Source organism: Camelina sativa, chromosome 14 (assembly GCF_030686135.1).
Source record: "Camelina sativa cultivar CO46 ecotype springtype chromosome 14, ASM3068613v1".
NCBI classification, from domain to species: domain Eukaryota; kingdom Viridiplantae; phylum Streptophyta; class Magnoliopsida; order Brassicales; family Brassicaceae; genus Camelina; species Camelina sativa.
In genome coordinates, this window is record NC_141893.1 from 30217210 (window position 1) to 30358516 (window position 141307).

The 141307-nt window shown below is 37.2% G+C and overlaps 10 protein-coding genes, 2 long non-coding RNA genes, 3 other non-coding genes and 7 pseudogenes across 71 annotated transcripts; 15 read left to right on the forward strand and 7 right to left on the reverse strand.

Annotated features, from left to right (window-relative positions):
• Positions 1–7964: 7964 nt before the first annotated feature.
• LOC147928816 (small nucleolar RNA R71) lies at positions 7965–8071 on the forward strand. Its single transcript, XR_015581036.1, has one exon. It is a non-coding gene; the product is annotated as a small nucleolar RNA R71 (small nucleolar RNA).
• Positions 8072–16109: 8038 nt separating this feature from the next.
• LOC147928817 (small nucleolar RNA R71) lies at positions 16110–16216 on the forward strand. Its single transcript, XR_015581100.1, has one exon. It is a non-coding gene; the product is annotated as a small nucleolar RNA R71 (small nucleolar RNA).
• Positions 16203–17410, reverse strand: LOC104742606 (serine/threonine-protein phosphatase 7 long form homolog; annotated as a pseudogene).
• Positions 17411–18203: 793 nt separating this feature from the next.
• LOC104742607 (uncharacterized) lies at positions 18204–21091 on the reverse strand. The gene has a single exon (XM_010463628.2). It carries the CDS (start codon positions 20926–20928, stop codon positions 18376–18378), a length of 2553 nt encoding a protein of 850 aa, XP_010461930.2. The 5' UTR covers positions 20929–21091; the 3' UTR covers positions 18204–18375.
• Positions 21092–21570: 479 nt separating this feature from the next.
• Positions 21571–23574, forward strand: LOC104742608 (uncharacterized). 2 transcript variants are annotated; one of them, XR_760556.3, is made up of 5 exons: positions 21583–21939; positions 22448–22713; positions 22806–22983; positions 23174–23235; positions 23319–23574. It is a non-coding gene; the product is annotated as an uncharacterized LOC104742608 (long non-coding RNA). The 2 variants fall into 2 exon arrangements; XR_015580983.1 differs by lacking the exon at positions 23174–23235 and having other exon boundaries at positions 21571–21939; positions 22806–23107; positions 23236–23574.
• Positions 23575–25884: 2310 nt separating this feature from the next.
• On the forward strand, positions 25885–31484 carry LOC147928818 (DNA polymerase I A, chloroplastic/mitochondrial-like). The gene is made up of 12 exons (XM_087483996.1): positions 25885–26309; positions 26643–27561; positions 27677–27868; positions 28061–28740; positions 28919–29399; positions 29497–29592; positions 29803–29895; positions 29989–30183; positions 30378–30470; positions 30565–30771; positions 30864–30953; positions 31069–31484. Exons 1-12 carry the CDS (start codon positions 26161–26163, stop codon positions 31228–31230), a joined length of 3357 nt encoding a protein of 1118 aa, XP_087340122.1. The 5' UTR covers positions 25885–26160; the 3' UTR covers positions 31231–31484.
• Positions 31485–33640: 2156 nt separating this feature from the next.
• On the forward strand, positions 33641–34263 carry LOC147928819 (uncharacterized). The gene is made up of 2 exons (XR_015579302.1): positions 33641–33913; positions 34005–34263. It is a non-coding gene; the product is annotated as an uncharacterized LOC147928819 (long non-coding RNA).
• A 1137-nt stretch (positions 34264–35400) lies between these two features.
• LOC147928820 (putative F-box protein At1g47730 pseudogene) lies at positions 35401–45397 on the forward strand (annotated as a pseudogene).
• A 6445-nt stretch (positions 45398–51842) lies between these two features.
• Positions 51843–52984, forward strand: LOC104744032 (putative F-box protein At1g50880 pseudogene; annotated as a pseudogene).
• A 174-nt stretch (positions 52985–53158) lies between these two features.
• On the reverse strand, positions 53159–57864 carry LOC104744034 (TORTIFOLIA1-like protein 1). Its single transcript, XM_087482936.1, has 6 exons — positions 56598–57864; positions 56024–56215; positions 54472–55125; positions 54283–54388; positions 53580–54181; positions 53159–53487 (listed from the first exon to the last, which is right to left on the reverse strand). Exons 1-6 carry the CDS (start codon positions 57309–57311, stop codon positions 53290–53292), a joined length of 2466 nt encoding a protein of 821 aa, XP_087339062.1. The 5' UTR covers positions 57312–57864; the 3' UTR covers positions 53159–53289.
• Positions 57865–58066: 202 nt separating this feature from the next.
• Positions 58067–59277, forward strand: LOC104742612 (protein LHCP TRANSLOCATION DEFECT). The gene is made up of 2 exons (XM_010463631.3): positions 58067–58620; positions 58886–59277. Exons 1-2 carry the CDS (start codon positions 58345–58347, stop codon positions 59141–59143), a joined length of 534 nt encoding a protein of 177 aa, XP_010461933.1. The 5' UTR covers positions 58067–58344; the 3' UTR covers positions 59144–59277.
• LOC104742611 (uncharacterized) lies at positions 58794–61858 on the reverse strand. Its single transcript, XM_010463630.3, has 9 exons — positions 61532–61858; positions 61320–61432; positions 61159–61237; positions 61004–61032; positions 60829–60922; positions 60572–60661; positions 60278–60476; positions 59851–60039; positions 58794–59588 (listed from the first exon to the last, which is right to left on the reverse strand). The coding sequence occupies exons 1-9, from the start codon at positions 61679–61681 to the stop codon at positions 59215–59217; spliced, it is 1317 nt and encodes a 438-aa protein (XP_010461932.1). The 5' UTR covers positions 61682–61858; the 3' UTR covers positions 58794–59214.
• Positions 61859–67048: 5190 nt separating this feature from the next.
• On the forward strand, positions 67049–68023 carry LOC104742613 (uncharacterized). The gene is made up of 3 exons (XM_010463632.2): positions 67049–67514; positions 67604–67666; positions 67764–68023. The coding sequence occupies exons 1-3, from the start codon at positions 67122–67124 to the stop codon at positions 67890–67892; spliced, it is 585 nt and encodes a 194-aa protein (XP_010461934.1). The 5' UTR covers positions 67049–67121; the 3' UTR covers positions 67893–68023.
• Positions 67986–70474, reverse strand: LOC104742615 (electron transfer flavoprotein subunit alpha, mitochondrial). The gene is made up of 8 exons (XM_010463634.3): positions 70035–70474; positions 69542–69724; positions 69243–69454; positions 68997–69160; positions 68757–68915; positions 68595–68647; positions 68362–68502; positions 67986–68274 (listed from the first exon to the last, which is right to left on the reverse strand). Exons 1-8 carry the CDS (start codon positions 70122–70124, stop codon positions 68197–68199), a joined length of 1080 nt encoding a protein of 359 aa, XP_010461936.1. The 5' UTR covers positions 70125–70474; the 3' UTR covers positions 67986–68196.
• Positions 70475–70620: 146 nt separating this feature from the next.
• LOC104742614 (protein disulfide-isomerase 5-3-like) lies at positions 70621–74071 on the forward strand (annotated as a pseudogene). Its single transcript, XR_015580040.1, has 15 exons — positions 70621–70661; positions 71007–71098; positions 71182–71276; positions 71412–71469; positions 71616–71800; positions 71904–71961; positions 72177–72202; positions 72317–72391; positions 72499–72555; positions 72717–72783; positions 72859–73002; positions 73107–73328; positions 73404–73565; positions 73662–73739; positions 73832–74071. The product of XR_015580040.1 is annotated as a protein disulfide-isomerase 5-3-like (transcript).
• Positions 74072–90828: 16757 nt separating this feature from the next.
• On the forward strand, positions 90829–93689 carry LOC104742616 (uncharacterized). Of its 50 annotated transcripts, XM_087483620.1 has the most exons (10): positions 90857–91364; positions 91697–91728; positions 91868–91935; positions 92038–92127; positions 92225–92284; positions 92459–92567; positions 92708–92748; positions 92870–93026; positions 93109–93185; positions 93265–93689. In XM_087483620.1, exons 8-10 carry the CDS (start codon positions 92972–92974, stop codon positions 93493–93495), a joined length of 363 nt encoding a protein of 120 aa, XP_087339746.1. In that variant the 5' UTR covers positions 90857–91364; positions 91697–91728; positions 91868–91935; positions 92038–92127; positions 92225–92284; positions 92459–92567; positions 92708–92748; positions 92870–92971; the 3' UTR covers positions 93496–93689. The 50 variants fall into 50 exon arrangements, with proteins under 50 accessions (XP_087339740.1, XP_087339735.1, XP_087339758.1 ...); XM_087483623.1 differs by lacking the exon at positions 92225–92284 and having other exon boundaries at positions 90850–91364; positions 92069–92127; positions 92880–93026; XM_087483613.1 differs by having other exon boundaries at positions 92459–92748.
• Positions 93690–94088: 399 nt separating this feature from the next.
• LOC104744037 (gibberellin 2-beta-dioxygenase 7-like) lies at positions 94089–96183 on the forward strand. Its single transcript, XM_019235603.2, has 3 exons — positions 94089–94365; positions 94749–95070; positions 95740–96183. Exons 1-3 carry the CDS (start codon positions 94094–94096, stop codon positions 95968–95970), a joined length of 825 nt encoding a protein of 274 aa, XP_019091148.2. The 5' UTR covers positions 94089–94093; the 3' UTR covers positions 95971–96183.
• A 547-nt stretch (positions 96184–96730) lies between these two features.
• Positions 96731–103255, forward strand: LOC104742617 (vacuolar protein sorting-associated protein 53 A-like; annotated as a pseudogene). The gene is made up of 21 exons (XR_015579658.1): positions 96731–97005; positions 97184–97278; positions 97594–97650; positions 97743–97892; positions 98155–98224; positions 98433–98557; positions 98941–99101; positions 99181–99322; positions 99424–99487; positions 99671–99841; positions 99961–100032; positions 100141–100200; positions 100688–100766; positions 101069–101176; positions 101253–101318; positions 101663–101740; positions 101821–101954; positions 102037–102133; positions 102356–102433; positions 102841–102903; positions 103099–103255. The product of XR_015579658.1 is annotated as a vacuolar protein sorting-associated protein 53 A-like (transcript).
• Positions 103256–124644: 21389 nt separating this feature from the next.
• Positions 124645–127206, forward strand: LOC147928821 (vacuolar protein sorting-associated protein 53 A-like; annotated as a pseudogene).
• A 717-nt stretch (positions 127207–127923) lies between these two features.
• LOC104742618 (putative FBD-associated F-box protein At1g50980) lies at positions 127924–129271 on the reverse strand (annotated as a pseudogene). The gene is made up of 2 exons (XR_015579328.1): positions 128331–129271; positions 127924–128230 (listed from the first exon to the last, which is right to left on the reverse strand). The product of XR_015579328.1 is annotated as a putative FBD-associated F-box protein At1g50980 (transcript).
• Positions 129272–135502: 6231 nt separating this feature from the next.
• On the forward strand, positions 135503–138402 carry LOC104744040 (serine/threonine-protein kinase BSK11-like). Of its 4 annotated transcripts, none has more exons than XM_087483098.1 (7): positions 135503–136061; positions 136136–136271; positions 136353–136486; positions 136718–136823; positions 137252–137337; positions 137427–137888; positions 137973–138402. In XM_087483098.1, the coding sequence occupies exons 1-7, from the start codon at positions 135699–135701 to the stop codon at positions 138210–138212; spliced, it is 1527 nt and encodes a 508-aa protein (XP_087339224.1). In that variant the 5' UTR covers positions 135503–135698; the 3' UTR covers positions 138213–138402. The 4 variants fall into 4 exon arrangements, 2 of the variants coding, with proteins under 2 accessions (XP_087339224.1, XP_087339225.1); XR_015579326.1 differs by having other exon boundaries at positions 135514–136061; positions 137431–137888; XM_087483099.1 differs by having other exon boundaries at positions 135516–136061; positions 137267–137337.
• TRNAL-CAA (transfer RNA leucine (anticodon CAA)) lies at positions 136586–136669 on the reverse strand. Its single transcript has one exon. It is a non-coding gene; the product is annotated as a tRNA-Leu (tRNA).
• Positions 138403–141307: the final 2905 nt, after the last annotated feature.

The window sequence follows — 141307 nt, forward strand, 5'->3', positions numbered from 1 at the left end:
GTTTAAGTCCCATGTTATGTTTGATTATGGAGCTTCTCATAGCTTCATTACTTCGGAGTGTGCAGAGAGCGTGGGAATCAGAGGGGATCCCAGGGAGCGTACATGAGTTGTCAGAGTTGCGGGAGGCAAGTTCCTGAGGGTTATTGGACGAGTGAAAGGAATTGATATTCAGATCACAGGGGAGTCGCGGCCAGCGGATTTGCTTATCAGTCCAATGGAGTTGTATGATGTGATTCTCGGGATGGATTGGTTGCATCGGCACATGGTGCATTTGGATTGCTATCGGGGTAGAGTGGAGTTTGAGCGTCCAAGAGGGAAGTTGGTTTTTCAGGGTATTAGACCGACTTCGGGGAGTCTCGTGATCTTGTCCCTTCAGGCTGGGAATATGATCGAGAAGGGTCGTGAGGCTTATTTGGTTACAATATATATGCCAGAGTCGGTGGGGAAGTCTTTGGTTAGCGGTATTCCGGTTGTAGAGGAGTTTGAGGATGTGTTCCAGTCGTTGTAGGGGTTACCACCATCTTCATCTGATCCTTTTACGATTGAACTGGAACCAGGGACGATGCCGTTATCCAAGGCTCCTTACAGAATGGCTCCAACAGAGATGGCAGAGCTGAAGAAGCAGCTAGAGGATTTGCTGAGCAAGGGATTCATCCGTCCTAGTGTATCACCGTGGGGAACGCTGGTGTTATTTGTGAAGAAGAAGGATGGGAGTTTCCGGTTGTGTATTGATTACTTGGGGTTGAACCGGGTCACTGTGAAGAACAAGTACCCTCTTCCCAGGATTGATGAGTTGTTGGATCAGTTGAGGGGTGCTACTTGGTTCTCCAAGGTAGATCTGGCGTCGGGTTATCATCAGATACCGATAGATGAGGCGGATGTGAGGAAGACTGCATTCAGCACGAGGTATGGGCATTATGAGTTTGTGGTGATGCCTTTCGGGTTGACTAACGCACCAGCAGCGTTTATGATATTGATGAATAGTGTGTTTCAGGAGTTTCTGGATGTATCTGTCATCATTTTCATCGACGATATCCTGGTTTATTCTAAGAGTCCTGAAGAGCATGCAGTGCATTTGAGGGCAGTTCTGGAGAAGCTACAGGAGCAGAAGTTGTTTGCTAAGTTGAGCAAGTGAAGTTTTTGGCAGCGTGAGATGGGGTTTTTGGGACATGTTGTGTCTGCAGATGGAGTTTCTGTAGATCCGGAGAAGATTCGGGCTATCAGAGATTGGCCTAGACCGCAGAGATCAAGAGTTTTCTGGGATTGGCAGGTTACTACAAGAGATTTGTGCAGAGATTCGCGAGTAGAGCATGTCCTATGACCAAGTTGACAGGGAAGGATATTCCTTTTGTTTGGTCACAGGAGTGTGAGGAAGGCTTTGCAAGCCTGAAGGAGATGTTGACTATTGCGCCAGTGTTAGCTTTTCCTGAGCAGGGAGAACCCTATGTGGTTTATACAAATGCATCTAGAGTTGGTTTTGGGTGTGTTCTGATGCAGCACGGGAAGGTGATTGCCTACGCTTCGCGCCACTTGCGGAAGCATGAAGGCAACTATCCTACTAATGAATTGGATATGGGTGCTGTAGTTTTTGCCCTGAAGATTTGGAGATCTTATCTTTATGGTGCAAAGGTACATGTGTTTATAGATCATAAGAGTCTGAAGTATATATTCACTCAGCCTGAGCTGAATTTGAGACAGAGGCGGTGGATGGAGCTTGTGGTAGACTATGATTTAGAGATAGCCTATCATCCTGGTAAGGCTAACTTGGTTGCAGATGCTCTGAGTCGGAAGAGGGTAGCTTCGGCACAGGAGCAAGAGATGAAGTATCTGGTAGGAGAGATTGGTGCGTTGAGTTTGTGTGCTGTTTCTCATGAGCCGTTCGGTTTGGAGGCGGTTGATAGAGCAGATATTCTGAATAGAGTGCTGTTGGCTCAGAAGAAGGATTTGGGGCTGTTGAATGCCTCAAAGGATGTGGATTCAGAGTATCAGGTCTCAGATAATGGTACTATCTTGGTGCACGGTCGGGTTTGTGTGCCCAAAGATGAGGAGTTGAGGCAGGAGATCCTGAGAGAGGCTCATGGGAGCAAGTTTTCTATTCATCCAGGAGCGACTAAGATGTATCATGACCTCAAGAGGTAATATCATTGGGTCGGAATGAAGAAGGATGTAGGTAGTTGGGTCGCGAGGTGCGATGTGTGCCAGCTAGTGAAGGATGAGCATCATGTTCCAGGAGGGTTACTAAAGAGTTTTCTTATTCCAGAGTGGAAGTGGGATATGATTACTATGGACTTCGTGGTGGGTTTGCCCGTGTCCAGGACTTTTGATGCTATTTGGGTCATTGTGGACCGGTTTACTAAATCAGCACATTTTCTGGCCATTCAGAAGTATGTGAAGGAGATAGTTAGGTTGCCTGGGGTGCCAGCAAACATTTTGTCTGATAGGGATTCTAAGTTCACTTCGGTGTTCCGGAGAGCGTTTCAGGCGGAGATGGGCACTAAGGTGCATATGAGTACAACCTATCATCCCCAGACAGATGGATAGTCAGAGAGGACGATCCAAACGCTGGAGGATTTGATGAGGATGTGTGTATTAGATTGGGGAGGCCATTGGGTAGATCATTTGAGCTTCGTAGAGTTTGCTTACAACAACAGTTATCAGGCGAGTATTAAGATGGCTCCTTACGAGGCTTTGTATTGGAGGTCGTGTCGTACACCATTATGCTGGACTCTTGTGGGGGAGAGGAGCGTTTACGGGGCAGATTTTGTTCAGGAGACCTCAGAGAAGGTTCAGGTTCTCAAGCTGAAAATGAAGGAAGCTCAGGATCGGCAGAGGAGTTATGCCGATAAGAGTTTCAGGTAGAAGACATAGTGTACCTCAAGATGGCCATGTTGCGGGATCCGAACAGGTCATTGACTGAGACTAAGTTGAGTCTGAGGTATATGGGTCCATTAAGAGTGATTGAGCGTGTTGGACCAATGGCTTATAGAATGGAGTTACGTGAGGTTATGCGTGCGTTCCATAAGATTTTCCATGTTTCTATGTTGAGGATGTGTCTCCGTGAGGATTATCAGCTGTTAGCTAAGATTCCTGAGGATCTTCAACCTAACATGACTTTGGAGGCGAGACCAGTGAGGGTTCTCGAGAGGAGGATTAAAGAACTTTAGAAGAAGAAGATTCCTTTGATGAGAGTCTTTTGGGACTGTGATTGTGTTAAGGAGAAGACTTGGGAGCCTGAGGCGAGGATGAAGGCAAGGTTTGAGAGGTGGTATGAGAAGCAAGCCGCGACATGAGCTTGTCTAGCCTGGTCCCATCTGTAATCCGTGGCTGGAGGGGGAATGGAGTATTCCAGCCCATCTCTTTTGTTTACTTGGTCGCTTGGGGTGGTTGGTTGTGCGACTAAGTAACAAGATGAGGTGGTGCTCGGGGTACAAAGTTTCCGTGAGGCAAGGGTTTTTGGAGGAAAGTTTCCTGAATTAGAAATTTCCAAAAGTGGAAAGTTTCCAAAAGTGGAAGGTGAAAAAAGTGGAAAGTTTTACGTGAGTTAAAATTTGTCCATTTAGTGGAGAAAGCCGTGGATGGGCTTGTGCGGCCTTAGTGGCGGACTTTTTAGTCATTGTGTGGCCTTAGTGGCGGTCTTTTGAGACATTGTGTGGCCTTTGTGGCGGACTGTTTAGCCAGATGTGTGGCCTTTGTGGCGGGCTGTTTAGCCAGATTGCCGGTTTAGGCGGTCCTCCGGGACAGATGGTCTTTGTGACGGTCCTGTTTAGGACATTTGTTTGGTCTTTGTGACGGTCCTGTTGAGGACATTTGTTTGGCCTTGGTGGCGGTCTTGTTTAGGACATTTGTTTGGCCTCGCTGGCAGTCCTGTTTAGGACATTTGTTTGGCGGCCCTTGTGGCAGTGAGATGATCCATGTGTGGTCATAAGGTATTCCAGTGAGGGGATATGTGGTTGGTAGGACATTGAGATGTCTTACGCATGCCACGGGAAGGAAACCTGGATAGGGATAAGACTCAGTCGTGTTCAGAATTGTTTGCTCGCGATTCTTGGGGCACTTAGGTTCTCCTAGTACTGCCATATTCTGAGACTTTGTGGCTTGGGGGTATGGTTGGTATATCGACTTCGGATGACGATCCGGGGGCGCGTTGTAGGGTGGCAACCCGAGAGACGAATATTGTACTTCCTTATATATTATGGCATGCAAGCTTAGGCCCGATGAGGAGCCAATATTATGGCATGCAGGTTTTGGCCTGATGAGGAGCCAATAAAAACTCAAGGTTTAGGCCTCTGAGTAAAGGAAAGTCCAAAAGTCAAGAGCAAATAATGCTTGGAGCGTGAGTCTATTGTCTAGAGGTGCCCTTTCGTAGATCGGTCGGAGGAGTGCAGGCCGTGGAGACGGTGGCACGGGAATCCTTGACTGATGTTTGGTTGAGATTCGAGGACGAATCTATGTTGGTGGGGGAGAATTATAACACCCGTGAACCAAAACTGTGCGTTTTGGGGGAGGGTGTCGGTCGACACCAAGGGAGTGTCGGTCGACACCAATGTTTTCTGGTTCGACCAGTTCAATTTAATTATCGATTTGTACCGGTTTGGTTTAGGAAAAACCACTAAACCGAGATATTTAAGTGTTTTGTCGACCAGAAGGGTTTTGGGAAGTTTCTCTTGTCGCTGTTTAACGCTTTTGAAAGAAAAAGAGGAAAAAGAGAGTTCTTGAGATTTTTGGTGAGATTTGTGAATTTCTTAGATGTTCTTGTGAGATTTGGAGCTAGGAAGGATCTGGAGGCTTGCTAGGAGGGTTGGATTTTGCTATTGGTCTGAATCTTCCTGCAAAGAGGTGAGTGCATGACCATGGCTAATAAGCCTTTGATTTCCTTTTTCTTGCTTGTTTGTTGTTCTTTTGTGTGTTTTTCTTGATGGGATTGGTTGCTACAGGTTCCTATGGACGTATTTGGCTTGGGTTTTGAGTATTGGACGATTTGGAAGAGGTTGGGGAGCGAAATTCGACTATCGGCTTCGAGCGGATCGTGGTTGCAGAGGGAGTGTCGATGGATACCAGAAAATTAGGCAGCGATTGACACTGTGGGGTAGTGTCGGTCGACACCAAGGCCAGTGTCGGTCGACACTTGGCTGGTGTCGGTCGACACCTCCCTTCCAGCGAGATGATGTTTGATTTTCTGGTTTGTAAGTCTTGTTTGTTGATTTTTTTGAACATTGGTATCACTGTTTCTTGTGTGTATATCCCAGTAAATGGGAGGATTGGCTCACTAAGTGTTTATCAAATACTCATGCATTTCAATGTATGTTTGTGGTGCAGGTAAAGGCAAAGTGTGATCGTGGAATCAAGGCGATGAAGAGGAGGATGTTCTAGGGACTTGATTGTATGTTTTCTGGCGTTGGTAGGTTGCTAGAGTTGGGTCTTTAGAAACATTGTTAGGTTGCCAGTTTCATGTTTCCTGATGTTTGATTATTGGATTATTGTTATGGATTATTATTGGTTATTTTATTATTGGATATTTATTAGTATTGTTATTTCCGCTGTTGATAGTGGTTGTGGAGAGGAGGCTAGTGAATATGAGACCACTAGTTGTAGTTTATATTATATTTATATTATTATTTATTAATTTTAAAAAAAAACGGGTCGGGTCGTTTCAGAGTTTAGGGTTTAGAGAAAACTTAGGGAATTATGGAGTTGTGAGGTTGAAGCTTCTTAAATAGAGAGGGTTGGCTTTTTGGGCTTCACCAAAAGTGGACTTGGGGCTGTGGAATTCGGACTCCACTCGCCACTCGAAAGGGAACTTGACCAGGCGTGTCGGGTACGGATTCGGGTGGAGCCTCGGGTTCCCCAAAATTTCTCTTTCTTCTCTCTTTTTTCTTTTTTTTTTCTTTTTTTATAAATGTAAATATGCAAAAATAGAAAATAAGATAAAATAAATAAGTAAGAATTAAAACAAAATAAATGATACCTTTGGGACTTCCTCCCAAGTGAGCTTTGTTTTAAGTCACTAAGCTTGACTCTTCATGCTCCTTAAACATGGGATTTAGGATGGAAAGATTCTGGAATCCTTTCCATCGTAGCAGGCTGATTCAATGGATTCTCCAAGTCTTGTCCAGGTTCCACAACAAATGTAGTGTTGACTTCTTCAAGATGCTTGACTTTTCTCTTCCTTGTCTTAATGGAAAAGACTTGACCATCAGTGGTTGGCCTTTTAATTCTTTTCTTGACATCAAAATCTATTTTGAAATGCTCCCCATGCTCAATTCTGATCTTGCCTTGTTTCACCTCAATCATTGCTCCTATTGTTGCCAAGAATGGTCTCCCTAGGATCATTGGATCAGCTGGTTCCTTATCCATATCAAGGATCAAAAAGATCAGTAGGGACTTCTACTCTTCCAATCCTGAGAGGCAAATTTTCCAGGATCCCAATCGGATGTCTGATTGTTCTATCAACTATAACCAAATACAGACTACTCGGTTTAAAACTGTTGAAACCCATCTTGTTAGCAACAGACAGTGGCATGATGCTGATTAAAGCTCCCAGATCGCACAAGCAATTTTTGAAAATCCAAAGTCCTATCGAGCATGGCAAATAAAAGAGCCAAGATCCTCCAATTTCTCCTCGATTCGCAGCTCAGGATCTAAGTACACTCCACTCCTGAGAATTTCATACCCAATCTCCTTGACAGCTTCCTTAACCTCAATCTCCAGCCGAGCTGCCTCTTTGGTGATTTCCTCTTGAAGTTCGTGTGGTGGCAAGAGCTTAGAAGGTGGAGCTTTTCGCTTTGCCATACGCTCTGCAAGCGCCTCCAGTTGGATGTCAAGGGCAGCATTGAATCTTTCCTCTAGTTCCCGTTCTGCTGCTACAGGCAGTTGAGGTTGATCTGTCATCTGAACATCTACTCCATGTATCATCTGATCACCATCATCGGGGGAGTCATCGGGTTCTGCCTCGGGTGGTTCTTCGATTTGTGATTTTCGAACAAGTGCTCGATCATCAACTCGATCAGTCTCCTCGGGTAAAGGCGTGGGTTCGTACTCGGATATGTAGTACTGATACTCAGTCATCCCATAATGATCTGTAGCCTCCCCATCTTGAACATCACTTTCCTCAATGAGGTAGTCTTCAAAGTCATCATCAAGAAAGATGGCTTAGGCGGTTGCATAGTCCTTTGGGTTCTGAACAGCTTTACCTGGAAGCTGGTTGATCTTTGGAGGTGGTTGGTTGTTGTGGTGGCCCTCGAGGTATCTCAGCTTGGTGTTGAGAGAGTCATACTTAGCAATCAAGTCGTTGTATGTATTGAACAAAAGCAGCGGATGCTTGGTTTTGTATCATCAGTTGAATTAGGACGCATAGTTCAGCTTCTAGGGATTGGTTCTACGGGTCTTGTTGTTGTTGGAATCCAGGTGGTGCAATGGGTTGGTGGTAGTTACCAGAATACTGCTGCTTAGGAGCATAGCCTTGAATGTATTGAACAAAAGGCTTTTGCTGGCCATGATTCCCTTGAACTGCTGATGGGTAGAGTTGGTCTTGAGGATTGGCAACATTCGGGTTACGGTATGACAAATTCGGATTCGTCTTGTAGTTGTTGTACCCGTTGTTGTAACCTCCTTGGTTGTTGATGTAGTTCATATCCTCTAGCTGAACATTCTCCCCATCTTGTTGTAAAAACTGCTCTTCCTCTGAGATTGCATGAACATGTTGCTGCTGGTTGAGGAGCTTATCGAGCTTTTCATTGAGGGCTTTCTTGTCCCACTTGTACTTGGCATCTTCCTCTCCAGTAGATTGCACAGTGCGATCATACTCCTCATTGTAATTCCCATCAGACTGAGCCAAGTTCTCCACTAGATCCCAACCTTCATAGACATCCTTGTTGAGGAAGTTACCATTGCTTGCGGTGTCCAGCAACATCCGTATTTTAGGGACCACACCTCGGTATAGTGTACTTAGCAATGAAGCACTGCTGAAACCATGATGAGGTCATCTGGTAGTGTATCCCTTGAAACGTTCCCAAGCTTCACTGAACGTCTCATTGCTCTTCTGAACAAAACTAGAAATGTCATTTCGCAGCCTTGCAGTTCTGGAGTTGGAGAAGAATTCGGCTGGAAACGCCTTCTTGCATGCTTCCCAGGTGGTGATGGACTCCTTGGGGAGTGATTTCTCCTAGATATGTGCTTTGTCTCCCAAAGAGTATGGGAAAAGCCGGAGTTTGAATCCATCTTCACTCACTCCATTGATCTTGGTTAGGCTACAGAGCCTATCAAACTCATACATATGGTCCAATGGGTCCTCCATTGGCAATCCATGAAACTTATTGCTTTGTATCATCTGGATAAGACTACTCTTGATCTCAAAGTTGTTGTTCTGGATAGTAGGTGGCACAATGTCATGTCTTTGAGTGTGAGTAGATGGAGCACCTCCTGCTCCTATGTTGGTCCTTGCTTGAGGAGCTGGTGGACCGTTCTGATTGTTCATTGTCTCCTTAATTGTTGCTAGTTACGGTTGTTGAACTTGTTGTTGTCGGAGTAATCGTGGTCTGTCGATGTTATCGATGAAAGGACTCAAGTTCTGGTTACCCTTGGATCGTATTTGCATGCACAATCAGCTAACCGAGTGAGTACACGAGGATCAACTCGATCTAGGTGATCGAGCGACGGGTCGGGTGGGTAATCGGGTTGTACCTGAAATGCAAACCAAACGAAAACGAAAGTAAACAAGTCAGTACCTTACCAAAATGTATAAAAGAACTTGATCTAGCAAGTGCTGAAATCCTAAACGTAGTAGATTAAATTCAACCAAATGGCAACGACGCCAAATTAATAACAGGATTTTCACCCAGGGTATCAATTCCCTATGGAGTTGTAGTACAAAGGGTTATCAATCCAAATGGTTGTTATGCTAGCAGATAGGATGCAACCAGAAACAAGCAAGTCAAGCCAAGAAATAAATGGTTTTGTCTAACAATCCTAAAATAATAAAAGAAAAGAATATAAACAAGGAACCACACGACTTAAGCACTCGATGCAAGCATTCGAGTACAGGATCGGGTGGGGTGATCGAGTAAACAAGGAACGTATGAACAACCCGAGGGGTTACTCGAAGCAGGTGATCGTGTACCTGTTCGGGTAAGGGATCGAGTGATGAAGAAAAATGCAAACAATTAAAATATGAAAGCTTCTAAGGATGGGGTAATCGAATCCTAAGTGTTCCTGACCAATACAGATGTATTACATGCCTCAAGCAAATATTTCCTAGACTTGAATCTCTAAAATCTCGTTAAAACAATCTCGTGATAGAAACAATCAACCTTGATCACTCCCCTACCCAACTCTCGTTGGAGAAACATGACGAAGCAGGAAATAAGAACCGTTTCATTATTGTCAATAAACCCCTTACTCATCTAATCTCTTAGGCTAAGTGAGTAAATCTCTAGCACTGGTTGATTCAAGCATTTCATCTACACCTCTCGGTGGTAAAACACCTTAGATCTAATCTCACCCTCTCGGTTTGTTGACAACATTAAGAACACCAATCTAGAAGGGAATTTATAAAACATAAACAATCAAACTAAGACATCCTAACCGATCAAGAACACAAAATCATCTATCCCATCCCTAGAAACTTTACTACACTATCGGAAATCATTGCAAAAGACATAGAAAAAAAGATAAACAAAAATTGCATTGTATTGAAAGATATAGTAGAGAAAATAGAGTACAAAGTAGAAATCTAAAGAAATAACAAAAAGATATAAAATAAATCCTAACAAAAGTGGAAAAGGGTTTGAGTCGCTCTAGATCTCTCTCAGAAGCTCTCGCTCTCTGGTTTGAGGGTATGCGGCGTGCTAGGGCGAGAAGAAGAAGAGGGGGGTTTATATATGGAAACCCATTAACCCTAGCTTCCCAGTCCTGCCCGAGGGTCTGCTCGATGGGGTGCACGAGGATGTGCTCGGGTTGCCCTTCGGGTAGGTCCTCGGATTGTTCTTTATGTTCTTAGATCCTCTTCGATCGGGTTGGTGTTCGGACTGTTCTTCCTACTCCATAGCTCCTTCGGGTAAATGCTCGGATTTGACCTTGTTTTTCTCCGTTTTCGGCTCTTAAGCACCTGTTTTCATCCAAATTATGCAAATGCAAGAATGCAACACCCTAAATGGCCTAAATGTGGATTCCTACAGTAAATGACCTAAAAATGCTAAGTTTAGGATAGAAACAATGCAAATTATGGACAAAAAGTGATGCTTAAAACATGTAAATTAGAGAGTTATCAGACCCCCAAACTTAAATCTGGCTAGTCCTCTAGTAAGGAAGTAGGAGGGTGCGGTTGAAAAACGGGGACTCATAACCTTTGTATGCTAAGCGAAGAGTTCAAGCTATAGTCCTTAAAGATAATTTAATGGTGCTAAGATCAATCAACATACTTACAAATATTTTTCTATGCTTATTACTGTGCATCGATCTAGTTCAACATCCAACTAAAAGTAAAGACTTGCAATTCCAAAGAACATCTCTTTCATATTCATTTAAGTGTTTGGCGAATTCTTGCAGATGGAAGGTGAATCAAGCTCAATCTGTTTCAGGGATAAGGCTTTTTTGGTAAGGTGGTTTCAAACAAATTCTTTGGGTGATTTTCTCTCAAAAGAAGGAATGTTAGACAGTTGTGAAAACTATCTAAGATTGAGAATAATTTAGGCAGACAAAGCTTAACTCTTGATAATCTCCCCTTTTCTCATTCATCTTTTTTTTTGTAATCAAAACCCCCTAGAACAAAACTACCCACAACCTTGATTTTAACTTTTTTTTTTTTTGTAATCCCTAAAGTCTAAATGTTAAACATCTAGCTCTCTCTTTTTTCTTTCTTTTTTTCTTTCTTTGCTAAACTCCTAATATGTATATATATATTTTTTTCTTTCTTTCTAGGAGACTATAGCAAGATCTTTTTCTCTTTTTTTTTTTTTTACGTAGAGCTAATTGAACTGAAACTTAGGGACTTCTTTTCTTTTTTTTCTCTCTCAACCCCACCCCAAATAAACATGCTAACCACCTATCTTTCAAAACCGATTCTATTAGCTAGTCCAAATGATTCTAACTTAGCTAAATCAAGAGCCAGTTCTTTGTCGTTCTCAATACTCTCAAGGTTTCACAACCTATGACACAATGAAAAGGCCTCACTCAACAATTCACAACAAGGTTTGAAAGAAAGGTTTGGGTTCAAGGGTAGGAAAAACAAATCGGGTTAAACGAAAAGATTGGTAAAAATGGAGTGTTAACCCGAGTTTTAGAGTTAGCATGAGCAAGTATTCAAATTCCATAAGCAAGACAATTTAAGTTCAAATTAAATCCAATAATATAGAGATGATTCAATGTTCAAGCAAGTGGACGAAGCATTCATAAGACATAAGGTTCTAAGAAAAGATTTTTCATTTTTTCCAAAGATTGATCTAGCAACAATGAAATGTGATTAATGGCTATAGCTTCAATCCTAAGGTTTGATTTAAAACAAGGTGGTTTTAATCATTGTACCCTAAGATGCATATGCAACAATCCTATATGAAGCAAACTAGACTCAATCCTAATATGTAAATGTAACTACATGAACATTTTTTTTTTTTGGGGTTTTCAATGCACATAGATGCAGACTCAAATGAATAAAACTAGCATGCAAAAATTTGAAATAATAAAATAAGAAAATAAAACACAATGTTATATACATTCTAGGACCCTCCCCCAAACTTAAATTACACAGTCCCTGTGTAAATAAAAGTCTGAAAAAGAATCCAAGAATCACACAAAATGAAATAAAACTAAATGCAATGTTATTTACAAAGGTTGGATGAATGTGGTACCTCATGGGTTGGTGAAGAAAGAGGTTGTAGCAGCCTCCATGCTCGCCAACGTGTAGCCAGGGTCGTCACCGGCTTCAGCAGATGCCGGAATTCGCTCATCAGAGAGCTCGGTTATGTGCACGGACCACTTGCTCGGACCAGCATCCGAGGGTTGATCGGGTAAGGCATCTCGTAGCTCATCGGGTATGGCATCAGGTAGTATGACATGTATGGTGGGAGAGGTCCAGAATGATCACCCATGTAACCGCTTGCTGGGTGCATTCAGTAGGGCATCTGATACGGCATCTGGTAAGGCATAGGGAAGGTATCCGAGTGGTCCCCAGATTGGGTGTTCGGCTAGGACATCGGATAGGGCATCGTGTACCCTACCGGGTTAGGCATCAGATAGGTATTTGAGTGGCTTCTCCGCGATCTGTCGGGTCTGGTGACATCTTCATTTACTTGGGGCTCGTAGGAGGATGTCCTGTGAGGCTTTGGAGGTGTCAATCCTCGAATTCCTCCTAGCTGTCCGCTTCTCCCCATCCATGTGGGTGGATATGCCGAAGTGGGAGCTGAGGCACAGCTTGCCTTGTCTTGCAACTCCTTGATCTGTCCTCCCATTACCTTCACTGAGCCAGTGAGGTCTTTTACTTTCTTGGCTAGGAACTTGTTCATCCTTTTAAGCCAGTCGATCCTCTTGTGAGCTTCCCTCACCCCAACAGGTTGCTTTTGAGAGCACACATACTACTCAAAATCATACTCATCCGAGTTGTCTCCCTGTTCTTGCCCAGTTGTCTCTCTCTCTCCTACCTCGGACTCCTCTTCCGGGTTGTATAGCTCCTCCAAAGGTGGTGTGAAGTCTATGTTATCCCCTAGCCGGATTTTGGTGCACACGACATTGGGCAGGATCATTTGGGTGGCTACGGCAGTTGGATGGACAAACTTGAAGAGCAGCATGTCGTTTGGCATCTCATAAGCCAAGAACCTCGCCAATGTGAGGTAGTCGATGTCTAGTCATCTCGGCTCATGAACCACTCCCATTAGGGGCACATCGCAAGCTACCAAAATTGGTGTGACCAAACCTCCTATGGAGATCTCTCTAGCTCCATCTCTCCTCTCAGTTTTCATTGCCCAAGACTTCAGGTAGAGGAACTGGTCGAGCAGCACAAAGACCATCCTAGTATCCGCAACATCCCCTACTAGCGGTGTACCATCCCTAGCATTGTCTAAGACTCCACACAAGGCAATGTCTAGCAGCTGGAGCTCATGATCGTTCACATTCCCAGTCTCCTTCCTAGCGAATAAGTTACAAGCTAGAGACTTGTGAAAATACCTCAAAACGGGGCTCCTTATTTGAGCTGATTTGGAGCTTGTAGACTTGTAAGGAAGCTTGTCGCCTATTGTCAGCCATAGGGACTTCATCTCCTCCTTGCTCACCTCCATGTTTTCTCCACTCCCAGCCTTGAAACCATACAGCTTCTCCATCTCCTTGAATGTAAGCTGATACTCCTTGTTTCGTACAGAGAAAGTGATGAACCCGATCCCCCCATCGGGTAGTAGGGTCGGGTGGTCTTCAAAAAAGTGTAACCGCAACGTGGAGAGGAAGTGCACCGTCTCCTCCTCATAAGCCTCGAGGTTGGCCCGCATCATCTTGCCCAGATGGCACATGTCGAACAGGAACTCGACCTCTCTAGCGATGCCCAACTGCTTCATCGTTTCTCGGTGAGGGTAACGGGTACCAAAAAAATTCATCTTGCAGAAGACTTTGAAGAGCTTGGCCGGAGTCTCCACCTCTTTTTGCTTCAGCCTCCGCAAAGCCTGGCGTGTGTGGTCTCTCTGCTCCTCTTCTCGGTCACGGCTTTCCCTCTTGCAACCGCAATTCTGCTCCTTAACCGCGTGGTTTGGATTTCTTCTGGTTCTCCTCCACCAGCATCAGAATCGACCTCCATAGGATCAGTAACGGTTCTATCGGACGTAGACAGGTCCCTACGTCGAGGAGATCGGCGGATTGCAACAGCTACTGGGTCGGGAGAGAGAACACGAGCATCTACCCGATCGGTTGCTCGAGCACCTTCTCGGGTGGAGGATCGGGTTGAGCATTGGGTTGGGGATGCAAAACGTCCACTCAACGGTTGGGAACGCGAAACGTCTCTTCCTCCTTGGGAATCACGAGCATCGACGGCTTCACCTCCGGTTCTAGCAGCGGCGGAGGTTGATTTGCTCCCCTTCTTTTGGTAGGTCTTCATCTTTGGTGCCATTAGTGGATCCTTGAAGGTAAAAACAGAAACTAGGCCGAGATTAATAGGGTTAGTCCACAAAGACAAAGAAAACTCGATTTCTAGAGAGAGAGAAGAAATTTGGGAGACAAAGAGTTTAGGGTTTAGAGAAAACTTAGGGAATTATGGAGTTGTGAGGTTGAGGCTTCATAAATAGAGAGGGTTGGCTTTTTGGGCTTCACCGAGAGTGGGCTTGGGGCTGTAGAATTCGGACTCCACTCACCACTCAAAAGGGAACACGACCAGGCGCGTCGGGTATGGATTCGGGTAGAGCCTCGGGTTCCCTAAAATTTCTCTTTCTTCTCTCTTTTTTTTTTTTTTTTTTTTATAAATGTAAATATGCAAAAATAGAAAATAAGATAAAATAAATAAGTAAGAATTAAAACAAAATAAAAGATACCTTTGGGACTTCCTCCCAAGTGAGCTTGTTTTAAGTCACTAAGCTTGACTCTTCATGCTCCTTAAACATGGGATTTAGGATGGAAAGGTTCTGGAATCCTTTCCATTGTAGCAGGCTGATTCAATGGATTCTCCAAGTCTTGTCCAAGTTCCACAGCAAATGTAGTGTTGACTTCTTCAAGATGCTTGCCTATTGAGCATGGCAAAGTAAAAGAGCCAGGATCCTCCAATTTCTCCTCGATTCGCAGCTCAGGATCTAAGCACACTCCACTCCTGAGAATTTCATACCCAATCTCCTTGACAGCTTCCTTAACCTCAATCTCCAGCCGAGCTGCCTCTTTGGTGATTTCCTCTTGAAGTTCGTGTGGTGGCAAGAGCTTAGGAGGTGGAGCTTTTCGCTTTGCCATACGCTCTACAAGCGCCTCCAGTTGGATGTCAAGGGCAGCATTGAATTTTTCCTCTAGTTCCCCTTCTGCTGCTACAGGCAGTTGAGGTTGATCTGTCATCTGAACATCTACTCAATGTATCATCCGATCACCATCATCGGATGAGTCATCGGGTTCTGCCTCGGGTGGTTCTTCGATTTGTGATTTTCGAACAAGTGCTCGATCATCAACTCGATCAGTCTCCTCTGGTAAAGGCTCGGGTTCGTACTCGGATATGTAGTACTGATACTCATTCATCCCATAATGATCTGTAGCCTCCCCATCTTGAACATCACTGTCCTCAGTGAGGTAGTCCGCAAAGTCATCATCAAGAAAGATGGCTTGGGCGGTCGCATAGTCCTTTGGGTTCTGAACAGCTTTACCTGGAAGCTGGTTGATCTTTGGAGGTGGTTGGTTGTTGTGGTGGCCCTCGAGGTATCTCAGCTTGGTGTTGAGAGAGTCATACTTAGCAGTCAAGTCGTTGTATATTGATCTTGTTGCTCATCTCGGCAAACCGGTTTGCGTTGTCCATAGTAGCGGATGCTTGGTTTTGTATCATCTGTTGAATTAGGCCGCGGAGTTCAGCTTCTTGGGATTGGTTCTGTGGGCCTTGTTGTTGTTGGAATCCAGGTGGTGCAATGGGTTGGTGGTAGTTACCAGAATACTGCTGCTTAGGAGCATAGCCTTGATTGTATTGAACAAAAGGCTTTTGCTGGCCTTGATTCCCTTGAACTGCTGATGGGTAGAGTTGGTCTTGAGGATTGGCAACATTCGGGTTACGGTATGACAAATTCGGATTCGGCTTGTAGTTGTTGTACCCTTTGTTGTAACCTCCTTGGTTGTTGATGTAGTTCATATCCTCTAGCTGAACATTCTCTCCATCTTGTTGTAAAAACTGCTCTTCCACTGAGATTGCATGAACATGTTGCTGCTGGTTGAGAAGCTTATCGAGCTTGTCATTGAGGGTTTTCATGTCTCTCTTGTACTTGGCATCTTCCTCTCCAGTAGATCGCACAATGCGATCGTACTCCTCATTGTAATGCCCATCAGATTGAGCCAAGTTCTCCACTAGATCGCACCCTTCATTGACATCCTTGTTGAGGAAGTTACCATTGCTTGCGGTGTCCAGCAACATCCGTATTTTAGGGACCACACCTCGATATAGTATACTTAGCAATGAAGCATTGCTGAAACTATAATGAGGGCATCTGGTAGTGTATCCCTTGAAACGTTCCCAAGCTTCACTGAACATCTCATTACTCTTTTGAACAAAACTGAAAATGTCATTTCGCAGCCTTACGCAGATCTTGCCCTAGCCCGAACTGCATTGCAACACGATTAGGATAATAATCCTCTACAAAACCAATACCAACAAGCTTAGAACTCCTCACACATCGAGCAAACGAAACAAACTCATCTTCAATTTTGTCATCAACAGTCACCCACATAGCTTCCTCAAGGTAAAACCGGAGTGGGTTCCAGTTTTAAAGCGGTTTAGTGTAAGGACGCCACTCAAAATCATCAAAACCAAATCTCACATTCTCAGATTTATGTCGAACAAAATCCCATCGAGAAATTCTTGGTTCGCCTTTAGGTATCTCTTTGGCTTCTGGTCTCAAGTTCTTGAATCTCTCCCAAGTCCAAACTCTGACTAATATAAACAAAGACGTGAGATTACGGCTTTTAGTGGACTTACCTCTGGTAAGTTCACCCAAATCTCTGTAGAGGCTTGCAAGCACAGCAGGGGCAAGAGCAATCCTTTCACCTCTAGCTAAACGAACAGCGATTGGGAGAATCTTTCTAGAGATAGAAAAAGATTTATCTGGAAAAACGAAATACGAAATCCAGAATGCAAGGAAAGCTTCATGCTCAAACTGATCACCTCGACCAAAGAAGCTCCGAATCCATGGACCTTGACTCACCCTATTAGTCTTACCCTTAACCTCAACTCTAGCTCTCTCCAGTTTCTTCACTGAATCTACCATCTCTAAGCTTTCTAAAGGTGCATTAACAGAAGAACCTAAAACAGAAAACTCTAAAAGCACCATTACATCTTCTAGCGTTATCGTTGCTTTTCACCCCAAGGGAAGACGAAAGATTTGGTTTCAGGGCACCATTTCTCAGCAATGGGGAGAATCATAGATGAGTTTACATGGATATTGTATTTAGATACCTTGATTGCTTCAAAGATCCCAGCTTTTCTCCAAGTGGGTGCGTGTAAAGCTTCCAACTTTTCAAGCCAGGAAACAAAGAGAGGCTGTGCAAACCTAACCCCAGAGAAGGAAAGCCGCGGAGATGAAACAGAGAGACGTTGTCCTTGTTCACGACGGGGAAGCTCAGCTACAGAGCAGCCATCGATGGAGGTAACGAAGGGTTTTAGAAAATGGGTTTTGCTCAAGGAACAACCTTTCTTAGAAACCATGACCTCCTCTCTCTCTTCAACGAGAAGATTCTCACTCTCAGTGAGTGACGGTGACGATGTGGTCTTCATCTCTCGAGACGATGAAGAAGCAAACAACAAAACTAGGGATTTTGAAGATAAAAGACGGAGACTTGGCGGATCAGTTACTTTGAATGGAAAATAAAAAAAGATGGCATCTTTTGTTGAAGATGGGTAGACTAAAAAATGTTGACTGTATGGAACAGTGGCTTTTTTTATGGCAAACGAGCAAAGTTCCACAATTAATAATTGATTAATTTCCAAAGAAATGTAAAAGTTTTTTCTGAATAATTAATTACATAACTAGTTTCTTTCACAAATTTTAAATCTTTACAACTAGACTAAAGACAATATTTATTGAATGGTCTTGTACTATGTATTCACAAATTCATGTCCACCTTATAGTTTCCATTTACTGAAAATTAGATAACACGGAAAGTAACCAAGCTGAGCATATCATATGAGACGTACAACTCTGTTTTGTCAATATGATGATCATAAAAACTATCTTCTTGTTCTGTAATCTCAATACTCAATATATTCAAATGAAAATTTGTCATTTTTCTGTATTAGCATGCAAATGCAAACGCTCTATCTAGGTATTATACTCGAAAAAACTAAACAATGTTCCTTGTAACTAAATTAATGTGTAGTTTCGTACAATCAAACTATTAAGCCTAGTTTAGAAATCTGTATGGTGTTGACAATGTTGTGGTAATTTATGCCTTTTACCAGTTGATCCTTACGCGACCAATGTTTTTTTTGTGTGTTAAGAATCTCTTTAATACATATAGATTTCTTGTTTATAGATTTTACATGATGAAATAAAAAAGGAGGCTCTCTCTGGTAAACAACACACCAAGAAGCTATATATTAGCTCATAACTTAGTTCAAAAGATACAGTTGAAATACTTACATTACATCAAGTTAGTCTTCAAAACATACTAAAGCCAAAAGACCACACAGGTAAGCTTGGTCTTTGATATTCTACCTGTCTCAAACAATATCGAACACGCTTAATTTAAATAAGCTGCTGCTATTTTCCTTCGTTTTAAGGCTCTCCATTCTATTAACGATGCCATGTTTTTTTGTGCCTTAATAATACGATCTTCTATGGATGATGCCAACTCTTTCAGTTTGTGGAATCTCTTTTCGTAGGAGTCATTACCCTCACCAAAACCATCATTTCTCTTAGTTTCTTCACTTCTGAGGGCATTATCATGAAACAGACAGTCCTGTCCCTGACTTCCGTCCCCTACAGCGATGTGAATGTTCGACTCATCAGGTGGACTAAGAACCATACTCTTATATGCCTTGCTACCATCTTCATTAGCAAGCTTTTGACAAGGGATGGACTCATTGTTGTCTGTCTTTAATGCTAACTTTTTATATATCAAACTGTCATCATCAACAACATCTTCGTTCTCATCCGATCTCTGCTTTTCTCCAGTTATGACACCATCTTCTTGGAGCAAACACTTTGGTTCACTGCTACCATCATTAGTCATACATGCATTGCTTCCATATACAACAAGGTCGTCATCACAGGTTTGTCTTGTTTCTCGTGGTGACTTTACAATGTCATATACTCCTCTATTAGCACCAAGAGCAGGATCTGAAGAAGTGTTATCATCAAATGAGCTCAGAACCACATTCTTCCCAGCTTTGCTTCCAGTTTCATCAGACTTTTTATTCCTTTCTTCTATTTCTGGTGGTGGTATAGTTTCATTATCTCCAAAAGCAAGCTTTTGACAAATCTCTGAACCATTGTTATCATCCTCAAGTTTACTTCTTTTTCCAAGTGATTCAGAAGCATTTCCTCCATTTATTTCTCTAGATTTAATGATACTCTGGGCAGTAGTGATGTTATCATTGGACTTGGCATCATCCTCACGAGCTCGCTTGCGTCTCTTGTATCCTACACACTCAATTTTCTTCTTCACTAACTCCTTCTGAAACAAACGACTAAGTGCCAGTTCTGTTGAAGCTGATACATCACCATTACTAGTCTTGTCTTTCTCCATCTTACACCTTAGATTCTTAGCTCTTCTACGACTCCTACATCTTCTGAGGTTTGCAGGAAACCCCATTCCCAACTTCTGAAACACTTGACTCAATGGAAGTACCTTATGAGATACATTATCATCATCATCATCAACAACTGAATTACTTAAATTGAAAGTTTCAGTTGAGTCTGAGGAAAGCAAAAACCGTGAAACTGATTTCAGCCACCAGTCTTGGTATCTCGCAGTAACAGAAGTTGTAGAGAGACGAGAAGGGATGAACAGCTTGAAACCATCAAGAGACTTGTTGTAATCATCCCATGCTTCCTTTTCTGTGACGTTGCTGTGACGACGAGTAACCAAACCAGGACAATCTTGAGCCATCCCGAATTGCATTGCAACACGATTAGGATAGTAATCCTCTACAAAACCAATCCCAACAAGCTGAGAACTCCTCACACAACGAGCAAACGAAACAAACTCATCTTCAAGTTTGTCATCAACAGTCACCCACATAGATTCTTCAACATAAAAACGAGGAGGGTTCCAATTAGTTAACGGCTTCGTATAAGGACGCCACTCAAAATCATCAAAACTCAGCCTCACATCCTCAGTTTTCCTTTGCAGACGGTCCCACCGAGAAAGTCTTGGTTCGCCTTTAGGTATCTCTTTAGCTTCTGGTCTCAACTTCTTAAACCTCTCCCATGTCCAAACTTGAAGTAACTTAAACAGAGACTGGAAATAAAGATTTTTAGTGGACTTATCTCTCGAAATTTCACCCAAATCTTTGTAAAGTCTTGCGAGAACAGCAGGAGCAAGAGCAACCCTTTCACCTCTAGCCAAACGAACAGCGACTGGGAGAGTCTTTACAGAAACAGAAGGACGATACTTATCTGGAAAAACGAAATGGGAAAGCCACAATGCAAGAAAAGCTTCATGCTCAAGTTGATCACCTTTACCTAAGAAGCTAGAAATCCATGATCCTTTCCTCACACACATATTCTTGTTTAGATTCTCTAGTCTTACTTTCTCCAGTTTCTCTATGGCATATCTCATCTCCGAGCTTTCTAAAGGGGCAAAGATCGGAGAGCCCAAAACAGAAAACCCTAAAAGCACCATTACATCCTCTAACGTTATCGTTGCTTCACCCCAAGGAAAGACAAAAGATTTGGTTTCAGGACACCATTTCTTAGCAATGGAGACAAGCAGAGACGGGTTTTTACTGATCTTGTAAGTGGATGCCTTAATTGCTTCATAAATCCCAGCTTTTCTCCAGGTGGGTGCGTGTAAAGCTTCCATTTTTTTAAGCCAGGATACGAAACGATGATTTGCAGACCAAAATCCAGAGAAGCAAATCCGAGAAGACAAGCTCTTGAGCTCCGAAGAAGAAACAGAGAGACGTGGATCACCACAATGGGGAAGCTCAGCTACAGTACCGTCGTCATCGATGGAAGTAACAAAGGGCTTTAGGAAATGTGTTTTCCTCAAGCAACGGCCTTTCTCAGACACAATGACTTCTTCTCTCTCTTCAGTGAGAAGATTCGACGATGGCGATGCGTTCTTCATCTCTCAAGCTAAATTAGGGATTTTGAAAGTAGAAAAAAAAACAGAGACTTGGAAAAAGAGTGATGCAAATTTGTGTTGAATGATGGATGTGCAGAGGAGAGACTGAAGCAACTCACTCTCACTCCACTAAATTAATAAAAATGCACTCAGCTAGTGTATTTTTCAGTGTATTTTTTGTTGAACACTTACTGCTTTAATTATATTTAATTTTTAATAATTTTTATTAAAAATAATATTGTCTTTTTAGGATTGATTGAGAAATTGTTTTGATGTATTGTCATTTTACGATTGATTGAGAAATTATTTTGATAAAAAGGGTATGAGAAATTGTTTTGTTGTTAATATTTTCTTTCAAAACAAGAATAGACAATAATGTTGACAGGTAGAGACTCGGCAGCATGATTTTTACATTACATTTCAGTCAATACAATTAAATAATTTTATTATTACGTTATTGGCAGAATGATTTTTACATCTTTTACTGCGAAATAATTTTACAATTTCAGTCACTTGGTGGCAGAATGATTTTTTACAAGTAAAGCATTAGAGCATTCCCATCCCACGGGATGTCTTTTATTTTTTTAGTAATATAATTAAAAAAATAAAGTTTTTAATCCTAATATTTCTGAGACACAGGTCTCTGCCCACATCATTTTAGATCCTCAGAGTCAATAAATGTGTCACTTTTTTATTGGTTACGTTTTGTTTTGTTTTTTTGTTTTTTTTGTTTTTATCTTCGACAAAATCAAAACGATCGAAACTTTGATGGAAACTTTGATGATGATGATTTGATCTATATTGGTGATGATTACCCGATCTATATTGTTCAAAGCTGGTGAAAAGGTTTTGTTGAAACTGGTTAACAAGAAAGACTTTCACATGGCGTCAAGGAATCAGGAGAATTCTTCTCTCCCAGAGTGCAAGAGTTTTACGACCTCTGCAAGGGGACTTTCACTGGCAAAGCTCCTTCTCCTGCTTCCATGGCTGTCCAAAAACTATGCTCTGTTTTGGGTACTTCTCTTCTCTTTCTTCTTCTGTCTCTGTTTGTTTTTCTAGGATTCCAGATAGGTTTTTTTGTGCAGTTTCTGCTGGTTTTGATTGAATTAGTGATATACATATATTGGTAGTGATTTAGAAAGATTTGGTTAAACGAGTTTTAGGTTGGTTTCATTGGATATGAATAACTATGGAAGATTTATCTTGAATAGCTCATTTGATTTGTGAATTCCACTAAATCTGGGCAATTGCAAATTCACAATTTGAAGTCGTTAGAGATTCAGAGTTGCAAAGGTTGTAACTTTTATGTAGACATGGTGAAATTTACGGATTAGAAAAGAGATGCATCAGTCTATTGTACATTGGACTATTAGGATCAGTGATTTTAGGGTTCATTGGGGGTGAAACTTGAAGTTTTTATATGTTCTGCTTAGAGAAGAGTCTCTTAGATACAATCTTGTTCTGTTGGATGATAGTTTATAAGCAGAGGTGTGATTGGTTTTTTGGTCTTATTTGTGCGCAGACTCAGTTAGTCCTGCAGATGTTGGGCTTCAAGAGGAAGCTCAAGACGATGATCGAGGCTATGGAGTTTCTGGGGTTAGCCGCTTTAATAGAGTAGGACGATGGGCACAACCGATAACATTCTTAGACATGCATAAATGTGATACTTTACAGTAAGCCTTTTATTGATACAAGCGAACGAAGAGCTTGTTAATATGTATGAGAAGCGACTTGGTGACGCTGTTTATCTCAGTTACAAGCTTGGCCGTACTAATAACCGTGGCGATGGTATTTAACTTTGTGACAATCTTCTTGGCTTTAATGTTTGTTGTTTCCATGTGTATGTGGCGTTTTCATTTGTGATTTGGTGATGATGATAGGTTTGCTTGCGGCTGTTCATAAGGATTATTTTAGAGTTGTGAACTCGAGGGATTGTACATGTTTGATGGTTCTCTTTGGCTATTGATGGTTCTCTTTGGCTATTGCTTCATTAAGGTTGGGAGTGCATTCTGTTTTTGGCCATAAGATTATGTCTAGAAAACATTAAACAATGGCAAGGTAAACAAAATTACATGCTATGCTTAGCCCTTTGACAAGCTTACATGCTCTGCATTTTGAAGTGTGTTTCTCCTCTTCCTGAGCTGTGGGCTGTGTGACATTGCGGAGTTTCTTTTGTTTTTTGGTATGTTGAACATCACCTCCTTACTTCTTGTTGGTTAAATGTGTTTTTGGACTTATTGGCTTGCAGGTGAAAATGTTGTTACCTCCAAATCCTAGTTCCTTACTTCAAATGGACTTATTGGCTTGCAGGTGAAAGTGCTCTGTCTCACACGATAAAGTACTTCCATTCTAGTTACTTTTATTCACACCATAAAGTACTTCTATTATGATAGGATAAAACGGGAAGCAGCAAAGGAGCAATGATAGTAGAGGAATGGGACAAGCATCTAGGAATATTCTGGCAACTAAAATTAAATCTAATGGTGGATGGTAACTGTTGCTCAGTTCAAACAGCCTTAATGTAATTTGCTTCAGTTCTTCATATTCTTCTTATTCTCCTCTTTCTTCTTGTCCACTTTCCTCTGTTTCTCTACTTAAAAACATTTTTAATAAAAATTATATACGACACCCATATTTAGGGATGACTAATGGGAGGAGAAAAAATAAAATCAAGAGGATGAAGATCAAAACTTAGATTAATATTATTTTTAATATTATTAAAAGTTAGAGACACTAATTTGAGTATGTGCAATGAGTTTGCTCTTAACGTTATGCAATGATGAAACTTTTCAGAATGGCAATCAAATATCAGTCATGTCAATATATGAGTAGTAAAGCTGTAGTTTAGGTCAATGCATGATGAAACTTTTCAGAATGGCAATCAAATATCAGTCATGTCAATATATGAGTAATAAAGCGGTAGTTTACGTCATGTGCATTTATAGGTTTTCACTGAATTTCTCAGAATAAAAATAAATCAAAAAGAAAAAATTAATAATATTTTAATAACAAAGAAGGAGAATTGATTCTCAAGGAAACTCATAAGATCCATTCCTCATGTGACACATGTCACTTTCTAAGTTGTTAGAATTTGTTATAATAAATTAACTCCACAAAAAAATTAAAATCTTAATTAAACAGTTTATTTGTTATTATTTGTTATTATTTGTTATTTTTTATTTTTTATAAATCATAAAATAAAACTAGCTATTTAACAAGTTCTATTTTGCATAATATTATTTAGTTCATATTATTTTAAAGTAATATTAGTTGATATTATATAAAATATAACTAATTAATAAAATTAAATATATTTAATAAATAATTTAGTTTGTTTATAAAATATTATTTAAGATAAAATACAAAATAATAAAATAAATATTCAAATAAAATTATCTTAAAATATAAAGTTATATTAAAAATAATAATATTGTAAGAATGAGAAACTCATTGGATTTCTCACACCAATGGACATACAAAATTAATCAAAAATTCTCGAATTTCTCTACACTAAAATAACTAATATTATATTAGTGAGAGATTCATTTGAGTCTCTACCAATGCACATGCTTTTAGGCGCCCAATGGATTTGTGATGCTTTGCTGTCAAACTCCCGATAAAATGGTGTATTTATGTTCATATCTTCGGATTAGGATATGATGAGTCGTTGCGATGGTGGAAGGACAAAACGCTTTTGATATAAAATCACCATTTCTATCTATTATTCGTGAATTATGCTTTGTGATCAATTACATTTTTTTTAAGGATTATAGACCGTTTTTACATTAAAATCAAAATTGGTATATGACGTATTGTTGTTCATTTTGAAAATAAAATGTTTTTAATTCATTAATAGTTTAGTTTGTTTTATCCACAATTTTCACTCAAAATCTTTTAGTTTTAAATCTGAAACCTAAATAGTGAAATTCCAATTTTTAAAAATGATTTTCCATAATAGTCCATATATCCCAATTTCTTCTTAATCGCCAACACAACTGCTCTTGAAGGCCTCAGCTTCAACTTCTATTCTATGGGTAAGACTTAAGTGTACGTGTAATTGCTTTAGATCCACTTATGAGCTGCTTGCCTTCTTCCTCATGATGTGTCATGTGTCCATGAGTCCATCCGGACAGAGTAACCTTTTCAACTTAAAGGTTAATAATTTTACTTAAATCATTATAGTTCAAGGTTTAAATTAAGTGAAGTGAGGGTATTGTTTCTGTTTAATAGAAGAAGATAATGGCCAAACAGAAAGGGATACACACCTAATAATTCGAGAGTAATACTTGGGTGAACATCTTCATTCACCCCTTTATAGAATAAAGAAATAAATTATGTACATATTTATTATAAAATTAGAAACTTAAACCGCTTTTTTATAAACCCAAACCGATATATAATTTTGTTGTAATTGTAAAATCTAAACCTTAACCATCTTATTTGTAAACTCAAACCATCTCATTTGTAAACCCAAACTGATATATACTTTCGCTCTAATTGTTAAATCTAAACCCTAACAATCTCATTTGTAAACCCAAACTGACATATAATTTCGTTTTAATTGTAAAATCTAAAGCCTAATATCTCATTTGTAAACCCAAACCGACATATAATTTTGTTCTAATTGTAAAATCTAAACCCTAACCACCTCATTTGTAAACCCAAACCGACATATAATTTCGTTTTAATTATAAAATCTAAACTCTAATTCTCATTATAAACCCAAACCGATATATAACTTCATTTAATTGTAAAATCTAAACCAAAACAATATTTAACTTTCTTCAAATAGAAGTATACAAAATTTGTTTCTTTAATTAGTTTTGCTTTTCAATTTAATTTTGATTTATTTTTTAAATAAAATATTAGATAAAACATTCTGATTGGTTGAGTGGGAAAGCGATGAATACAAAGGTTTAGCTAGTATTTTTCATAATTCGAAACTTCTTTCATAGAAAAATGATAACTTTATCTTATGTTATAGACTATGCTTAGTAGTATATAATTAACAGAGAAAATGATTACAGTAATTAAAAAAAAAATATATAGAAACAAGGGTTTAAGGGACACAGTGCGTCTTCTCTGAAGCGATGGCCACAATAATCTTGTGCTCCTCTTAGCTTTCCTTCTCAGGCAGACCCACTTGCTTGAATCACGACAAAACTCGCCTCCATAAACCCTTATATATCCCTTATCTCCGACGAGTTCAAGCTGGGTAGATTAAGTTGTCTTATAATGGCCATGGGGGTTTCTCTTACCTCCCACAATAACCCTCTTCTTCGCCGCCACTTTTCTCCTTCCTCTTCCTTGCTTTCTCGTTCCTCTCGCTTCTCTTCTCCTTCGGTTCCTTCCTTCCTCGTCCCCCGCCGTATAACCCTTCAAAGGTTTGCACTTTATCTTTCTCAAGGTTTTTTAGTAAATGGGTTCTTCGAGACTACACTTGATAATCGATTAACCTACTCTGTTCTAGGCTCAATTCTACTTGATTATCAATTAACCTGCTCTCTTTTATGCTCAATTTTTAACTTGATTATTGTCTAATTTGCTCTGTTCTAGCCTCTAGGCTTACTTGCTTATGGATTAATTTGCTCTGTTTTTAAGCTCATTTTGTTTATGAGTATGAGGTTTCAACCTGCTTTGTTCTGGGCTCAGTTTTTGTTCTTGTGTTTGTTTGGTTTGCAAGCTCTGATTGTGACTGCTTTATGAATTTTCTTCAGGAGAGTAGCTTCCACTGAGGGAAATGTTGGTTATTCGACTACTACAGTTTGTCAGGGATTTCAACATTCGGGTCAGCAACGCTCATCTTCTGTTGTGTTCAATGGGGAATGGGAACTTCGATCAGAATCTAACAGGGTAAGAATGGTTCCAAAGATTATCAAGGTGGGAAACCAGTCTGAAGTAGCTGAGACTCATCTAGTTCCTGAGAGTGTTAGTGCTTGGAGGGAAAATGAGCTGAGCCTGGAACAAACAAACCCCCACAAGAACAAACTGAGCCTAGACCAAAGCAGGTTAGAACCCGTTACTCAAAAACAAAATGAGCTTAGAATGGTTCCAGAGATTATCAAGGTGGGAAACCAGTCGGAAGTAGCTGAAACTCATCGAGTTCCTGGTGATGTTAGTGCTTGGAGAGAAGAAGCGAAGAAGGTTAGGGAAAGAAATGGTCAAATTGCTAGAAACGTTGACGACAGTTGTTATCTCAATGGCTCTTTCCCAGTTGTATCTAATGCTCCGACTTATGAAACCTCTCAGAAGATTGATTCTGGTTTCAAGCGCAGAGGTAATGGTACTGCTGCTACACTCGATACAGAATCGATTGGCGTTACGCCATCTAGACCTGTTGTGACATTGCCAAGCAAGAGTTTAGAGGTTGTGGCAAGTATTAATGTAAATCCTAAAGGAGAGGAAAAACTGAGACCTCGTAGAAGCAGCGGGAAGTCTTCTGGTACCAAAATCAGCAGTGAGAATACTGATACCATTTCCAAAGTGGAGAAAAGCAGTGACACTTCGAAAGTCCGTGAAAACCTTGGGAAAATATATGATAAGGTTCTCGTTGTTGATAATGTAACCGCTGCAAAAAGTACCGTAGCTAAGCTTGTGAATCAGTATAGGAATCTTGTTCATTCTTGCGATACAGAGGTGTGCTGCATTTTTCTGTTTACGTTGCCATCATTACAGTTCAGACATATTTATGCAATTGGCAAACTGTTTTTCTTACGAAACTTCGTTCTTTCTGATTATTCAATGCTTATAGGTGTCCGGGATTGAGGTGAAGGAAGAAACTCCTGTCAACCATGGTGAATTAATATGTTTCAGTATCTACTGTGGCCCAGAAGCAGATTTTGGTAATGGAAAGTCGTGTATCTGGGTTGATGTTCTTGGTGAAAATGGCAGGGAGGTGTTGGCCGAGTTTAAATCGTATTTTGAAGACTCTGATATCAAAAAAGTAAGTTTTTAAACCTTTCCCTTTCTTGATGTAAACTACATCTTGATTGTTTCTTCATATTCTGTGACATTTGCATTTTCTGGATCATTCTAAATCTTATTCCACTTTCTTGTTGTGTGCTTTTACTGTGAACACTTTTTAGCTATCCTTTCCTTTCATGAAACCCTTATAGGTTGGCTTTCTTCGTTTCAGGTCTGGCACAACTACAGTTTCGATAGCCACATCATTAGGAACCATGGAATTGAAATTTCTGGTTTTCATGCCGACACTATGCACATGGCACGATTATGGGATTCTGCACGACGGACAGAGGGTGGTTATTCACTTGAAGCGCTTACAAGTGACCCAAAAGTTCTTGGGGCCACACAGACGAAAGAGGAAGCAGAGTTCCTTGGTAAAATTTCGATGAAGACTATTTTTGGCAAGAGAAAACTGAAAAAAGATGGATCAGAAGGGAAGATGGTTGTCATTCCCCCTGTTGAAGAGCTTCAGCGAGAAGATCGAGAGGCTTGGATTTCATACTCTGCCTTGGATGCGATAAGCACACTAAAGCTTTACGCAAGCATGTCAAAGAAACTACAACTGAAAGAATGGCGCCTTGATGGAAAGCTAATATCGGGAAGAACAATGTTAGACTTTTACCATGAGTTTTGGCGACCCTTTGGTGAACTTCTTGTTAAAATGGAAGCAGAAGGGATACTTGTAGATAGGGCGTATCTTGCTGAAATAGAGAAAGTAGCCAAAGTCGAGCAGCAAGTTGCTGTTAGTAGGTTTCGAAATTGGGCCTCTAAGTATTGCCCCGATGCAAAGCATATGAATGTTGGTAGCGACACACAATTGCGTCAGCTCTTTTTTGGTGGCGTTTCTAACAGGTATCTTTTTCCTACATTTTTGTGGCATTTCTAACAGGTGTATTGTCTAAGTTAAACAAAAGTTATTACTAATTAGGGAAAATAATAATATCTCTTGGTATATTGTAACAAGAATTACATGATTAGTTTCCTAGTGCTTAGCTTTATGAATTTTAAGTTCTGTTTATTTCTTTCACAGTGAGAATCGTGAGGTTCTTCCAGTTGAAAAACTTTTCAAAGTTCCCAATGTTGATAAGGTTATTGCAGAAGGCAAAAAAACACCGACAAAGTTCCGAAATATCAAACTGCATAGAATCAGCGATAACCCACTTGCAACTGAAACGTTCACTGCTACTGGTTGGCCTTCTATTAGTGGGGATGCTTTGAAAGCCTTAGCTGGGAAAGTTTCTGCTGAATATGACTTTATGGAGGACATCTCAGATATTTCTCTAGAAGACATTTCTGAGGATGATGAGACTGCTGCTACTCAGCTACTAGATCAAACTTCAAAAATACAGAAGCCGAAGACCGATGTTGAAACCAACACATCTGCTTATGGAACAGCTTATGTTGGATTTGGAGGCGGTGAAAGGGGAAAGGAAGCATGTCATGCTATTGCCTCATTATGTGAAGTTTGCTCTATAGATTCTTTGATCTCAAATTTTATTCTTCCATTACAGGTAATTGTTTTTTCGGAACAGCTTCTATCTGAATTTTTAGCTGCTAATCCCTTACCCTTCAGATTGATGTTTATGGAATTGTTTTCTTGTTTGACAGGGAAGTAATGTATCAGGCAAAGATGGTCGTGTCCATTGCTCCCTAAATATCAACACAGAAACTGGGCGTTTATCAGCTAGAAGGCCAAATTTGCAGGTAAGTTTCTATTGTTATCTACTGGTACATTTTTGAAAATTATGTCGGCAGTGATATAGTTATGTTTGAAATTATGTGTTGTGTTAGCAAGAGCTATTACAGTATCTTATTTGAAATGGTCAAGTTATTTTTGTCAATCGTAAGTATGCTACTTATGGTCTTGTAATTGCATTTTAGAATGTGTTACTAAAGTTCTCCTTATCTGCCTAGAACCAACCTGCACTAGAGAAGGATCGGTACAAGATTCGTAAGGCCTTTGTAGCATCACCTGGAAATACACTCATTGTGGCTGATTATGGGCAGGTGAAAATACGATACTCTGGTAGTTGTAGAAACATACGTAAGGGTATTATGCTGGTTCGCTCGTTGACTGTTATTCTCTTTTATCTTCTTCAGCTGGAACTTCGAATTCTGGCACATCTTGCTGGTTGTAAAAGTATGATGGAAGCTTTCAAAGCAGGCGGAGATTTCCACTCAAGGACAGCCATGAATATGTATCCGCATATTCGTGAAGCTGTAGAGAATGGCCAAGTTATCCTTGAATGGCATCCACAACCTGGGGAAGACAAGCCGCCCGTGCCATTGTTAAAGGTGCGTTCTTGTTTAAACTGGTACTGGGATTTTAAAGGATATACTACTTGTTAACTGATAATGAGCAAGTGGTTTGAGTAGCTAAGAAAACATTGACGCCTCTGCTTAATGTATAGAGCCCATCGTTGACACAAAGAACTTAAAAATCTGTGCCCATATTATTTTAACAGTTTGCAAATATGTTTAATACTCAGGACGCCTTTGGGTCAGAGAGAAGAAAAGCGAAGATGCTTAACTTTTCAATTGCATATGGGAAAACAGCGATTGGGCTTTCTAGAGATTGGAAGGTAATACAAAATTACTTTTTGAATCTGTGTGGTCAACTTGAGCTTGCCTGTGTGATGCATCTACAACAATGCCATTTTTTTTAACCATCGAAAGGTCTCAAAAGAAGAAGCTCAAGACACAGTCAATCTGTGGTACAATGACAGACAAGAAGTAAGGAAATGGCAAGACATGCGTAAGAAAGAAGCTTTGACAGACGGGTATGTACGTACTTTATTAGGACGAGATCGTAGATTCCCGACTTATCGTTCACGTCCTCAGAAGAATCATATCCAAAGAGCAGCGATCAACACCCCAGTGCAGGTTTCCATTTTGTTCTTTTATTTTAACATAATATACTAACATCCTTTCTATTCGCCAATCTCAAGTATAAGCATCGTTGATCTGCATCACAGGGAAGTGCGGCTGATGTTGCCATGTGTGCAATGTTGGAAATATCAACAAATCAACAGTTGAAGAAGCTTGGTTGGAGATTGCTTTTACAGGTAAACAACACTCATCAATCTTACCATAACACTAAACATTTGTCAAAAACAAAAAAAAAACTTTTGGGCTCTACTTGTTTGAAACTTGAGTGATAAGACTTCTGTTGGGAAACAGATTCATGATGAAGTAATCTTGGAAGGACCAATGGAATCAGCGGAGATCGCCAAGGACATAGTTGTGGACTGTATGGCTAAACCGTTTAACGGAAAGAATATCCTCTCGGTGGATTTATCTGTAGATGCAAAATGTGCTCCGAACTGGTATTATGCCAAATAAGAAGGGCAAAGAGACCGGTCCAAGGAGAGAATAGTTCAAGGAAGACCATTTTTGGGTACATATATTAAGGTTTGGTATGTTGGCTTTTCGCTTTGTTAATGTTAGGAAGCCTTTGAATGTTGGGCTGTGTAAATTGCTCTCTTTACTTACTAATTCTCTAACTTAACAATGTCTGCAAAAGTGATCTAAGTGACTTTAGAAATACCATGAAACCGTTTAACGTTGGATCGGTTTGTGTAAAATTCTTCTACAAAGATCTCTCTTGTAGGTCCGATTAAGTTGACCTGAACCAAATAATTCAGTTTTGTTCTTTCTATCCAAGTAAATCATAACAAAAGTCAAACCAAAAAAGGAAATCAAATGAATCGATTGAAGCTACATATTGTGAACTATGCTTGGTTAAGTCTCCTTTGCTTGGTTAAGTGTCCTTTGAAGTACATGTCTGATGAGGCAAGGAGTCTCAAAGCGGACGGTCAGCTTCCAAAGAATATCCGTCTTAATTAAGGTGTTGTTGTTGATCTCGATGAAGCTGACGATAATGCGGGTTATGATGACGGGGAAATTGATAGTATCTAAGTTTGTTCCCAGCTTCGTAACAAGAAACCGAAGACTTGGTGATAATATTATTCATGTTAAAAATAGAGATTGTTATGTGTTTGTTTCCCCAAATAATTTTACATAAAGTTGTTCTCAGATTCGTAAGAAGAAACTATTGTTTGGTCAAAAGAGAAACACGAGTTTATCTAAACGCAATTATTGTATATCAGTTGACTAACATAGCTATTTGATGTTAATAAAAACCAGGTAATAGATAGATGAAGTAAAGGCTTATGAAAACGAAAGTATTAAACCCTCTCCAAGTCATACTAATTACCTAAGAATGGGCATATAAACTAGACTGATGAACCTCCTAAACCAAAATGATACGTTCCTTGCGGTATGCATTCCCAATTGCTTAATTAGGAATTTAGGATTGTAGGGAAAGATATATATTAATCATAATTAAACTTCAATATCGAAGAATCACAAACAAAAATGAATTTCTTCTTAGAACTCAAAAATGGATGATCCCAAATTCCCAATAATCAGTGATTTCCCATCTTAGCAATTTCTGTAAATTTTAAAATCCTGATTAATTAAAACATCATTAGGTATCAAATTTGTATTAATTATCCTATGTTTAATATAATCAAAGATAATCCAACTATAATAATATAATGTCACATGGGTGTGCATTTTAATACCAAGTTAATATCTTAAAAGTCATGTATCTTATTATATAAACCTTAGTTTTCAAAGTTAGTAATTCATATAATAGCGACATGTGTCAATTATATCGATAATATTTTGACATATGTGAAAATAAAATTTATTTAATAATTATAGGAAAATTAAAAAAATTTAAAATAAAAGGATTACAATTTTTTTTTGAAAGTATATCAAACCAAAAATAATCTCTTATATCACTAATTCTAATAGGAAAGTTATCTATTAAATTACTAATTTCAATAGGAAAATATGTGCAATTAATAAGGAAAATATGTGCAATTAATAAGGAAAATATTTGCAATTTAATTGCAATTATTATTTATTGTAATTAATCATATAGTTAAAATAAATTTATACATAAAAGTGATTAACATAAGTAAGACATTAATAAGTTTGTATATAAAAATAATACTAATTCTAATTTTAAATTACTAATTCTTGAAGAAAATAAATTAAGAAAATTATACAATTACTTACTATAATACCATAATTAAATAAATTATATTGTCAATTATTAATCATAAAAGAAAAAAAGTTGTAGATACTCACTTTTACATAAAAAAAAATCTCATAATAACGTCTTTGAATTTTTGATTAATTTATGATAATGCTGGACAAATAGTAAAACTATTACTTATGAGATTACAAAATATGAAACAAATATATATAAGATATTGTTACTTTTTAAAAATATGAGATAAAATTAATTTTCAGTTTTTTTTTGAGAATTATGTTTTTTTTTAGTTTTTATAAAATATTAAGTAAGGTATAAATTTGATACAATGCACATTTTTTTTATATGAAAATTATAAATGTTACTCATTGGGATTGAGTGCATAGAATTAAAATCTAATTTTATTATCATGTAATAATATATTAAAAAAATTATATTGCATGATGGAATGTGTGAACTCTAAATCCGGTTTTTTTTTTAAAATCAAATGAAAAAATTAATATTTTAAAAAATCCGTTTTTTTCTTATATCCGCTTTAATACTTGGGTCTGATCTAGTTATTATATATCTTTATAATTTACCACTATTATTAAAAAAAAGGAGATAAATATATTTATTTATTTACCATAAAATTATTAATACAAAATTTATTAATTATCTGCTTTAGGAATATGATCTAAATGAAAAAGAAAAAAAATCAAAACTATATTCAAGTATTTTTTTCTCTATACTAACATTTTCTGTCACAAATGATTATTTCCTTGTTTCCTATGTATATGCATGTATCTGCACGGGATACATATATGTATATTGACATGAAAGAAAATTTACATATCACAAAAGAAGAAGAAGAAGAGAATATTTACAATACATTGTCAAACATTAAGAGAAAAAAAATGGTTTCTTTTCACAAATGCATCTTCCTAACTTTCCTATGTATTGCCCTTGTTTTGAGTCGAGGTATATCACTGTTCCACATTCTTATGCAACATGTTACTAATCAATTGTAGTTTAGGGGTGTAATTGTTACTATCTTTTTTTACATTTCAAGGTCTTGCGGAAAAGAAGATATATTCTACTACAGAAGAAAATTCTCGTATGACGACACATATTTATACGATAATGCCTATCGGTTCATGTGGAGAAATCAAAGATTGCAATAAAAAATGCATCGAACAAAAGTATAAAAAAGGAGGATCATGTGTAAATTCGGCGTCAGATTCTATTTGCGTTTGTATAGTTTGAATCTTAACATACTATATATGATTACTACCATCTAATCACAAGAATAATATTTTCTTCTTTTGCAACTTTTTCCAATTTTAGACACAGGCTTTATAAACAATAATATTGATACCTTAATAGCACTTATGTAAGTTCTTTTTCTTTTTTTAACATAACCATACACACATAAATTCACTTATTTTCTTTTTTAATTATATTCAAATGAGGTATTTTCTTAATAGTAAAATTTTAAGTAAAAAGTTATAAAGTTTATATATCCAAATTATTAATTTAGTTCATATCAAGTTGTCTTAACTCACATATCTTTCTAAAACTTTAGCAATTAAAACAGATCTCTATAAATTAGTATTATTACAAATCTCTAGAAATATTAAATATATAATAATTTATGTATAAATTAATATCACTATAAATGCCTATTTTAGGGGCCCATTTAAAAAAATATTCATTTTAGCTGTCCATTTTCAAAAATATCCCTTGTTAAAAATATGAAAAGTTTCTGACATTTTATAAGCTAGGTTTAGAAAGTATTTCTTGATGATGGTATATGCTTGGATACTCGATTAAAGTGCTTGAAATGTTTTATAAGAGTTTTACAAGGTATTTTAAAAGGTTCTACAATGTATTTATATGGTTTTATAAAGTATTTATAAGATTATACACATTTATAAAAATAATTTGTATATATTTTATTATTTTTATAAGGTTATAAACTTATTTGAGTATATCTCAAATTTTAGTTTCTAGAAGCATTTTTTATAAATTTTTTATAAATTTTTAGAAATATGATATTGGAAAGTGTTTAAGAAAAAAAATCTTATGGTCTCTACAATACTATTTTGCAAAAAGTTTGATTGTATTGAGTGAAGAAAACCCTACTTGTCGAGCGATCTAAACTTAATTCAATCGGACGAGTCGTGTTGACAAATCTAATTCAATCGAGTCTAGTTAACAAACGAAAAGTTTCAATCAATAACAAAAATCACTAAACATTTTTTTTTCTCTGACTTTTGTAATTCTACTCATTTAATATAGTAATTTTCTGGATAAAAAAATAATAAAAAAATGACTATGAGTTTATTTTGTGAGGCGAAATTTAGGCTTTAGAATCCTTCAAAATTTGATTGGGTAAAATATGACTAGAAAAACATTTGTATTTGTTTTATTAAAGCCTTGAGAACCTTTAATGCCAATTTGTCGATCGATAGCCACCAAAGATATAAATAGAGGAACGATAGTGAATTGGGGCTTTCGACGAAAAACTAAAATGGAGCAACCAAAAGACAAGATCGAAGGAAAAAGAAACAGAAGAAGAAAATCTTCATCATCGTCGTCATCAATATCATTACCTTCCTTACCCCTCGATCTAACGTTGGACATATTCTTAAGGCTGACAGTGAAATCTGTTGTGAGGCTTCGTTGTGTTTCGAAGCTTTGGTCATCACTCACCACCGATCCATATCTCACCAACTCGTTGGAAACTCGACCAAATATTCTACTCTTCTTCAAATCTGGAGCCAGGTTCTTTGTTTTCTCGCTTTATCAACATAATAGGAACCCAAACTCTTTATATTACTCCTCTTCTCAACCTATCAGTGATAGTTACCATATCACCTCTCCAAATTATTGTTCATTCACCATCAAAAACGAGTCAGTCCATGGCTTGATCTGCTTACAATATGCAGCCACTCCAATAGTTTGGAACCCTACTAAGAGAGAGAGTTTACAACTTTAACCAAACCTAACAAGAGCTGGACGAATATAACAGTCTTTTTAGGGTATAATCCTATCGAAGGTAAACGCAAAGTAGTGTGCATGCCGTATGATTGGAAAGAATCCGATGAGTGTAGGGTTTTAACATTGGGATCAGCTCAAGAACAATGGCGGACGGTCAAGACCAACTACAAGTACAAACCTTTCACTCGCAATCGCACAGAAGGTTACGGAAATTGCACATGCGTCAACGGTTTTCTATATTATCGAGCCCTTATTGGTCCTGATCGTGTCATAATGAGGTTCGATGTAAGTGAAAGTGCGTTAGAGTTTTGATGGTAACATGAGGCTGTGAAGTGTCTCAGAGGTCTGATATGCTGACGTGGCGTGACGTGCTGATGTGGAGAAAGATTGTGGAGCGTGATGACAAGATGCATGAGAAGGAAGGAAGAAGAGATGCATGATATACACGAAGATATTGAGAGTATATTTGATCGAGAGAGATAAGGAAGGATATTTTCTTAGGGATATTTCCTTTTAGTTAAGATACACATAGATCTAGGTTAGAGATCATTTGTGTGGGTATAAGTATACGAGGGTTAGCCACAAAAAGAGCTAGCACTCGTGGGGATAAAGTTGTGAGATTTGTAAACCTTCAAGCATTCTCAAAAAAGGCTTAGAAGGTGAGTTTGTTTTACTCTTTTAGATCTACACAGGGTGTTGTGCTAGATAGATAGGAGAGTGAGCTTAGGTTCATATCTTGTAACAAACGAGATTTTTTATAAGATTAAATAAAAGCGTTTACTTGACGCGTTTCCAAGTGGGTTGTTTGAATTGTGTGTTCTCTATACCTTTACAATTGGTATCAGAGCAGACACCTGATAAAAAGTTCTGGTATCCTTTTTCAACAGGTGAGATCTTGCGACAAGGGTATGGAGAAATCACTGGATTTTGTTGCGGTTTAAACACCATTGAAACTCGATCCTGAGTGCTTTGGTTTTTGGAAAGTGTCAATCAAACAGGCCATCTCGAGAATTGACATGGAAGCTTGGTTTGCGGTGGAAGATGGTTGGTCACATCCTGCGGAGAAGAATGAGGAAGGAGAACTGGTTCCTAAGCACAGGAAAAAATGGACAGCAGAAGAAAAAGCGGAGTCCAAACACAACTCACAGGCACTGTCAGTTATCTTCAAGTCTCTGCCTAGGGATATCTTCAACCAAGTTCAAGGATGTGTAGCCGCCAAGGAAGCATGGGATAGTGGTCATCACTTTTGAGGGCACAAGCAGGGTCAAACGCACATGGCTGGACAATCTTGCATCAGATTTCGAAAACTTGCACATGTCTGAAACCGATTCAGTGGCTGATTACAGCAGCCGGTTGAGTGGTATTGTACAAGAAGCTGTAGTCTTGGGTAAACGGTATAAGGACAAGAAGCTTGTGAAGAAATTCCTCAGAAGTCTGCCTGACAAGTTTCAACCACACAGGTCTGCTATAGATGTGTCACTGAACTCTGATGAGCTCAAGTACAATCAGGTGGTTGGGATGATGCAGGCGTTTGAGATACAGCTAAAGAAGAAAGAAAAGATGAATGAGAAGTCTTTTGCCCTTAAAGCTATAGAAGAACAAAAGCTTGCAGAGTCTCAGGAGGTTGCTGATGAGGAAAAGGTGGGCTTGTTGGTTAAGAAGTACTTTCGTAAGATGGAAAGAGGTCAGCGGAAGGGAACCACATCGCTCATGAAATCCAACACTGATAAGGAGATCAGGAAGAGTGACAAGCAGGAGCGACAGTGTGCTGAGTGTGAGGGATTTGGACATTACAAGTCTGAGTGTCCAAACAACAAACGTAAAAATTCTCTGCAGTGTTATGGGTGTAAGGGTTATGGTCACACTAAGTTTGATTGTCCTTCACGTGAGAACAAGCAGAAGTCTTACATTACTTGGAGCGAAAGTGACTCAGATGAAGAAGACAGCAAAAGGGAGATTCTGAACAGCTTTGTGGCACTGCTGGGTGTCATTGAGGAAGACGAAGAAGATGAGGTGTTGGTAAAAAACAAAGGTATAGATGAGAAGGTTGAATCTGATTCAGATGGAGAGGAGGCTGATTTGTCGGTAGAAGATCATATAGAACTTCTCATCAAGACAGTGTTACAAAAGACCCAAGACAACACCCAGTTGACTTCCGAAAGGGATACTTTGCAGCTAAAGAACTAAGTGAAGAGAAAGCCAAGACTTTGCGTCATGAGAAGGTGTTAGAGGAACAGCTCAAGAATATCAGAATGCTCAGTAAGGGAACTAAAGATCTGGATACACTGCTTAGTACTGGAAGATCAAGCAATCTGAAGTGGGGCGTGAGTTATCAAGGAACAAACACTAACACGACCACCCAGTTTGTCAAAGGGATGGGGTATGAGCCCAAGCTGAAAGAGAAGGAATTCCCTACAACGACCAGTCTGTATGGTCAGCATTCTGTGAAAACAAATCCAAGAATCCCAAGGATGAGGAGGCAGCCTGGTTTGTCTACAAGACAGCCATATGCCTCAAATGGGTTTCAGCAGACGGCTCAAAGACCTGTTCAGCTTAGTAGAAGAAGAGGATGCTGGTACTGTGGACATCTAACTCACTATAAAGCCCAGTGCTACCAATTTCAGAATCGTGTGTCAAGCCTGATGCAACGTGGTGTGTTTTATCCAGCTGTAAGAAGAAACACTCAGGGATGTGTCAGGAAAGATGATCTCTACTGTCAAGTGGCATTCATGGCCGAAAGAGCAGAAGTTGATCAGGCCAAGTGGTATTTTGATAGTGGATGCTCCAGGCATATGACTGGTGCCCTTGACAATCTATCTCATATAGAAGATGTTGATGGAGGGAGAGTTACCTTTGGTGATGGAGGAAAGGGAACAATCCGAGGAAAAGGTACAACTAGTGGTGAATCTCAACCACATCTTAAGGATGTTTTCTTGGTCGAAGGTTTGAAGGCAAATCTGATAAGTATTAGTCAGTTGTGTGATGAAGGCCTGGATGTCACATTTACCAAGAAGGGGTGCAAGGATGTTGATCAACAAGGATCTGTGCGACTCAGAGGAAGGAGATCTGGTATAACTGTTACATGTGGAAATCATCAATGCAGTGTTTCAACACGACCACTGAGTTGGACACAGAGCTATGGCATCAGAAACTTGGTCACTTGAATATTCGCACAATGATGAGATTGGCTAATCAAGAAGTTGTGCGTGGAATTCCAAAGCTGAAGGGCGACACACATTTCATATGTGGTCCTTGCAACAAGGGCAAGCAAGTCAAGGCATCTCATGGGCCAGTGGCAGACATTCGAACTAGTCATGCACTTCAACTGGTACATATGGATCTGATGGGTCCAATACAAGTTCAAAGCATATCTGGGTGACGGTTCATCTTTGTCATGGTGGACGATTTCACTCGCTACACCTAGGTGCGATTTCTGCGTGAAAAATCAGATGCTCTTGAATGTTTTCGTATACTTGCCTTGCATATTAAGAGTGAAAAATGTTCTATCCAAACTATTTGGAGTGATCATGGAGGAGAATTTTGGAATGACAAGTTCGATCAATTCTGCGGACATCAAGGCATTGTTCATCAGTATTCTGCTCCAAGAACACCAGAGCAGAATGGTGTTGTAGAGTGGAGGAACAGAACACTGCAAGAAATGGCACGAGCTATGCTGCATGGTAATCAGGTTCCTCATCGTTTTTGGGATGAAGCTGTTAACACCGCCTGTTACATCATCAACCGGGTGTATGTCCGACCAGGGACCAACAAGACTCCCTATGAATTGTGGAAAGGAAAGTCTCCAACAGTAAGCTACTTTCATGTGTTTGGCTGTCTCTGCTACATTTTGAATGACAAGGATCAGTTGGGTAAGTTTGACTCCAAGAGTGATAAAGGGATCTTCCTTGGTTATTCAGGACATAGCACTGCATTCCGTGTCTACAACAAATGCATAAGATCGGTTCAGGAAACGGTCAATGTTGTCTTTGATGATACCTCGTTTCAACGAGTTGCTATGGTACCTGTTATCTCCGACAAGGATCTGGTAACTGATGATGAGAAGCACGAGCAAGGGCCTGAAAGCCATGGTGACTCTGTCAGCCCTGTGTTATCATCGGATGCTCTTACTCCATCTTCTCAGGTTCATCGGAATCACTCCTTAGGTTCATCAGAATCACTCCTCAGGTGATGTTATCGGTGCGATTCAGGGGTGTAGAGTTACCAGAAGCAAACATATTGATTTTGCTCAACTGGCTGGAAATAAACAGAAGGTTGTGGTTCCTGACACTGTTTCTCAGGACTCTGAGACTGTTCAATTAGCCTGCTTTGTTTCAACTATGGAGCCAAAGAATCACAAAGAGGCACTTCGAGATGAGTTTTGGGTTGCTGCGATGCAAGATGAGCTAGAACAGTTTGAGCGAAGCAATGTGTGGGAACTCACTAAACGGCCTGCTAATGTCAATGTAGTGAGAACAAAGTGGATCTTCAGGAATAAGAGTGATGCCAGTAGGTGCATTGTGAGAAACAAAGCAAGACTGGTGGCTCAAGGTTATTCTCAAGTTGGAGGAGTTGATTTTGATGAGACCTTTGCTCCAGTAGCAAGGTTAGAATCAATCAGATTCATGTTCGGTATGTCGTGTGCTCTCAAGTTCACATTGCATCAGATGGATGTCAAAAGTGCCTTTCTGAATGGAATATTACAAGAAGAGGTGTTTGTTGAGCAACCAAAAGTCTTTGAGAACCCACAACATCCTGAGCATGTGTACCGGCTGAAGAAAGCGCTGTATGGTCTTAAGCAGGCCCCTAGAGCATGGTATGAGAGGTTGACAACTTTCCTTCTGGATCAAGGTTACAGTCGCGGGAGTGTAGACAAAACACTGTTTGTTCTTAACAGTGACAACGCTCTGATGTTTGTTTAGATCTATGTTGATGACATCATCTTTGGTTCTACTTGTCAACCTCTGGTAAAAAGGTTTGTGGAAAGCATGTCACAGGAATTTGAGATGAGTATGGTAGGAGAGCTGTAATACTTTCTGGGATTGCAAGTGGAACAATCTGCTGATGGGATTTCTGTGTCTCAAAGCACTTATGCCAAAGAGTTGGTACAGCGGTTTGGTTTAGGGAAGAGCAAAGAAGCAAAGGTCCATATGGGTGTCAATGACAAGCTTTCAAAAGATGAAGGAGGCGAGGATGTGGATTAATGACTATACAGAGGTATGATTGGAAGCCTGCTATATCTGACAGCAAGTCGTCCAGACATATGTTTGTCAGTGGGGATATGCGCACGGTACCAAGCCAAGCCTAAGATGTCACACTTACTAGCCGTTAAGAAGATCATCAAGTACATCAAAGGGACAATGAACTTTGGTATTTTCTTCACCAAGGACACCAACAATAGTTTAAGCGGATACTGCAATGCTGATTGGGCAGGATCTGTGGATGATCGTCGAAGTACAAGTGGGGGATGCTTTTTCATGGGCAACAACCTGATATCGTGGCATAGCAAGAAGCAGAACAGTGTCTCCCTATCAACCGCTGAGGCTGAATACATTGCCTTGGGCAGCTGTCGTACACAACTCCTGTGGATGCGTCAAATGTCCTCCGACTATGGTATGGATTCTAATACTCTGTTAAATCATTGTGATAATTTGAGTGCAATAAAAATCTCAAAGAATCCTGTTCAGCATTCTAGAACTAAACACATAGATATTAGACACCACTTTGTTCGTGAACTCGTTGAGGCGAAACTGATCGAGATTGACCATGTGAGCACCGATTTTCAGCTGGCTGATTTGTTTACTAAGCCTCTGGACTTTAACAGATTCATTAATCTGAGAAAGTCTATTGGTGTCTGTGAATTCTAATCTCTTTCACTGAGTTGTGTTGATCTAAGACAGGAACATGAGTTATGAAAGATCATGGAAATCCTGGAATATATATAAGATCAACACTCTAAAAAGGCTGTGGGAAATAGCTGCCTGTCATGTCGGTCTGTCCATCCTGTTAAACGTTGTCATGATTTAAGGAGGTCAAAGAGCTGTGAAGAGACATGCACATTTATTCTCAGGATCAATAACCTGTTGAATGACAAGCCTAGAATCAGTGACTGAAAAAATCAAGTGATGTCACTAAAGCTCAAGGTGATGAAGCAGCCATCAAGAGGCTGAGTGGAATTAAAAATAAAAAAAAAAAAATGTTGTGCCCTTCAAAGAGATGATCTCCAGCTGCCTTAACATGTTAGGATGGACTGAAGACTAAAGGCATGCTAGTGTGAAAGACTACCCACATGCAACAGTTCTCTGATCTTCGACAATTCAAGAGGTTGTTATAGTTCCTAATGAAGGTTCTGAACAAGTGGTTGACACGACAAATGTATGACTAGTGTTATCATTTTTATGTTTATAAAAAATAAAAAATAAAAATAAAAAAGGGGGTTTGCTCATGTGTGTTTAATTCTCGATCTGGGTCCCTTAGGGTTCATCATTAGTGGTTGTGCGTATCTGTGTTTTTGATTCATGAATGTGATAAAATTTGGTCTTAAAAAGGGATGAATGCAGTTTATTCAAGCATTGTCATTAATTGTAACTGAATGAATTAACAGATGAATGTAATCGAAAAAGGAAATAGATATGGTGTACACTGATGTTTAATTGAGTGGTTTCAAGATTGTTCTTTAATTTTTGGGCCGAGTTCGTGCAGCCCATTGAGACTCACGTGTGTGTATAAAAAGGAGCAGCTAGGGTTTTGGCTCCTTCCTCATCACCTATGCGATTTCAATCCTGTGTCGATTAAACTTCTAATTCATCTTTTTCCTCTCTTGTCGATCGATCCTCTGATCATCATGAAGTCCATCTTTAGTGGTTTCCACTAGGATTCCAGTTCCGATGAAGAGCTCCACACTCCACCGTCTTCGTTGCCTCCGCCAACTCATCATGCTCCGATCGATCCTTCGACAACAATGGTGATCTATCATCCCCGTGACGAGTCCACCTCAGCAATTCCGGCTCCGGTGGATCCAGTTCCCTCGCCTTCCTACTTCGAGGGGAACCACGAGACGTGTGACTCTTCGTCTTCTCCGCCTAGAGAAGTGTCGCCTCGGTATCCGGTGGAAGATCTTACCGGTGATGTACCCATGCCTGCTCTGTCTTCTCATGGAATCTCCTCGCGTCTGCGCAAAAGACAACCGCCTGCTGATCTCAACTGTCGTGACTCGAAGCGTCCGTCTCTTCCCATGGATAAGGGCACCTCCACAACCTCTCGTGGTGCTGCTTCAAAGGAGTTTGACTCCAAACGGTTCACGTCCTCCGAAGCTGCTCGAAGGTATGGTTTCTTTGCCTCTCGAACACTTGCCCCAGAAGTATGTTACTCTCAAGGAGTCACTGATCAGGCTAGGGAGTTCATAGATAGAGCTGGACTACTGAAAACAGTCACGCAAGTTGGGGCCTTTGATTCGGATGTGATCTATGAGTTTTGGGCAAATCTACCAACGATCAAGGTTGAGGGGGAGTCTGTTGAGGTGCTTGTTCGCGATTGGGTGTACGAATTTTCTCCAAGCCGCATCAATGCTCTGTTTGGTCTGCAGTCTGTGGATGTGCGTCAACAGCGGTTGCAAACAGATGCAATTTTGGAGGAGGATCTGGCACTGTTCCTCTCTGATGGTAAGGTTAAATCCTGCAAGCAGCTTGTGTCCACTGCGATCACGAACCCTGTCATCAAGGATCTGCATCGAATATGCTGTAGCAACTGGTCTCCAACGGTTAACACAGGGTACATCTCAACAAACATGGCTCTGGTGATCTACATGATCATGCATGGGATTTCGTTCGATTTTGGACGAATGATCTATGATCAGATCATACAGTTGGGACTGCAAGCCCAGTCAGGCTTTCGGTTGCCGTTTCCCAGCCTTATTCATCAGTTGTTGACTGCTCAGCGACATGTCCCAAGTCTTTGGTCTTAAGACGAAAAGAAGACTAAGGGGAAGAAGACTGCATCCGCTCCAGTTGGGCATGTTCCTCGGAGTGGTACGTCTGTAGAGCGTGATGCCATTCGTTTGGCTATCAAGATCCTGCAAGAAGCCTTGGATGCTGGTAAGTAGTCTCTCCCTGTTTATATTTTGACTTGTGACTTGTCCTATTGATATTTTTGACTAACCTGTGCCAAACAAGCAGGGGGAGATGAGTCTGATTCAGAGGCTTGAGGGGGAGTTTGAGCTATTGGGGAGCTGTTTGTTAAATTTTTCGTTTGTTATTTTAATTCCTTTTCACACTTTGTCTTGTCGAAATTTAAGACTTGATGGTTTGTATTGGTGGGATGATTTTTGTCGCGCCTTAACAAGCGGTTGTTTCCTCAGATCATTGTTCGTTGCACTTGTTTGCTGGCATGGTTGTTGTGTTTTTGTGTTGGCTGTGTTTGTGTTTTTTTTTCCAGGGTTGATGCTTTGGATGCTTGTGTGGCAAGATTCAGTAAAAAAGGGGGAGATTGAAAGTGCGTCAGAGTTTTGATGGTAACAGGAGGCTGTGAAGTGTCTTAGAGGTCTGATATGCTGATGTGGCTTGACGTGCTGATGTGGAGAAAGATTGTGGAGCGAGATGACAAGATGCGTGAGAAGGAAGGAAGAAGAGATCAAGATATACACGAAGATATTGAGAGTATATTTGATCGAGAGAGATAAGGAAGAATATTTTCTTAGGGATAAGGAATATTTCCTTTTAGTTAAGATACTCATAGATCTAGGTTAGAGATCGTTTGTGTGGGTATAAGTATAAGAGGGTTAGCCACAAAAAGAGCTAGCACTCGTGGGGATAAAGTTGTGAGATTTGTAAACCTTCAAACATTCTCAAAAAGGCTTAGAAGGTGAGTGTGTTTTACTGTTTTAGATATACACAGGGTGTTGTGCTAGATAGATAGGAAAGTGAGCTTAGGTTCATATCTTGTAACAAACGAGAGTTTTTATAAGATTAAATAAAAGCGTTTGCTTGGCGCGTTTCCAAGTGGTTGTTTGAATTGTGTGTTCTCTAACAGTAAGATCTGAAACGTTTTATGCAATGACATTACCATGGGAGGATAAGTATTGGCCTGTGATGATGGTATCTAATCAAGGAAGGTTAGTATGTCTTGGCTCCACTCATGATAGTGTTTCATTTTGGGTTTTGAAGGATGGACAACAACTCGAATGGTCGAATCATATCTTGTTACCTCTTTCTCACTATGGTCGGGGTTTGAAAAATAAGTTCAAACTAATAGGTATCACTGGTGATGGTGAAATGATTTATGTACCAACGACGGCGCTCAAATCTGATCTTCATATCATATATATCAATCCAATGACAAAGACGTTTCGACGAGTCTGAGTACAATGGGATTGCAGATAATGATTTTCGACAACGCTATGGACTTGGAGAGAGACCTCTGCGTGGGATCCAATATTTCCCCAATCACACTGAACCCTTCATGTCTTAATAATTCTTTTTTCTTTGTTTTCTTGTTATTTTTGTAGTGACACCTTTATTCATTTTTAATCTTTAGTATTGTCTTTACATTTTATAGTTGGAACTTTGAGGCTGTTTTCATATTGTTATGATATTCTATCCAGTTCTAATTATTTATTACCAACAAAAAGAAATTGTGATCTTTAGGTAAACTAACTACAAAACATGGATGCACATGGAAACAATAAGCATATACCTTTTCTGAATATGACGAAACTATATGTATAGTAGTTACTAGCTTTTGCTAAGTCAAAGAACCAAAAAACTACGAACAATGTAATGTTTATAGCATTTAGGGGTTGAAAACTTAATTGAAATGCTTTTTGCCATAAAAAGTTTAGTTCTTTTTAATTAATATAATTTATTAGAAAATTTAATCACATCTATTAGTATATGTAAACCATACAATAATATTACGAACCTAAAACTTTTGATTCCTAAAAGTCAGCCTATCATATCATAAGGGAATTAGGCTTTTAACCCTACTAAATATGTATGCCAAAATTTATTGGTATTTCTGAAGTAGTGTCTGTGTGATTCAAGACGTGATACATGATTGCTGTTGTTTTATGTGTGAGAAGTTTCTAGAAGGCTTGAGAAGACAATATTGAAGGACGGTTTGAGGATGAATTGAAGAGGAAAACTACTATTTCTTTGGTTGATTAAATTGGAGTTTTACAAGGAAAAGGAAAATATCAAAAAGAAAAAAAGTCTATTTCTTATGAAATTTGGAAATCTTCTCCTATGGTGATTAGGAAGTTTTGATGGATATATAAGGAGGTGTTGGGCACACGTCCTAGAGAGGCAAGAGAGCTGAGGCATAAAGATAAATCCTAGAAAGCTTTCTGTGTTTGTGTGCAACTTAGTTTTGTGGTTTGGTGCTTGTGTTGTTCAAGCTTATTTGTTCGTCTGTGTGGCGTTTGTATGAAGGTTGCTCCAGAGTGTTGGAGATCTGAAGTTTAGCCTCAGGGGGAGTTTAGCCCAAGGTTAGGTTATCTTGGTTTGAATCTAGGCTTGATGTGAGTTTAGTTAAGGATAGAGATTTATCCTTAAGATTTCATGTTATAGAACAAAGCGGTGAATTAAGAGGGTTGTGCTTGATTTACGCGTTTGCGAATAGGTTGTATTTGCTTTCTTGTTCTAGTGAAATCGAAATCTGGACGTAGTCCCAGGGAGTAGGAAAAACCGAACCTCGTTAACAAAGTTATTTTGTTATTTACTTTCTGCACTTTATTATTGCCTCATCTGCATTTATAAGTGGTATCAGAACGGGTTCTCGATAGAGATTCAGTCTAGTTTCGGGTAGATCAAGGGTGAGGGTAGTTCAGGGAGTAAGGCAGAGCTTTGAATCAGTTGTGATGTCTTCATACAGAGAAGGCACGTCTAAGACAAGACCACTGTTGTTTGATTCATCGAATTATAGATATTGGAAGGTTCGTATGCAAGCGTTTATTAGTAACCTTGATGAAGATTGCTGGAATTCGATTGAGCTTGGTTGGGAGCCCCCTAAATTCGTGGATGATAAAAGAGTTGAGTGTCTTAAGCCAAGAGATAAGTGGACTACTGCAGAGAAAAAGCTATCAAGTTGTAATTCAACGGCCAAGACAACAATTTACAATGCTATTGATTCAAGCCACTTCAAGTTAATTTATCAATGTGTATCAGCTCAAAAAGCATGGAAGTCATTGGAGAATATGTTTGAGGGTACTTCAAGTGTTAAGAGAACAAAGTTGGATATGTTGGCATCACAATTTGAGAATCTAAGGATGAAAGAAAAGGAAACTGTGGCTGAGTTTAGTGCTAAGTTATGTAATATATCTAATGAGGCTTTTGCTCTTGGAAAGTAGTACAAAGACATAAAGCTTGTGAAGAAGCTGAAGCGTTCGTTGCCTGCAAAATTTGAGTCAAAAATTTCTGCAGTTGAAGAAGCTCATAATTTAGATGAGATGGCTTTTGATGAGTTTGTTGGGATTCTTAAAGCTTTCGAATTAAGCAAAGCATATGTATCTGAAGGAGTTAAGAAGAAAGATGATGAAGTTAAGGAAGCAATAAAAAAGGAAGTTGACATTGGAGTAGCTCTTAAGGTATCATCTTGTGAAGATTCAATGACTATGTTATCAAGACAATTTGCTAAATTTCTGAAGCGTAAGGGCGAAGAGAAGAAAAGTAGAATGGGTGAAGAGATGAAGACTTCATTAAAGAATGTTCAATGTTTTTAATGCAAAGGATATAGTCATGTACGGTCTGATTGTGCCAATATACAAAAGCACAAGAAGAAGGCTATGAATTTTGTTACTAGTGATTCTAAAACTGATTCAGATGAAGAAGAAGATCTGAAGAATTTTGTGGCGTTTACAACTTTTTAAGATAGTTCTGAATCAGCGTCTGCAACAGTGTCTGCAACTGCTTCTGAATCTACAGCAAAACCTGCAACTGCAACAGAGCATGAGTCTGAGAGTGATAGTGATTCAGAGGATATGATCTATGAAGAACTTGGTAAGAATTATGATAACTTGTATGCACATTGGCTTAAGGTAATTGATGAAAATTCAGTTTTGATTAAGGAGAAGCTCGAGTTAGAGGCTAAAGTCGTTGAAGCAGAGAAACATGCAATAGAGAAGGGAGAAGAAGTATTACAAGTTAAAGTGCAACTTAAAGAAACTCAAAAGAATTTGAGGATGCTTAATAATGGTACAAAGAAGTTGGATCATATTCTGAGTATTGGCAAGACAGATAAGTGCGGCCTTGGATATGAAGGAAAAGTTTCAAAATCGGATCTGGTGTTTGTTTCAAGTGGAAAAATCATGTCTGCTTCAAAGCGTACTTCAGAGACTGCTACTGAGGCTGCTTCAGAGACGGTGTTTGTGAAAGAACGTGGTACAAAAATTTCTGAATTGCAAAATGCACCTAGACAAGTTTTTCGACATGTTTGTCATCATTGTAGTGTTGTTGGGCATATTCGGCCAAAATGTTTCAGATTGTTGAGAGAGAGGAACCGCATGGAGAATGCTTTTGATGTAAGGTTTCATGGTCCTACATGTTATCATTGTGGAGTTCAAGGACATATTAAGAAAAACTGTTTCAAGTTCATTCAAGAGGTTAACTATCGAGGTCTAAGGCGCAACAAGATTTGGGTTAGAAAAAATGATTTCTATGGAGGTGGTGTACTAGGTTATCAACCGCGTATTGTAAAGCGGGAGAATTTTCCAATTAGTTTTTGACCATGTTGTGACTCATTCAGGGGGAGAATGAAGATGTGTCTAGTGATGTTGTTTAGGTGTTTGGACTGATGAGTTCACAAGCATAGTCAAAAAGGGGGAGGATGAAGATGTATTGGTATTTCTAAAGTAGTGTCTGTGTGATTCAAGATGTGATACAGGATTGCTGTTGTTTTATGTGCGTGAGAAGTTTCTAGAAGGCTTGAGAAGACAATATTGAAGGACGGTTTGACGATGAATTGAAGAGGAAAACTACTATTTCTTTGGTTGATTAAATTGGAGTTTTACAAGGAAAAGGAAAATATCAAAAAGAAAAAAGTCTATTTCTTATGAAATTTGGAAATCTTCTCCTATGGTGATTAGGAAGTTTTGATGGATATATAAGGAGGTGTTGGGCACATGTTCTAGAGAGGCAAGAGAGCTGAGGCATAAAGATAAATCCTAGAGAGTTTTATGTGTTTGTGTGCAACTTAGTTTTGCGGTTTGGTGCTTGTATTGTTCAAGCTTATTTGTTCGTCGGTGTGGCGTTTGTGTGAAGGTTGCTTCAGAGTGTTGGAGATCTGAAGTCTAGGCTCAGGGGGAGTTTAGCCCAATGTTAGGTTATCTTGGTTTGAATCTAGGCTCGGTGTGAGTTTAGTTAAGGATAGAGATTTATCCTTAAGATTTCATGTTATAGAACGGAGCGGTGAATTAAGAGGGTTGTGCTTGATTTACGCGTTTGCGAATAGGTTGTATTTGCTTTCTTGTTCTAGTGAAATCGAAATCTGGACGTGGTCCCGAGGAGTAGGAAAAACCGAACCTCATTAACAAAGTTCTTTTGTTATTTATTTTTTGCACTTTATTATTGCCTCATCCGCATTTACATATGCATGCCTCGTGCTCGTGGTAAAGCTTTTGATGAGTGTGTCGAGTTGTAGATAATTGGGATCAGCTAAAAAAACATGGAGAACCATCAAAATCAACAATAAGCATCTTCCTGTTCGATCGTTACAATAACGGGCGATGCATCAACGGTGTTCTTTATTATAAAGCCAGCCTTGATCAATGTTGACATTATAAGAGCATTACCATCGGTAAAATGAGCTTTCAAATTATATTTTAATGTAATAATATTATTTAATTTATATTTTGTTTGTTTTTAAAAAATCAATCAATCAAATGAAGACATATAATATAAAGAGGTCCCAGGGTATCTACAAAAATCTCGGGAGAGACCTTGGATCTCTTTCTTTCTCCATCTTTTTATTACTTTTTTGTTGTTTATTGTCTTGACATTCACTAATATATGACCGATGGCCATGTTCTAATGAGTTTTGATGTCGTCTGGAAAATTCCATGTTACAGAAATGCCATGGGTTAATCCGTGTTGGGGTAAGCTAATACCTTATGAAGGTAAGTTAGCTTGTGTCAATTATACCACGAACAACAACGCGGATATCACATTGTGGTTTTTGGAGGACGCTACCAAACATAAATGGTTGTGCAAACACTTTACTGATCCATATTATCAGCTTTTGAATGAAACTTGCAGATACATGGTATCACTGATGATGGTGAGTTTATTTATTTACCTTACGTTCTGAACCCGTTTTGTATTTTATATCATGATCCGGAGAAAAAGAGCTCTAGAAAGGACTCGTGGATGCTGAATTTAGGCGCAGTAATGGACTTGGAAACACACTTATACATCCGGTCCATTCTTGCCTCAACATTGAGAGTCTCTTGTCTTTGTAACATTTGATTGTTTTTTTTTTTCCCTTTTGAAACTAATTGTTCTTTTGTGATTTAATAATAGTAAGCAATATTGCAAAACATAATGCACTAAGGAGCACCATTCTTATACTTTTTTTGAAGTTTAAGATAATTATATAAGTATATGATCAGATGTATAGTAGCTTTCATTGACTCAAAAGTACCAAATGTATTCAATGTGTTTTTTTGGTGATTCACAAGTGAAAGAATCATATATCTGTACAATGAAATGTTTTCCAAACATTCTACGGGTCACAAAGTAGTGTGCATGCCGTATGATTATAGAGAATCCGATGATCAGTGTAGGGTTTTATCTTTGGGACCAGCTCAAGAACAATAGAGAGCTGTCAAAACCAACTACAAGCACAGCCCTTTCACTGGCAATCGCACAGAAGGTTATGGACACTGCACATGCGTCAATGGTGTCCTATATTTTCTAGCCAATATTTAATAATGATCGGGTTATAATGAGGTTCCATGTAAGATCTGAAAAGTTTGACGATGCAATGAAATTACCATGGGAGGATAAGTATTGGCCTGTGATGATGGTATCTAATCAAGGAAGGTTAGTATGTATTGGCTCCACCCATGACAGTGTTTCATTGTGGGTTTTGAATGATGCAAAATAACTCGAATGGTCGAATCATATCTTGTTACCTCTTTCTCACTATGTTCGGGGTTTGAAAAACAAGTTCAAACTATAGGTATCACTGGTGATAGTGAATTGATTTATGTACCAAGGACGGAGCTCAAATCTGATCTTCATATCATATATATTAATCCAAATGACAAAGACGTTTCGAGTACAATGGGATTGCAAATTATGATTTTCGACAACGCTATGGACTTGGAGAGAGACCCCTGCGTGGGATCCAATATTTCCCCAATCACATGGAAACCTTCACATCTTGATAATTTTGTTTTCTCTTCACACACTTTATTCATGCAGCTTTTATCATTTTTGTTAATTAATCTTTAGATCTCTTTACAATTTAGTTGTAATCTTCTGGCTATTTTCATATGTTTATGACTCTATATCCAGTTGTTATAATTACCAAAAAAAAATTGTGATCTTTGAGTAAAATAATTTACAAAGTGAGCTGTCAAAAAAAAATTACAAAATATGAATGCACATGGGAACATTAAGCATATATAGATTCAAAAAACCAAATTAATGTTTAAGTTTCTAACATTTAAAGGTTCCAAGTTGTATTTTCAATCTAGCTCCAATATCGTAGTTCGGTTTTTAATTTGTTGTTGTTATTCATGCTAATCTTGTCATTATCGTTCCGTTCCAATTTAATCATAAATCTCCGAAAGGATAATAATAATGTCTTTGGTTTTTTTTTTTTGTTACTTTATTTTGAAAAAAAAAAGAGAGTATATCACAGTTTGTTAGGGTTCCCATATATATAAGAGAACGAATTATAGGGGTTTAAGCAAAAGATGGAGCAATCACGAGAAGAGAAAATGAGAAAAATCGAGAAAAGCAGGTCATCGCCATCAATTCCTCTGGATGTAACGTCGAAGATACTTTCAAAGCTGCCAGCAAAATCAGTTTTGAGATCTCGTTGCGTTTCGAAGCAATGGTCCTCGATCAGCACCGATCCATATTTCATTAGCAACATGTTTCCAAAGCAGTCTTCATCGAGTCTTCTACTCTTGTTCAAAACAAAAGGAAAGCTGTTTGTTTTCTCCATTCAGAACCCGAACGAGCCTGATCAGCAAGTGGATAGTTATCAAATGAAATACCCTAAGTACTGTCGCTTCTCCTTCACGGAATCTGTCCAGGGCTTGATCTGCTTCCGGAGAGCAGCAACACCCGTCATTTGGAACCCTACCTTTAGAAAGTTCTCAACCTTGCCCAAACCCAAAACCACCTGGAAGGGTATAGCAGTGTTTTTAGGATACGATCCCGTGGCGTATGAACACAAAGTAGTGTCCATGCCTCGTGATAAAGCTTCTGATGAGTGTCGGGTTCTTACGTTAACAGGATCAGCTACAAAAAAATGGAGAAGCATTAAGATCAACCATAAGCATCAACCTTTTATTGGATTTTTAAATGGCAATGATGGGCGATGCATCAACGGTGTTGTATATTATAAAGCCAGCCTTGACAAATCCAATGTTGGCGTTATAATGAGTTTTGATGTCAGGTCTGAAAAGTTCCATGATGTGATAGAAATGCCATGGGGTAATAAATGGTGGGGTAAGCTTATACCTTATGAAGGTAAGTTAGCTTGTGTTGGTCTTAACACGAACCATACGAAAATCACACTTTGGGTTTTGGAGGATGCTAAATGGTTGTGCAAACACTATACTATTCCATTTTTTGAATCATCCTGCGGAATAATTGGTATCACTGATGATGGTGAGTTTGTTTTTGTACCAATATACAGTCTCCAATCGTTTTATATTATATATTATGATCCGGAGAAAAAGAGCTCCAGAAAAGTCGAATTCAAAGGAGTCGCGGGTGCTGACTTTATGCTCAGTAATGGACTTGGAAACGGACATCTATATCGGTTACATACTTGCTTTAACATTGAGAGTCTCTTGCCTTTGTAACAACATTTGATCTTTTTCTTTTTCTTTTTTTTTCCTATGGAACTTTAAGGTTAATTATATTTTTGTTTTGTTTTGTTTTTGTCGAATAATTTTATCGTTCCTTACGTAGGATTTCTATCTCATTACTAATGTCCTTTTGTGATTTAATAGTAAGCAATATTGCAAACCATAAAATGCACTAAGGAGCACCATTATTTTATATGATCAGATGTATAGTTGCTTTCATTGACTCAAAAGTATCATATTCAATGTTTATTTTTTTAGTGCTTCACAAGTGTAAGAATAATCATATATCTGTACAATGAAAAATGTCTTCCAAACATTCCTACGGGTCAAAATGTTGGAGCTCGATGGTCCAGTTAGATGCTAACTGGACCAAAAGATGGTCGGTAGCTAGACCTTCCCAGTCCTCTGGAGGATCTGTTGTCGACGAAGCTTCATGTAGATTCGACAATAGCTCCTTCTTTAACTCTAACGGTATTTCTATAAAGTCTGCTCCATTTTCTACACTTACTTCCAGCAGCTGATAGATTAATTAATTACGATCAGGTTAATTCAAAAAGTTCTGAGGTAAAAACATGAATCTTGGTAAGAAAAAATGAAGAATTTTGTTACCTGTTGAATCCAAGATAGACAGATATCAAACAGAGTATGATCCATGAGAAACTGTGTAATAGAATGGATAGCCTCGTTTCCAATATCACTCGAGAGTTGATCAAGAACAGGACCGGTCTTGTCCATTAACTTGACAAGCAAATGATCGTCTCCGGTAGATAATACCTCAGCAAATGCAGAGTCGGTGTCACCAACTCGGAGTGCGTGCATCGCATTGCTCCAACTAGTCCAGATAAGGTCTCCCTTTTGTCCTCCACGTTCATCATCATCTTCGTCCATTATTGCTTCTGCTTGGGGAATAGATACTCGCCTATTCCTTGACGTTCCACAGTCTTCTCCAGCCACACGTATTGCTTCAAGCGTAGCTTCATCTTTTGATGCTTGCCATACACTTCTAGCAGAAGGTCCTTCACCTAGTCTTATGGGTACAGAGCTTTTGTCCCAAGCTCTTCTGCTGTTACCTGAATGCTCAGAGTCCGAAGGACCAGTGCCATGTGTCCTTCTTGTACTGGCCTGAGTGTTTCTAGAAAAATCTCCATTCTTAGAACTATCCCATCCATTTGCATCAGACCTCCATGATGCTGCCGCCTTTCCCCTCGCACCTGAAGATAATTTAAGTTTTGGTGACTAATAAATATCTTTCTTCAAATGGACTCAACAAGTTGCAGTTGTTTAACTGGGGAGATCAAGCAGTTTTACTTACCTGATTGTATGGAAATTTCTCTTGACATCTCTTCTACAATCCTCTCAAGACCTCTAACACGGTTCTCCAAACTTATCATGCCGTCGTGTGAACCACCCATGAAATCCTGCAATGGTAAAGGAGTTCACCTTTTAAGAGTGAAACTTCTTCAAACCAAATAACTATATTGATTTGAAATCAAAACAGTACCTGCAACATATTCATTATGTGGGTTTGTTGTCTCTCCAAGTGCAATAACTGTCTCTGTAAAGGTGGCCAATTCCCTCTGTTTTCAGATGCCTCTGCCTGGATTACTTCGGTTTGATCCCCATCTCTCAACCGTGATTCGCCTCCGTTCATTCTTTCATCAACCCATTTTTCTCTTGCAAAGTCTCCAAAATGTCTTTGTTTGGGATGGACACCAGCTGTTCTGCACAAACCTTTTGACCTACTCCTCGAGACTGAAGTATTGCCATCTGATTCATCCTCTGTGTTTGAGTTCGACGAATTCATTTGTCTACAGGGAAGAATAACTTCAACTGGCATATCATCAGAACCTCTTTTCTCCAGTTTCTGGAAAAACTCTGGGTTAAGATCTTTGCCAGTCAATCGAGGTGCTTTTTTCCTCAAAATGAGAACTGCTTTTGAAATGGAATCTGAATTACTGCTCAAACCATCAGAAGAGCCTCGAATCACCATCCCTGCTCCGTCGCTTGCTAATGAATCAGTTTCTCCATTCCTTTCTAATATACACTGCTCAGATGACACATCCTTCTGTTCGTCAGATGTTCGAGCTTCACCTTTTCCAGCAATATTCTTCCAGACGTTTAGTGCTTCGGACAAGCTTTCTCTAACAGGTTTTATCTGCACGCCATAGGAAATATAGTCACTTTTCAGAATGATGCAAGAAATGTCGGAAAAAGTATGTAATCCATAGAGAAGACCCAGTAGATTTGTAGATTATAAAGAACATCCGCAATTACTATTACTATCCAAGTCTAGCTTGTATACCTTTGGCACTGTTTAGTTGATCAGAAAAATTAAACACGGCTAACACGATTAGCTTACTTATAAGGTTCTAAAGACAAGGAGAGAGCTATTTTATCATAACCATTAGAGCAGTGTTCGAAAAAGCGTTCTAGGCGTCCGCCTCCGCCCCGTCTAGTGCTAGGCACTATAACGCCGCTTAGACGACCGCTTTAATTTAGTATCATCATTTTAATGTATTTTTAAAATTTTAATTGCACAAATTTAAAATTTATAAGGTTTATTTCTATAAACATAATTATAAATGTTTAATATATTGTTTAAAATGAATTGAAATAATGTTTTTTTCTATTATTTTGTTTTTGATTTTATATTTTTATTATTCTTATACATATTTTGTATAATTATGCATATAATATCAGATATATATTAATTTATAATGTAAACGCCTAAACCGCCTAAAATCGCCTAGATTCCAATTAGGCGTTCTAGGCGCTAGGCGTTGGATCACGGCCTAGTTAACGCCTAGTGCTTTCTTGAACATTGCATTAGAGTAATCTGCATTTCTTTTCCTGGTGTCAATCTCCTTTCTAACCTTAGATATTGGCAAATGATTCCTCTTCCAGGAAGATCTCAAGAAAAAAACCCATAGCTATGCTAAGAGTTATAAGCTAAGATGGTAAATCCACAAAAAAGTATAAAGTCGTTTCTTTACAGAGATTCACGTGACTGTAAGAACATAATTTTACTGAAAAGAAACGAAATTGGAGTGTACCTTATCAAAGCGACAGGCTTCAAGAGCTGTAAGAGTGGAATCTGTTTTGTCTGCAACCAAACTGCTAGAATGGATGGCCAAGGAGATTAAGACATCAGAAGCTGCTTTACGAGTAACCCAATTAGTACATCCAAGGCACTCGTGAATGCTGTGTAGCAGTGATGCCACACTCTGTGGTGCAATGGCTCCAACCTGCAACAATTTCATAGCTCAAAATATTTAATCAATAGAGAAGACCCAGTAGATTTGACCACCAAGCAGATCAGAGATGAACAATGAACTTTAGACACATAAAGGTTTGCTTTCATCTCATTTCTCTAGTAAAGGAGACCAAAACATAGCTTATCTCTTAGTCCAGTGCCACAAAAACATTTCTAGATTACATAAATCAAGATTCCAAAAGTCTGAGCACACCCCTTCGGGCCCTTCCCAATCTTCTTAGCATAGAAACAGAAGTAGCCAAAACTAGAGACGAAGCACAAACTAAAAGCAGCTGAACATTTCAAGCAAGGGAATCTTAATCGAAGTTAAAAAAAGGCATTGTACTTTTTGATAAAAACCACAATGCACAAACCTGGGACAAGCTTCCAACAACAGGCAAGAGTGAAGCCTTAGTAATGTAATTGGGGCTATTCAAAAGCTTGGAGATTCTAGGGCATAGTTTTTGAAAAGCAGCAACGGGAGGCTGATCGGTAACTGAATCCACCATCTTCCCCATACAAATCGCAGCACCAGATTGTAAGCTTTTGTTCTGCTCCGCCATTGCTTCAAACAAGGGTTTAGCAAATAGCCCAACCAACGAAGAAGAAGACCCATTTCCATCATCCTTCTCCTTGAGAAACTGCGCAGAGAGAGAGCCAATCGCGTCGCGACAAGCGTCGCGTACACCGTTATCAGCGTCCTTGAGACGCTTAACGATGTGAGAGATGATTTTGGCGAGCTGAGAAGAGGAGAGATCGGAGTAAGTGAGGCAGAGAAAGGAGAGGAGCCGTATCGATTCTCTCTTGACCGGAGCTTTAGGATCGGAGAAGGAATCGAAGAGACAATGGAGAAGCACGGGGAGGAGGATATCGGGAGAATCGGAGACGGAGAGGACTGTTTTCTCGAGATCATCAACGGCAATCTGATAAGTGTCGCGATCACCGAGACGAGAGAGAGAGGTTAAGATCCTCTGTTTTAATTCCACCGTTGCTGAGTGTGACGAGACAGCGACGGAGGATCTGACGGAGAAGGAAGATGGATTTGAAGAAGGTTTCATTGAAGGTTTCGTAAAGGATGGTGATCGCATTGGATGATGTGAAGAAGAAATAGATCAGAAGGAAGAAGAACTGAAGACGTTTGGTTTATTCCGGCGACGTTGCTAATATTTTTTCTGTTGGGGAGGAGTCTTGACTCTTGAGAGAGTGGAGACCACGTCTTTGCCATGTCATTGCTTCGTTGGTTTTATTTTTTTATCCAGAAAATATTCCATTTTTATATTTAGTTTTAAGCCAATCACAAAAGCTTAAAGACTTTGAATTAGATTGCGAATAAATGGAGGTTTTCTTTTTCTTTTTTTTTTTTTTTGGGTCAAAACCTTAAATCTTGGAATGATCAAATATATTTTCAAAAATGTATCTATCAGTCTAATAAGTTATTAGCAAGATGATAATAAACTTTTGTTTTGACAATTTACATTCATCATCTCAATCGATATATATGAAGTGTTTATCATGTCTACTGTTAGAAATGTACAACAAAAGATTAAGAAAAAAACTTCATTTTTGCATTCAAAGTTACATGTTTAAATTGATGGTCTAATTTGCATAGATCAATGATGTTGATTTTGATGATATGGGTGGATATTGCCTCATACCCTATAGAGCAAATTTAATGGGAACAAATTACCAAATATTTAACTTTAGTTTTGAACTAATAAATTTAAGTTTTATTAGAAATCCAAAAATAAAATATCTACTTAAAGAGAAAAAAAATCAAAGTAAGAAAAAATATATATTTGTTTTTTAAATAATCAAAAGTTTGACTATGAGATTTTTTAGTTTTAAACACAAAAGTGTTGTTGACAAAAAACAAAAAAAAAAACACAAAAAGGGTTGTCATTCAGCACCCAATAATGATTGTTAAGAAGAAAAAAAATAGATTGCTTTGAAACTATTTTTTTCTTGGTTGTCACAAAAAAAAGGAAAAAAAAAACAGTATCTCAAATCTAACGGTGTAAATTAATCAAAATATTATTTATTGTCTTTTTTAGATAAAAGGGAGAAATGAGTGGATAATAAAACCACTGACTCTGTTTTGCTGTTGAAAGCATCAAGAGAGCCATGGCTTCTTCTTCTATCTCTTTCTCCTGCGCACCTTCTTTGCCCACCTCACTCTTCTCCACCACTTCTTCTTCTTCTTCCCCAAGGCTGCTCTCCTCTCGGTTTCTCGGTACCCGATACTTGAAGCTTCAGATCCGACCAGCCAGACTCGGTCCCTCCAACGGGTCAAGAACAACCTGTTGGTTCAAGTTTGGCAAGAACGGTGTCGATGCTGAAAATGCCGGAATCTATGGCAGTCAGTCTCGTGACGACTTTGACAGAGACGACGTTGAACAGGTTTTTCTTATTTTGGACTCGAATCAAATTGGTTTATAATTTTTACGAGGAAGAGCCTTAGGCTGGATTCTGATGAATCATTGATGCATCTGTGGAAACTTATTAATCAAATTCTCCACTTTGGTTCTTGAATCATGATCTCGAACACAAACGCAAATGCCAACTTCTTTGAATTGTAAAGAAAACAGTGAACGAATATATTATTTAACAAACATTTGATCTTATGTGTAATAATAAATGTTATGTTCTTGATGTGTTTTTGCAGTATTTCAACTACATGGGAATGCTTGCGGTAGAAGGTACCTATTCAAAGATGGAAGCTCTTCTTAACCTAAACATTCATCCAGTCGATATCTTGTTGCTGTTAGCCGCTACAGAAGGTGACAGACCTAAGATCGAGGAGCTTCTCAGAGCCGGTGCTGATTGCTCAGTCAAGGATGGTGATGGAAGAACTGCTATAGACAGAGCCAGCAGCGAAGAGATCCGTGACTTGATCCTTAATTACACTGCTCAAAAGGCTTGACTCCGCAGCTTGGTATTAACCCAAAGGAACCACATAAGTTGTGTTCTTGGGGTTTGAAATGTTTGCGTTTGCTAGAACAAACTGTCTTTCTGGGTTCCGCGGACGAATAGATTATAAAATCCATCTTCTTCCTTTTTGTCTTTCTCGCCTGTTTCTTGTTTCTTCTTTGGGGGTTCCTCTATGGTGCTTTGAGTTATTGCAGAGGAAGGTCTTTTCACGGGTAGAAACGCCACCTTGGTTGCTCTGCAACTCGCTTTTTTTGTGTCTGTGTTAACTTTGACCGGGCTCACGGGATTTGTAGATTTATCATTGGGTTGTTCTGAATCTTCTGTTTGGGATTCATTGTTAGTCTTGGAAGAAACTACTTCAGCAATGGGGGCCGAACACTCTGTAGCAGTAACTTCACCGTTTTTGTCTGCTCCCATCAGAGGAGGAGGGATATCTTCTGCAATTGGACAATGAAGTCAAAAGCAAACTCTGTCAGTGAAGTACAAAACAAAGTTCTGTATTTTGTCACTAGGCCCTTAACAATAAAAACCAATCTAAAAGCAAAACTATCTAACCTGTAAGCCCTTGAAACACTAAAACCATAAAGACTAAAACAAGTATAAGCCTACGTAATCGATTGGTGCTATGTACATAACCAGCATACGGTGTAGGGAAACCAAAGATAAACAGCCAAGCAGTGACCCTTTAGAGATTCTTACCTCCAAGAGTAGAAGCAAACGTATGATACTGAACTGAACACGGGATAGTTACAGGATCTTCTGGGTTTTCTGAATCTTCTGGTTGCATCGCATTATCAGTCTTGGACGAAGCTGCTTCAGCAATGGGAGAAGAACTTTCCCTCACAGTAACACCATCGTTGTCTGCATCAAGCAAAGGAGAGAGATCTTCTGCAAGTGGGAGAATTCAATCGGAAACACAAATTATTTAGTTAGTTACAAATAACATAGAAATTTTGGATCTTGCAACACTTTAGCCATCTAAACCAAAACTCTATAGGCAGAATTCTACACAAGTATGAGACAAGTGAGTGGTTCTCTCTAGATCTAGGTAGTAAGAACATAACCAGCATTGGAACTTGGAAACGAAAAAGGAACAACCATATAGTAATTCTGTGAAATTTCTTACCCCCAAGAGAAGACACGGATGTTTGATACTGTACCAAAGAATCCCTCGTAGTAGCATCCTCTGACACGTTTTCCTTTATAGGTTTACTACTCTGGTTCTGTAATGTCTCGAGTAAGACATATTTATCAGTCTTCCATACACAATTCAACATGGTGATGCTCATGCACTCTTCTTCCTTTGGATAGAACTCGCGGAACACCTGTATTCATTCCAATAGAGAACACAGAGTTAACTGACGTGATCATTGAACTATGTAAGAAATAAACTAAAGGCACCAAAGAAGCTTTGACCAACCTCAACCCCATCCTGTGCTATCTTCACAGACTGTTTCTTCAGGGATGTAGAGGTTACCGAATTGAAAACTGAAACAGCATCAAGTAATATCTGCAGGAAACCATATAGATAAAGAAATTAAGCACATTATGCACATTATAACTACAATAACATCAATCACAGTGTGTGCCTATCAGATCATAGACTGGAGAAACTGCCAACAATGTTCTTTTTAGTTCTGTTTGGATTAGGCAGAACGAAAATAAAAGTGAACTTACTTGTTGAACTAACACTCTGAGACGTGCAAGCAGCGCCAAAAATGTCACAGAAAATCCTACGAAAAATGAACGAGCTAGCAGAGTAGATATCCCACTGTAGAACAAATATCATAAACCAAATGCGATTAGGTCCAAGAAAGTACACAAAGAGTTGAACTCATGAGTCAATTAATACCTAGCAGCCTTTAAGATGGGTTCAGTCATCTGCAACAAACACAATGATGAGTCAGAACACTCAGAAATCAATTTCACATGTTTGAGCTGGTATATGAACAAAGCTCGTTTATCTCTACCCGAGCAACAAAAGAAAGCTCCATAAGAAGAGCATACCTGTGAGAGTAAATGAAGAGTTCCACGAAGTCGTTCCAAGACATTTGGTTTCCCAGTATCACATTTTTTCAACTTCAAGCTACACATAACCCCAAAAATGAAGCTCTTTATTACAACATTCTCATAAAGCAGTAAGATTCTAGAAAGAGAGAAGCGCATACCTCTCCAAAACATGAATCTTCTGTTTACTAATTTTCCCAGAAATAACATGAAAGCAAGGTCTCAGTATACCCTCCATGTTTGCTGTTCGTAAAATTCTCAAATCCCTTCTCACCTGAGAAGCAATCAAAACAAAAACAAAAAAATCGATTTTGATAAAATTGAACTCCACCCAAAAACAAGAGAATCGAAGAGGAGAACGAGAAAGACATACCTTGAGAAGGTATTGGAAATAGGAGCATCTCCGATGCTGGTTCTTATTCTTGTAAACCATTCTGTCGAACACAGCGTGCTCAAGTTCGAGCTGACTAAGCTGACTCTTCAGCTTCTCCTCTAGAGCTTTGACTTGTGTATCATCATCCATGGAGTTTTACACTTCTTCCAGTAAAGTTAATGGATCTTTCAATGCAAATTTTGATGAAATTTCTCTAATTCGAACAAGACGAATTTAGGGTTTTGTGTTCTTTAAAACCCTTTTGTTTAATTAAGCTCTGCGCTGCCGCTATATAATAAAGTTTCAATTTTGTTTAGGAACGACGATGCTCAAGAAGAACCAGCCCTAAACCAACAATTAAATCGAATCGATTCAAAGCCGGTTTATTTCTAAACCAAAAGAGACATTAGATTTGGACTCATGAGAGATCCTCTCTCAGTCTCTCTGTCATCAAGACATGGACACATATATTCTTTTGTAACTGGATCATAGTTATTTTTTTAGTAAATCATATTTTACATAGTTTAGAATATCAATTAAATATTTTCTATTTTATTACTTTTTAAATATATTTTTAAAAGTCAGTGAATAAAATTATCTATAAATCAACTCTATTATGCATAATTTAAATTATATTTTTAATATTATTTTAATTAATACTTCTTCCTTTCAAAATATAGGATATTTTAGCTAAAAAAACACATATTAAAAAATGACTACTTTTAAATTTTTTAACCAATCATAAACAAGAATGCATAATATAAAATATGAAATTAATCTAAAAGTTGCATAGAAACTTGAAATCATCTTATATTATGAAACAAAAATATTTCTCTAAAACATCCTCTATTATGAAACGGAGAGAGTATTACTTAAGATTAATTTAAAATATTTTTCCAATACATTATTTTAGTTACTACAATAATAAATTATTTAAAAAACAGAGATTTAAAAAATTAATTTTATTTTTATAAGTTTATATCATGTAGTTTTATGCTTAATAGTATTTAACGGAATCAGGAAGGCAAACACCAATCATCAGAGAAGGTTCAAAGTCCAAAAACTAGTCTTTGAGAAATGTCAAGCTCCAAAACCTTCATGATGTCTACAAGCTGTTTTTGGATGACAATCGTGATTATGGGTTCAAGGAATCTACACTAGCTTCGAGTTTCCGTGATGATGTGGGCTTGTCACAGGATTGTCCTAAGGCAACCAGGCTCTTGAACCGGCATCATGTAGGGAAGGTTGTGGGTAGTCTTCAACTTCCACTTCCTTCTCACGATCAGTGCTTCTAGATCCAGGTAAATTTGTTTTCTTTTTAAAAAGATTTTTAAAAAACTATATTGGAGTTTGGTTAAGTTGGTTAGTAGTGGTTGTTTACATATTCAGATTAGACGGGTCATCAGGATGACCTCTCTACTTTTAGATCCACGTAAATTTGTTTTTTTCTTAAAAAAAGTTTAAAAAGTTTATATTGGAGTTTGGTTAGGTTGGTCAGCTAGTAGTGCATGTTTACATATTCGGATTGCCATGACCTCTATGCTTCTAGATCCAGGTTCTCTAGTTGTTACATCATATTCTAGGAACGAGGTACATATTCGAATTGTTTGGAGGTTGTTTTCAGTTCCGCAAACAGAAGCAAAAGATTGAGAATTTTTAATCAATAGTTAACAGTTCTAAATATGTTTGTAACTGTTTGTTTCTTATTAGTGCTAGGAAAATTGATATTCTCTCGACTCTAATCAAGGAGACAAATCCTATAGAACTTATTTGGATATGCCGCATCATTCTCAAAGGCAAATTTGCTTCTTTTTTCTTTTTTCTTTTTTCTCTCTCTCTCTCTTTCTTTTTTGTACATTCAGGGATTCTAATTTGTTGACAATTTATATATATACAGATTTGAATTTGGGAATTAGCAAGAAGATCATTTTGGAGGAGTTTGCTAAGGTTGGTTTCAAACGTCCACTTTGATTTAAGTCCCTCTTGTATTTTGATTTAAGATCCAATGATGAATCCAGTATTTGATGAATCATCTTTCAGCGTTGTATTTTGATTTAAGACCCTCGTGTATTTTATCGCTAATTTTATGCTAAATGAGTAAATGTGTTTCGGTTACAATTTGTAAACCAAAACTGGTGTTTCTGTTCCGGTTTTATTTTCCAATGCAATTTTTATCCAAACATTGCTACATTTAACTATTGGATTGTCTAAAGATAAGCCTTTCTTTGCCTTATAGAAAGGTAGGCTCTGATCATCATAGTGGATATATTGTGATTTGCAATGTTTTTAAAACCGGACCGGAAGGTGAACCGGTCAGACCGGTTGAACCACATGTCAATTAGTTTATTGGGTTGTTTACATTTTATAAATATAACATCTACTTTTTTTATAAATATATGAACAAAACATACATAATAAAGTACTAAACAACTATAATTAAACTTTTAAATGATTAGATAAAATAACTAAGTGATTTATCTATAAATAACAACATTTAATTTTAATTTGGTTTGAGTTTGAAGTGTGATAAAAATAAAATATTTTAATTTGATACTGACCCGTTGGTCCGACCCAACGATCCGACCACTTGTTCACGGGTTTTTAGCGGATTCTTTTGGTTTTTTGCGGGGTTTTAGTTGCCCGGTTTTTAGAAGTAACCCGGACCGGAATGTTTACCGGATTGCGGGTGAAAGAAAGGCTTTGTAAACTGTTTATATGTTTTTAGTTTCTTGCGACATCTATAACTTGATAAACTCGAAACCATCAATCGATAATCGATATCAACTGCAAGGTAGAATGAATAGTAACATACTAACATTTACATTATTACCATATGGGATGGATCGGATGATAGAAATATAAATTAGTTTTAATTAATGGAAAACCAATCGGGTTGACAAGAAACTAAACCGTATTCAGATTTTTTTTTTATCTCTCGACAAAAATTGTAAAGACAAAAGCAAAACATAACACAATGGTGAATTAGTGATTCTGAAAATTACCCACGGTAGGATTAAAATTTTTAATTTAAAACTGAGGACAAATTCAGCAATTACGCTATTAAGGATGTGTTAAGTGAAGTTCATACTCTTTTTGGTAACAAGTATTGTTGTTGGTACTAGTCGTAATGGTCTTTTTAATCATCATAGATTCATAAACTAACTTAGCCTGTTCGGTTGAATCTTATACATTCATGATTGATACTTGTCATTTTGTATTTTATTCTTTACGAAATATTTAACTTTTTTCTTCGTAAAAGACCTCTTGCGGAAAGATATTGCGTAAGCACACTAATGTGATGGACGATATTGCGCAAGCACACTGTTTTAAAAGATCTGAACTTAAAATACATCAGTCGACAAATGGAGAATTGTTATTTTAAATAATCTGTTTGATAAACCAAAATTGGAGAATCTTATAATAAATGTTGTTTTCTTTCTAGTTTCCACATAGTTTTGATCATGTAATTCATATACTTGCTACATTCTAATTTTAGAGTGTTATAAAGAAGTTGATTTTATGAACATACTTCTTTTAAATGAAACCCCATTTTAGCTTACGTAAATGATATATATCATCGTAAGATAAAAATTTGTTTTCTATTCTGTTTTAGGTTTTTTAATTCTTTGTTAAAAGGAGAAATATATTATATATGTCGTTCGTTTCCGATAAATTATAACTATTTAGTAGCATCATCTATGAACTAGAGAGTAGATGACATGTGTGTAAAGAAATTAGAAATCAAATGATTTTTAAGAGACGGCCAAATACAAAAATTAATGTTTCGAGAGAGTACTTGGTTCTTACTTCTTGAAATAAATAATTTTTGGTCAATGATCAAGACATGTAATTCGTGGGGAAGTGGTAATAAAGATTCAACGAGAATGTGGATTATAACGTGGCAAGCAGGCGAAAATAGTCGTCACTTAATTTTAAAAACACTTAATAACTAATTGAATAAATGAAACGTGATGAAGGTAATAGTGAGGTTAAGGCCAAATAACAAAAAAAAAGCGACGTATATAACTAATACATGGTTAGTTTATCTAAATCAATGGTTTGTATATAATATAGTTGGTCCACGATTCTTGAACCTTTTGAGTCCGGCAAGACAATTTCATAAAAAAAATACTTTGGATTGAACAGAATATATAGTTAGATGTAATACATATTGGATTTAAGTAAAATAGCTTGATGTAACACCTCTTGTATTTTTGGGTTGTTAATACCATCATCCAAGATGTGAAATGTGTGAACTGAATTTAGTTTTTTATCTAATGAATATAAAGTACCCATTCTTCGTAATTTTAATTAGATGACGCAAAAATGTATGACGTTAGACGATGCGTATGAATGTTAAGGTGTCGAAATTTTGACCTAGATTAGATTTAGTCATTGTGAAAAAGAAGATTTGATGATAATGATGTTAATATGTGGTTGCCACTAGCGAATATTCATAGCTACTTATCGTGTGATTTATCAAAAGAGTTGTATATATCTATGTAAGAGATATATACAAGTAATTTAGGAGAGATGCTATAGTCACATAGAGTATGATGGTTGGTATGTAGTTTACGATTTTATCCAGAAAACTAAATGATAATAGTTCAATGATTACCAACTTAATTTGTTGCGTGAACATGGTATGGATTCTAAAAAAATAACAGAAATGCTCGTGTAAATAATCTAGTTATATATAAAGTATACCAATGATCTAAAGATATACAAACTAGTAATATATAACCCAGAGTATTTTTCAGGTATTGATCATGGACTTTTAACCATTAAGATGTCAGCTATTTTAAAATTCTCAGATAATTTCGATGTCAATGAGTGAATCTTGTTGATGAATTAGGTCACGGCTTAAAATATGCATCTCTTTTATAAACGAAATCGAACATTATTGACAGTGCACTTTTTTTTTGGTTGAGTTTTATAATGATAATATAATATAATCTGAGAAGGATTAGAGTTAGCAAACTCACTTAGAGAACAAGGAGAAATGTGAAACGTGCACAATCACACATTATCCACTAACCCACAAGAAGGCCGACCACTTTCCCTCCTTTTCTTGTTCTTGCACATCAAGCAAACCAAACTACCTTGTACAATCAATTTGAGTCCTAAGATTATTTGATTGTTTATGCAAATAAAAATTACTACAATTACAAATTTTTTGGTATAATATTTTTTACAGAATTATAAAAATTTCAGATGTACGTAAAGACAAATGTTTCCCCAAACGCAAGCAAATATATCTCTTGTTGTAATGAATCTTGTGATCCTTTAGTTTTCCTAATTAAAGAAGTGTACATATGCCATTTTTTTTGTCAAACAAAGTACATAAGATCCGTAACTAGTTGATGTATAAAACTAAACAAATATTAAAAAGAAATAAAAATATATTAAAAAACAAAAAGGACAAACGGACCAAAATGTGCCACACCTCCAACTTCCATGATCTAAACACCTTGGCCTTTACTATATAAATGAGAGCCTATTCTATAACACAATCATTTGCCAAAGAAAAGTCTCATCAGCTTCATCACATTACACAACTCTCTTTTACATATACCCCCAAACACTTCAAATGGAGAACTCCTGCGTGAGACAAAGAGTATTCTCCAATCACCAAATCCGAACGATACACGAAGAAGAAGATCAAGAAGAGAGTAGTTGGATAGTCTACTTTGAAGATATTGATCACGACGATGATTCAATGGTGGAGACCGAAGAAGAAGAAATGAGTCATTATTACGATAATGATTCCTCTATGATCTCGGACGCTGCATCTCCTGTCCGCACCACAAAGATTAATAATGTTGTTCGTCGAAAGGCCACCAACATTAATACAAACCCTAAAAAGAGACGAATCATTCATCAACACAAAGAAGAAGAAGGCGAACAACAACAACAACAACAAAAAGGAGAGGAAGAAGAAGATGAAGAAGACACAGCTTCTTCTCCTTCTAATAAAACCAAGGTTAGATACATATATATGACTGTTTCTTAATTTGTTGTTTTTGTTAGATATAGTTTTCTAACATTTGTTTTCTTTTTGGGTTTATTTAGGGTTTCTTTGTATTGGATGGAGCGGAAGATAATGGAAAATTCACGGACAATGTTACATCCGAGGTAATAAGAAACATTTGTTGCATGAAACTGATATTTTTCATCAAAAGTAGATTTTAATTTGGACTAACATACATTGTATCTTTGGTGAATTTTATAGGAGAAAGGATGCATAACAGAGACAGGATCGAAGATAAACGAAGTTATGAATGAAGAATTCTCTGCGGAACTGAAGAAGAGAGGACTTTGTGTAGTTCCTTTGTCCATGTTATCTAACCTTATTGCTTGATGATTCTTTTTTATTTTATTTTTAACTGTTGTCATTATTTTTTATTCTTCTGATTCTTTTATGTAAAATTGTTACTATTATTAACAAATTGTATAGAGAAATCGAATTTCATATTGGAAAGTTAAAACACTCTTGCTTTTGTTTGTCAGATTCGTGAGACACAGATTATGACAAAGTTTCTTCAGACCGTTTTATTATTACAGTTTTGATATGTACACATTACTTCTTACTATGGTCTGCACCTGAAAAACTACAGAGAGTCTTAGGAGATGATTACAGAGACATGTTTCGGTTTCTCGGGTTCTCATTTCTTTTCGGGAAGCTTCTCCAGCAACTCTGGTATCACTTCGAAAAGATCTCCAACAAGACCATAGTCAGCAACCTACAATTTCATAGCCAATCCTTTTAGCATACAGTTTGGTTCTAACTTAAATTTACCGAGAAGAAGGCTCTCTATTATGTTTGTTACCTGGAAAATAGGTGCATCCGCGTCTTTATTAACCGCGACAATCACCTTCGAATCCTTAATTCCAGCTAAGTGTTGAATGGCTCCTGAAACACCAAACGCCATGTATAGCTCTGGAGCTACTATTTTACCAGTTTGTCCCACCTGACAAATACACACCAACAACCAAACTCTTGTTGGATTTCAAAAGCCGTTAAACAGAAGGAAAAACCAAAGCAAAGATCCAAAAATGTTACCTGAAGATCATTAGGAACATATCCAGCATCAACAGCAGCACGAGTTGCACCAACTGTACAAACAAACCGTTATATATGTATGCACATTTTGAAAGCAAACTCATTGAAGAGAAACAGATTACCACATACTCATTGGTGATTAGGATAAGCATATATACTAACCTGCTCCACCAAGTTTTTCTGCAAGCTTCTCAATCATTTTAAAATTCTCAACACTCTTCAACGCTCTTCCACCAGTTATCACAACACGCGCACTTCCAAGATCAGGCCGTTCTGTATCCTGAGTTGAACGTCCCACGTATCTAGATTTGCTGGCAGAGTCTGCAATGGGGAATTGAAAACTCAGTTTCTTAAAAACGAAACCAAAGTTTTAGAACAGGAATGCACAAGCACTAAACGAACCTTCTTTGAAGTTTGAGAGATCAATCTGAGAGATAATAGCTTTCTTTGACTCGGACTCTGCTATAATTGGAGTGACAGGAAAAGATGTCGATCTAATAGTCAACATACATGGACCAGCACCAGTATAACGGACTGTACACAAAGCGTTTCCCGCATATATAGGCCTGACACAGATTAAAAAGCTAAGTTTCAGTTCAGCAACACACATCATGGATCCAATGAGAACAAGAGAGAGTGGGAATGTACCTGATAAACTGATCGGATCCTAAGATTTTGACAACATCAGTAATAGGAGAAACATCTAAAAGAGCAGCGACACGGGGTAATAGGTTCTTGCCAAATGAACTCGAGGAAGCAAGGATGTGGGAGTAATCTCCTTGTTGCCGAACAAAGTCAACCAATTTAGCCCAAGGTTCAGCTAGTGGATACTCAAACTTATCAGAATCAGCAACTAGTACCTACAAAAGTACCAACATTGAGAGACCACACTTAAAAACAGAAAAGCACATGAAGAAAATGAGAATGTAGTAGTAGTTTCAGTTCACCTTGGAAACAGAAGGATGACAAGATGCAGCTTGAGCAGCAGCTTCTTGTAGAGAAGAACCAGAACCAGCCAATAACAAAGAGATTGGAGAATCCTCACCCAAAGAATTAGCTGCAACTACTGTACTGATTGTCTGAGGTTTGATAGAACCACCCTCATGTTCAGCTAGAATCAGAGTGCTTATCTACATGCCAACATACACAACACACAATGAACAAGAAGAATATATAAAGAAGCTTCACAAATTGGCTATTTCAAAACAACACTTGAGCAATAATTAAAAAAAAGTTGTCCTTTTTATTCTCCAAGACTTTGAAATCAACACAAAGACTGATACTTTACAATTTCGAATTCATTTATCCAATATGAAAAAATAGGAAACTACTAAATCGAGCTTCGGGGGCAACGAAAACAAGACAAGGGAGTGGAAGAATCGATTTCAGGGGAAAAAGTTCGAACAGAGGGTAAAATGGGTAGGAGAGTAAAGATCATACGCATCGAGAGAGGTTAGTGATGGATCGAGGAGCATAAGAGGCGACGAACTTGTTCTTCCACAGAGCTCTCAGTAGAACAGCTCTCGTCATCGTTTCCGTCTTCTGATTGGTTTCTCCATCAGATTGACAAATCAAAAGACAAAAGAAAGAGAACGAAACTTATATAAAACGACGACGTTTACTAATCAAAGCCAATATGTTTTTTTTTTTTGTTTTTTTTGGAAGGATTTATTTTTAATTTTTTTTGACCTGAGAGGATTAGTCAAAAGATCAAAAGCTGATTACATACTTCATTTCCATTTGTAGTGAGATGATATGATTCCATATTTCACAAAATTGAAAATTCCATATTTTTATAGTGTGATGATTCTTTCCTATATATATAGATATGATCTAAATCTAATAGAGAACAGAAAGAACAAAAAAAAAATCGAAACTTTAAATGATGAAAAATCCGTTTTGTTGAAGTCTTGAAGATTTGGCTTAGTGGGATCACGAGACGGCCTTAGGAACAGAACCGGAGATACTGTAGTACAGAGAGAGAGAGAGAGAGAGCTCATTGTCGAGATCTGTCTCTGCCACAGCCATGGTTTCAACCACTAAGATCAAGGCCGTTGATTTCTACAGGTACATCATACAAACAAACAAACCCTCTTATTATCTCTTTCGTGTAACAATTTTCGTGACAATTCTCGTTATTGGCATTGATGCATATGCGAAAAGTTCGTACCTTTTTTTTAATACAATTGTGGACAGTATCTGTTGGACTATGGATTGTGAGAATTTGGTCCTGTCTTTCTCTTTTTTTTTTTTTTTTTTTTTTTTTTTTTTTTTTTTTTTATCTTGATTATGAATAGGGAAACAGTGTTTTTGGTCCTTGTCTTTAAAATTGTATACTTGTGTTGTTGTTGTCTGGAGTTAGAACTGAGTGTAATTGTGTTGTTCTGGTTATGATATTTTTGTTTTCTTCAGGAAAATCCCAAGAGATTTGACTGAGGCGTCTCTCTCTGGTGCTGGATTGTCCATTGTAGCTGCCCTTGCTATGTTTTTTTTTGTTTGGAATGGTAAATTGTCATTCTCTGCCTTGAAAGAATTGTATATGATTCTGCCATTGTCCAATGATTTTGGCTCATGGTTTAAATTGCAGGAGCTGAGTAGTTATTTGGCTGTTAACACTAGCACATCTGTAATAGTTGATAAAAGCTCTGATGGGGACTTCTTAAACATTGATTTCAACATCAGGTAGATGCTTAACAATCATTATTGGTTAGCATTTTCACTATTGCTCCTTCTTATGTGTTTATGGTTCAATCTTATTTACAATACTGGTAGTTTATTGATAAATTGATGTCTGGTTTTTTTCACTTTTTTTTGTAGCTTTCCTGCCCTCTCATGTGAATTTGCATCGGTTGACGTGAGCGACGTGTTGGGAACTGTAAGTTTCTGTTTCCAGCTCTCAGTCTAGCTGTTTCTATCATCCCATTCCGCATTGCTAGCATGTATGTTGTATGCTCACGTCATAGTGTGCAGTGACAATAGTTATATCATATCCTATGTTTAAACTGTAGTAAAATTCTTCAGCACAGGTTGAATATGACCAAAACGATTAGAAAAGTTCCAATTGATCCAAATTTAAGAGCCACTGGTGCGGAGTTTCACTCCACCTCCGGATTACATCTCATCAACCATGGAGACGAAGATCATGAAGAAAATAGTTATGCTGATATACTATTAACCGCTGCTTCTTTTGACAAGTATACACATCAGTAAGTTGGCAACTTCTTCTATATTTTGTATGTATACTAACTATATATGAGTACATGTCCAAGGGTGTTTAATATGAATTAATGTTTGACTCTCTCTATGCAGTTTTCAAATTTTGGTTGTAAATTTTTATGCACCGTGGTGCTACTGGAGTAATCGCCTGGTAATAGTTTTTGCATTCTGTAGTAGACTATTCAATTTTCATAATACTTTTGTTTGCAATTATCAGATTTTTGAAACTAGATTCTAGATGTTCTAATTAACCAAACTATGTAGTCTAGCATACAATATCTTCTTGGTGGATGAATCACACTGTTGTGAGAGTTTTTATGGCTCAATGAAATGTTCATGCTTGGTTTTTTTACCGTTTGCTTTCAGAAACCATCTGAAATAACAAGACAGAGGTGTGTGTTTTACTTGTTCTTTTGTATTTGTCATTAAACATTTTCTGTGATATAACAAGAATCATCCAGTTACGCTTTTCTGATGATTTCAGTGTGGAACATCTGATGTTTCAGATATGATCCTGGAACTGATGACCGTGTTCTTTTAGGAAGTGTTGATTGCACACTAGAAGCTACTCTATGTAACAGGTATCTATCAATCTTGACTTTTTTCCTCCTCTATTTCTTGTTGTTTTAGGGTATTTCGTATTCAGATTAGCTTTTTTCAGTTCTAATTTATCAAATGAAATTTTCAGCAATCATATACAAGGCTACCCATCTATTCGGATTTTCCGAAAAGGCAATGATCTTAGGTGAGAAATGACCTTCATTAGCTCCTTAAAACTTTACCATTTGTTCAGTTATAATTCTTCATGTCGTCTACTTAACCATTTACTCACCTCTTTTATAAAACTCCTAATCATTTTTGAAGATCAATTGTCTATATAATGCTCACTATCTAATCTTATTCAAGGGAGGACCATGGGCACCACGAACATGAGTCGTACTATGGAGATCGAGACACAGATAGCCTAGTCAAGGTAGACTACTCTAAATTCAGATTCTACCTATATAGGATTCAATAGCACATAATTACAACTATTATTTTCTTTCAGATGGTGGAAGAATTGCTCAAACCTATTAAAAAGGAGGATCATAAGTTGGCTTTGGATGGTAAATCTGATAATGCGGCCTCAACTATTAAAAAGGCACCAGTTAGTGGAGGTTGTAGAGTTGAAGGCTATGTGCGTGCGAAGAAGGTAAAAATGTGAAAACATCCAAATTTTATGAGATGTTCATGTGTTTTTTTCCTTCACATGCACATGGTGCCAATTTTGTCTTTTATATTGTTTTCTTTTTTCAGGTTCCGGGCGAACTTGTGATCTCAGCTCATTCAGGAGCTCATTCATTCGATGTTTCTCAAATAAACATGTCTCATATCGTAACCCATCTAACATTTGGTACAATGGTTTCAGAAAGGTTGTGGACTGATATGAAACGATTACTGCCTTATCTTGGCCAAAGCCATGACAGGCTTAATGGAAAAGCGTTCATCAATCAACGACAACTGGATGCTAATGTTACCGTAAGTTCCACAAAATTCCAAGTGAAAGTACTTCCCTACTCGAGGTTTCTCTTATTACGTGTGTAACATGTACAGATCGAACACTACTTGCAAATAGTCAAAACAGAGGTCGTTTCAAGAAGATCCGGCCAAGAACACTCATTGATTGAGGAATATGAATATACGGCTCATAGCAGTGTAGCTCGTAGTTACCATTATCCCGAAGCAAAGTTTCACTTTGAGCTCTCTCCAATGCAGGTACTTACACAGATGAGAAATAAATATATCATACTACTAATTTGAATGCCTGTTCTCCTTTTTACATACTATACATTGCTCTGTTTTTTTTTGCAGGTCTTAATAAGCGAGAACCCGAAGTCATTCTCGCACTTCATCACGAATGTTTGCGCCATAATAGGAGGTGTTTTTACGGTATAGTATTTGTCTCACAGCCTAGCTTTTTCACAGTCTCTGCTAGATTCCTTGGGAGAAAAGTTAAGACTTTTTTGCTTGTTGGATTTCAGGTCGCGGGGATACTAGATTCGATATTTCAAAACACAGTCAGACTGGTGAAAAAGATTGAACTCGGGAAAAACATTTGATCAGGAATGAGTGAGTGAGGTTAGATGTTAGTTTTTCACTTTTCTAAAAATCAGCAAAACCATAGAAGAAAACAAACCCTCAGTTTTTTACATACCTTGAAGACATTGTTTATTTTCGAATAGCAGTTTTAAAGAGAGAATAAAGAAACATTTATAGGTCTTCTTGATTTTTTTGTCTATACTTAACCTTAACCTCTCAGTGTTTCGTTATCCTTCATATATCCCCTATTTGGTGAAAAAGCTGATGTGTCAGCATTACAGAGCTCAGTGCACCATTTAGTAAAATTCTCTCAAATTTTCTAATTAATTACATTTTCTGCCATTATATTTATTGGCAAAAAAAAAAAAAACCCATAAACAAAACCCTACACATGCCTATCCTCACCTATATATACATTTTTCGAGCTTAATAGTTAGAGCAAACAGCCAGAGCAAACAAAAAAAATCTATCTTCAATAATCACATGCTTCTTTCTCCAAGCTTTACGTAAATCATGTCTCATCATGGTTCGAGCGTAATAGCCAGTACCAGTCATCCACCAATATAATTTATGATGAACATCCTCCTAAGTTCGTTTATAATGTCGTGGAAAAACAGTGGCAGAAAAAGAAAAACATGATTTTTTACCAATTGCGAACCTTTACTCGGTAAGTATTCAAGATCTATCTTACATTTGAACATGTTTCAAAAGCGGTACGTCATGAAGCAAATGACCAGACACCTAATATCAAGATTCTGTTTCAGTATTTAACCAAAGGAAACAGTTTACAAAATCCCAGAAAAAGAATCAAAATAACCCATGAAAACTACATAACTACTTCAAAGAAATAAAGGATTTCATTTGTATTAATATTTTGGGATAAGCAAGATAATGTATGGATTTTATTATTAATTGTATTTCATTCGAATAATTAAATAAATTAAAAATATTATTCTTTCTATTCCTCTTAATAGTTAATCAAGTACAACATTTTAGTTGGATTTAATACTGACAATATTCAAATCTTTCTATTTTTCACATAACTTTTTGCCTCACACCAATAATTATATAATTATACCGCTAAATATTCTGTTATATTAAAAATTCACCCTATCACGTAATGTCGGGAACAAATGCATACTAATTTGTTCTAATAAGAAAATATATATATGGTGATGATTTTGTAAATCAATACTTATGCATGACATACTTACACATAAATTTGTTGATTGACTCGCTATTTTTGGATAAATTTTCCTATGATACTTCGGAGATTACCATTATCAATTAAACAGAAAACAAATATTCGATTACTAAGAAACTGCTAAAATCACTAGAAAAAAGGAATAAAATCTGACAGACCTAACCATTTACTTTTTTTTTTTCAATTAAGATGATAATAACGTTTTTCTCCTATGATATAGGGGATTATCAATTAAACAGAAAACGAATATTCGATTCTAAATTAACTACTAAATTCAGTAGAAAAAAGGATGGGAATAATATCATACAGGTCTATTAATTTACTATTTTTAATTAAGATGATAATTGCGTAATTTCCTAGATTATAGATGTAAATGACGTATGATTGATTATTGCAATATTAAACAAATAAATGCGATTACTCTAATTGAAATTAACGTTTTCCCAAAAAATCAGGACATAATTAATCAAATATACTGCAAACCGAAATAAAATCAAATCGACCTAAGTTAATCCTTTGATTTTCCATTAAAAAAGAAATTTAATTAAAAACACCCTCACCAGAACTAAAGTAATTGCGCCTAAAAATCCGAAATCATTTACCTAATCTAAGATTTTGTTTTTCAATCGAAACAATTTACTTAGAGGGAAGTGAATCTTTTTAAAAATTAAAACATAAACCATCATTGGACTTACTACCCCCCCCCCCCCCTATATATATGATTTTCCTATCATCATCATTTCCACCAGTTCACCATTAATCACATTCAGAAGTTACAAACACTCTACCTTTTATTTATTTGGTTTACATTCGATCCAAATCCGCCATCATGTCAATCTAAAATTTATGGTGAAACGATTAATATTTTAAACTTTCATAAACTTGATACAATATAAGTTTGTATTATAAATCTTATACTAAATAAATATATTTATAAATATAATATTTCAAACAAAAATTTCATCCCGTGCAACAGCACGGATGATTACCTAGTTCATATATTATAGGTCTGCTAGTTATATGAATTGTGTAGATCATTTACATTAGAAATAAACAACACACGCATATACTTACGCTAATATACAACCTTAGCTGTTAATAGAAGGCAAAACAGAGGAAGAAGAACAAGGCGAAGCTGTGATGAAATGATATGGGCCAGACCATTTAGCGTGAAGGAAGTGTGACCATCTTTGAATATAGCGGTGGCTGCATCTGTGTTGAAGCTATCGTAACGTCTCATTGTTAATTGAAGCACCGAGTCTTGTTTGGTTGGTAGACGAACACTGCATTGTCCATGATTTTCGACTCAATATGATTTATGTATCGGAATGAGCAACATGGTTTCTTAACTTATGCAGAGACTCACTGATTTCGAACCTGCTTTGCTCTGCCCTTTGATTGTAGAGTTTGATGAGCTGATTGTGTGATAATGTAAACTCCATGAGTATTGATCGAAGGACAATATATATAGTACAATATGTTAATAAGATCATATCTATACTAAGAGGATATTCTAGATTCACATATATCCAAGATCCATAGATGATATGAACTATCTAACTAACAATCCCCCGCAGTCAGAGCGTCGGTGAAGCGGAGGAGCGGACGTTCAGACTGTCCCGAAAGTCTAAGAACAACGGAGTTGGAAGTCCTTTCGTGAAGATGTCCGCGAATTGGTGAGCTGAGGAAACATGGAACACCTTTATTTCACCAATAGCAACCTTATCGCGAACAAAATGAATGTCAATTTCGATATGCTTTGTCTGTTGGTGCTGAACGGGATTGGAAGACATGTAGACGGCGATGACATTGTCGCAGTACATGAGAGTTGCTTTAGGAATGGCAATGTGCATTTCAGAGAGAAGTGTACGCAGCCATGTAGCTTCGGCAACGACGTTTGCAACACCCCGATATTCTGCCTCGGTGCTGGACCGGGACGTGGTTGGTTGGCACTTGGCGGACCACGAAACGTGACTATCGCCAAGATAAACGCAGTAGCCTGAGGTAGACCGTCTCGTCGTGGGACAGCCGGCCCAGTCAGCGTCCGTGTAAGCAACCAGATCAGCAACGAACGAACGATGAATCTGTAGACCGTGAGAGATAGTACCCTTGATGTAGTGGAGGATGCGTTTTAACGCAGTGAAGTGTGACTCCCGCGGATCGTGCATAAACAAGCACACTTGTTGGACCGCATAGGCAATGTCCGGGCGGGTGAATGTAAGGTATTGAAGTGCGCCTGCTAAACTTCGATAGAGCGTAGGGTCTTTGACCAGAGGGCCGGCGTCGGCTGCAAGTTTGGATTTGGTATCTACGGGTGTAGTACTACTGTTGTAGTTGCTCATACCTGCGCGATGGAGTATGTCAGTAGCATAGTTGTGTTGACTCAAGAAAAGACCAGCATCGTTCCTCTTAATGGAAATTCCAAGAAAGTAGTTGAGTAGGCCTTGATCCGACATCTCAAATTCAGTGCTTAGAGATGAGATAATGTTGCGAAGGAGGTTGTCGGATGAGGCTGTCAGGATTATGTCATCAACGTACAAGAGAAGAAAAGCGATGTCATGGCCGTGGTGATAAATGAAGAGTGAATTGTCCAAAACACTATGTTTGAACCCAATGCTACGAGAGTAAGTGGTGAACCGAGAGTTCCATACGCGGGGTGCCTGCTTGAGACCATAGAGGGAGCAGCGAAGGAGGCACACATGATTGGGCTTAGTTGGATCGACAAACCCGGGAGGTTGGTGCATATACATGGTTTCTTTGAGGTCACCATGGAGGAAAGCGTTTTTCAGATCCAGTTGATGTAGTGGCCAGTTGCGAGCAGTCGCCGTATGAAGCACCGCACGGATGGTCACCGATTTTACTACTGGACTGAACGTCTCGTCACAGTCAATACCCAGTTGTTGTGACTTTCCGTTGGCGACTAACCGAGCTTTGTAACGACTAAGCTTGCCATTTGCATCGAACTTGTGCCTGAAAAGCCACATGGAACGAAATGTTAGTAGCAACTAGCCGGGGTGCAAGATCCCACGTACGCCTTTTAATTTGAGCATTGTGCTCTTTTGTCATTGCGTCATTCCAAAATGGATCCTTAGCCGCTTGTACATGCGACGTTGGTAGGGGAGAGATTATGTCTGTATGAAGACATAATAGAATTTGTGGTTTGGTGATACCACTTTTACTACGGGTGACCATCAGATGTGAGGGGGGAGGGGAATGTCATTTATGACTGGTGGCTCCACTAAAGGAGTGATGGTCAACCGGGGAATGGGAGGCACGAGAATAATCTATTTAGGCACGGGAACCGGTGTGGAAGCGGCGGAGGAAAGTGCCAAAAAATGAAACACAGATTAATCGAAAGTGACATGGCGAGACAATATGATTTTTCGGGTTGCAATATCCATGCAGCGGTATCCCTTGTGGTTGGTCGGGTACCCCAAGAAGATACACGAAGTGGTGCGTGGAGAAAGCTTGCGTTCGGAGGTGGCTAAAGCGTTCGAATAGCATAAGCATCCAAACATGCGAAGATGGTGGTATTACCTGATTGGCGATCACCGATGATGGTAAGAGGTTGATTGTATGAACAGCAGTGTGTAGAGCTTCGACCCAATACGAGGGCGGCATGGACGCTTGATGGATGAGCGTGCAGACAAGATTGTTAATGGTTCGTAGTGTGCGTTTGGCCCGTACGTTCTGTTGTGACGTGTGGGGGCAAGAGAAGCGAATGGTTGTGCTGGTGGAGGAGAGATGATCCAGGAACGCACGGTTGTTATATTCACCACCATTGTCGCATTGGATAGACTTGATATTGCATTGAAATTGTGTGTGGACATACGCGACGAATGACATATACTTGCTAAACATATCACTTTTGCGTTGTAGTGGATAAACCCAAATAGAGTGTGTAAAAGATCTAAGAATAGGAGATAGTATTTCATTCCGCTAACGCTTGGAACAGGGGAGGTTCAGATATCCGAATGAATAAGATCAAAAGGTTTGGAAACTGAACTGTTTGATGAAATAAATGTTGAATGAATGTGTTTGCCAAGTTGACACACTTGACACAGGGTTGTCAAGTCGGTCTTATTAAAGGAAATATTGTTTGAAGAAAGAATGCGATAAAGATTCTCATTTCCTGGATGACCGAGGCGACGATGCCATAGTTGAAAACTTGGAGGAACTGAAACAAAAACTTGGGGGAGACGAGTTGGTGTTCGGAGTCACGGAGTAGAGAGGGCCTGGGCTAATGCAGCGGAAGAGTTTGGTCCTGGTCGGGAGATAATTAACACAAAAACCAAGGGGGTCAAACTCAACAGAACAATTGTTATCCGTGACAAAACGACGAACCGAGATTAAATTTTTGATTATTGACAGACAAACAAGCACATTGCAAAGGGAAAGTGAACGAGAGGGTGTGGGTAGGATGCTATTACCAACGTGAGTGACTTTAGCCGAGGATCCATTTCCCACAACGACACAAGGTAAATGACTCGAACTAAAAGGAGGACGAAGGATACCTGGTTGAGAGGTGATATGGTTGGTTGCGCCGGTGTCCATGACCCAAGGGGTGGCATTGGGGTTCTTTAGTGTCATGGTCTAGAGTGCATTCGTCAGTGCTGGTGGGAGGTAGGTCAACGGTGTGGTAGTCTGTGCTACATGAGCCTCACCGTGTTGGCGAGGTTGATGAGCGACATGGTTCACCGGTGGTGCCAAAGGATAAGCCATGTAGGGCGGAGGTCCGTAGTAGGGAGGGGGAGGTGAAAAATATGGTGGTTGGTACGGCGGATAACCTTATCCCCATGGTTGATTGTTGTACGACTAGTGGTTGTTGTTGCGACCTCTTCCTCTGTTATGACGACTGCCACGACCACGACCTCTATGTGCGCCACAGTTGTTGTAGCCAGATGAAGAACCACGCGACTAGTGTTGATCGGTAGTTGTGTAGAGGATGTTTGGCGATGATGTGTTTGATGGTGGGCTAACGACATGTTTCACATGCTTGGAGAGACGGTCCTCCTCCAATTGTAACATTGAGCGAACGACAGTGAAAGAAGGGTATAAAGTCTTGTGCTTGATCACGTTGATGATGGAGTTGAATTTGTCCGTCAGACCGTTCAGCATGTACATGGCGAGCTGACGGTCGGTAACAGGTGAGTCGACGTTGGCGAGGAGATCAGAAAGTGTCTTGAGGCGTTTGCAATACTCTGCTATGCTGGAATCGCCAATCGTGAGGGTCCGCAGTTCTGTGTCATACTGCATAGCGCGGGCGTCTTTGTTGTCGCAGAAGAGCTCTTCGATGGTGAGCCAAAGCTCACGGGCAGTGGCTTTGGTTTTGAGAACAGTGTTGAGGATTGATTCAGAGATGGTGCCGTAGATCCACATTTTAACTAGTCCATCGTGTTCTGTCCACTGCTGTTTTGTTGCCGGAGTTGCAGTAGACGAGCCGTTGAGGTGACCAAGAACGCCGAATGTAAGATAGTGAGTCTCAAACAATTCTCTCCAGACGTCGTAGTTCATCTTGGTCATGTCAAGGGTGATTGGAATATAAGCCTTGATCTGGGAAATACCGAATGGTTTGTTGGTTTTCTGTGTTACGTCGGCCATAATGAGAGATGGGACGTCGAACAAAAAAGAATAACGAGTTGAAAACGAGAAGGAGAAGAAGAAGAAACAGGAGACGAGGGAGAGAAACAGAGCAGAGAGAGAAGAAAATGGCGGAGATGGATCGAGTAAACAACTAGCCGTAGGCTAGGGCTTATAATGTAAACTCTGTGAGTATTGACATTGATCGAAGGACAATATATATAGTACAATATGTTGATAAGATCATATCTATACTAAGAGGATATTCTAGATTCACATATATCCAAGATCCATAGAGGATCTGAACTATCTAACTAACAGATGACACGGTCCAACCCTTTTGTCTATCTACCACGAGCTCTCTGGCACATACAACTGTTTCAAGGATCACAAGAAAACAATAGAAAACCAAACCCATTAATCTATTTTTTTAATTGTGGGATTTCACACAAATTTTAAAATTATTTTATAAACTTGAACTATTTCGGTTGGGTTCACATTATTTTTATTTTTATTTTTGTTTTCATTTTTATTTTTATTTTTATTTATTCTCTCATGATTATTTTATCTTAGTATTTAGAAAAAGTAATAAGTGTACATTTTTTAAAAAATAATGTAGAATAAGTAAATGAGCTTTATGGATGTAAATGCCCTTTTGTTCACACCACTACACTCTACCTTATGTACTAAAAATCCAATTAAGTTTGTGTTGAAAATGTACTACTTTACAAAAAAAAACCCTAAAAATAAAGTGGCCCAAAAAAAGGGTCCCTAATAAACATAACAAGTTTACATTTCATATAATGTTTTAAAATAATTTTAGTAGTCGACGTTTCTTCCTAACATTGATTTGGACACTACGCATTTGGTTGAATGAATCCATGTTTCATGATTCGAAAAAAATATCATTTATGTTTATTATTGTTATAAATTTTCAATTTTCAGTTTCACATTTATACAGTACTTATAATTAAGCATGTTAAGTTTTCACTTCCATCTTCAATATAGAAATCTTATGTTTCATACTTTTTATATTTTTGTTCTATATTTCCTCTTGTCGTGTTCTACTTGTTGTGAAAAGTATGTGTGTTTATTTTTTTGGAGTTAAGATTAGTCCGGTGTTTTCACTATTGCAATTGAACTAATTTGGATTTGTGAACAAACCACACTGATTGATGAAAGTTTTAAAATGGATATTCTTTGTTAACAAAGCCGGAAACCATTCGGTCTATGCCACAGTTTATATATAAAGCCAAAGAACATCAATTTAAAATAGAAAAATTCCTTTAAATACCACTAAAATGTTTTTTTTTCAAAAATACCACATTTTTGTTTTTTTTCCAAAAATACCACAAAAGTTTTTTTTTCCAAAATTACCACAAACACAAAAAAATTGATTTTTAAGAATGTAGATTTTTTTTTTTTTAGGTTTGGGTTGACACATTTAGTTTTAGGGTATAGTTTTTAGGGATAGGGTTTAGTATTTAGAATTTAGGAATTAGTTTTTAGTATTAGAACTTTAGTTCAATTATATGGTATTTTTGGAAAAAAATATATTTTAATGGTATTTTTAGAAAAAAACTAAATTATAGTATTTTTGGAACAAAAATCTATTTTAGTGGTATTTATGACAATTGCCCTTTAAAATATCTATGGGATACTGGGAGTTTAAGACTTTTGAGTCATACCAGACCCGTATAGCGTGATTGATATGTCAGCTAGATGTCCATGAATCTTCAAAATGGTACGTATCAGAACCAATGCATTCCTAATCCAAAAAAAAAGTGACATTTAACTATTTTTTGAGGTTTTTGATAGATATTACCTTATAAATTCATTAAATAATCGTATATGGATTTTAGCTGAAACTTACCTTCATAACATTTCAAAACTCAAACTCAAACTTTTATCTTTATGTGATAATCCAAAATAATATACTTTCAAATAAATTAAAAGACCTAAAGAGGGAATATGTAAGCATGTCGACAAGAGAAACAAAACTTAGCTCCGAAACAAATAGTAATGATTAATTGATTATAATATCTCACTAAAAAGGAAAACGAAGAGAAACAATAGTATAAATGATTATTTAATGATACTGGTAACGAGAAGTGAGTGATAATAATAGTGAGTGATAGTGATATAAGTGAGAGTGAAGTGAGTCTTCAAAATTGTTCCTTGGATAGGACAGATAAAGAGGCCCAAAAATAGTTAGTGAGAAGGAATGGGTTTTTTATTCCTAATATAATATAATGTCGATGATCCCAACTTTATCACATGTCGACTTATTACTGGTTTAGGTGTTGCCGACACCTACATATTCCATGGCCATACATACTACCATATATCTAAAAACTTTAGTAGGCTAACTTGTTTTAAATGTTGGTTTTAATTAGGTTTGGAAGTTATTTTTGTAATCGGTCAAGTCAATTCAAATTCAATTCAATCCGATTTAAGAAATCTCACTTACTTACGATAATGCATCGTCGACATTGAGGGTTTTATTCGATGAGTTATGAATCTTATTTATGACATTTATGAACTATCATACAAAATCTTTCTACCTGTAGGAGGAATCGAAATTTTACCACCCCATTAGGCATTGGCATTATAAATCTACATATATAAAAGAAATTATATTTACAATATGATTATACTATGTGGATTTCTTGTGGTATTGAGTAAGATTTGTTTTGGTGATTATAATATCATTTTTGGTATGCATGTGAATTTAGTTTTTAGTATAAAAAATGTAATATATTTTAATATCTCAGCAGAGATGATATATTTATTTCCAGAATTTCTGTTTTCTTATATTTTTGTTTATTATGAGTTTAATAAGTATCGTGAAAAAAATATAAATTTATTGATCTTTGGTTATACAAGTTAGACCTGATATGAGCCAAAATTTTAAATTAATTAAATACGTCAATTTCTTATTATAACAAAATTCTTATCAATTCTTAATAAAGTATTAGAAATTGACTCACGCGTGGGGTTTCATACTATATTATATTCATATAATTATTATATCATTATTTCTAATATCACAAATTTTTAAATTAAAAACTTATATATATATATTAACAAATTGATTTCATAGAATCTTAGCTAAGGTGATATATATTTATCTTTTGTTTTGACGTGAATATATATTTATTTTCTGTTTTGACTGAATTTTAAATTAAAAACTAATATGTTTTAACAAATTGATTTCATAGAATATATATAGATAAGTGGTAAGTAAATTTTCTGTTTTGGTAAAAAGTGGTAACTAAACTTACTAAATTTTACATAAACAATTTAATTATAATTGAATAAATCGTACGTAAATTTTTTGCAATTTACAAAAGAATTCAGCGTTTTTTATTTAGGTTAAATCACTTTTTTCTTCCTTACAAATAATTTAAAAATACATATTTAAGTGTCGAGATTAATAAAAAAATGTATAATATATTACAGAAAAAATTGATTCGTAAGTTTTTAACTAACTAAAAAAACATTTGGATATGATGGAAATATGAAATTCCTGAAATATTTTATGTTTTCTATTTAAAATGATCAAGTATGTTGTTAATGTTTAAAGTAACTAAATCTCAGGTTCTTAAGTATATATTATTTTTCTGGGGGTAAACAGTGCTTAAGATTACACCCTTTTTTTCTTGAGATTATATTTTAAAAAGTATATAAAAATGTCACATGTTGGGTGTTTTGACTCCAAAGGTTATATTTTTGTTCTCCAAGAGTTATTTGATTTTGAGTCCTAGTGGCAGCACTGTCCATCATATTTCAAATATCTGATGCATGTGAATAAATATTGTATCATCGATTAAAAATGCATGTATAACCTATGTAATTCAATAAAATATAGACATTATATGAGTAAACTTGTTTACGGTTTTTCATACGACACTTTTACAAATAAATCATCAACATATTACTTTTTTTTTGGGGGGGGGGGGGGGGCAAACTCATCAACATATTAGTTACCTCATACATTTATTACAAATGTTGATAGACAAAACCAAACTATGATTGATTTGTTTCTGTTAAATTAGGGTTTGTTATGGGCTTCTAACTCAAAACCAATTGGCAATAAGTGGAGAGGCTCTAACCTTTTATATTATATATTAGTCAAATCCCTTCTCATCTATCAGATGTGGGATCTTTTCTCCACATGCCCCCTCGAGATAATGGCTCTTCTAGCCATTAATCTCGACAGAATCCATCACGCCCCCTTGAGATAATGCTCTCTTTTTTAAGAAATCTCGATGGAATTGGGTTTTCTTTTGGGCCATCAATTAATGAGGTGATCGGGCCTCTATCCGGACCGGACTAATTAATGGGTCAGCGTGTGTAGGCTCTGATACCATGTTAAATTAGGGTTTGTTATGGGGTTCTAACTCAAAACCAATTGGCAATGAGTGGAGAGGCCCTAACCCTTTATATTATATATTACTCAAGTCCCTTCTCATCTATCAGATGTGGGACATTTTCTCCACAGTTTCAGAGTTTCACAAGTTGGTTCAGTTTATAATTGTCCCTTCGGGGACATCCGATAAAAAAGGTTCAGTTTATAATTTAAACACAAACAGATAAATTTTAGTTTTTGCTTTATAAAATGCAGCGGAAACATAAAAAATTTATTGTAATCCCATTTTTAATATTTTAATACATATATGAGGTTTTGTATTTTTGATAAAATTGTCTGAAAAATAAGAAAATATCATTAAAAAGAACATATAAAGATGAAGTCAATGTGGTGGAAAATAATAAATCCACTGCAAACATACACTATTACACCAAAGATCAAAACCTGCTTTCAATAAATGTAGGAATTTGACTAATTTATTGGTCTGTTGTTATCCAATATTAAAAAATAAACAAACATATAAAGATTGAAAAAAAAAATTAAGACTTGATCCTTGTTCGAACAAATCCACCTTCGAGATTGGATTGTTCAAGTTGAATGCAGATGGAACTTTTCATAGGAATCCCGAGCTTACAACAGCAGGGTTGTACGTATTGGAGAAGGTTATTGGTGTGGTGGTTTTGCTTTAAATATTGAGATATGTTCAATATTGTTAGCAGAGTTATAGGACGTTTACTATGATATATATAGCATGGGAGAGAGAGAGGAATTACACGCTTAGAGCCGGAAGTAAATTCAAAAATGGTGGTTGATTTTCTTAAGACAAGGATAAATGATTTACATATTGTGTCTTCCCTAATACGTTTATGTTATCAATTTATTTCAAACTCGAAGCACTTGATAGTTCATATCTTACATGTGTATAGGAATGCTAATCGTCTATTGAGCGACCTATGCATTTCTTTTAATGACTAAAATTGGTTTAAATTTTTTTAAAAAAATTCATGACTCAAAATAAGTTAATCCCACCGAAATTGAGAAGACTTATTAAATTTTTCAATCCAATCAGTTTGTTCTAACTAAATATAAGCAAGGAGAGAATTTATGGATGGACTTAAGGTTTTTCGGTTTTTTGGTTCTACAAAAACTTTTTTTTTGAATTTAATATTAAATTATATTCAAAGAAAAAATAAACGTTTTACAAAAACTGAAACTATATAAAAGTCTTTTGTAATATAGATTGGTTACAGTTTGGTTTTAACGGTTTTATAATATATATCACAGTTCAGTTCTATTATTTTAAGGTTTTTTTTTTTTTTTTCAACCAAACATTAATTAAATTAAAAGATAACTCCAAGATTGGTTGCCCAAACCGGAGGAAAAGAGTTTACAAAATAAATTTCAGAAAGTAAAGATCTCGAAGAACGGGATAGACAATCTGCCCTTACGTTGAGCTCTCGAGTGATCTTGGTCAGGGAGAAGGAAGGAAAGCGTGATCTGAGCAAAAATAACTCCTCCAACAGAGGCGAAAAAACTGGCCAATCATCAGGCGCCTGCACCATCGCCACCAATTCTGCACAATCTGTCTCGAAGCTCTGGCAGACAACTCCCGCCGCCAATAGTGACTCCATAGCCCAGATCAAGGCTTGTAGCTCTACATGTAAGGATGTAGGACCGCGCCTCTGACTCCGTGCTCCCAGAAGAAGCGTCGAATCTTCATTACTACAATACCACCACCCTAGACCCTGCAGAGGATCTGAACCTTTCCATGAACCATCAATCTGACATCGAGAAAACGCCCCCTATCCTCCAACAGAGGCGTAGTAGGCAAATAACTGTCCGAGTAAGATTTGGCCTCCTCCCACAGTACTTTATCATTATTCGCCTGAATTAAAATCTTCAACGGCTTGGCCTCTAACCCCTGAAAAACTTTTTTATTCCTGTTTTTCCATAGTGACCAAAGAATCCAAGAAAGACGAAGAGCTACATCAGGATCCCCCGACTGAGAAGCTGCCCGCCAGAAAATAAAATCTAAATTTGCATAGATTGAAGTATATGGAAAACCATCTGTCACTAACAAAACCGGTGACAACCCCCAAACATCGAGCGAGCGAGGGCACTCAAAAAGAGCATGATTAATAGTCTTTGGTGCAGACTCACACCGTTTGCATAGAGTATCACACCGGACACCCCTATACGCAAGCCGTTCTAACACTGGGAGAGTGCCCGAAGCAATCTGCCAGAAAAAATGTTGGACCTTCGGGGTAACATCAAGTTTCCACGACTGGGCCCTAAGGGCCATACAAGTCGGCCCGTATTCGACTTCCGTCATTAATTCTCTGGCTAGCCGATAACCTGATTTAACCGTATACTTCCCTGACTTGGTAAAGTGCCATACTAATCGATCCGGTTGCTGGACTTTACTGACCGCCATACTCCGAATAATCGGTATATCCCCCGGATCCAGAAAATCCTCCAGAGTAGGCAAATGCCAATCCTTCGTAACAGGATTAATTAAGTGGTTCACCATCAAACTCGGTAACGAGAGTCTTCCCTGACCATTTGCTGGACGTGGTCGAATATCTGGTATCCATGGGTCTCGCCAAACCGAAATAGAACAACCCGAGCCGACCGCCCACCGCGCTCCATGTTCCACCAATCCCTTAGTTGAAAAAATACTCCTCCAAGCGAAGGAGGGGTTATATGGTTTTTTGGCCATAAGAGGGTGTTTATTCCTAAAATATCGGCCTTTCAACACCCGAGCCATTAAAGACGTCGGATGTTGGATTAACCGCCAATACTGTTTCGCTAACATAGCATCATTAAATTGTTCCAGGGCTCTGAAACCTAGGTCCCCTTCACACTTATCCTTACATAATTTATCCCAGGCCATCCAATGTAGGCCACGAGCCCTATCATTGGATTTCCACCAAAATGTGGAAATAGCCCATACCTCCCTCTTTAGAAATACCAATAACTGACTTCAACTGATCCCTTATCTCAGAAGGAACCTTCTTACCAAACATTATAGAAGATTTCTCTAAATTAACCTTTTGCTCTGAGGCTTTACCATAATTTCTGATAATTTCCATGACCGTCTGACATTCAGTCGCCTCACAGACTGTCATCAGCAAACAACAAATGTGAAATGGTAGGACTATCGCGAGCGATTGAGATACCCGTTAGTTTCTTCTCCCGTTCTGCCTTTTTAATATTCGCTATCAGAACCTCCGTGCAAAGTATAAACAAATACGGTGACAACGGATCCCCCTGACGCAGACCTCTCTGTGGTTTAATAAAACCCCGGGATTGACCATTGAGAAGAACTTGATATGACACCGAGGATACACACCACATGATCCAGGAAATCCATTTCCTATCAAACCCTAGCTTAACCATAACCACTTCTAAAAAATCCCATTCCACACGATCATAAGCCTTACTCATGTCCGTTTTGAAGGCCAGAAACTCCGACTCACACCTTCGATTAGTATTTAATCCATGAAACATTTCCTGCGCAACCAAAATATTATCTGTAATTAAGCAACCCGAAACAAAAGCCGACTGAGTTTCGGAAACCAGGGATGGGGGGAACCGTTTAAACCGAAGCACAGAACCTTAGAAATAATTTTATAGCTCACATTACAAAGGCTTATCGGCCTAAACTCCGCCATCCGCTGTGGCCGATCAACTTTAGGAATAAAACAAATATTCGTCTCATTTAAACGTGGATCAAAACTACCTGATCGGAAAAATTCTCTAACCAGAGCCACTAAATCCCCTTTTAAGAAGGACCAAAATCGTTGAAAAAACAAAAACGTCATGCCGTCGGGTCCTGGAGTTTTCTCCGGATGCATAGGAAACAGGGCTTTCCAAACTTCCGCATCAGAAATATCCCGAATTAGATCTCTGTTCATAGCATCCGAAATTAAAGGGGTAATCTCGTGTAACATCTCTAAAACACCTTGGACATCTGAATTCGTAAAAAGATTTTCTAAGTTGTTTACATTATTTTAAAGTTTTCTAAGTTGTTTACAGAATTTTTTTTATGTTTGATAGATAGATGAAAATATATATCAACTAATAAGTCAAACATAATGTAAATAATATAATCTTCTAGTTTCTTAAACCGAAAACCTTAATTAAATTTAAAGTTAGAAATTATTGAAAAAAATTATTTTTTTAACCAATTAGATTTTTTGGTTTGGTATGGTTTGGCTTTTTTGCTCACCACTAGAAAATTCTTTTTGGCTAGTTCAAGTGTTCAACTATTTTGGCAAGCAAACCGCCGCAAATTGACTAATTGAGTAATCGAAAGCCTTGGATGCTAGTATAGTACATCTGACTTTTTAAATTTATCTTTCTTCAGTTTGGTGAGCTTATTAAAGATACGACAAAAGATAAAAAATGTATATAAATCTCAAAGGAGGTGGCTAATTAAAAGTGCAAGAAGAGTCACCTAAATTTCAAGCAAAAGACTTGTCGACATGAGTGACAACAGGCGAAAAGATACGGCAAGACTTGGATAGATGATAGCCATTTAAAAGATTTTTTTGTGTGTTGTATATCGTGTTGTTTCAAAAGTTTTTCTCGGAATATTTTCTGTTGTTTTTTTTTTTTTTTTTTTTTTTTTTTTTTTTTTTTATCTTAAAAAATATCTTTCTTTACTGGAAGAATGAAAAATAGAGACATAAACACGTGGTTTTTCATAGCCTTGAGAAATTATCATAAATGCACGACCAAGTCTCGTTCATAGAGTCACCATATGGACTTTCTCAAGACATATATCGACATCTAATAATTTACGTATATCCTATATAAAATATAACTAAAACATTTCATTTTTCTTGGTGAAATATTCGTACTTCGTAGGCCCTTTGTATTATTTCGAAAATGAATATGAGGATTTATGCACTTAATTCTGTTTGTTTGGAACGGCATGTAATGTACAAAATGAATGCACCATATTTACTAGTAGCATATAAGTATATATTATTTGTTTTATAAAAATATAGGTACTTAACGTAATAGTAGAATTTGTAATTATCTAATACGTGATCAACAAATTTATTTCTTTGAAATCGTCGTAATACACGCAAACAAACAGAATCTTGTAAGGGAGGAAATATCAAATTTATACACATTAAAAGTTTAAAACAATAATTTCGAACTTCTTCCCTTTAAAGCACTCATATTGTTGTGCGGCATCAACCCTAAATATTATACAATCATTTCTCTAACAGTATATGATCCTTTAATAATTTGCTTCCATCTACAGAAGATTGGACAGCGACGCTTGAAATTTTCTACCTATAAATAGAGGGTTAAGGGATTTCCTCTCTTATATGGACATAAAGCAAAATATAAGAATCGTATAGAGAAGAATCACTTCTCATCAAATTTCATTTTCTTCTTAACCAGAGCTAGCTCTACATGGCCTCTCAACCTCCCTTTCAGACAAATTTTTGCTCGATTTTCGGAAGCTCCTTTCCGAAATCCACTAGTGATAATATATATACAAACACATCAACTATCCAAACCGCGGGCTTAAAGCTTCCTGTGATCGATCTAAGCCATCTTATTAGTGGCGAGGAGGTCAAACGAAAAAGATGTGTGCACTACAAGAAAAAGCTACATTGATAGCAGTAGAAGATAGCTTATTTTCCTGAACTGCTATAGAAGATAAATATTTTATTTTGATTACTTATAATAGCATTAAAACAATGTTATGACAAAAAATCAGTAAGCGGGGAAGACAAAATCACTTGTTCCGCCAAAATATAGGGAAAATTTTCAGATTTTACATCAAAAATAGTTTTGAGTGCCAAGGAAAAAAAAAACTTTGAACGGAGAAAGAAAATAAATAAAAGAAAGAAAACCTTCCACGACTCTTCTCCTCCATAGCCTCTCGTCTCCATCGAGTTTTTCTCCGTCTGTTAATAAAAAAAAAAAATTCCGACGAATACTGATAGTGAAACTTTCTCTCACTATATTCGCAAAGAAGACACCATCATTGAATCGAATTCAGATCACACAATTCGCCATAGATAACTCAACTACAGATCTGTTATCTCGATCGGAAACCGCCGTAACTCGACATCCTCTCTTTCGATCTGATTCCATAACCGTGAAGCCTCTCCCGAATCTCTCGTTCCAGCGTCTTTATCCTCCTACAAAGCTAATGTTCAGTCCTCTTCTCTCCGTCGTCCTTCATCCGGAGATCTACTCACTTCTTCCGGCGATTTCCTCCGTCTCTGGGATATTAACCAAGATTCTTCCACAGTTGAGCCTATCTCGGTTCTCAACAACAGGAAAATGAGTGAGTTCTGTAATTCTTTAGGTTCATTTGGGTTGAAACAACTCAACACATTCTCATTTATGTTGCAAAGTTTATGCGTTTTTTGTGATTCTCTTTAGGTTCATTTGTGTTGAATGTTAATTGATTTATCACTAGTGTTACTGCTTTGGTATTTTGGGGAAAGTGCTGAACTTTGTTGGGTTTCTTCTTTTGTGATCCTTTATATTTGTTGTTGTCGCATAGAGAAGCTTCTTTTTTCTTGTACTCAATAGACAGGTTAGTATTTTGAACGGTTTAGTTAGTATATTATTGTGGCTGTTGTTGTTTTCTCTAAACGTTTAACCCCATTTTAGGTTTTTCCATTGAGCGATGGGCAATAGTGAAGGTACCATAAAGCATCTATTTGTGGGTTGTTAGTTGTTTGTTCTCCTACTGGTTCTTGATGTTCAGTTTCATGTTCAAGGCTTGTCTTAGTCGCAGATGCCATCTATTATTCATACTGATACTTGTTTTTTCCTTATTAGAGATCCTTTTCATGATGTAAAGAGCAAAGAAGAGACAAGTAAACCCCTTTATGATTCACTCCTTTCAGGTAAGTATTATTTCCCTTATACTCTTATTAAACCTTTAGGTCTGCAGCTATTGATGCATATTTGTTTCAAACTTAATTTGGTTCAATCTGTTTGATTCTTAGAACCTCCTGATTTAAGTATTTGGTTTTCAAGCTATGTCTATGAATCACCGATGCTGGATGGTTTTTGTGAAGAAAGGGTCTAAGAAGAAGGTTAGTTTTTAAAAAAAAATTTATAAAACATCTCTTGTCATATCCCTCGTAAATCATAATGCATCATGACTTCTTTCTATTGTGTTTTCTCTTGTAGTGATGTTACGTTATATATATACTCTTGTAGTGATGTTAAGTAACATATATAAATCCCAAGGTTTGCTTTTTTTCTTTTTTCCGTAATACTTTAGTTTAGTAAACCTGAATTGAAGTTCTGCATATGTAATGATATGGTTATCTGTTGATTGTAAATCTTATTGGCTATTACAAGTTATACTAATTTGGTTTATATCCTCAGATTTGGTCTCACTATAAGTGTTTCATGTTCCAGCGTTTTGCTGCTGTAATTCTGCGTATTTGAGAGCTTGGATTTGGGATGATGATGGATTCTGGAGAACATAAGCTTGAAGAAGTAGTTGTCCCGTTTAAAGGGAAGAGCTGTAAGAAGATACGTAAAACTCTTATGTTTATTTTGTTACAACATATCCCAGAGATTTGTGGAGCACGCCTCTGCTAGAGCTTCTCTATAAGCTTGAAGAAGCAGTCTGGTCTTCTTACTTCTTTTGCTTACCCTTTGTAGGGAGGCTTGGGCGAGGTTGTTCTATGTTTCTGCCGCTTTTAGTGAGTATCTTGTAGAACTTAACTATTTTTTCTCTCTTATATCTTTGAATTCTATGTTTCTCTCTTACATCTTTGAATTCTATGTTTCTCTCTTATATCTTTGAATTCTATTTCTTGTAAGTATGTTGTAGAACAAGTGATGTTATCGAGCCTATGATAATGCCCCGGTGGTATGTTAATGGCAACATGATTGGGAAGGAAGCTCTTGGTGTTGCCACCACTGATGAAAAAAAGAAGCCCGAGTTTATACCAAAGCAATACACAGCAGAATGGTGAAGGTTTTTTTCATTTACCCCATCTATTATCATTCTTATTGCACCATTGTACGGATAAGCTGTGATAGCTGTTGCACCATTGCAGCAACATGTCCTATTGAGGATGCAACAGGTCCAGGCTCTCCAACTAAGAAAACTCTACCGCATTCACCGGAATCTCAGGTAAATGTTTTCGATATGTTATGAAGTTGTTTTTGTCAAGTCATGATTGTTGGTTGGCTTATATTATTTGGCATTGCAGCGTATCAATGAAGTCAAGAAGTGCAGACTGATGGATATTACCGGAAAGAAGCTGGTTGTTGCTGAAGGACGATGGGCAACAAACGATCCAAACCAAAAGGTTCACTTTCGTTTGGGTTCTAATGCAGTTAAAGTGTGGGTAGATATTGTCAAGGTAAGCGATGCAGCAGTTTGGAAGCCATCAGAAGAAATCGAGATGATGGAAGATGCCCTTGGCACAGTCATTGCATAGTCAGAGGACAAAGTGATCATCATGTCTTAAATTAACCATGAGGTTTACTGACTCCTACTTTAGACTTACAATCTATCTTATGGATTTGCTTTTTATCTTCAGACTTGTCTTGTTCCTTATGGATTTTAAACTTTGTGTTATGTACTATGTATTATGTTTGATTGTGAAATGGTGAATTAGGGATTTAATATTAATACAGGTTCCGGATCAATTTCAAAATAACATGAAAACAGTGTTCTCAAAACACTTATAATCGCATCTAAAATCCTGCTATAACAGAATATATTATAGCATAAAGATATTGCTTACGAAAACTGAATTAAACCGTTTAACTAACGTGTTATGGTAGAATTACCTAACATAGCGTGTATAATGACTTATAACATTATCTTTAAAAATTTGAAAAGCGGGATAACATAGCATTTCTGTACTGCTATGGTATAATAATATATCATAGCATACGAATTCTGCGCTATCATATGTGAGGTACCTACAATAACAGTGGCCTAACATAGCGTTTGTAAAAGAGCTATGAATTACATATTATAGCGTTTCTCTCGTGCTAACAATGTACATATTTGTTGTAGTGGTGAAACAAATGGTTGCAGCTGCCAAAGAGTGGGGTTTTTTTCAAATTGTGAACCATGGGATCCCCAAAGAAGTCTTTGAGATGATGTTGGTCGAAGAGAAGAAACTCTTTGACCGACCCTTTTCCTCCAAAGTCGGGGAAAGTATTTCGGGCTTATCGAAGAATAGTTACCGGTGGGGAAACCCTAACGCCTCTTCTCCCGCTCAGTACTCATTCTCGGAAGCATTTCACATCACTCTTTCAGAGATTACAAAGTTTTCTGATGATCGCAACAACTTCAGGTTTTGTAATTATAAGATTTTTAATTGAGTTCTGTCTCATGAAACCCTAATTCTTGAACTCTCTTTAGATTTAATGAAGATAATAACTGACTCTTGATTAGTTCCGGGTCAAAGTTCGTAGCTAGTCATAATTATTCGTCTTCCCCTTCAGTTTCAACAACCATTTTCTAGACCTTATTTTGTGAAATTTGAGTATATGAAAATATTTCAAATTTTTTGGGATGAAAATTTTCTTTTGATAAAAGGTGAATCACAATATAAAAATAGTATAATGTAATTAGGGGAAACTTTGATTATTTTATATATATAAATACAAGATCATATATACACAGATGAGTTGAAGAAACGCTACATTACTAATTTTCTCTTTTTCTTTTTTACAGAACAACCGTTGATTTGTATGTGCAAGAGATCGCTCGAGTGACACAATTAATATGTGAAGTACTGGGGAAACAAGTGAACGTGAATTCTAAGTATTTTGAAAACATTTACGAGCTTAAAAACAGTTTTCTAAGGCTCAATAAGTACCATCCTCGTGTTTTTGGTTCTGAAGTGTTTGGTTTGGTTCCTCATACCGATACAAGTTTCCTCACTATACTCTTTCAAGATCAAATCGGAGGACTAGAATTGAAAAAAAATGATCAATGGATCAGCGTAAAACCTTGCTCGGAGGCCCTTACTGTCAACATTGGGGATATGTTTCAGGTAACTTCAACCATTTGATTTTTAACGTTTCGATTCCTTTAAAGTTAATTCTTGGCTATTGCTCTGTCTCACTTTGCAACAGCGTTATTAAGTTCTAAGATTCTAAAGCGTATATATATGACTAAAAAGCAATCCAGCGACTTAGGATTTAGGCACACCCTAAAACTTCAATACAAGTTTTCTGGTGTAGTATATATATATATTTGTCGATTAAACGTTACAAGAGATAATGTTAATACAAAAATTGATAAGAAACATATGCTTAATTAGGCGCCGCTCAATTTTTATATTTGTTATCAAGTTCTCAATAAAATTTTGAATCTAACATTCAGTAATTATATAGATCGAGATCCTTTCTTATCGAATGGTTTCTCTATTAATTATATGAATCATAAACATAGATTTAGGGGAAACCCTAATCAAATATCTTAGAAAATTATCAAGGGAGAAGATTTTGTGGTTGCGGATAAAAAGTTATGCATGGGATTCTACTCCCTCACACATATTAGATAAAGATTTACTGATTTCTATGTTTATATATGTATTACTACTCAATATAAAAAAAATGAATATTATGACTCAAACGCTAATATTGGTCTTTGATAGACGAAAAAATATATAATGAATCTATATATTTATGCTAATTGATGGTGTTTATATATGCTATAGGCACTGAGTAATGGAGTGTACCAGAGCGTGAGACATAGAGTGATTTCTCCGGTAAACATGGAGAGACTGTCGATAGCTTTCTTCGTATGTCCTAATCTTGAAACCGAGATAGAATACTTCGGGTATCCAAAGAAGTATAGAAGGTTCAGTTTCAGAGAGTACAAGGAGCAGAGTGAACGTGATGTTAAAGAAACTGGTGATAAGGTAGGCTTGTCCAGGTTTCTCAATTGATCCATATCTTTGACGTACGTTGGACCTTTATAGTGGAGAGGTTAAAACTAATCTTGTCGTTTTTGTTGTTGACAATTCCTCAAATCTCAATTTAACATATGTTCAATGCAAGGTCTATTATAATAAATAATAGATGCAAGAGAAACTTAATGTTTTGTATCAAAATTTTTATATGTTTCACATTTTATTTAGTAATAACATTTCTTTAACTTTTATTTTAAGTTTCCTATGATCAAAATTGATGGTTTTTTTTTAAATTAGAAAAAAACAACATTTATTATACATAAAATAAAAATATTATCTTCTAGAACTAGCTAGGGAAATGAATGATCACCATTTCGTTCAATCATTTTGTCATTTTGCAAATGAATGACAAAAAAAAATAAAAAAAAATACCAATTACACAAGTTCGGTGCGGTTTCTATTTTTTGTTTTCTTTTGCTTCTAATGATTTAGAACATTTTATCTTACAGTTTTTTGTTAATTATTATTGTGGGTGATTTCTCTAGCAATTATAGATCATTGATTAGTTTAAAAAAAAAAAAAAACAGTATATGACCAATGAACTTGATTGGGCCTGACATCAAAATTGTGACCCATAAAACTGAATTTAATTTATAATGGGTCTGTTTAATTTCAAACACGGCACCGTTCAGTGATACAACAAATACGACTACACGGGTAAAATCAAACCGGTACGGTTCATGTTTCTAAACCGGTTTTGATGATTTCCGGTATTTAATAAACAAACGCGCAAGAAAGAACGAAGTGAAGATACAGTTTTCTCGGCGGAGGAGGGGAAAACGAACGATCGGAGCTTTTTTTTTTTCTCGGCGTCGATTTGAGAGATTCAGTGGAAGATCAAACCTGGTTCTCTTCTCGATTCTTAGCAGACGCGTCGTTGCTCCTTTTTGCCCCTTTTTGTTTATTTCGGAGATCGTCGTCCGTTTCGAGTGATGTTGGTCGATCATACGAAATTAAAAGCAATGGGAAAGTCAAGTAGTTTGAAATTGATCAACCAGATGTTCCCAGTAGGTATGTAATTTTTTTTGTTTTTACTTCGAGGTTAAGTTTGAAACAGTCAGTAGCAGAACATGATTCTCGATTATGGCTGGATTTTTTCATGATAATAAATCAAAATTGAAGTTATCGAAATCATTGAGGTGTAGTGATTTGTCTGATAAGTTTAAACTGTGTTTTCGTTTGCTTACAGAAGCTTCTCTATCTGGCGTTCAGCCTTTTTTGCTAAACATTAATAATGAGATTGGGCGATTTGATGCTACCATTTTAGCTGCTGTTCAGAAACAGGTTAAGTCTCTTTATATTGTTTTATTCTTACTGGTCAAATTATGAAAATTTTATGTGAAGATTACTCTGAGGTTTGTGTTCATTTGTTCGTTTCTTTGTATTGTAAACTTACATAGCGTGGAACATTTTTGTGAGTAGTCAAGAATTTTGTATTGTATGCACTGTGAAAAAAAAAAAGTTGCTTCTATGTTGAAAAGTTGTTTTATGCCTCTGGAACTGATTCTTGGTTTGGCTATGATAAAATTTGTTGCTTCTATGTTAAAAAGTTGTTTCATGCCTCTGGAACTGATTCTTGGTTTGGCTATGATACTCCAGAGCAACTCTGGAACTAAAGCTAAAGACGATCTTGCTGATGCTATAGGTGCTGCAGAGGTTAGGTTCACATTGGCTGATATGTATTGTAAGCTATCTTTTTTTTTATTTCATTCACAAAGGATTTGCTTTTTACACTCTTTTTAATACAGGAACTCTGTCATAAGATACCAGAGATAAAAGTCAATCTGAACAAACCGAAGCAATGGTTCAAGACATATGCGGTGACATTCAGAAGTTAGATTTTGCAAAGAAGAACATAACCTCGGCAGTCACTGCCCTTCATCGCCTCGCATCGTTAGGTAAGTTATCAACATTTACTCTGCTCAAGGTATCCTGAAATCAGAATGATAGCCAAGAGTATTGAACATAATTACAAAACAAGCCCAATATAGATAGGGGTTCCGAGGTAGTTAACATCAAATACGTATCATGATGTTGCTGCTTACGTATTTAACCTTCTATTTTTATGTAGTAACCACATGTATGCCATGAATGTAGTTAAAGTAGACCAACTACACCATTCATATGCTCATTAATGACACTCACTGTAATGTTATGCAGTCTCTGCGATTGAACAGGTTCAGTTGATGACATCAAAATAAAATACAAGGAGGCAGCTGCACAGCTGGAGGTATCTTTTTTTAACTCAACAATCTTTGGTGTTTGTTGTTTGTAGTTTATTTTTTACAGCTTTTATGTTCACCATGAGAGCTTAATGCAGTTCGTTGTCATTTTAAAAATTGATTCTAACGCTAGGTTACCTAGGTGGACTTCTTAGCCGATTAATCTTCCCATTTTTGATGATATTCATAAGCTCTGAATCTATAATAAATTTTCAGGCTGTAAACGAATTATGTAATCATTTCAAAGCATATATGGATATTCCTAAAATCACGGAGCTAAGAGAAAAACTTAAGAAGATAAAGCAAGTTTTAAAGTCCCATGTATTTTCTGATTTTTACAGGTACTGCTTTTTAGTGGTTCAACCATATATATACATAGAGTATAATAAGTCGACAGAGGTGGCCAAAGAGGCCCACTGTATTGTTGATGCTACTTCTTTTTCTCAATTTCCTTATCTTAAACCTCAAGAGGATTTGTGAAGAACTTTGCATCTTTTGATATAAAATTAAGGTTTTAAGCTTGTTGGCTACTCTCTTTTTGTTAGTATAGTACGTTTCATTATTATTTAGGCTATTCTGCTTCTTTCTGGTAGTAAGCACAATTTAAAAAAAGCTGTTTTAATAATCTCTCATTTTCCTGTTTCGCATCCTCAACCTCCCTCCCGTTATTTGCTAGACGCCTAAAAGCTACTTGTTCTTAAAATGTCTGCTGTTGTGATCTCAGTTTAGGTACTGGGACAGAGACAGAGGAAAAGCTTTTGCGAAAGAAGTTATCTGATTCTTGCTTGGTTGTTGATGCCATGGAGCCATCTGTGAGGGATGAGTTAGTAAAAAACTTTTTTAGCAGGGAGCTAACCTCATATGAACAAATTTATGTAGGAGCTGGTATGTTAGACTTTATGCCCAAGGTATAACTGGCACTGAAAGTGTGTTTTTATGTTTCTAAGTGGTTAATTGTTGGCAGAATTGAAAAAGTTGGATGAAGTTAAGAAGATATACAATTGGCTAAATTGTCAAATTCAAACAAATCAAGAAAAGTGGACGATTTTTCCTGCTTCATGGCATGTGCCTTATAGACTATGCATCCAGTTGTGCGAGAGAACAAGGTAGTGCCTCCTCGTTTTTGATGAACTGAACATTACCTTAACTATATCTAACAGTATGCATCTTTCTTAACTTTCCGGTTTTTCCATTAATGTTTTTTCAGGGAGCAAGTAGAGTCAATTCTGGGCAACCTCACAGAGAAGCCAGATGCAGAAAAATTGCTTCTGGTCAGGCATGCTTGCCCTAACATGAAAATTTCATTATATTTAATAGATGAATTGTACACTTTAAGAGCGTTGAATTACCTCTCGAGGAAATTTCTGATGATTAGAAATTCTTTTATCCTGTTTTGTTTTCATCACATTACCCTGTTATGATACGATTAAATTTTGATGTCATTGGATGATCAGGAACTGAAAAGGACGCTAGAGCTCGAAATGTAACTTGAAATGAAATTTGGTAATATTGATGGAGATGACATTAAGGAAATTGGTAAAGGGGGAAATAATAGTCACAATATATCTGAAACTCGCATGAAGTATGAAATCATTTTTTCTGCTAATCAAGAATTGGGGGAAAATGTATGTTCTATGTAGTAGGCTTCATATCATTTCAAACAGAAGATGGGATTTTTTCTTTTCTTTCTTTTTTTGCATTGCTTCCTTATTTTCTGTCAGACTGAGACTATGAAACTTGGCAGTTTAACTTCCGTGGAATTATCTCTTGTTGCTTCAAGCCTCATTTAACCAAATATGTTGAGAAACTTGTTCAGGTAATTTAATATTTCTGTGTATATAAGCGTTTCAGGTGAGTACCTAGGCTAGTTTCCATATATGTTCAGGTTTGCCGAGTTTCCTAATATTGTTTTTCTTTCTGTCAGGAGGAAACATGGGATATTGAGGAGAAAAGTCAAAATAATATTCTGTCTAGCAGCATACAGGTGAGTACATAGGCGAGATTCTTGAAGTAGGGTTATCTGATAGTCTTTACTTTAGCAGATATATAGATCGTCAATGAGTGGATTGACTCACTACGTCCACTATGATAATTTGACATGGGTGGTTGGTTGCATTATTTTTATAGAGACGCAACTGAGCAATTGCCATTTTTCTCTCTACTTGGAACAGAGAACCACAACTTTTCAGTAGCTTCTGAGTTGGATAGAAATGTTAGGTAATGTCCAGGATGATACTTTTTTTTTACTAGCGGCAAAAGTTCTACCAGATTTCGCATGTTGTGTGAAACCGAATATCAGAGTCAAGATTTACTCAGCACACTATCTTCTGTGCCTAATGACTATCAATATTACTAGATTGGCCAATGGGAACTTGATAATACTTATACAAAATATATATATGACATTATCTCTGACCTTCAGTGACCAGTCAAATTTAGTTGTAAGTAGTTTACTGTTTCCTTGTTTGCAGTTGTTTTCCACTATAGAGAAGAGCTTGAAACGGTGTAGTGCAGTCACAAACAGTCAAGACTTTATTCAATTTGTTCAAGGTGCATTTTTAATTCGCTTAATGTTGGGTTTTCTATATAATTTAGACTAGTTCTGTGATTTCGAGCAATGTCTTAATTTGTCTAAGAACCAGCTTTGTTCGTGGAGTATTAGATTTTCTTATTTCTTAAATTGGATAAATACTGTTAGTTGAATCAGCTTTTTATTTCGCCTACATTTCGACAAGGAAAGGGCATACACTTAAATAATATTTGCCGGCCACTTTAAATGCTCTAACACGGTCCCATAGTTACATGAATGGAGCTTTTGAGTTCATTCTTTTGAAAGGGTCTCCTCTTTTCAGGTCTTTCAACAAGTTCTGAAGGCCTATGCTACGAAGCTATTTTTCAAGCTCCGAAAAGGAGGCAACAGTATTGTTGCCGCAGCCACAGGCATGGACGGACAGATAAAGGTGCTGCGACTAGCTGCCTGCTTCATGTTTCCCATGTGTGCTATTCGATTTATCTTTTTCTACTTATACTATACAGGTCTCGGACAAAGATGAAAGGATGATATGTTACATAGTTAATTCTGCTGAGTATTGCCACAAAACAGTAAGCTTGTTTCACTTTTGACACCTCCAGTATTTACGTGATAACTGGCTGTAGGCCTTACTTGAAACGGGGTGTTTTTAAGGATTGAATTATATTGTTCTTATCTGATTTTAAGATAGTTTCTTGATGTTTTTGTCATGTGACCTTACTAAAATGCATTTTAAGCAATGTTGTGAAAGGTTTGCAACTATTATAGAATCCATATTACCCTTGCTGTTCAATGATACGATCTACAGCGTCTATCTGAAAAGTTTAAGATGTGTGCCGATGTCCGTAAGAATTGATAAGAACAACAACTGGCACTTCGCAAGAATTCTTTTGTTTATGATTTTTTTTTCTTGCAGTCTGGTGATCTGGCAGAAGAAGTCTCAACAATTATTGACCCGCATTTCGCTGACGGTGTAGACATGTCAGAGGTCCAGGTATGTTGACGTGAAGGACTTATATTTTTCCCAGATATGTTACATAATTTGGATTCTTCTTAAATTGTTTTGTTGTGCAGGATGAATTTTCGTCCGTCATAATGAAAGCATTAGTGACACTAGTTCATGGACTAGAAACTAAATTTGACACAGAAATGGCAAACATGTTACTTGTCCCCTGGGGCACTCTTAAGAGTGAGGGTGACCAGTCTAAGTAAGATCTAATTGGGGTGTAACCATTTTCTGTGGCTCGTAAAAAAATTAAACACCTAACATGCATTTTCATGTTCTTGTAGGTACGTCTATGGAATAAATAAAATCCTTAGCAGTAGTAGCATTCCTGTGCTTGGAAACCTTTTAAAACCAGTTTACTTCCAGTTTTTCCTAGACAAGGTAATCATAATTTCTGCCTTGCAAAAGTTTAGGACCCTTGACCTACTTCTTAATGTTTTTCTTGTATATAGATGTTTATGCTACTTCGCTCATTGAACACTCATTTCTAAAAAATAATTGAACAGTCAAGGTCTAAAGCTATTGCCAGTGACAGGTTGACCCGATTAACCCTTGGTGACCTTTATAGATACTGACCCATTGTTTGGAAATTCTTTTGGGCAGATGGCATTATCCCTTGGACCAAGGTTCTATGCTAATATTTTCAGATGCAAGCATATATCAGAAACTGGAGCTCAACAGGTTAGCCTTTGTGGATCTAATTTTCTCCCTTTGTAGTCAGCTAGTGACGTACCTAGGATTTATATCTTTATTTGGAAATTCTGCTTACCTAATATAATTTATCTACATCATGTCCTTCTCTGGACTCAAGTAGCATCAATATGGCGGCTCTAGTTAGTTATTGTTGGCCATCAAACCTTTCTCTTTTTCTTTTGATACTGTAGAAGTAACTAGTATGTTAATTTTTGTTATATTATTGATTTATTTACTTAACAACTACTAGTATGGTTTCTTGCTACGAAATCCATTTTATGCTCTGTAAAAAAAAATGTAGCTGCTAGAGATCCTTCTCCCATGTTATGTTTCCGAGTCCTTTTTCAGCTGTTATCTGGGTATGAATGATCCGTCGTCTCTTTGGTCTTTCACAGATGTTGGTAGATACGCACGCCATAAAGATGTTTCTTCTAAAAGTTCCATCTCTTGGCAGACAGGTTAGCTCATCAGTTCCAATTTATGTACATTTGCCGCTGCTGGTGACTTTGTATTTAGGATTCAAGATTGTTTATTATTGTTAAGCATGAAGCATCGGGCATTCTTAGTCAAAGTTATAGAGCATTTATAATACTTTTTAAGTCCAAAGCTGGTCAGAATTTTAGTTTCGGTTCATCTCAATAATATGATTGCAGATTGCAACTACAAGCTATTTTGCTCTTACTGAAGCTGGGCCTTCAAATAAACTCTTGAATCCATGATTTTGTTGCAGAGCATCCCTATATCTTTTTTTTTTTTCAATAGTTATGTGAATACTAAAGATGCTGAATAAATAAAGGAAATATGCGTCTATATGTTGTTTATTCCTACAAGTTTTATCTATTACAAATCACGATGACATTGAAACGGTCTTGACCGATGAAGTGGGTGCTAGCTAAGACTAAAATTTTATTTCATTTGTTTGTACGTCGAACATTTAAGAGAACTAGAGAAGTAGTAAGTTTGTTGTGTTAGTCGCGTAGATGAAGATTTAAGTACGCAACTCAAAACAATTTCACCTTTTTCTCAGCTATTTAAATAGAGATATCTAGAAGAGGTTCTACATTCCAACTCATAGAAAACTCTTCTACAATATATATCGCAGTTGATCTATAAATTAATTCCATTAATTTCTTCATTTTTCATTTGAAATCTTTGTGGCAAAAATGGCTAATGTCGAAACACTAGTGTGTCTACTCGTTCTGAAGAGGTGGGTCGTGAGATGACGGAGATGATAGATGAGATTCGGAAGCTCTGGACGGAGTACTTGCAACTTCACGGTCGACCTGATGTTGGCGCCACTGAAGATATCAAGAAGAAGCTCAACGGTAAGAAAGTGAAGTTGGAAGAGCTCTCCGAGAAGATAAAGAAGTTATGAAGGAGATGATGGAGTAGAGATATATATTGATCCGAGTGACATATATTTTACATTCTTGATTCTCTGCTTTTGTTATCATTCATTTTATGGTTTTTTTTCATGAGTCATATTCTCATTTCCTGATCGTAGTTTCTAGTGTTTGGTAAATTATATTCCCCAATAAAAAGAAGATGTCTTTATCAGAAGTTATACGCAATCATCAAATCTGTATTAAGTTAACTCTTGTGGTCTTTAATATTACTATTTTAATCTTATAATTTATTACAAATTAAAGGAGATTAATATAGCTCGACCGACGATGAAGTGGTCTTGACCGATGACTAAAACAAACGGCTAAGACTATTTTTCTTTCATTTTCTTATATATGAGTTCAGATTATTTATTAAAGTAAAATGAACTTGAGGATCGAGCACTGTAAGAGCAAAAACAAATAACATTACGTACGTACGTACTTTTAATATTGTCCCTGATCAGAGCCGTGCCGAGGGTCATGGAGGCCGGAGGCGGTAAAAAAAAAACACTTTAACTCATATAAAAAAAAAACAAAATAATTAATGGTAACTAATATCACCTCTAAAAGAGTAGAGTCAAAAGCTAAAATATTAGTTATAAAACATAACACAAATAGCAAAATATAATGATATCGAAGATGCTAATTGTGCTAGAGGATTGCAAAAACAATGAAAAAAAAGAAACACGCTTTAGTTTGACATTAGAAATAATAAATAAATAAGATTTTTATCCTAATTTGTTATTTTGATTTTAGCTTATATATATATAAAGTGCAGTTTTCTCATTCCTAGTGCTGCCACATCAGCTACTCCCTTAATTTAATAAGGCCAATTTTTCAACTCAACCCATTAAGCAATTCCCTCAGATTAATAAGTCCAACAATTTATGTGAAAAAATTAAATGGGTCATAAAAAATCAAACCGGGCCCAAAAATTAAACATAAATATTAAACATCAAATCTCCAATATATGATCTTTCATTCATCAAATTCACATATTTTAAATAGCATTGGTTTTACAAATTAAATTACTTTCAAACTTAAAAAAGGGTAAAGGAAAATAACAATCATTAACTAATATTAGAAAGAAGGAAAAATGAGCTGAAAATGTTAAGAATGTTGAACAACCTTTAAAAATTAGAAAACAAATATGACCAATTTATATTTTAAATACAGTAGAGTATTATAACTACAAATATAAAACTCCAAAATTCATTTTCATAAATATTATTTGAATTTTAACACTGAGAAATACTGCTACAAATAAGAACCCCATTACTTTAATCAAAAAACTCTGAAATTAAATTATCCAACACACAAAGCCAAACAGAATTAATAAGAAGGGACAGATTTGAAAAAAAGCTTTTGAAAAATTAGAGCAAATGTGAAGTGAACTTAGTGCAGTCGCCAATGGTAAATGTTTAATGCACAATGCATCATCACACCAAGGATTGATTCCCGCTCCCTACGAATGTAAGAATTTGGTTAATGGACCGACTAGTTGTGGTTCAATGGTTGACAAAAAAAAAAAAAATTAGAGGATACATAATTCAAAAATAAAACGACACATCAACGGACAACCAACATACACTAAATATTCAATAATACTTATATGATGTCTACTAATGTTCATAACAATACCAAAATATAATCAGGCACAAATATATGTTATCATACACATACATTTTAAAAAAATTGATAGAAAACTTTTAAAAAAAATGGATTTGAACAGTACGCCACATGTGTTACCATTATTCTTTTCTAAACAAACTTCTAATTATTCACAACGGTTTCAAAATTAAATGGCCACAAATTTAAGGCCAAACAACACACACCATTATGCAATAATTTAATGATTAAGAAGAAAACCGCAAAACTCATTAAGCCGTGAATATCAAAGGAACAACGATAAGGGAAAAAGGGAGGCGAACAGTAAATAATACAACACACAGAAACGTAACTGCAACACACGTCCAGCCTATAAATAATTCTGAAAAAGTCTAAACTAAAATACACACACAACTTCCAAAAATGCTTCGAAACACAGCCTACTCAATTGAAGAACTATCAAACGACGTGCTCGGAGATGTTATCTCTCGGGTTGCTCAGATTTCACGCACAACCGTTAGGCATGTTATGCAAGCATCACCACATCTTGCCAAAGCAGCCCAAGATCACCGAATTTACAAGATCTCATGGAAAAATGCATTGCAAATGGAAATGTGCAGGCACACTACATCAAAGGGATCCAGGAGTCCTTTCACAAGAACAACACAGAAGAAGGGTTGGCACACTTGAAAAAAGCAGCAGAAATTTCTTACAACAACAATATTTACCTTTACGAAATTGTTAAGTTGTGCAGGGGTGAGACACAACAGAAGGAAAATTTTGGCTCGACAAGCTAGGCTGGAAACAAAACAAAGCAAGGAGTGATCAATGCTGGAAATATATCAAGAGGTCGTTACACATAGTCAATGTCCAAAAACTACAGTCCTACTACAATACATTGGCAGAAGTCCAACCAACTATCATTTGCATACTCAATGATATAGAGAATAGATGCGCACACTGCTACTACTACAAACAAATAATCAAGTTTGTCTTTTTCTTTTAGCTTAAGAAATAACAATAAGGTTCATCAATGTTATCATCCTCTTAAAATTTCCAAAATTCAAAATAAAAGTTTTTGTTTTTCTCCTCTATAAACATTACGTACGCCTCCAAAAGAATTTAAACAGGAGAACGAGAGAAGATAACTGAAAGTATAGCAAGAACACAAACGATTGGGGAAAAAAATAAAGTCCACCACTTACAATGACAACAAAACCAGAACATACAAGATGAACATATATTGAAGAAAGTTCCCACAAAACATCCCAAAAAACAGGTCTAAAAGTATTATGACCAATAGAGGTGAAAATTTAATTTGAAAATACAAAATTCACATCCACTCGAAACCCACACGATGGGGCCAACCGAAACAAAAATTTAGAACTAAGAACTCAAAAAAATGGGTACATTAATTAGGAAATGAAAGGAACAATTTTTTTTTTTAAAAGAACAGATTTGCACACCAGTTGGAACGAAAAACATCAGGGTACAACCAATTACCACCTACGGATTCGAAGCGAAAAGGAAAACACCCAAAGACACCACAATAAAATAAAATTTGTGCATCGATGAAAGAGATGACTGCAGAAGGATTACAAGCGTCAAAAATAGTTTCAAAACTTATACTGTCCTGTAGATCCCAAAAATGACTTTTCTCCTATCCGTTCACGAGACATCATATTTTCAAAGGGAACAAAGTCAATCCCACCTCAATAACATACCACTAAAGGCCCAATGGGCCAACACAATTTTAAGGCTTACAGAAAATAAGGCCTAACGGCTGAAACACCTAAAAAAAACAGAATTGTATGTAATCGAGATTTTTATACACTTTTTATCAAAAACCACTATCTAATCACTACAAACAAAAAAATTGACAAAAAACTACTCGCACGGGTAACTAATAAAATAATAAAATAAAAAATAATAAAAAGATTACCTACAACCACATATAATAAAACCCAAGAACAATAAAACGACGAAAAGACAATTAATTTTAATTAAGCAAAATGAACGACTAAAGCGAGAGAACAACTATTACTATACAAACTTACCTTCTAATTCCTTTTTTTCTAAATAAAAAAAAGATCATAATAATTTCAATATAATAAATATTTTAAAATTGACTTCATTATACTAGCTGAAAAAAGATAAAAGAAAAAATTAAACCAACAAAAGAGCAAAGGAAAAGATACAAACAACATAACCAGACGCAAAGAGGAAAAATACATAACCAAAAACCAAATTAACCAAACAACCGAAAAAACACTTTCATCTAATTCTCGCGCGTAGCACGGATCCAATGCTAGTTAAGTTATAATTTGTTTCTTTTCTTTCTTTCAGGTAAAAACTTTGTGGTTCTATTAATTTAAAAGCATTATGTTTCTCAAGTTAAGCTTATATGATTATAAACAAAAATTGAAGGCCGTACGCCAAAGTTTCTTTTTTGCCTACATAGGCACAGCTCTCTCTGTCCCTGATCAATATACTTATACCTATATGCTACTATGGGGTTCTCTTTAGGCAAATGATGTGTATCATTCAAAAACTTTGAAAGAGAATATCACATGGTATTTAAATAATATATTAATAGGTAGATGTTTTAGGAAACAATTACACCCCCATTATGAAAAAAAGGTAAAGATCAAAATCCAAAAGTATGTATGATCTTTGAGTATTATAAGTTATATATATATATAATCCAATGGATGACTAAAAAAACACTGACGTATATGGTTTATTAGATGTGAGGATCATATCATGTAAAACTCGATACGAAACTTTAAGAGTGCCTTGGGACACAAGAAAGTTTTGTAATCACAAAGAAAAAAAAAAGAATGGCAGAGAGATATAATATTCAAACAAGATCATTTGTTATTTATTTATTTACATAAAGCAAAACTCATCAGAGTTTAGAGATATAACAGTGTCTCAATTATTTACTAACATAAATATCATTTGAAGAGTGGGGTTTCCATGTAACCAATCCACTTATTATTATTTTTAATTACATATAAGTGATCATCCAGTATCAAGAAGAAAGTAACGTACGCTAACTTATCACTTTGGTTTATCTATGTAGGAGACCATTTGAACGATCAAAAACTTCATCTCCAAGTAGAGTCGTTCCCTTTTCCGCTTGGCATAAATCCTTCTCAATATTTTTTTATTGGATGTATTTTAATTTTATTTTTTATATATTGATATTATTGTATGACTATGATAAAATCATTATATATAAAAATTATTTGATTGTTTGATACATTGAAAATAGTTTACATTAAATTCGATATAACTATGAACTATAGGTGTGATTATTTATATATAGCAACAAATTAGTCATTTTTTATTTTATTGAAATGTTGAATATATATTAACAAAAAAATAAGCAAAACATATGCAAATTATTCACAAAATATAAGTAAAATATTTTTACGTATGTGTTTTTATAACAAATAAAATAGACTCTCATATATCATATAATATATTTTTATTGTCACATTAGCATTTTGTTAGTTCATTAAATATTCTTTCTTATATTTTTAATACAAGTTCTCAACTTTCATGTGGTTTTTCATTTTAATTTCAAACATCTAATACATTATATAATACTCCATTAATACAAATAAAAAATTAAAAAATATGAAATAAGAAGAATTAATAACAAACAAAATATCATAAATTTTAAAATAAAAAGCATAAACACATTTTCAAACTAAATACATAACCTAATTAAAAAGATTTACAATTTTTTATTATTTTGTGGCCATGGACAAATGCCCTTTTCAATACAGACCAGGCACGGCAGTGCTTCTATATAAAGTTGTTTCGAGATATCTTCTTCTCTCATTACATTTCTGTACGTTTTCGATTTGTTTCTTTAGTTTTGAGAGAGATTCATAAATTAATACTTACTATGCCAAAAATGTGTTTTGACCCGTACAATCCTCTTGGATATGAAGAGCCGAAGAGGTTGACAAGCAGCCCCGGCTCAAACTTTTGGTTGACCCGGTGCTATTATGAGAAAAGGACCCTAAATATAACCTCAAAAAAATTACATTTCTTAGTTCTATTCAAAAAGCTTACATTTTTTAGTACTATAAAGAAAAACAGAGGACAAAAAAAAAACAGGGGATGTTCATCCATCATAATAGATGGTCATCGCATAACTTTTCAAGTAAACAAGGCCTTCTTTTGTACATGATCTGCAGCAAAATCGTCAATCAACGTTTCAACATCTAGTTCTTCTAAGAAGTTGTTCTCGATCGCCATTAAAGCTAGTCCATTCAATCTGTCTTGTGACATAGATGCTCTTAAATATGATTTCAAAAGCTTCAATTTTGAGAAACTCCGTTCTGCAGAAGCAACTGTAATTGGAACAGTTAACAAAATTCTCAATGCAATTGTAGTATAAGGAAAAGAATCAAACTGAACAAGAAAATTCAATATTTCACATGCTCCCATCTTTAAAACATCATTTAACACTTCAAAAAGACCATAGCCGGTTGTATCATCTACTTTCAAGAATCCAACAAAATACTCTTCTACTTTAAAAGAGTTTGAGGAAAAAGGAACGCACCTTAGAATTAAAGACATTTGTTCTTGATGGCTAGCATCAGGCGTGCAATCCAAAATTACAGAAAAATATTTTGCTTCTTTTACTCTTGCAATGATTCGTGATTTAATTTTTGAACCAATCAAAAGAATTAATTCATTTTGAATATTATGACCAAGATAATGATGATGAATGATGCCACTAGTAATCCGATTAACATGCTCTTTCATCACCAAATCAAATTCTGCTAATGTCTCTACTAATCCTAAAAAATTACCATTACTACTTTGATACAATTTTTCATTTGTTCCACTAAATGCCAAATTATGTTTTGCCAGATATTTCACAATTGCAATAATTCGTGTTAATACATTTTTCCAATTCTCTTTTTCTTTCCTAAACTGTTCTTGAGCAATTTTATCAATAGTTTCATTTTTTTTTAATCTATGTCGTAATTCAATCCAAGCTTTCATATTAAGCATATGTTCCTTACTTTTTTCATGCTCAACTAATCTAACAAGTATATGACTCTAATCCGAAAGACCACTCTGTGCTAATTGACTTTTCCTAATACCTTTCCTAAAATTTTTACAACAAAAACAAAAAACTTTATCTAATTCTTTAGAATAAACTAGCCACTTTATGTCACTTGTTTCACCATTAGATAATACTTTAGTGTAGCAAGATGACATAAATCTTCTAGAACTTTTGTTTTTAGGACCTTTTACGATAGATAAATCTCTTTTTGGTCCATTTATTACTAAAGTTTCTATCATTTTCAAATCAAGGTTATCCCAATTTTTTGGATCATAGATATCAAAAACACTAGAAACACCAACATCATCAACCTTATCAAGAACTACATGAGCATCTAGGACTTCTACATTATTTATATCATTGACATCCTCATTAGCACTAGAACTAGAAACACCATGATTCTCTTTCACAATAAATTTATCCAAAGCCCCTTTTTGTGATTCAATAAATTTTTCTATATGTTCTTTTTTTTTGTCGTTTAGTATGAATGACAAGTACTTTAACCAAGAGTGGGAGTACATGCCCGATGGTGGATATAGTAGCAACCGTAATAATAAGCGTATGAGACAAAAGAAGCTTTGGACGTAATCATCGAAGTGAGTTTTGTTCGGAAATCTTTAGTTTTGACGTGTCTCAATGCTTTGCTTCAAGTAACTTTGTAATGTTGCAAGTGTTGAGGAGGACTTTGTACTTCTTTTTTTTCTTCACAATTAAATAAACATGTCGATTGTCTCTCATGTTTTGCACACCATTAGGAAAGGTGAAAAAGTGGATCCATTTGTGCCATATCTTGCGATGAGCTACTTTGATTGCTACCTTTCAAGGAATGGCTTATTGGTATTTCAAATGATTCTATTTTTTTTCCTCAACTATGATTTTTTTTTTAATGATTAAAATTGTTGCTGTAATAATGTAATGACTCTAATTAGTGATTTTGAAATTTTATGGCAGAAAAAGAAAGAAAAGATGAAGGAAGATAATGCAATGTTGGCCATTTTGTTGCCTCTCTCTGGCTTACAAGACAACCGTTTTGGTTGATCTCAAGCCAATAGACTTAAATTCGCTTAAGAAAAGCAGAAGCTTGAAGGAGAAAGTATACAAATCTCTGGTATAATTAAGCCTTGGTTGTTTTATCTTTTTTGACATATTTTGATACTTTTTATATTTGTCTATTGAATTCGTTTGTCTGCTGTCGAGGCAGTTCGACAACCCTAAGTTCCCCAAGTTATGGAGCTACATGATGCTGAAAAAGTGATGTAAACTGGACTCAAGGGACGGATGAAACCGATCACGCCACTCTGTTTTATCCGGCACTTCCTATATCTGTGCATGCTGCCACAACATGAGGCCTCAGAAGAGAGTATTACACAAATCGTCCTCGAATTACAACCGGGTACGCTTTCTAGTTTGTGTATGTTTGATCTAAAGACAAGATTGTTTAAAGTATAACTCACTTTATTTAGTTTAAGAAAATCTCTCAAAACTTACGTGACAACCTGTCTTGTGGACCCCACTAGCCACCGTTAGCTTGCCCCCATAGGCCCTAAGCTGGCTCTGCAGGGCATCGTTCCTAACCCCTCACTGTGGATATCCAAATCCAACAGTAGGTTATTGGTGCGCCAGGCGTTCCTCGACCCCTGGTCCCCACCTTTTAACAACCTTCCCACAGGACAAGGTGTCACCATTTGATGAGTAGTTACTTTCCACGGTGAGGGGTTAGCATCGATGCCCTGCAGGGCCAGCTTGGGGCTTATGGGGGCAAGCTAGCGGGTAGCTAGCGGGATCCACGGGACGGGTTGTCATAACTTAAGCTCTCAATCTCTCCCAAATCTCTCACACAAAACTCTCTCATGTTTTTCTGCAACACCTGCATCCCTTTATATATAAAACCAAAACCAACTAGTCCTAATCCTATTTGGTAATATATGTTTACATAACTCCTAAACATCCACCAATCCTAATCTCTCTAGGAATCCTAGTCCAAATAGGTTTAGGACAACCTAAGTCTTCAAGTCCTCTTCAAACTTAATTCAACATTCTCCCCTTTAAGCTTGAACTCTTCTTTCTTCAAATCTTGAACACCAATGAGATCTCTCATCTCTTTGAACTTTATTCTTCCAAGTGCCTTTGTTAGTCTGTATGCCTTTTGCTCACTCCCAGGAACATGCTCAACCTCAATTTGGCCCTTTTCAACACATTCTCTAATAAAATGATATCGCCTATGTAGTATGTGTTTGCTCCGGCCATGAAACATAGGATTTTTCGTCAAAACAATTGCAGACCTGTTGTCGATACGTATTGTGACTATTTCGCTTGGAGCTCCAGTGATTTCACAAAGCAGCTCTTACAACCAAATGACTTGTTTCGTACCCTCTGTTCCGACCATAAACTCGGCCTCACACGAAGACAAAGCTACAACATCCTGTTTTTGTAAACACCAAGAAATCAGACTTGCTCCTAGATAAAAGATGTGTCCAGAGGTACTCTTGCCATCATCTTCATCGACATGACTACTATCGCTATATCCTATAAGCTTTGGTATCTTTGTTCTACCAAACTCTAGACCAAGTGTTGTAGTTCCCCTTAAGTACCTTAGACACTGCTTCATCGCTGCACCGTGAGATTCTCTTGGACTTTGCATGTACCTACTCAGAATTCCTACACAATAAGACAAGTTTGGTCTTGTGTGAAGCAGATAACGAAGACATCCTACATGTTTTTTGTACACCGTTGCGCCAATCTCTCTCTCATGCTTTTGAGAGTTTTAAACCAAGCTCCATGGGTGTGTGTACCGGATTACACTTATCCATCTTTGCTTCTTCGAGAATTTTCTGAGCATCGCGTGCTTGATTTAGTGTTATCCCTCCTTGATGCTGAACAACTTCAATTCCTATGTAATAAGTCATTCTTCCAAGGTCACTCATCTCAAACTTTGATCCCATCTCCTTCTTGAAATTGTTAATAACATCCAAGCTTGTCCTGTCACAAAAAGGTCATCGACACAAACACCAACGATCAACAAATTTCTTCCAACCTCCTTTCAATACATAGACGGTTCCTTGGTGCACTTAAAGAAGCTCAAGTCTAAGAGAATTTTATTCAAATTGTTGTTCGAGGCTCGTGGTGATTGTCGTAATCCATAGAGAGCTTTGTTAAGTCTGTAAACTTTTCTTCTCTTCCCGTCTTCTCGAATCCTTCTGGTTGCGAGACATACACTGTTTCTTTTAGTTCTCCATGAAGAAACGCAATTTTGACGTCGAGATGATGGATTTCCCAACCATGTGCATCTACAATATCAATAAGAAGCCTTATTGTCTCAATCCTTGCCACTGGAGCAAAAACTTTTTCAAAGTCCACATCGTACTGTTGCAAATAACCCTTTGCAACAAGTCTTGATTTGTGTTTGTTGATGCTTCCATCCGAATTTCTTTTAAGTTTAAAGACTCATTTGAGCCCAATTGGCTTTGCTCCAACTGGTAAATCAACAAGGTCCCAAGTCTTTAGCTTCTCAATTGATCCAACTTCCTCCTTACAAGAATGTACCCATTCTTTCGACTCCTTTGCTTCACCAAAGTTTCTTGGTTCGTTGTTTAGACTTAACAATAGCATCTCACCTTCTTCTTCAGCAAGTAAAACATAGTCCTCTAAGTATTTTGGCATATGTTTCTCTCTTTGTGATCTCCTTAAAGCTATTGGAGATGTATCCGTTTGTCTCACACCATCAGATTCATTGACCTTTGCATTCTCCACTTCGTTATTTCCTGTAACTTCTAATTCTTCTCCAATATCAAGACTTTGTTTGCTCGCGAAACCTTCTTCGTCTTCTTGAAATCCATTATTACTAAACACAGCAAACATAAACTCAAAACCACCATTACCATCTCTCATGCTATTCTCAACATTCCAATTCTATCCCTTTGATTCATAGAAGATAACATCTCTGCTCACAACGATCTTCTTTATCTGCGGATCAAGCAATCGATAGGCTTTAGAGCCTGGTTCTGTTCCTAGATGAACTAGGATCCGTGTTCTGTCGTCTAGCTTCTTAAGATGATGACTGTCCACCTTTGCATACCCAATACAACCAAAAACCCGGATATGGTCTATACTTGATTTCTTGTCTCAAAACATCTCATATGGAGTCATATCCTTAAGAGCTCGAGTCACCACTCTATTTAACAAGTAAGTTGAGTGTTTAACTGCTTCTCCCCACATAAAATTAGGCATATACATGTGGTTTAAAATGCTTCTCGCCATCTCCATCAACATTCTGTTTCGTCTCTCCACTACTCCATTCTGTTGTGGAGTATAAGGTGCTGTGAGATGTCTTCTTATGCCATGTTCTTCACAAAAACTATTGAACTCAAATGACACAAATTCTCCTCCTCTGTCTGTTCTCAAGGTTTGTATATTTTTATCTGATTCCTTCTCTACCATCGATTTAAAGTTTATGAAATTTTGAAAAGCTTATCCTTCTCTTTCAATAGAATTGTCCACATGTTGCTTGAGAAATCATCTATGAGAACAGAAACATATCGGTTTCCAACGCTTGTAGTTAGTGTAATCGGTCCACATAGATCACCATGTATAAGTTCAAGTTTCTTCGTTGCTCTATATGTGGTTGCCTGCGGAAAAACATGTCTAGTTTGTTTACCAAGTAAACATGAGATGCAGATCATCTTCTCAAGAGTTTCATTCGGAGCTCCATGGACTAGTTTTCTCTGTATCATGGAGTTTAGAGTGTCGAAATTCACATGTCCCATCCTAGCGTGCCACCTGTTTGGCTTGCTTGCATCCGAAAAATAAAGACAGGTGTTGTCTTTCAAACCCATGCGAACCTGGTACAACCTATTAGCTGATATATCGACTTTGGCAAGGAGCTTTCCATCATGGTCCTTCATGGTCAAGTGACCATCTTTTAGTCTGATATCAGATCCTTCCTCTATAGCTTGACCGAGACTAACAATATTGCTTTTAAAACCAGGAATGTAGTATACATATGTCATCTTCCTTGGTTTCCCATAGAGGTCAATGAACGCAATAGTCCCTTTTCCTCTAATATCAATGCGTGAATCATCTCCAAACCTTAGTTTTCCAGTAATTGTTGTGTCACGGGTGTCAAAATATCTTCTGTCTCCAGTCATATGATTGCTAGCTCCATTGTCAAGGTACCAAACGTCCTCTCCATCAATGTTTGTTTCAAATTTGCTTGGTACACAACGTTTTTCATTAAGAAACACCACCTCATGCATCATAAGTTCATCCGCTATCTCTGTCTTTTTTCTCTGTTTCTTGTGCTTCTTGCAACTTTAGAAGACGATCTGGACAACTACTCGCATAATGACCAATTTTATCACACCTAAAAAATGTGATCTGCGAGGCATCTCTTCCTCCGTAACATCCGTGGCCTATGCTTCGAGAGAACCAGCTGCCTCCTCTTCCTCTTACTTTGTAGTTTCCATTGTATTCATCTCAGTTTGAGTAATTGTTTTGTCCATCATTGTTAGCATACATCAGCTTGTTTTGTTCTTCTTGTCTCTCTTGTGGTTCGTCTTCTTCTCCATAAATTCTTTCTTCATAGGTCTTAAGATGTCCAACAATATCTTCAAATCCTGTAGCATTAAGATCCAATACTTGTTCCAAAGAAGCAACTATATGTATGTATTTGTCTCTCTGATAAATTCATTGGATATTGATTAGTTTGATAATCTTGGCGTCTTGGGACATATTGGACAGTTCACAAATACTAAGTACTTGCGTAGCTCAAATGAATTATACGGAGGTGGGTCGTCTTTCATTAGTACTATCTTTAAACATCAGAGAAAGCAGTTATAGCCTTTTGTTTTGTTAACTACTTCTTGAACGAATGTTAGTCACGGTCCTGAGAATAAACAAAGAAGGGTTTGAGGACTGAAGTTTTACTGTATTATTTCTTTAAGTTTACAAATACAGAGTGAGCTCTTAAACATTCTAGGTTCTTTGACCACCTTACTAATCTCATGACAAGTGTCGAACATCTACACCTCCTATAATGATAAGAGAGAATCATAACGGCTTGATAGTACAACTTCAACCACCTTGTCCAGCTGGTGTTTTTGTCACCTTCGTCGTCACCTTCCTCTGCTTTTCCACTTTGTCGACTTGTTGCAAGGAGAGACAAGTTTGTTGTACTGCTGGACCCTGTTTTGGTAATGGGCTTGTCATTTTTAGGCCTGAGCCCAAAACACTTTTGTCCTGGACTTGTTGTTGTAGACTCTCATCCCCCGCAAACTGATGGTGGGAGGCAGCGCAACATTCAGTTTGTAGCGAAGCTGTTGGAAGGCTTGTCAAGGAAGAGACTTTGTTAAGATGTTTGCAAGTTGTAAGGCAGCTGGAACATGTTGAACTTCAAGAAAACCAAGGGCAAATCTCTCACGAACATAATGATAGTCGACTTCAATATGCTTTGATCGATTGTGGAAGACTGGATTGGCAAAGAGATAAACTGCCAAGAGATTGTCACATGCATCGGAGGATTTCTGGCTTAGTTTGAACAATTCCCGAGTCTCAAAGCACAAAAGATATCCATGTTAACTCTGATGCAACAGCTGCAAGTGCTCAGTATTCAGCTTCTGTTGATGATCTTGAGACTGGAGGCTGCCATTTTGCAAACCAGGAGATTAGATTTGAACCAAGCAACAAGCAAAAACCTGTTGTCGACCGTCATGTGTCTAGACAACCTGCATAGTCACTGTCGCTGTATGAAACCAATGGTAGGTCGTCACTGTAGGAAACCAACACAGGTCACTATTCCAATGCATATGTAAACCCATCTTTGTCGTCCCTCTTATACATCGCAGGATTCTCTTCAAGAGATTAAAATCTGATTGTGTTGGAGCATGCATACGCTGGCAGATGAAGTTTACTGCAAACTGTATATCTGGTCGCGTGATTGTCAGGTACTGAAGTTTACCTGCAAGACTTCAGAAGTAGCTTCGCTCAGAGAAGAGACGCTTATCTTTAAACACTTGATCCAGACGGAGAGGTAGAGGTGTATGAACATGATTGCAGTTGGACATACTAGCATGATGAAGAATATCCTCTGTATACTTAGCTTGACTAAGAAACAGTCCACTTGAGAATATCTGAGCTTGGATCCCCAAGAAGTAGTGAATATTTCCCAAGTCCTTCATAGCAAATTTTGTATTCAGCTCTGCAATTAGAGACTTGAAAAGTGCAGAGTTGGAACCGGTTAGTAAGATATCATCCACATATAGCAAAAAGACCATATTATCACCATTATGATGATAAACAAAGAGTGATGGATCTGCTTTGCTGCACACAAAACCATATTCAATGAGAAAATTGTTGAACTTATCAAACCAAGCTCTGGGAGCTTGTTTCAATCTGTAGAGGGCTTTCTTCAAGGAGCACACATTATTTGGCTTCGCAACATCCTCAAAGCCTCAAGGTTGAATAATGAAAACTTCTTCTTGTAAATCACCATGCAAGAAGGCATTTTTTACATCTAACTGAGAAATGCTCTAGTTTTTGGAAGTAGCAACTGCTAGAAATATACGAATGGTAGATGTTCGAACCACAGGACTACACGTTTCTGTAAAATCCACACCCTCTTATTGATCATACCCTTTGGCAACTAGTCTTGCTTTAAGCTTGTTTTTAGAGCCATCAACGTTTAGCTTTACAGTGAACACCATCTGCAGCCAAGGATATTCATCTCAGCGGCAGCAGGAGTCAAGATCCAAGTGTGATTCTTGTAAATGGAATCGAGCTCCTCTATCATAGCTTGTCGCCAACCCGAATGAGCCAAAGCCTCAACTACTGTCTTTGGTAATGACGGTATGGTCTTACTTGCAACAAGAGCATACCAAGAGTTTGGTTTACGAATCCCATGTTTAGACCGAGTAGTCATCGAATGGCCTCTTGAATCATCATTAGGAACCTCTGCTGCAATAACATCTTCTGTCTATGTTGTTGATGCAGCTATAACAGTATATGTTGTATTTGGAGCAGAGAGAGATGCAAAATTGAGTTGAGATTCTTGTTGTTGTGACACATCTGACCCCATTTGACTTGCTTCAGGATACTCAACCACTCGAGATGGAATTGATGGAAGTAAATGAGGAATTACAGATGAATTCTCACCCTGCTGCCAAGCTTGTAACAAACCACTTTTGTGTTGTGTAGATAAATGCTTGTAGTGATGCTCAAAAGGAAAACACTGCTCATCAAAGATCACATGAAGAGAAATATAGACCCAACCAGTCGGTGGATAAAGGCATCAATAACCTTTAAACTGTGGATGGTACCCAAGGAAGACACACTAAAGAGACCGTGACTCAATTTTGTGTTGCGTGTAAGGTCTCAAACAAGGATAGTAGGCCAAACCAAAGATCCTGAGAAAAGAGTAGTCCAGTGACTTGTTGTATAACACCTCTGCTGGAATTTTCTGGTCTAGAGATGATGAAGGAATTATATTACTGATTAATTTTTCAGAACAAAAAGCTTCAACCCAGTAACGAAGTGGAGTTTCACTTTGAAACATCATTGATAGCCCCAATTCAGTATGATGTCTGTGTTTTCTCTCTCAAATACTGTTTTGTTGTGGAATAGACGAACATGACAGGCGATGTTTAATACCATGATCATGCAAATGCTTCCGAAATCTCGTACTCATGAACTCACCTCCTCCATCAATCTGAAACACTTTTATTTTCTTGGCAAACTGAGTTTCAACTTTTTTTTGAAAGACCAGGAACACATCATTGAAATCAGACTTCTTTTTAAGGGAATTAGCCAAGAGTAACGGGAGAAATTATCAACAAAAACTGCATGATATTTGAAGCCTTGAAAAGATACAACTTGAGAGGGTCCCCAAAGATCACAATGCATTCGATCAATGGGTTCCTTTGCATGAAACTCAGAACTAAAAAACGGTAATTGACAACTCTTTCCCATTTGACAAGGTCCACAAACATGAGATGTGCTGCTCTTATTGATTGTTATTGCCTTGTTGTTCCTTAGATTCTGAAGAACTTGGAAGTTTATGTGTGTCCTAGATGTTGATGCCACACCATATCAGTAGCCCAACACTGTCGATTTGAGAAGAGAGCCACAAACTCCTTATCCTCCAACATATAAAGACTCTTATGACGAGGTCCTTTTGTCACCACTTTCTGAGTTCTCAGATCAATCACATACACAACATTAGAATCAAAGAACACACCACATGGATAGTCATCACATGGACTCTCAGTTTATTCAAGGTACATTTCTTGTATGCCCACCAAAAGGGACTTTCTATTTATATCATAGACTCCTATTGCGAATTAGACATGCATTTTTAAGAACTGGCTTTGTTAAAGGAACATTAGAAGTTCATGTTTGGAGAAACCGTGTTTTTTTGTGTAAGTTGAGAATGTTATTGTATATCTTAAGATTGATTACAAGAGTACATATATATACAGTACGAGAGATAACCTCTAGGTCTAACAGATATGGAAGGTGATGTACAAGGGAAGAAGATATCGTAATAGTAATGACATGATATTATATATCCTTAACATCCCCCTCAAGATGGAGGGGCTGAGGTCACTCCTATCTTGGAGCGTAAGTGAAGAAACCGTTGCCGAGATAAGGGCTTTGTTAATGCATCTGCAAGCTGATCTGCGGTATGTACATGAGCCACACGAAGACTGTCATTTTGGACCTGACCCCGTATGAAGTGATAGTCGATAGCAATATGCTTCATTCTGGAGTGGAAGACAGGATTAGCACACAGAAATGTGGCTCCAACATTGTCGCAATATATTACCGGTGGAGCTGTGTTTGTTATGCCGAGTTCAGTGAGGAGACTACAAATCCACCTTAGTTCCGATGCCGTGTTTGCCACGGCCCTGTATTCTGCTTCAGTGGAGAAGCGTGCCACACCATTCTGTTTCTTAGCAGACCATGAAATGGGATTGCAACCAAGATAGACTATGTAGGCATTGGTAGACACATAGTCATGTGAGTTCCCAGCCCAGTCAGCGTCAGAGTAAGCATGTAAAGAGAGAGGTGTTGTAGCTGAGAAGAAAATGCCGTATGTTGGAGTGCCAGCGAGATACCGAAGGATCCATTTTGCGGCCAGCCAATGAACATCGGTAGGCTGATGCATAAATTGTGAGAGCCGATTGACGGCAAATGCAATGTCAAGGCGAGTGAAGGCAAGATATTGGAGACTTCCAACCAGCTTGCGATATATCATTGGATCAGAAAGTGGTGTTCCAGTGGTGAGTGTTAGCTTCGGAGATGAGGCCATTGGTGTAGTGACAGCATTTGCATCGGTCATATTGTATTGATGAAGCAAGTCGACAATGTACTTCCGCTGAGAAAGATGAAGTCCCTTTGATGTGCGGTGTGCTTCTAGACCAAGAAAATAGTTGAGGTCTTCAGGATCCTTGACAGAGAATCGATCAGCCAATAGATTGAGAATCTGAGTGGTGTCAGCTCCACTGCTTCCTGTGACTAAGATATCATCAACGTAAACAAGGAGGTAAAGATAATCCTTTCCATTCTGTAGCACAAAGAGAGATGTATCCGCCAGGGAAATGACAAAGCCAAGACCGACCAAGTAAGTTTTAAGCTCATTGTACCACGCCCTAGGTGCCTGTTTGAGACCATAAATAGCTTTCCGTAGACGGCAGACATGAGTGGGAAAGTCAGTGTTTACGAACCCGGGAGGCTGTTCCATATAAAATTCTTCATCAAGGGTACCTTGGAGGAAGGCGTTGTTCACATCAAGCTGCTTAAGCGGCCACGCCTTGGAGAAAGCAACATCTAAAACAAGGCGAATCGTATTTGATTTGATGAATGGGCTGAACGTCTCTGTATAATCACGTCCAAGTTGTTGTGAGTAGCCTTTAGCAACGAGCCTCGCTTTGAACCTGCCAAGAGAACCATTAGGAAGAAACTTATTTTTATACAACCATTTACAACCAACCACATTAAAGTGGGGTTGTCGAGGGACAAGTTCAAGAGTTTGATTTTTAGCAAAGGCATCAATCTCCGTCGACATTGCTCCTCTCCATTTCTTGTCTTTGAGTGCCTGGTTCACGGTTGTGGGTTCTGGTGGAATGTGTTTGGAAAGTGCAACAGAGAGGTTGAGTTTGGTAGATGGTTTTGTGATATTGTTTTTCCGGCGTGTTTTCATCGGGTGATGATTATCAGGAGCGGGTTGCGGTTGAGGTTGAGGATTAGTTAGGATTTGCGGAGATGAACTCGAGTTTGGTGGAATAAGAGGTTGTGGATTTGGGTTTGTTGATGGTGGATTGGTATTGGGCTGTGAGGAAGGATGATGGGCTTGAGGAGGTTTAGTGGTATTACGGCGAGTGTATTGTTTTAGTTGGGCTGGTTGTTGGGCTTGGGATGTGTGTGAGGGTCCATCTGTTGCAACACTACCACGATCTCTGTTCTCAATCTCCATGGGTACTGTCCGGCGAAACTCCGATCTCAGGGGTCGGGAAGAGGCGGCGTTACGAGTGGCGATGGTGGTGGCATTGGAGGTGATGGCGGTGCGGACTGGGGCTATGTCGGGTGGGGAAGAGCATTTGACGGAATAACGACGGCAGCAGGTTGCGGAAAGAAGTCAGATGGTGATTCAGTGGTGGGTGCGATTGGAGAGCTAGGACTTCGAAAGATGAAGCTCTTTTCATCAAATCGGACGTGACGGGAGACATAGATCCGACCAGAGGTAGGTTGGAGACATAGATATGCGCTTTGAGTGCGAGAGTAACCCAAGAAAACACACGGTGTTGACCGATTCTCTAATTTGTTGTTGGTGTAGGGACGCAGCCAGGGGAAGCATAGACACCCAAATACACGAAGTTTTGTGTAATTTGGGACTGTGCCAAACAGCTTCTGTAACGGATTCTCCATGTTTAGGACTGGTGTTGGGAGGCGATTGATGAGATATACCGCAGCTGCGAAGGCATAAGTCCAATACTTGGTAGGCATTCCAGCGTGTGTCAGAAAAGATAAACCGGTTTCCACTATGTGACGATGTTTTCTTTCAGATATTCCATTGTGTTCAGGAGTGTGAGGTGGAGTGGTGAGATGATTGATCCCGACACTAGACATGTATGACTTGAGAGCAATGAATTCTCCGTCGTTGTTCGTATAGAAGGTACCAATGCGTTTTTTGAATCGGTTTTCAACAAAAGCTTTGAAGGTGATGAAGGTGTCTCGAACCTGAGATTTTGTTTTTAGGGGATAGATCTAGGTATAACGGGTATAGTGATCTACTAGGACAAGATAATATTTGAAGTTGTCGATAGAAAGAATAGGAGAGTCCATACGTCTGAGAAAATAATTTTGAGTGGTTGAGTTGAAACAATGGAGGTTTGAGAGAAAGGGAGCTTGTGGCTTTTATTGATAGCACAATCATTGCACAACATAGACTGTGCATCTGATTGTAAATGAGGAAGAGAAAAAGTGGAAACAACTGTTTTAAGAATATAGTAGGAAAGATGGCCTAAGCGGGAGTGCCAGTCTTGTAAAGAAGGGTGGGACGATGATGGGGACGCAAAGAAGGATTGGATGATGGAGGAAGACACCGGCCATTCGTAAAGCTCCCCTCTAGTTTTCCCTTGGAGTAATGGGACCTCCGAGATCAGATCCTTCACCTGAAAGTAAGCAGGGAAAAATTCAACAGAGACCTCATTAGAGTTACAAAGACGGTAAACATAAATGAGATTTTTATGAATGTTAGGAACACATAGGACATTGGTAAGGGATAATGGTTTAGAGAGAGAGGATAGGGATAGTGAACCAGTGTGAGTAATTGGAATACCCGAACCATCACCAATGAGAACAGAGTCATTGTCGTGATATGGTTGATGGAGAGAAAGATTGCCGAGGTCGCTGGTCATATGATGGGTGGCACCACTGTCGAGCAGCGATGGAGTCGTCGGCTGGGGTTGACCAAGTGCTAGGTTGGCACGAGGTTGCCAAGGACGAAACAGAGATGGTAGCAGGCCACTTTGAGTTCCATATTGGCGCGGTTGTTGGAGCTGCAAACAACGTCTTGCATTGTGGCTGAACACACTACAAATTTGACACTTACCTTGGTAGCCTCGTGTCATGCGGGTGTCCTGTCGTGAGTTTGGTTTGTTGTTGTTCCAGTGCTGGTTGTGGCGAGGAAATTGTTTGCCAGAGTTACCAGGACGAGTAGTGGCAACATGAGCAGAAGTTGGTCCCGTAGTGGTGGAGTGGGCTACGGCCATGAGCTTGGCTTCCTTGTTGATGAGCTTTTCATGAACTTCGAGAATAGACGGTGGTGTTTCGCGACCTTCCACTTGGTCAATAACTGATTTGTAGTCTTCAGGGAGACTACCAAAGATGAACTCAAGTTGTTCTTCATGCGCAAGAGGTTTGCCAAGAAGAGACAATTGATCAAATCGAGTGGTGAGAGACTGCATGTAATCATCAATAGATTTTTCACCTTTGGAAGCTTGCTTGAGTTGTAGGCGGAGCTGCTGAATATGTCCCCAGCTAGGGTTGGCATAGGTCGTGGAGATCGTTTTCCACATGTCTGCAGAGGATTTGGTTTTGGACAGAAGCGGTTGCAAAGTCGGAGAGAGAGTACCCAGAAGGCCACTGTAGATGAGTTTATCTTGTCTTTTCCACGTGTTGTACGCCGGGTTTGGTGTTGGTGGGTCGGTGTTGGTGAGCATCTGATCTGGTGGAACAGAGGATCCGTCAACATAGCCAGCGAGCTCGTATCCGTCAAGGAGGGAATGGACTTGGAGACTCCAGGTCATATAGTTGGTAGAGGTAAGCTTGGTTATGTTCATTATGTTGATTTTGAGAAGGCCTTGAGTGGTGTCAACAGCTTCTGCAGCGGCAGCCATGGCAGAAAAAGAAAAAGACGACGAGATAGAGATAAGGAGCAGAAAAGAGAGGAGATTAGAGATCGGAGAAAGAACAAAGAGGGAGGCGGCTGCAAGAAAAATGAATTAGGGTATCGATGGCTCTGATACCATGTAAGTTGAGAATGTTATTGTATATCTAAAGATTGATTACAAGAGTACATATATATACAGTACGAGAGATAGCCTCTAGGTCTAACAGATATGGAAGGTGATGTACAAGGGAAGAAGATATCGTAATAGTAATGACATGATATTATGTATCCTTAACAGTTTGATCCAGTTTCCTACAAGGGAAAGTCATAAACTCGTGTTCTTTTAGTGATGTATGCAGACCAATTTAATATGCTAGGTCACGGTTTCAAATTAGAACATAATAGCTTAGATAGAGATTATTGAGTTTCTTTTAATAAAAGGCTTTTCTCTTTGGAGGTCTTTGAACGAGTTCTACAAGTCTATGCTACGAAGCTATTTTCTAAACTTTCCAAAGGAGGCACTCCTAAACAGACAAATGTGCTTTGCATAGCTCCCTGGTTTCTGTTTCACATGTGTGCTTTTTGATGTTGTTAAGTTTTTTTTTTCCCTATGCAGGTTTCGGGGACAGATGAAAGGGTGATATGTTAGATAGTTAATTCTGCTGAGTATTGGCGTAAAACAGTAAGCTTATTTGACTTTTTACACATTTGTATGTGTGGCCTTACTTGTTGTTAGTTGGAGTTGTATCATATGGTGTTAATCTTATTTTAAGCCAGTCTGTTGTAGAGCGACCAATTGTGATATTGATGATCGTCACATCAAGTTTCATGGGTCTAGTTACATTCTCTATGCTGTTGTCATGTGATCTTACTCTACTGCATTTTAAACAATGATCTCTGTCCATTGAAGGCCTGCAGTTAGCAACTTTCTTATTGTTTGTAATACTCATGTTGTACATTGTCAGAGATACTATGTACTGGTTTTGTATCAAACAATGTAATGAACCTTGATATTAATTAATGGAACAAAACCTTGGCTCATCACAAGAATATTAAATTGTTTTTTGCAGTCCGGTGACTTGGCAAAAGAAGTCTCAACAATTATTGACCCGCAGTATGCAGACGGTGTAGACATGTCAGAGGTCCAGGTACGATTGACATAAAGGAGTTCCAATTTTTCCAGATATGTTATTTATTTTGGATTTTTCATAAGCTATGGTATTGTGCAGGATAAATTTCCGTCCATCATAACGAAAACATTGGTGACACTAGTCCATGGACTGGAAACTAAACTTGACACAGAAATGCAAGAGATGACACATGTTTATGGGGCACACTTGAGAGTGTGGGTGACCATTCTGAGTAAGATCTAACTGGGTTTTTTAAGCTTGTATTTTTTTGGATGCTGGTAGAACCAATAGACAACCAACAGCTTTGCAATATGCACCTTCTTGTAGGTACGTAAATGGAATATATACAATCCTTAACAACAGCGTTCCTGTCGTTTGGAAACTTCTCACTCCAGTCCACTTCCAATTCTTCCTGGACAAGGTAATTATATAGTATATTTGAATATCTTTATACTCCAATGATTGTTACTTGATGCCGTATACACAATTAGGATCAACCATGAGCCTGGACCAAATCCTTGTTTATTTTTTTTATAGAAAATGTGTGGTAGAGGCTTCCCACTTGATTACTCTACTAAGATTTGAATTGCTATGTCCCAAAGCTATTGCCAATCACAGATGATCACCTTTTTCTTAAAAAAATTGTGCAGTTGGCATCATCCCTTGGACTACGTTTCCGTGCTAATATTTTAAGATGCAAGAAAATATCAGAAACTGGAGCTCAGCAGGTTAGCCTGTGTGCTTGAGATCCCTCTCCCATGTTATGTTTATGAGTCCTTATGTTTCTCTGTCTTATGGTTTCATAGAAGTTGCTTGATACGCAAGCCTTGGAGACTTTTCTTCTAAAAGTTCCACCTCTTGATAGACAGGTTAGATCATCTGTTCCAGTTTATGTATCAGGGCCTCTGTTGAACACTCTGTATTTAAGATTAAACATTGCCTATGTTGTTAGTCATGAAGCATTGGTATTATAAACATTTATGATAACTCTATAAATCAAAAGCCAGTTAATTTGTTTTAGTTTTGGAAATGGCATTTCAGACTGTAAGTGTTGCGAGCTATTCTGAATTCGTGAAGCGTCAAATGAGCAGAGTTGAAGCAGTCCTAAAGGTTTTCGCCTGAGACCATCGAGACAATTTTACTTTTCCTGCCTCTCTCTCTCTCTGCTCACCGAAAACTTATATTATCCTACTGTAGGTCAGTGGCCGAGACATATAGACATAGTACACTGTTTCCAAAAGGAACACCCATGAAGCTTCAGCGCATCTTAGACCTTAAGGTAATTTTGGCATTCTGTATCCATTTTTATACTTGATCACTCTCAAGCTACCGTCCTTCTCCAGTGACATGCTCTTCACTGTTTGGAGAATCGTCTTCAGCCAAAACAGTACAGGGTCCTCAAAGAGATTGTAACGTATTTCATGTTGCTGGGTCTTACGAAAGCCGATCAGCAGAGTATACTTGATTATTTCAATAAGCATGCGCCACAAATCGCATAGTCTTCGGTCGCAGCAGAAATGCCACAACCAGATTCAATTCAACCTTCATAGCCTTTGGAAATCACTAACAGTTACCTGGCTGTAGTCGTTGAGTTCATAGCAGCAACCACTAGTTATAAGAAGTTCATCGCCCGTCCCTTGAAGAAACTCTTCATTGCATGATTTGTTTCTTTTTCTACCTTTTTCTTTATTTGATTCATATATTGATGTGTCCCTATTGAGACTTTTACATAACAATACAAAGCAAACTATGCATGTGTGAACATAGATGAGCAAACAGTTTATAGCTAACGAAAGATGATGTTAAAACGTTTTGTGAACAAATCAAAGTTCGTATATATGATAAACTATCAAACTTTAAACGACAATTTCTAAGTTGAGGTTGGTAATCATAGTGTTGATTCTACGGTTTTGAGTTTGAGAGTGATCAAGTATGAAAATGGATTCAGAATACCAAAATTACCTTAAGGTCTACGATGCGCTGAACTTTCATGGGTGTTGTTGAGTTTCAGTGTTTTGAGTAAATAAATAAACAGAAAAACATAGAATATTTTTATTTTTATAATAAATGAAACACATAAATAGACAAAGAACCCGACTCAATAACAATAAGAAATATATAGATTTAAGGAATAAATTACTAGGAGTACTAGGAAATACGTTGAAAACAACGTTCTCCAAATATCAACAACCCAACCATTGGTTTACTCAAACGCAAGCTGACATGCCTTTGAACTTCTAGTCACACATTCTAACTCTTTCAACATCACATGCTTCTCTACAGATTCTGAGTAGAATGTGGCCTTCTTTAGATGATTCGCGTTTGCTAGAATGTATTTTGCAGCTTCCCTCTCTTGTTGTGTGCCATTGTATTGTCTCCATTCAAAGATCTCCAGATGAGAAGATAAACTTTGAGGAACAAAATTTGGTTTGTTCAACACCGGGTTTATCGTGTCCTTGACACAGTGCTTTTGATACTAGAAGATAGAAATATAAATTTTCAGTCTTAGGCCCATAATAACGTGTATTTGAAGGAGGATCCACATACCAGTTTGAGCTGGAGAAGTCGAAGTCTAGGAGCATTATTGAGTATACGAGTAAGTAGATTCCATTGCTCAGCAGAACATAAACATAGCTCTAGATGGTCAAGATTGTAGAAGGAAGAGCAAGTAGGTTGATATGCAGTCTACAAATTGAAGCAACACATGAGTACGGGTGATGATGACACCCACATTGCAGTAAAACATGTTAAGAATTTTGACAAACAATAAAATAAAAGTTCTTACATATGAAGTGACAGAGCACAAAGAGAGATATTGGGTTGATGAAAGAGATCCTAGAAACTTGTAAGGGTTGTCGAAAACAACGTTGACACTTGCCTTGACCAGCCGAGGCATGTTTTCAAACAGTAAATAGTTGCTGAAGCTGTCCCTAATCCTAAAGTACCTCAAAGAAGGGGTATTTATCACAAATCTATGAACACCTTTAGGCCGTGATTTACCTGACGTATTATCGATAGATAAAATCCTCAGCGTACGCACATCGATCGTAAACATCATAACATTGGTAAGGGAGCTTCGTTTCACAACCAAATCTTCAAGAATTGGGCATTTGCTTAGAAGCCTTTTCACAGATTCGTCTCCTGAGAACTTGACCGATAAAAGGTGGAGACGTTTGAGGCATGGCATATATACATCAGGTTCAGGTGGAACATCCACCAAACTTAGATTCTCGAGTATAACAGTTTCAAGTTGTGAAATGTTGTAAAAGTTTTTGGGCAACTCAAAGGAACTACAAATCATCTCAATTCTCAGCTCTCTCAAAGAGCGAGCAACTGCCATGTTAAACAAAGGTCTTATGTCTTTATTGATACAAACTGGTTTCATCTTAAGATGCATGCTTTCTACGCTTGATCTTCTGTTAATAAATTGTGCAAACTTCCAGTAACTACTTCTTATGGCATCATCATCATACCTGAATGTCTTCACATCCTTCCAAAGAGATCTCCACCGTTTTTACAAGACACTTGTGGCTACGACATCTTTACTAGGAAGCAAAGATAATATCTTTAACAACACTTTATCTGGAAACTCGCTGATTGTCTGAATCTTATTCTCCATGCTTTCCTGGTTAATTTTGCTGCCATTATCAATTAGTGAAAAGCTTTCGTTCGCCATTTTACACTCTATTTGCATAGACAACCCTAAGACATATAGTTGTGTTTCTTTTATAGTGTTCTTGATCATCAATGTAAATCTTGGTCATGATTAAATTATCAATGTTCAGTTATCTCTTTGTTTTTACCATTATTTTTTACTTTCTTAAATGCTAAAAAAGAGGAAAGAAATCATGATATTAATTCTTATATTAATTCTTATAATTTGCTTTTAAATTAGAGAAGGAGTTTTTTCAGTGATTATATTACTTTTAAATTGAAATATTTTTTTAAAAATATAACACATGTCACTTAACTAGCTAGTAAGAAATGTGATTAGTGTCAAATTCCTACAAATCTATATTAAAACTTAGAAAATTTTAAAAAGAGAATCAATAAAACTTTTTTACTTGCTAAATCCCTTATACAAAAAGTACATGTCATTGAACCTACAGAAATGTGAAAAGTGGCAAGTTCAATAGCTGTTGGCAAACAATAAAAAAAAAAAAAAAGAGCAAATCAGTGAAACTTTTAAGACAAATCTTTTATAATTCATAAAATAAAGTACAGTCATCCGAAAAATAGAATTATGACATTGACACCTTAATCTGAAATAATAAAATAAATAAGTTTAATTGTTTTGTGAACTTTATAAATAAATGTTGGGTTGCTGTCAAAAAAAAATAAAAAAAAATAAATGTTGGGTTTTGGTGGAAATTTTTATCAACTATTTGACGTTAGACCATCTGCATCGCTTACCAACTCTCATCGTTTCTCAAAATAATGTATTTTAGCTATTTTCTTTTGATATTATTAAATATTTAAATAATAAATTTGTAAAAAAAGGTTAATTTATCATAAACTGCCATATGTCAAAGAAACGATTCTCATGGTTTTGAAAAGAAAACGTTTCTTAATTTTTACCACTAATAGAAATTACCGTTGGACATGCTCTTATCTCTCTTTGTGACAAAAACATATCTCAACAGATGTGTCAACAAAAATTTGTCGATTAAATCCACACTCCAGGGTATATATACAAACCGATAAATTAAACAAGTTTAATTCTCTTGGCTGTTGGCTCCTATATGGTTAGATGTTTTTTTTTTTTTTCTAATGAAGTATGGTTAGATTTTACAGTTGTCTTTCTTCTCAATGCTCGCTTTTGTATGTAGTAGGCCAAAAAACAAAAAACAAAATAGACACCATATCTTTGGCATTTGAACCATGGTCGATCAGTGTATTTATAACCACTAATACATAGAAAAGAGATTAGGATAACTTACTTATAAAATAAAATTAGTTAATTAACTGAATGTGTGACATGTAGCAAGTTACAAATTCTTTTAACTTTTAAAATGAGCGTATCAATGAAACAGTTGCTTGCTAAATTCCTTTATAAGACAATGCACAAATGTGAAAAGTGGCAAGTTCTCATATTTTTTAAATATCTAAATTTATTATTTATTACAAAGAGAACTATATAGACTTTCTTCATCATGCTTCTAATGGAAAATACTTAGAATCAAGGCGAACAGATCTAATTGTGCATCAATGAAGTGATCTTTCAAATTGTCTATATTAATCTGTATAATTATTATAAATCATATTATCTAGAACTCGAACCATTGGGGAATGGGACTTCCATAATTCACATAAATTTTTATAAATATTTTTAACATATCAATAGTTACATTTCTTTCAAAATATTGTTCAAAATTCCATTTTTGGCTAACCATTTTTTGGATCTGCCATTTTGTTTAATATATTTTAGAATTGCCATTTTTGTTACTTCAAAAACTAAGCATTTGAGTATTTTTTTTTCATATAATACATATAATTAATATAAAGTACTATACCCTGAGAAAAAATTGGAACCAAATCAAGCCAAATATAATATATAAAATTGTTTAGATATAAGAAAATGGCAAATTCAAAAATATTTTAGAAAAATGAAAAAAATCTACGGATGCCACTAAAAATGTCTTTTTCTTATAACTGATTCAAGAGCATTTCAATAAAAGTATTTATTTGCTGCAGTAGTTTTAGTTAATCCTTTATACAATAAAGTGCATAGGATTCAACCTGTAGAAATGTGAGACGGCCACACCCGCATTCTCAATACTCACACATGATTTAAGAGAAACAATCTCACAGGAACCCCATAATTCCAACAAAACAACCAACGTATAAATTGCTTCTTATAAAAAATCTCTCATAAATACATAAAACCCAACCACATCTAGTTACTGAGTCGCAAAACCAACCACCTCTAGCGACCAAGTAACAAGAGAGGTGAGGTGAAATATTTGATTTCGTCCAGCCACGGACAACACTTCCCCACGAATAGTTCGATTCACTATCAACTCCGCCAGTGTCGATCGACACCTCCACCTGGTGTCGATCGTCACCCGACATACCACTTGCGATCCAACACACATGGTCTCGATCAACACCGACACCCACAGCATCACTTTCGTCGATCTCTCCTCATCCAAACCTAATCCCAGCTGTTCTCTTATGACCCAAACACTCAACAACATATTGGTGTCAACCAACACCACCTTAGTGTCGTTCGACACCCCAACATTGCAACCACACATGGTCTCGGTCGACACCAACCCTTACGTACGGACAGAGCGAACTGATCCAAGATGGCTACTTTGGGAAAACGTTTAGAGGATGAAACAGAGTTCAATTTGGCTGAAATTTGGTGGGGAGCTTTGTAATGCTATCAGATTTGCATTCAACATTGGATTTGTGGAATGAATGGTTAGTTTGTGAATTAACCGAAAGTTAACATGGACGTTTTCCATGGACGTGTGGTGGCAATGTTGGGGTGTCGAACGACACCATGGTGGTGTCGGTCGACACCAACCCAAAAACCACGACCAAAGCTTCCCTTCAAGCTCTTTTTCGCCACAAACCCTAATTCTTCACAACTAATGATTCCCTAGTAGATTAAACACTAAACAACACAACTTACCTTCGATAACAGACATGAGAAAGCCTCCTTGACTCTTCCAAAACACATATAGATGATGGATCTCCCTTCTTTTTCTCTTAACCCTCCTCAAAGCTCTCTCTTTGCTCTTAGGATCAAACTCACAACCTTTCTCTCTTTTTTCTCTTTCTCTCCTAGAAGCGACAAACAAAACTCCCACAAAGAAAAGAGGCTTGTCAAGCCTTTAAAAGAATTAGGATTTTTTCTCTCCAAACCCAAACCAAGTTAAACCGAGCAATTTTGAAATAAACCAAACGACCACCAATTTAGTGATGTCGATCGACACACACCCTAAACTGGGTTCGAGATGTTACAAAATGTGAAAAGTGGCAAGTTCAATACTTTGTTATAAAAAAAATGGCAAGTTCAATATAAGTTTATACAAAATATTTAAATTCTTTTAAAGAGCAAATCCATTAAACTTTTTAAACAAATATTCCATAAGATGAAAGCACAATCACCCTACCAATAGAAATGTGAAAATTGGAATTTGTCTTAAATAGAATTGCTTCTTGTTTTCAGTTATAATTAGGGATTATATTAAGAATTTTGCTATTTTCTTACTTAGATATTGTGGATGTGCTATATTCGCTCAACTCTCACAGATTTACCATTTAAACGCTCAAAATTTTACAAATTTTTTTATTTTGTTTTGCTAAAATACATATTTTATAAAGCATGCTTATGTTTAAGAATAAATATAACTGACTAAACTCAAACATAACAAGTAAAACATATGTTATATTGTATAGTTATAACCTGAAAAATGGTAAATCTATAACATTTAAACCAAAACGGTAATTTAGAAGAAAAAAACATGAAAATCACATTTTCATAATTGATTCAGATGTTTAGATGGGGATCTTCCTATGCATAGAACTTTTTGTTCGTCACAAATTTATTGTTTCACACTTTTTTTGTTCCTTTTTTTGAAATCTTGTGCAATGTGCAATGTGCAATGAGGAGTGTACAATGAGGTGTGAGAAGGAAAATGAAATTAAAGACCTCACCAATGAAATAGTGCTACTACATTACCCAGCTGCCTATATATCCACAACAAGGTCCACCAGATGAAGTGGCTATTGCACATGCAAATGGTAGGCGAGACGCGACGCTGCAAAACGAAGAATGGAAAGGCTCTCCTTGGAAATGAAATACTTGATCAGCCAATTGGTCGTATACGCAGAAAAACCATACTAATAAGTCCTGTTTTAGAAATCGCTAGGCGCTAGTCGGGCGGTCAAGGTGCGCCTAGCGCCTAGCAAAACAATCGGAGATTAAACGGGGATTAATCGGGGACTAGTTTTAGAGTTATTTTATTGAATTAATATTAAATTAAAAATATGTAGTACTAAATATATGTATAATTCTGTTTATGTGAAAAGAAAAATATCAAATAAAATATAAAGCTATAGTATTGTTTTTAAAACTACAGTAAACACATAAAAACATAATTTTAAGAAAAAAATTATGATTTTAATTAAAAATTTGTACATTATTTATTGTAAAACATCATAAACTCTTAATTTAAATGTTTAAATAACAAAAATATATATATATATATATATATATTTGATTTATATTTGGCTCCAAAAATAATCGGTATATACAAAATTAAGCGGAAATTAATCGGATTAGACGGTATAATCAGATAATCGATGCTAGGTAGGGATTAGTCATTAATCGAAGGCGGAAAGGGTGGGTCTAGCGATTTTACGGAGCGTAATCGGTGCTAGGCGGAGATTTTTAAAACAAGACTAATAAGTGATAAGTTAACGTTAATTTTTTTCTTGAAACTGATTATGTAAACAAAAATAATAACTGGATTGTTACGTGGAAACCTTTCACTATTGGTATTTGGTATTTTTCCTTCAAATTATCTTATGTAAATAACTGAGACATTGTTATGTTTCTAATTAAATAAATATCGAATGGAATCTGCCTTTTGCTTGAATATTTTATCTCTACTTTTTTCTTTTTGTGATTCTAAATTTTTCTTGTGTCCCAAGGCATTCTTAAAATAATATAAGTTAGTACTTAAGTTTTACATGATATGATCCTCATCATCTAATAAACCATATGCGTCAGTGTAAAGTTTTTTCAATCGTCTCTAGAAGATATATATATACATCATAAACTCTTAATTTATAATATACTCAAAGATCATACATATATAATCTGGAGTTTGATGTTTACCTTTTTCATAATGGGGTGTAATGGTTTCCTAAAACATCTACCTATTAATTAATTATTTAAATACCAAATACCATGTGATATTTTTCTTACAAAGTTTGTAAATATTTTATACCACATAGTTTACCTAATGATAACTAAGAACATATAGTTTTAAAAGTACACTGATCAGTAACAAAACTAAACAATAAACATAATACATTTTTTTCATATCCTTATATGTCCATCGATTAAAAGAAAAATAAAATAAAAAACTACGTCCATTATTATTTATTGTCAGCCAAGCTGAATTATGAGTCAATATTCGTTAGAGCACAACTCCCTCCCTTAGTAATCAAAGTTTTTTCGCTTTAAGTTCTTTCGAAGATAACTTTTCCGGCACTATGAGCAAAAGAAAAACAAAAAAAACTTAAGAAAACAATACTGTCGAGATTTTTCTAGAATGTATGCTGCTTCCACAAATCTAATAAGCATTTTCTTATCCGCAATTGGATACAAAAATAATTGATGCAATTTGGATGCTAGCTTATCGGTGAAGAGAGTTCAAGAAAAGTAGAGCAACTCGAATCATCTCATCAGTGTTTCGGGATTGGTTATTTATGTCAAAATATAAATTTAACAGGCTATGGAGATTTTAGATGGCTCCGATGAGAAATGTAAGACTTACTCCCATGTAAACATAAATTTAGTTTGTATGGTTGAGGCTTAATTAGACGTATCTCTGTGAAAAGCAGCTGTTTTTTTTTTTTTTTTTTTTGTGGATCCTTGGTTGTTAAAATATATTGTAGTGGTCGGTAACAAAAGTAAAATTTTGACAACTGCCATGTTATAACCAAAGTTTTGATGTCTTTATTCCTAAAAGATAGATTAATCTTATATATATATTTGAAATTTTGATGTCTTTATTAGTAGTAGAGATATATGTTCGTAGGAGGAGGCCCAAAAAAAACTAACAGATTATAAAAACGTTGGATAATGATCTAATTGAGTCGTGTTCTTTTCTTTAAACAAACTTAATCCTAAAATATCGCGCGAGAAACTTGTGAAAATTGAAATATTCAGTTAGATGGAATGACAAAACTACCCTTATATTGTTGAAACCAAACGATTCATTTGCATGCAAACGTAGAAAATTTTGAGAGAGGTTGCGAAACCCGAAAGAAGAGGAGATGCCAAAGTGACCAATCTTTTTTCTCTCTCCCTCTCGGCGACGACGGTGACGTCAAAGCGTCGCCAGAGAAAAGAAAAAAAAAAACAAGAAGAACGTTAATGTTGATGCCGACTTGAGTCGCCCCTCTGATCATGGGTTGCTGTCAATCGTCTTTCTTGAAACCATCGTCCTTGCATGACAAGAGACTTACCTCTAATGATATCTCCGGCCGTCGTGGGAAAGGAACCAAGCGTAGTAATCGCCACCGTCATCCTCCTAACATTAACGAAGGCAGGGGATGGCATTTTTCCGACGTGCCCGACTTCTCCGAGTTCTCCGCAACGGATCTTCGTAACGCCACAAACGATTTCAACCAAAACGCAGTCGTATCAGTTGGTTCTGATCAAGAAGCAAACGTTGTTTACCGAGGCTGCATTCAAAACGACAAAGACGTACGTCTTATTGCCGTTAAAAAGTTCTCCAAATCAACATGGCCTGATCCCAAACAATTCGAAGTATGTGTTTGAATGTTTTCTCCGATCTCGAATTCCTTATTCGAATTGGTTGAACCAATTCGAATTCTATGCAGGCAGAAGCTCGAGCTATCGGGAAACTGAGGCACGTTAGACTGGTGAATTTGATAGGTTATTGTTGTGACGGAGATGAAAGGTTGCTTGTATCGGAGTATATGCCCAACGACACCCTCAACAAACATCTGTTTCATTGTATGACACCTTCTTGTGGTTAGGGTCTTTACTTGGTCCACAAGTACTTGAGTTTTTTTTTCCCTTTTGCTCGTATTACAGGGGAGAAACAAACCATGGAGTGGGCCATGCGATTGAGAGTTGCACTTTACGTAGCTGAAGGTTTAGAATATTGTAGACAGAGTGGACACAAATTGTACCATGATTTCAATACTTGTCGGGTTCTCTTTGATGAGGTAACGCCATTGCATATGTTTAATGGTTTTGTCAGAAATTTCTAAGTTTTTTCTTTCTTTTTTTTTGTTTTAAAATAATTCCACAAAAAGTAATCAAATTGTCAGAAGTGGGATTTGAACCCACGCCCTCTCACGAGGACCAGAACTTGAGTCTGGCGCCTTAGACCACTCGGCCACCCTGACACTTTATTCACAGTACAGTTTCTTTCTTTTCTTGTTGTTGTCACGCAGAACGGAAGTCCTCGGCTTTCATGTTATGGGTGGATGAAAAATAGCAAAGATGGCAAAAACTTCAGCACGAATCTTGCTTATACACCGCCCGAATATCTTATAAGTGGTAACGTCTTTGTTCTAGATTACTCTTCTTATTAACCTAATATAATCTTACTAGACAGCATATATATAATCAATCAAACTATAATGAAAATATGGAAAGAAGAAAAGGAGAAGAAGAGGAGCTCTTGAGAGAGCTTGAACAGAATAAAGGAATGCTTTGTTATGGATGATGTGAAATTGAATCATAGATACTCCTATATATACGAACTGATCACACACAAACACACATATGTAAAATTACAAGATTAAAACACTGTTATATATCCATAACTTGTCTTCTAAGTTGATGAATTATGCACTTCATATATTTGATTCACTTAGCAAATGGATCATGAGTATATCTTATGCAAATATTAAAGCAATTAACAGGTTCATTGAAAGAGTTTTACACCTTTTTGTGGCAAATGATGTATATATATATATTGGTAGGTACGTTAATTCCAGAGAGTGTTGTCTTCAGCTTTGGGACGTTTCTTTTGGATCTTCTTAGTGGGAAACACATCCCTCCGAGTCATGTGAGTGACACAGGTTCATCTATTAACCTAGCAAATTGGTTTGGTTCTGTTTCCATAATGACATCTTCTATTGCTCTCCATTTGGTCAGGCAGTTGATACAATTCAAAAGCAAAACTTACTTGTATTGATGGATTCACATTTAGAAGGAAACTATCCAGAGGAAGACGCTGCCGCCGTGTTTGATTTGGCTTCCAAATGCCTCCACAATAACCCCAAGGATAGACCAGAAATTATAGATATCATCTCAGTTCTCGCTACACTTCAACAGAAACGAGATGTTCCGTCCTATGCTATGCTTGGAATTTTGAAACATGAAAACCATGAAACGGAACGCTCAAATTCTCTAATTTACGATGCATGTCACCATATGGACCTTGCAGCTCTTCATCAGATTCTTGAAGCAATGGAATACAAAGAGGACGACGTTACTTGTGAGCTCTCTTTCCAGCAATGGGCTCAACAAATAAAAGATGTGTGGAACACTAGACAACAAGGCGATTCAGCTTTTCGGAACAAATCTTTCGAATCTGCTATTGAAAAATATACTCAGGCAAGAACAAAAAAAAAACATTATATATACTCACCACCTGAATTTTACTGACTTTGTCCTAATAAATTCTTGATTATGATGCAGTTCATAGAAACAGGAATCATGATCTCTCCCACTGTTTATGCACGAAGGAGCATGTGCTATCTCTTTTGCGACCAGCCAGATGCAGCACTACGAGATGCGATGCAAGCACAATGCGTCTATTCCGACTGGCCCACTGCAGTTTACCTCCAGGCCGTAGCACTCGCAAAGCTGAATATGGTCGAAGATTCAGCTAGCATGCTAAAAGAAGCCTCGATCTTGGAAGAAAAGAGGTGTTCATAAGGTGACCACATTGCATTACACTACAAAGTATATATATACCCGTTGGATTAACCAAGAAAAGAAAAAAAGATCTATGCTGTATAGTGAACCGGAGACTTTATGAACACTAACATACTATAATAGTATACAGCCTAATTGTATTGTAAGCATGACAACATTGGATTTAACGAATAAAGAAACATACAACTCAGCTTAGTCCTCAACCAGCAAAAAAAAAAGAGAAGAAACATTGCAAGTGTAAAATATGTAACCTTACGAAAACTATGGAAACATACGAAATAAAATTTGGCATTTGTGTCATATCTTATTATATAAACCTTGGTTTTCAAAGTTAGTAACTCACCAGATCGTGACACGTGTTAGTTTTAACGATAAGAGATAAAAGTTAAAAACTCACCAGATCGTGACACATGTCAGTTTTAACGATTAAATATCCAAGTTAGTAATTCATTAGATCGTGTCACTTGTCAATTTTAACGATCATAAAACACATATCAAAGATAGTAACTCATTAGATCGTGACACGTGTCAATTTTAACGATAAAAAATCACAGTTTTCAAACTTGGTAAAACGATGAATAAGATAATTGTAATCTTATTATATTAAAAAGAAGTTTGTTAATCCTAAAAGAAAAATGATTGTAAATTCACTCCTCTATATAAGCAAATAGATGATGACATACTTTTCACTAAATAAAATAATTTCAACCAGATTTGTTTTTCGTATTAGTTTTAACGGTCAGAGATCAAAGTTAAAAACTCACCAGATCGTGACACGTGTCAGTTTTAACGATTAAATATCTAAGTTAGTAACTCATCAGATCGTGTCACGTGTCAATTTTAACAATCAAAAATCACAGTTTCAAACTTGGTAAAATGATGCATAAGATAATTGTAATCTTATTATATTAAAAAGAAGTTTGTTAATCCTAAAAGAAAAAAGATTGTAAATACACCCCTCTATATAAGCAAACAGATGACATATTTTTCACCACATAAAATAATTTCAACAAGATTTTTTTTTCTTGGTAAAAATTTCTTTTTTGTTTTTATTAACCTTTTGTTATCATTGTTCTTGAACAAGTCTCGTAGACAATTTGTTTGTTGTCTAATCGAAGCAACTATACAAAATTTCTCTTTGAATTTTGTTTCGTTTCTCAATTTCGTAATGCATACTACGCAATCTTTGACTTTCAAGTGTTAACAAAGTTTTTTATGCATAATAACTAAGATTTTTGGGATTAACAAATTTCTCACGGTGTTATTATTATTTCTTTTAATTTGCAGGACAGGTAGCATAAAAAAAAAACATGAATACAAAAATTCAAGATAGCAACAGAGATTATATAACCTAGATTAACTAAACAGAAAACGTTCTTATCATTCTATTGGTGAAACTTTTTTAATGGGAAGGCAATTTTTTTTTTTAAACTAAAATATACTCTTACTTTCTATTTCTTTTAGTTTGGAATAGGTAAGATTAATATGTTGACCCAAAAAATTGAAAGATTAATATATGCATCTTCTTTTTCTAATACCGTATTTTAAAATTTATTGTAGTTTTTTAGATTATTTTATTTAATTTATATTTTCATCTTTGAATTATTTAAGATTCATATATTATCGTGATTATAATTTTCTATAATTTCTTTAATTATGTCAAATTAATATTCTTCTAATTTCTCAACTTGATTGGTTGGTCATAGACACTTTTTTTGTGCAAACATAATTGTTACCATTCGTTCAATCTCAAAAGGAGATAAAGAGGAGAAGGTCATCAATGGTTTCAAGGCTGGTAGTGGAAAGAACATGGAAGTAAGCAAGGACGAGATGAAGCCCCTATGGCTAAAAACAGGAGATAAGCTCCCCTACAAGTTTACAAGCTCCAAATCTGCTCAAATAAGGAGCCCTGTTTTGAGGTATTTTCACAAGTCCCTAGCCTGCACTCTATTTGCTAGGAAGGAAATTGGTAATGTGAATGATCATGAGCTCCAACTGCTAGACATTGCCTTGTGTGGAGTATTAGATAATGTTAGGGATGGTAGACCGCTAGTAGGAGATGTTGCGGATACAAGTTTGATCTTTGTCTTGCTTGATCAGTTCTTGTATCTGAAATCAGGGGGCAATGAAACCGAAAGGAGAGAAGGAGCTAGAGAGATCTCCATAGGAGGATTGGTCACACCGATTTTGGTAGCTTGCGATGCGCCCCTGAAGGGAGTGGTACATGAGCCAAGATAGTTAGACATCGACTACCTTACATTGGCGAGGTTCTTAGCCTATGAGAGGCCAAATGATAGGTCGCTCTTCAAGTTTGTTCATCCAGCAGTCGGAGCTACTCAAATGATTCTGCCCAACGTCGTGTGCACAAAACTCCGGCTAGGGGAGAACATAGACTTCATGCCACCATTGGAGGAGCTTTACAACCCTGAGGGGGGGTCCGATGCTGAAGAGAGAGAGCCAACAGGGCAAGGACAGGGCGACAACTCATAGGACTATGATTTTTAGGAGTATGTTTGCTCTCAAAAGCAACCAGTTGGGGTGAGAGAAGCTCACAAGAGAATCAGATGGTTGAAGAGGATGAACAAGTTCCTAGCTAAGAAAGTGAGGGACCTTACCGACACAGTAAATGTGATGGGAGGACAGATCAGGGAGTTGCAAGAAAAGGCAAGTTGTGCCTCAGCTCCCACTTCAGCTTATGCACCCACATGGATGGGGAGGAGCGGACCACTAGGAGGAATCCGAGGATTAGCACCTCCAGAGCCTGAGAGAGCGTCATCTTATGAGCCTCAAGCAAAGGAGAATGTCACTAAACCCGATAGATCGCGGAGAAGCCAATCAGATGCCTGTCCGACACCTAACCCGACGGGGTACACAATGTCATACCTGATGCCTCAATCGAGCACACATTCGGGTGAACACTCAGGTCCTTTCCCTCCGACCTACCAGATACCGTATCCGATGCCGCACTCGATGCACACTGCGAGAAGCTACATGGGTGACCATTCCAGACCTCTCCCACCATACCCATCATACTACCCGATGCCCTACCCGATGAGTTACGCGATACCTTACCCGATCAACCCCTTGGATGCTGG

Excerpts from the sequence above, each read along its gene's own strand:
- LOC104744040 (XM_087483098.1), top strand. The coding sequence starts at position 135,699 with ATGGGTTGCTGTCAATCGTCTTTCTTGAAACCATCGTCCTTGCATGAC. Across the intron at positions 137,338-137,426 it reads AACACATCCCTCCGAGTCAT|GCAGTTGATACAATTCAAAA; the intron begins GTGAGTGACACA and ends CCATTTGGTCAG. Across the intron at positions 137,889-137,972 it reads CTATTGAAAAATATACTCAG|TTCATAGAAACAGGAATCAT; the intron begins GCAAGAACAAAA and ends ATTATGATGCAG.
- LOC147928818 (XM_087483996.1), top strand. The coding sequence starts at position 26,161 with ATGGCCATGGGGGTTTCTCTTACCTCCCACAATAACCCTCTTCTTCGC. Across the intron at positions 30,184-30,377 it reads CGCCCGTGCCATTGTTAAAG|GACGCCTTTGGGTCAGAGAG; the intron begins GTGCGTTCTTGT and ends TTTAATACTCAG. Across the intron at positions 30,772-30,863 it reads CGATCAACACCCCAGTGCAG|GGAAGTGCGGCTGATGTTGC; the intron begins GTTTCCATTTTG and ends TCTGCATCACAG.
- LOC104742613 (XM_010463632.2), top strand. The coding sequence starts at position 67,122 with ATGGAGAACTCCTGCGTGAGACAAAGAGTATTCTCCAATCACCAAATC. Across the intron at positions 67,515-67,603 it reads CTCCTTCTAATAAAACCAAG|GGTTTCTTTGTATTGGATGG; the intron begins GTTAGATACATA and ends GGGTTTATTTAG. Across the intron at positions 67,667-67,763 it reads CGGACAATGTTACATCCGAG|GAGAAAGGATGCATAACAGA; the intron begins GTAATAAGAAAC and ends TGAATTTTATAG.
- LOC104744034 (XM_087482936.1), bottom strand. The coding sequence starts at position 57,311 with ATGCGATCACCATCCTTTACGAAACCTTCAATGAAACCTTCTTCAAAT. Across the intron at positions 54,389-54,471 it reads ACATAATGAATATGTTGCAG|GATTTCATGGGTGGTTCACA; the intron begins GTACTGTTTTGA and ends TTACCATTGCAG. Across the intron at positions 53,488-53,579 it reads GTCTATCTTGGATTCAACAG|CTGCTGGAAGTAAGTGTAGA; the intron begins GTAACAAAATTC and ends TTAATCTATCAG.
- LOC104742615 (XM_010463634.3), bottom strand. The coding sequence starts at position 70,124 with ATGACGAGAGCTGTTCTACTGAGAGCTCTGTGGAAGAACAAGTTCGTC. Across the intron at positions 68,503-68,594 it reads ATGTTCCTAATGATCTTCAG|GTGGGACAAACTGGTAAAAT; the intron begins GTAACATTTTTG and ends TGTATTTGTCAG. Across the intron at positions 68,275-68,361 it reads CGGATGCACCTATTTTCCAG|GTTGCTGACTATGGTCTTGT; the intron begins GTAACAAACATA and ends ATGAAATTGTAG.
- LOC104742607 (XM_010463628.2), bottom strand. The coding sequence starts at position 20,928 with ATGAAGAACGCATCGCCATCGTCGAATCTTCTCACTGAAGAGAGAGAA.
- LOC104744037 (XM_019235603.2), top strand. The coding sequence starts at position 94,094 with ATGGTTGCAGCTGCCAAAGAGTGGGGTTTTTTTCAAATTGTGAACCAT. Across the intron at positions 94,366-94,748 it reads GATGATCGCAACAACTTCAG|AACAACCGTTGATTTGTATG; the intron begins GTTTTGTAATTA and ends TCTTTTTTACAG. Across the intron at positions 95,071-95,739 it reads ACATTGGGGATATGTTTCAG|GCACTGAGTAATGGAGTGTA; the intron begins GTAACTTCAACC and ends TATATGCTATAG.
- LOC104742616 (XM_087483595.1), top strand. The coding sequence starts at position 93,018 with ATGGTGAAGGTTTTTTTCATTTACCCCATCTATTATCATTCTTATTGC. Across the intron at positions 93,186-93,264 it reads CGCATTCACCGGAATCTCAG|CGTATCAATGAAGTCAAGAA; the intron begins GTAAATGTTTTC and ends TTGGCATTGCAG.
- LOC104742612 (XM_010463631.3), top strand. The coding sequence starts at position 58,345 with ATGGCTTCTTCTTCTATCTCTTTCTCCTGCGCACCTTCTTTGCCCACC. Across the intron at positions 58,621-58,885 it reads ACAGAGACGACGTTGAACAG|TATTTCAACTACATGGGAAT; the intron begins GTTTTTCTTATT and ends GTGTTTTTGCAG.
- LOC104742611 (XM_010463630.3), bottom strand. The coding sequence starts at position 61,681 with ATGGATGATGATACACAAGTCAAAGCTCTAGAGGAGAAGCTGAAGAGT. Across the intron at positions 61,238-61,319 it reads AAGATTCATGTTTTGGAGAG|CTTGAAGTTGAAAAAATGTG; the intron begins GTATGCGCTTCT and ends GGTTATGTGTAG. Across the intron at positions 60,477-60,571 it reads TAGCACAGGATGGGGTTGAG|GTGTTCCGCGAGTTCTATCC; the intron begins GTTGGTCAAAGC and ends GAATGAATACAG.